Source organism: Trachypithecus francoisi, unplaced genomic scaffold, assembly GCF_009764315.1.
Source record: "Trachypithecus francoisi isolate TF-2019V2 unplaced genomic scaffold, Tfra_2.0 Lachesis_group5, whole genome shotgun sequence".
Classification (NCBI taxonomy): Eukaryota; Metazoa; Chordata; class Mammalia; order Primates; family Cercopithecidae; genus Trachypithecus; species Trachypithecus francoisi.
The window spans coordinates 110,618,980-110,763,158 of record NW_022681470.1 but is presented as its reverse complement, the minus strand read 5'-3'; the positions used below and the strand labels follow the sequence as shown (position 1 = coordinate 110,763,158).

The following is a 144,179-nucleotide window of genomic DNA, read 5'->3' as shown; positions in this document are numbered from 1 at the left end:
TAGGCTTATCATATATAGTCTTTATTCTGTTTGGGTATGTTTCTTCTTTTTTCTTCCCAGCATTTATTTTCAGTTCAAGGTGTACATGTGGTTTGTACATGCAGATTTGTTGTATGGGTAAATTGCATCTCATGGGGGTTGGGTGTACAGATTATTTTGTCACCCAGGCAACTGACATAATACCCAATAGGTAGTTCTTCAGTCCTCACTCTCCTCCCAGCCTCCATACTCAAGTAGAACACAGTGTCTATTGTTCTCTTCTTTTTGCCCATGTGTGCTCAATGTTTAGCTCCAACTTATGAATGAGAATATGTGGTATTCGGTTTTCTGTTCATGTGTTAACGTGCTTAGGATAATGGCCTCCCACTCCATCCATGTTGCTACAAAGGATAAGATCTCATTATTTTTTATGACTGTGTAGTATTCCATAGTGTTTATGTACCACATTTTCTTTATCCAATCTACAATTCATGTGCCTCTGGGTTGATTCTACATCTTTGCTGCTGTGAATAGTGCTATTTAGTAAAGACACCATGTGTTTATGGTAGAATAATTTATATTCCTTTGGATATATTCCCAGTAATGGGATTGCTGGGTTAAATGGAGTGAGTTCTCACGAGATCTGATTGTCTTAAAAGGAGCTCTTCCCATTCCATGCTTCTCTCTCTCCTGTTACCTTGTGAAGAAGATGCTGGCTTCCCCTTCTGCCATAATTGTTAAGTTTCCTGAGGCCTCCCCAGCCATGTAGAACTGAGTCAACTATCTTTCCTTTATAAATTACTCAGTCTTGGGTATGTCTTTATAGCAGTGCAAGAACAAACTATACATATGATTTTACTCATCTTAGAGATGAGTAAAATTTCATTCCATTCAGCTCTGATTTCAGTTATTTCTTTTCTTTTGCTAGCTTTAAGGTTGGTTTGTCCTTGTTTATCTAGTTCCTCTAAGTGTGATGTTGTTAATTTGACATTTTTCTAACTTTTTGATGTGGATGTTTAGTGCTATAATCTTTTCTCCTAACACTGCCTTAGCTATGTCCTAGAGATTCTGGTATGTTGTAGCTTTGTTTTCATTAGTTTAAAAGAATTTATTGATTTCTGCTGTAATTTCATTGTTTACCTAAAAGTCATTCAGATGCAGATGGCTTTTCACTTAACTATATGGTTTTGAGGGATCTTCTTGGTAAAGATTTCTATTTCTATTGCACTGTGGTCTGAGAATGTGGTTGGCATGATTTTGGTTTTTTAAAATTTGTTGAGAATTGCTTTACCACATGGCTGAGCATGTGGGCAACTTTAGAGTATGCACCATATACATATGAAAAAATGTATATTCTGGTGATGCTGGGTGGAGTGTTCTGTAGATGTTTGTTAGATCCATTTGGTCAAGGGTCAAATTTAGATCCTGAATACCTTTGTTAGCATTATGCCTCAATGATCTGTCCAATATTGTCAGTGGGGTGATGAAGCCACCCACTATCATCGTGTGGGTATTTAAGCCTCTTTGTAAGTCTGTAAGAACTCATTTTGTGAAACTGGGTGCTTCAGTGTTGAGTGCATATGCATTTAGGATAGATAAGTCTTCTTGTTGAATTAAACCTTTTATCATTTTGTAATGCCATTCCTTGTCCTTTTGATCATTGCTGGTTTAAAGCCTGTTTTGTCTGAAAAGGAGTTACTACTTCTACTGTTTTTTGTTTTCTGTATGATTGATAAATCTTTCTCCATCCCTTTACTTTGAGCTTATGGATGTCAATGCATCTGAGACAGGTCTCTTGAAGGTAGTATACAGTTGGGTCTTGCTTCTTTATCCAACTTTGCCACTCTGTGTCTATTAAGTGGGGGCATTTATCCCATTTATGTTTAAGGTTAATAATGATATCTACAGTCATCCTGTCATCACGTTAGTAGCTGGTTTTTATATAGACTTGTTGTGTAGTTACTTTATAGTGTCAATGATGTATGTACTTAAGAGTGTTTTTGTGGTGGCCAGTAATGGTCTTTCATTTCCATCTTTAGCACTCCTTTAAGGACTTCTTCTAAGGCAGATCTGGTGGTAATAAATTCTTTTAGCATTAGCTTGTCTCAAAAAAAAAAAAAATCTTATTTCTCCTTCACTTATGAGGCTTAGTTTGCCTGGATATGTAATTCTTGGTTTGAATTCCTTTTATTTATGGATGCTGAATATAGGCCCCCAATCTAATCTGGCTTGTAGAGTTTCTGTTGAAAGGTCCACTGTTAGCCTATTGTGATTCCTTTGTAGGTGACCTGCCCCTTGTCTCTAACTGCTTTTAATATTTTTTCTTTCACATTGACTTTGGAGAATCTGATGACTATTTGCCTAGTGGTCACCATGCATGGTATCTCACAGAGGTTCTTTGAATTTCCTGAATTTGAGTGCCAACTTCTCTAGTGAGGTGGGAAAAAATTTCGTAGGCAACATCCTCAAATATGTTTTCCAAGTTGCTTACTCTCTCTCCCTTTTCATTATGCCAATGAGTCATAAATTTAGTGTCCTTACATAATCCCATATTTCTCAGAGGTTTTGTTCATTTAAAAAATCTTTTCTATTTTTGTCTCACTCAGTTAATTCAATGAATCAGGCTTTGAGCTCTGAGATTCCTTTCTCAGCTTGGTCTATTCTGCTCTTAATACTTCTGATTGTTTTATGAAATCCTTGTAGTGAGTTTTTCAGCTCTATCAGTTCAGTTTGGTTCCTTCTAAAAATGGCTATTTTGTCTTTAATCTATTAAATCATTTTTATTGCATTCTTTATATGCTTTAGATTCAGTTTCAACTTTTCCTGAATCTTGATTATCTTAATTGTGAGGCAGATTTGAATTCTATACTATTTCAGCCATTCCATTCTGGTTGAAAATCATTACTGAGGATCCACTACGATCATTTGGAAGTAAGAATATATTCTGTCTTTTAGAATTGTCAGAGTTCTTGTGCTCATTTTTTCTCATCCGTGTGCAATGATGTTCCCTTAACAGTGGTATAATTGGAGTACAGACAGTTGGCTTCATTTTTGCAGGTTTTAAGAGGCCTGGGGCTTTTTCTTGTGGCTGAAATCTTGTCCTTGGTTTCACAGGGGAGTATATTCGTAAAGTAATTTTGGTGTTGAAGTTTGGGCTGTGATCCTGTAGATGGTGCTTAGTGTAATGGCCAGTGATAGGCTGTTATTCAGCCATATGAATCCTCTATATTTCCTCACACTTGCAGCTGTGCTCCCTCTCAGTGCTTTAAGAGTTTGAGCTCCTTTCCCACTTAAGTGCTGTTTACAGATCTTCACTTGGCACTCCCAGGGTGCAGACCACAGCCCTGGAGAGTTCAGTCTTTTTATTCTCAACTCAGCTTGGAGGCAGCAGGCTCACGGACCTTGGTAGCGGCAATGGCAGAAGGCCTTTCACTTGTATTTTCGGGCTCCACCCCAGAGAAAAGGAGAGCCATTGCGAATCAGAATAATCAGCCCACGGTGGGGTTTCTGCATATCAGGCCCAAACTGGGAGGCCCTGACTGGTGAAGGGGAAGGGGGACGGGGGAACATGGGGAAGATAGTATGTCCTCTTCTCCATAGGGCAGCAGTGGCATGCTGAAGGTGTGAATAACGCACTCAAGCTCTTTGTTTCTTCCCCAGCCTGATGGCGGCAAGGGCATATACTGCAGCAGCAGCTGCCACATAGGGGATATCAGTTGCCTATGTGAACTCCACCCCAAAGAGACACAAAGCCACTGCCAACAGGAATGTTCAGTCAGGGATAAAATGGCCGTGCTGTGGGCCCAAGGCAGAGGCCCTACCTGGTAAAGAGTAGGAAGTGGGGGCTTACAGGGTAGACAGATTGGGTTCCTCTCTGTATGGCAGCTGTGGAGTGCTAGGGGTGCAAGCAAACATCAGAGGCTTTACTCTTTCCCCAGCCTGACGGCAAAAGGGGAACTACTGCTGCAGCAGCAATGGCAGAGATCCTGTGGGTTATCTCTGGGATTTCTTACACAGAGGAACAAACAGCCCGTATTGACTGAAGTGATCAGGATGGGGCAGGGCGATTGTCATGTCTGGGGTCCCAGATCAGGAGGTCCTACCCAGTGAGAAGTAGCATGGTCAGGGAACCACATGGAAAACATCTGACAGCTTTTCCTTAAGGCAGCTGCAGTGTGATATAGGCTTGTGAGAGTTCTTTAAAAATCTTCTGGCTGGGTGCAGTGGCTCACACCTGTAATCCCAGTACTTTGGGAGGCCGAGGTGGGTGGGTCACCTGAGGTCGGGAGTTTAAAACCAGCCTGATCAACATGGTGAAACCCCATCTCTACTAAAAAAGATATAAAATTAGCCAGGCATGGTGGCGCATACCTGTAATCCCAGTTACTCGGGAGGCTGAGGCAGGAGAATCACTTGAACCCGGGAGGCAGAGGTTGTGGTGAGCCAAGATCGTGCCACTGCACTCCAGCCTGGGCAACAAGAGCAAAACTCCATCTCAAAAAAAAAAAAATTGCATATTTAATTTTTGTGGCTATGTATATACATTATATACACACATTATATATAATGTATGTTATGTATATATATGCATATACATTATGTATATATGTATATATGTGTACACATATGTATATATTATGTATATATATAATGTGTGTATATATACACACACATACACATATATGAATTACATGACCTATTTTGATACAGGCATGCAATATATAATAATCACATCACTCACATTCTGTGTTGTCTTTTCAACTTGCTGATCGTTTCCTTTGCTTTACAGAAGCTTTTTAACTTAATGTGATCTCATTTGTTCATTCTTGCTTTGGTTTTCTGTGCTTATGGGGCATTACTCAAAAAATCTTTGCTCAATCCAACGTCCTGGGGAGTTTTTCCAATAATTTCTCTTAGTGGTTTCATAGTTTGAAGTCTTAGATTTAAGGCGTCAATCAATTTTGATTTTTTATTCAAACTTTTCTTTTTGGTCTTTTTTCGTTTTGTGGATATCAGGGTATTCCTATGTTACCCAAGTAGGTCTTGAACTCCTGGGCTCAAGCTATCCTCCCACCTCTGACTACCTAAGTAGTGAAATTACAGGCATGAGAAACCGCATTCAGCCTGATTGTTTTATATGGCAAAAAAAAAGTGTCCAGTTTCCTTCTTCTACATAAAGATATCCAGTTTTCCAAGCACCATTTATTGAAAAGACTGTCCTTCCACTAACACATGTGGCATCATTGTCAACAAATAAAAGTTCACCATAGATTTATTTCTGGGTTCTCTAGTCTGCTCCACAGTTCTATGTGACTGTTTTTATGCTATTAGTATGATGTTTTGGTTACTATAACTCTGTAGTATAATTTGAAGTCAGGTAAAGTGGTTCCTCAACTTCTGGGGTTTTTTGCTTAGTCTAGCTTCAGCTATTGTGAGTTTTCTGAGGTCCCATATACATTTTAAAACTTTTTTCTATTTTTATGAAGAATGTCATTGATATTTTTGATAGAAATGGCATTGAATATGTAGATTGCTTTGGGTAGTATGAATATTTTAACAATATTGACTTTTTAAATTCATGAAAATGGAACATCTTTCCATTTTATTGTGTCCTCTTCAATATCTTTCATCGATGTTTTATACTTTTTATTGTAGAAATCCTTTATTTCTTTGGCTAATCCCTAGGTATTTAATTTTATGTACAGTTATTGTAAATCAGGTTACTTACTTGAATTTTCAGATTACTCACTATTGGCATATAGAAATGTTACTAATTTTTGTATGTTGATTTTGTAACCTGCAACTAAACTGAATTTAGTTTATCAGTTCCAATAGTTTTTTTGGTGGAGTCTTCAGGTTTTTCCACCTGTAAGATCATATCATCTGAAAACAAGGATAATTTGACTTCTTCTTTTCCATTTTGGATGCCCTTTCTTTCTTGCTCTTGTCTAACTGCTCTAGTGAAGACTTCCAGTAATATGTTGAATAACAGTGGTGAAAGTGGGCATTCTTGTTGTGTTCCAGATCTTAAGGAAAAGACTTTGTTTCCCCATTCAGCATGATAGCAGCTGTGGGTCTGTTGTATATGGCCTTTCTGTTCTCCAGGAATACTGGCCTGTAGTTTTCTACTTTTTTTTTTTTTTTTAATGTGTCTTTGGTTTTGGAAACAGAGTACCAGTGGCATCATAGAATTAGTTTGGAAGTATTCCCTCCTCCTCTATTTTTCAGAATTGTTTGAGTAGGATTGGTATTAGTTCTTTTTCAAATATATGGAAGAATCCAGCCATAAAGTCATCGGGTCCTGAGGTTTTCTTTGCTGGAAAACGTTTTATTATAGCTTCAATCTCATTACTTGTTAATGATCTGTTCAGGTTTTGAATTTCTTCATGGTTCAACCCTGGTGCATTGCATGTGTGTAGAAATTTATCCCTTTCTTCTAGATTTTCCAATGTATTGCCACATAGTTGCTCATAGTAGCCACTAATGATCTTTTAAGAAAGTTTTCAATGTTCTTCTTAATTTCATTGACCCAGGAGTACATTGTTTAAATTCTATGTGTTTGTATATTTTCTGAAATGCCGTTTGTTGTTTTTAGATTTATTCCACTATTGTGAGAGAAGATGCTTGACATTATTTCAATTTTTTGAATGTTTTAAGACTTGATTTGTGACCTCACATATGTTCAATCCTTGAAAATGACTCCTGTGCTGAGAAAAAAATTCTTTTGCAGCTGTTGAAAAAAATGTTCTGTACATATATATCATGTCTATTTATTCTATATTGTGGATTAATTCAGATATTTTATTTTCTGTCTGGGTGCTCTGTCTAATGTTGAAAGTTGGGTGGTGAAGTCTTCAGCTACTATTGTATTTGGATATCTCTCTCATCATCTCTAATCATGTTTGCTTTATATATCTGGATGCTACAGTGTTGAGTGCATATATATTTACAACTGTTATATTCTCTTGCTGAATTGATCCCTTTATCATTACAAAATAACCTTCTTTGTCTCTTTTTGTAGTTTTTGTCTTGAAATATAGTATTTCTACAAATACACAAAGAACTCTATAACACAATTAAAAAAACAACCTATTTAAAAAATGGACAAAAGACCTAAAGCAGCAGCACATCAGAGAAAATACACATAGTAGAAAAACCATCTGAAAAAATGCTTGACATCATGTGTCTTTAGGAAATTACAAATTAAAATGATGAGATTCCACTACTACTACACAACTATTAGAATAAGCAAATCCAAAAATACTGACAACATCAAATACTGTGAGAATGTGGACCAAAAAAGAACTCCCATTCACTGCTTGTGGAAATGGAAAATGGTACAGTCAATTTGGAAGACAGTTTAGCAATTTCTTATAAAACTGAACACACTTTGACCATAAAATTCAGCAATTATACTCCTTGGTTTTTACCTAAAGGAGCTGAAAACCATGTGCACATAAAAACATCCACATGTATGTTTACAGCCGTTTTATTTATAATTGACAAATGTTGAAGGGTAACATGATGTCCTTCAGTAGATAAAAGGGTAAACTCTAGTACATCCACACAATGAAATATTATTCATTTCCAAAGAGAAATGAGGAATCAACTCATGATATGATTAACCTTAAAAGCATATTACTAAGTGAGAGAACCTGATCTGAAAAGGCTACATACTGTATGATTCCAAATATAGGACATTCTGGAAAAGGCAAAATTATGGAGACAGTAAAAAGTTGAGTGGTCGCCATGATTTAGAGGAGAGGGAGAAATGAACAGTATGCTCTATGGCAAGGGTCCCCAACCCACAGGCCACAATCTGGTACTGGTCCATTGCCTGTTAGGAACCAGGCCACAGGGCAAGAGGTGAGCTGCTGGGGTGTAAGCATTACTGTCTGAGCTCCACCTCCTGTCAGATCAGTGGTGCCATTAGATTCTCATAGGAGTGTGAATCCTATTGTGAACTATGCATGTGAAGGATCTATGTTGCATGCTCCTTATGAAAATCTAACTAATGCTTGATGATCAGAGATGGAACTGTTTCATCCTGAAACCATCCCCCACCCTAGTCCATGGAAAAATTTTCTTCTACAAAACCAGTCCCTGGTGCCAAAATGGTTGAAAACCGCTGCTCTATGGTACTATAATGATAGATACATGTCATGCATTTGCCAAAACCCACCGAATAAATACCAAGAGTGAAACCTAATGTAAAATATTGACTTTGGGTAATAACGATGTGTCAGTGTAGGTTCGTCGATTTTAATATAGGTACCATTCTGGTTAGAGGTGTTGATAAATAGCAGGGCAAGCCCTACAGGTTTGAGGACAGGGAGTATATGGGAAATATCTGCACTTACCACTTAATTTTGTTGTAAACCTATAACCACTCTAAAACATAAAGTCTATTATTTTTTAAAAGCCAGTTAACAAGTGTTGGTGGGCACATGCAGATAACAGAACATTCACACACTACAGAATGTAAAATGGCCTAGCTGCCTTAGAAAACAGCCTCACATTTCATCAAATAATTAATATAAATTTACCATATGATCTAGTGGTCCCTGTCTTAGGTAAATATTTCAGAAAAATGAAAATGTATAGCCACATAGAAAGCTACACACAAATGTTCATAGTACTATTATTCATTATATCTAGAAAGTAGAAATAACCTACATGTCCCTGAAGTGATGAATAAATTTTAAAAGAAGTGGTATAACTTAAAACCATGGAATTAATTATTCAGCCATAAAAAGGAAAGAAGTACTGATGCATGCTAGAGCATGGATAAACTTTGTAATATTATGCTAATGAAAAGAAGCCATTCAGAAAACACCACACATTGTATGATTAAACTCATATAAAAGTCCAGAACAAATAAATCTAAAGAGACAGAAAGTAAATTAATGGTTACATAAGGCTGAAGTAGGGGTTAAGGAAATGAGAGGTAATTGTTAAAAGATACAGAGTTACTTCCTCAGGTAATAAAGTGTTCTAAAATGGTAATTCCTTACATACTATCTCCAATATACATTTAAAAGTTACAAGGCGGCCGGGTGCGGTGGCTCACATCTGTAATCGCAGCACTTTGGGAGGCCTAGGCAGGTGGATCACGAGGTCAGGAGTTCGGGGCCAGCCTGGCCAACATAGTGAAACCCCGTCTCTATTAAAAATACAAAAAATTAGCTGGGCATGGTGGCAGGTGCCTGTAATCCCAGTTAATCGGGAGGCTGAGGCAGGAGAATAGCTTGAACCCAGGAAGCAGAGGTTGCAGTGAGCCAAGATCGCACCATTGCACTCAAGCCCGGGCAACAGTGTGAGACTCCTTCTCAAAAAAAAACAAAGAAAGAAACTACAAGACATTCTAAGAAAAAAAAACAATGTTACTAATAGTTCAGAAAAAAAAATAGACAATATAAACAGATACACTGTTGATAAAGACGTTGAAAACAAGAACTATACAATAAGTATTATAAACATAGTAAAGAGAATAAGAGGTGGATAACATGGACGAAATATGTAAAGACTGAACCAAGGTAAATCTTACACATATTAATTAATGTATCATGTCTACCTAAAATACTTAAAAGCAAGCTGTATCCTGAACATTTGGGCACACATTGTCAGGACCTCCTAAGGTTGTGTTACAGGTGAGTCCTTAACTTTGGCAAAATAAACTTTCTAAATTGGATGAGATCTGTGTCAGATATTTTGGGCTCACACTATAAAGGTACACTTGAGACTAGGTAATTTATAAAGAAAATAGGTTTACTTGGCTCATGGTTCTGCAGGCTGTACAAGCCCATCTCACGTGCAAAGATGCACATAGGTTCAAAATAAAGGGATGGAGGAAGATCTACCAAGCAAAGGGAAAGCAAAAACAAAAGCAGGGATTGCAATCCTAGTCTCTGATAAAACAGACTTTAAACCAACAAAGATCAAAAGAGACAAAGAAGTTCATTACATAATGATAAAGGGATCAATTCAACAAGAAGAGCTAACTATTCTAAATATATATGTACCCAATACAGGAGCATCCAGATTCCTAAAGCAAGTCCTTAGAGACCTACAAAGAGATTTAGACTCCCACACAATAATAATGGGAGACTTTAACACCCCACTGTCAATACTAGACAGATCAACAAGACAGAAGGTTTACAAGGATATCCAGGACCTGAATGCAGCTGTGCAACAAGCAAACCTAACAGACATCTACAGAACTATCCACCCCAAATCAACAGAATGCACATTCTTCTCAGCACCACATTGCACTTATTCTAAAATTGACCACGTAATTGGAAGCAATCCTCAGCAAATGTAACAGAGCAAAAATCACAACAAACTGTCTCTCAGACCACAGTGCAATCAAATTAGAACTCAGGATTAAGAAACACTTAAAACGGCAAAACTACGTGGAAACTGAACAACTTGCTCCCGAATGACTACTGGGTAAATAACGAGATGAAGGCAGAAATAAAGATGTTCTTTGAAACCAATAAGAATAAAGACACAATGTATCAGAATCTCTGGGACACATTTAAAGCAGTGTGTAGAGGGAAATTTATAGAACTAAATACCCACAAGAGAGAGCAGGAAAGATCTAAAATCGACACCCTAACATCACAATTAAAAGAACTAGAGATGCAAGAGCAAACAAATTCAAAAGCTAGCAGAAGGCAAGAAATAACTAAGATCAAAGCAGAACTAAAAGAGATAGAGACACAAAAAACCCTTCAAAAATATCAGTGAACCCAGGAGCTGGTTTTTTGAAATGATCAACAAAATTGATAGACCACTAGCAAGACTAATAAAGAAGAAAAGACAGAAGAATCAAACAGATGCAATAAAAAATGATAAAGGGGATATCACCACTGATCCCACAGAAATACAAACTACCATCAGAGAATACTATAAACACCTCTACACAAATAAGCTAGAAAATCTAGAAGAAATGGATAAATTCCTGGACACATACGCCCTCCCAAGACTAAACCATGAAGTTGAATCTTTGAATATACCCATTAACAGGCTCTGAAATTGAGGCAATAATTAATAGCCTAACAACCAAAAAACATCCAGGACCAGACGAATTCACAGCCGAATTCTATGAGAGGTACAAAGAGAAGCTGGTACCATTCCTTCTGAAACGATTCCAATCAATTCAAAAAGAAGGATTCCTCCCTAACTCATTTTATGAAGCCAACATCATCCTGATACCACAGCCTGGCAGAGACACAGCAAAAAAAAGAGAATTTTACACCAATAACCCTGATGAACATTGATGCGAAAATCCTAAATAAAATACGGGCAAACCAAAGCCAGCAGCACATCAAAAAGCTTATCCACCACGATCAAGTCAGCCTCATCTCTGGGATGCAAGACTGGTTCAACATATGCAAATCAATAAATGTAATCCATCACATAAACAAAACCAATGACGAAAACCACACGATTATCTCAATAGATGCAGAAAAGGCCTTCGACAAAATTCAACAGCCCTTCTTACTAAAAACTCTCAATAAACTAGGTATTGATGGAATGTATCTCAAAATAATAAGAGCTATTTATGACAAACCCACAGCCAACATCATACTGAATGGGCAAAAACTGGAAGCATTCTCTTTGAAAACCGGCACAAGACAAGGATGCTTTCTCTCACCACTCCTATTCAACATAGTGCTGGAAGTTCTGGCCAGGGCAATCAGGCAAAACAAAGAAATAAACGGTATTCAATTAGGAAATGAGGAAGCCAAATTTTCCCCATTTGCAGATGACTTGATTGTATATTTAGTAAACCCCATCATCTCAGCCCAAAATCTCCTTAAGCTTATAAGCAAATTCAGTGAAGTCTCAGGATACAAAATCAATGTGCAAAAATCACAAGCATTCCTATACGCCATTAACACAGACAGACAGCCAAATCATGAATGAACTCCCATTCACGATTGCTACAAAGAGAATAAAATACCTAGGAATCCAACTTACAAGGGATGTGACGGACCTCTTCAAGGAGAACTACAAACCACTGCTCAACGAAATGAAAGAGGACACAAACAAATGGGCGAATATTCCATGCTCACGGATAGGAAGAATCAATATCGTGAAAATGGCCATACTGCCCAAGGTAATTTATAGATTCAATGTCATCTCCACCAAGCTACCAATGACTTTCTTCATAGAATTGGAAAAAACTACTTTAAAGTTCATATGGATCCAAAAAAGAGCCCGCATTGCCAAAACAATCCTAAGCCAAAAGAACAAAGCTGGAGGCATCACGCTACCTGACTTAAAACTATACTACAAGGCTACAGCAACCAAAACAGCATGGTACTGGTACCAAAACAGAGCTATAGACCAATGGAACAGAACAGAGGCCTCAAAATAACACCACATGTCTACAGCCATCTGATCCCTGACAAAGTTGACAAAAACAAGAAATGGGTAAAGGATTCCCTATTTAATAAATGGTGCTGGGAAAACTGGCTAGCCATATGTAGAAAGCTGAAACTGGATCCCTTCCTTACATTTTATACAAAAATTAATTAAAAACTTAAATGTTAGACCTAAAGCCATGAAAACTCTAGAAGAAAACCTAGGCAATACCATTCAGGACATAGGCATGGGCAAGGACTTCATGACTAAAACACCAAAAGCAATGGCAACAAAAGCCAAAATTGATAAATGGGATATAATTAAACTACAGAGCTTCTGCACGGCAAAAGAAACTAATATCAGAGTGAACAGACAACCTACAGAATGCGAGAAAATTTTTGCAATCTACCCATCTGACAAAGGGCTAATATCCAGAATCTAGAAAGAACTCAAACAATTTACAAGAAAAAAACAACCCCATTAAAAAGAAGGATATGAACAGACACTTCTCAAAATAAGACATCTATGCAGCAGACACATAAAAAAATGCTAATCATTACTGGCCATCAGAGAAATGCAAATCAAAACCATAATGAGATACCATCTCACACCAGTTAGAATGGCAGTCATTAAAAAGTCAGGAAACAACACATGCTGGAGAAGATGTGGAGACATAGGAACGCTTTACACTGTTGGTGGGAGTGTAAATTGGTTCGACCACTGTGGAAGACAGTGTGGCAATTCCTCAAGGATCTAGAACTAGAATCACCATTTGACCTAGCAATCCCACTACTGGGTATATACCCAAAGGATTATAAATCATGCTACTATAAAGACACATGCACATGTATGTTTACTGCAGTGCTACTCAAAATAGCAAAGACTTTGAACCAACCCAAATGTCCATCACTGATAGACTGGATTAAGAAAATGTGGCACATATACACCATGGAATACTATGCAGCCATAAAAAAGGATGAGTTCATGTCCTTTGCAGGGACATGGATGAAGCTGGAAACCATCATTCTCAGCAAACTATCAACAAGGACAGAAAACCAAACACTGCATGTTCCCACTCATAGGTGGGAATTGAACAAAGAGATCACTTGGACACAGAGCGGGGAACATCACACACCAGGGTCTATCTGGGAGTGGGGGGCTGGGGGAGGGATAGCATTAGGAGAAATACCTAAATGATGAGTTGATGGATGCAGCAAACCAACATGGCACATGTATACCTATGTATCAAAACTGCACTTTGTGCACATGTATCCTAGGACTTAAAGCATAATTAAAAAAAAAAAAGAAAGAAAGGTGAACGGGTAAAAGGACATGTCCAGTGAGGGAGTAAGAGAGTTGAGAGGAGGGGCAAGGCTGCTTTTTACTTTTATTTATTTTTTGAGACGGAGTCTCACTCTGTCGCCCAGGCTGGAGTGCAGTGGTGCAATCTCAGCTCACTGCAACCTCTGCCTCCTGGGTTCAAGCAATTCTCCTGCCTCAGCCTCCTGAGTAGCTGGGACTACAAGCAGGTGCCACCACGCCCGGCTAATTTTTTGTATTTTTTTAGTAGAGATGGGGTTTCACCGTGTTAGCCAGGATGGTCTGGATCTCCTGACCTCGTGATCTACCTGCCTTGGCCTCCCAAAGTGCTGGGAATACAGGCATGAGCAACCATGCCCGGCCGGGCAACACTATTTTTAACAATCAGATCTTGTGGTAACTAATAGAGTGAGAACTCACAGATTACCACAAGGATGGAACCAAGGCATTCATGAGGGATCCACCCCCAGGACTAAAACATCTCCTCCTAGGTCCCACCTCCAACAATGGTGATTAAATTTCAACATGAGATTTGGAGGGGACAAACATCCAAACTATATCATTTCACCCCTGATCTCCCCAAATCTCATGCCCTTTTCACACTGCAAATTCACATTGGGGGACTATTCTCAATAGTTCCCTAGTTTTAACTCATTCCAGCATCAACTCAAAAGTCCAAAGTCCAGTGTTATCTGAGACTCAAGGCAAGTTACTTCCACCTATGAGTCTGTAAAGTCAAAAACCAGTCATTTCAGTTATTTACTTCCAAGATACAACGGTGGTACAGGCATTGGGTAAACATTCCCATTCCAAAAGGGAGAAACTGGCCAAATAAAATGGGCAATAGGCCCTACAGATATCCCAAACCCAGCAGGGCAGACACTAAACCTTAAAGCTCTAATATAATCCTTGACTCTATGTCCCATATCCAGAGCACTCTGGTGCAAGGAGTGAGTTCCCAAAGCCTTGGGCAGCTCTGCCCCTGTGGCTTTACAGGGTGCAGCCCTTGTGGCTGCTGTCACCACAGGGTTAGAGTTGAGTGCCTTTAGCTTTTCCAGGCTCAGGATGCAAGCTGCCAGTGCTGGATTATTCTCAGGTCTAAAGGGCAGTGATCCTCCTCCCACAGCTTCACTAGGCAGTGCCCTGGTGGGTACTCTATGTGCTGACTCCTTGGGGAAATGGAAATGTGCAATTGGAGCCCCCACACAGAGAAGCTGTGTAGAGACACAGTAGAGGCTTTCTTGCAGCAGGCTTCTGCCTGGGCATCCAGACTTTCCGATACATCCTCTGAAATCTAGGTGGAAGCTGCCAAGTCTCCACCACTCTTGCATATGCTTGCATTCTGGACCCCTGCAGACACCACCACATGCAAGCTGCCAAAGCATAAAATGTGTGCCCTCTGATGCAGCAGCCCAGGTTGTATCTGGGGCTGTATAGCTATTGCTGGAGCTGGAGTGGCCTAGATTCAAGGAGCAGTGCTGAGGCTGTGCAGGGCAGCAGGGCGCTAGGCCTGCTCCCTGAAACCATTATTTCTTCATAGGCCTCTGGGCCTGTGATGGGAGGAGCTGCCTGAAAGACTTCTGAGATGCCTTCAAGGCCTTTTTCCCACTGTCTTGAATGTTAGAATGTGGGTCCCTTTTAGTCATGCAAATCTTTCTAGCCAGTTCTTGCTCTGCAGCCACTTAGATTCTGAAAATACTCTTTCCTTCTCTAGCACACAGCCAGACCGCAAACTTTCCAAACTTTTATGCTCTGCTTCCCTTTCAATTGTAAATTCCAACTTTAAGTCATTCCTTCACTCCCAGATCTGATCATAGGCTGTTAGAAGCAGCCACATTACTTCTTGAATATTTCACTGCTTAGAAATTTTTTCTGCCAGATACCCTTGGTCATCACTCTTAAGTTAAACCTTCACACAAATTACTAGAGCATGGACATAATGCAGCCAAGTACTGTACTTGGCAAATGGGTAACAAGGGTGACCTTCATTTCAGTTCCAAGTTCTTAATTTCCATCTGAGACCTCATCAGCATGGCCTTCACTTTCCATATTTCTATGAGCATTGTAGTTACATTTAACCAGTCTCTAGAAGTTCTAGACTTTCCCTCATTTTTCTGTCTTCTTTTGAGCCCTACAAACTCTTCCAACCTTTCTCCATTACTCAGATCCAAAGCAGTTCCACATTTTCAGCTGTCTTTATAATAATGTCCAACGCTTTGGGACCAATTTTCCACCTAAGTCCATTTTGGATTGCTAGAAAGAAACACCTGAGACTGGGTAATTTATAAAGAGGTATATTTGGCTCACAGTTCAGAAGGCTATACAAGCACAGCACCAGCAACTGCTTTCTGTCAGGACCTCAAAAAGCTTCCACTAATGGTAGATGGTGAAGGAAAAACACACATTTTACAGGGCAAGAGAGGGAGTGATGGGGTGAAGAAGTGGTGCCAGGCTCTTTTTAACAATCAGATCCTCCACTACCACAACAATGGCACAAATCCATGCACAAAGGATCTTCCCCCATGGCCCAACACTTCCCGCAAGGCCCCACCTCCACCACTATGGAAGGTTATGATTCTACTTATATTACATTCTTGAAATGACAAAGGACATGGAGGAAAAAAATTGTGTTTTCAAGTGTGAATTTTATTGCATTTATGAAACATGCTGTTCAACTATTCTGTACTTTTTTGTCCACTTGACGTATCATTAACTAATACTGAATCTATGTAAAGCAGTTCACTTTTCCAATCTGTTGTTGTTCCATCTCAGGCAAGAGATGTTAAAAGTTTTGCTTCTGTCCCATCTACTCAATAGAGTTCCTTTGTGTAAGACAAACCTCATGATCAGTTCATGACCAAAATCAGTGAATAACCCCCAGGGTACAAAATGGCAATTACAAGGTCACCCTCTTTCTGGAATTCCAATTGTTTCAAAATCCATTGTCTTGACAACTTTCCAATTTATTTAAAAACATATTTTTTGAAATTTTTATTTTTTAAGTTTTTGATGTGGGAGCATTGGGCTCCCATGGTCTAGAAGATTATACTCAGAAATGTAAGTTTATGATCTATGACATTGACATTTTTAAGAAATGGTGCCAGTTGTTTTGCTTAATATACCAAATTAAGAATTTTTCTGTTATCTCATTGTCATTTAACTTTTTCCTCTAACTTCAATATTTTTGGTAAAGTGAAATTTGGTATAAAGACTTGTAGGAGATTGGTCAGGATGGTGGGAGAAACTATAGAAAAATGAGCAGGTCTTCTGAAAGGTCAGAAGGCTCTACATAGCTTTGGGGGAGAATAGCTGAAGGCAGCTGTTCTCTGACCCTGAGGCAGACGGCAAAAGGTAGGTACAAGGGAGCTTAGGGGAATTTATCCTGATCAAGTTTGTTTACTTATGTTGACCAGGAACTGACCTGTGTGTGATATTCCCTGAAAGGGGAACAATAAACATTAATTACCTGCAGGCTGTGTTGGCTTCAGCTTTTTGGCATTGTGTCTGCACTGAATAAAAGCAAGCAGCACCAGCTTCTTGGGGCTGCATTTTGACCACTTGAGCCAGGCAGTCCCCTAGCTGCTCTTACACTGCATACCTGTGTTTGAGTACTCCTTTCAGTCTTTTTGATGTCACTGTTTAGGGCTATCAACTTTCCTCTTAGCAACACCTTTGCTATATCCCAGAGGTTTTGATAGATTGTGTCACTAGTGCTGTTCAGTTTGAGGAATTTTTTAATTTCCATCTTGATTTTGTTTTTCACCCAATGCTCATTCAGGAGCAGGTTATTTAATTTCCCTGTATTTGCATGGTTTTGAAGATTCCTTTTGGAGTTGATTTCCAGTTTTATTCCAATGTGGTCTGAGAGAGTGCTCAATATAATTTAAATTGCCTTAAATTTATTAAGGCTCATTTTATGATCTACCATATGGTCTATCTTGGAGAAAGTCCATGTCCTGTTGAATAGAATGTGTACTCTGTGGTTGTTGGATGAAATGTTCTGTATACATTTGTTAAGTCCATTTGCTCCAAAGTATAAATCCATTGTTTCTTTATTGACTTTCTGTCTTGATGACCTGTATAGTGCTGTCAACGTTCCTATTATTGTTTTATAAACTTGGGAGTTCCACTGTTAGGTGCATGTATGTTTAGGATTATGATATTTTCCTGTTGGACAAGGTCTTTTACCATTATATAATGTCCCTCTTTGTCTCTTTTAATTGCTGTTACTTTAAAGTTTGTTTTGTCTAATAGAAGAATAGCTACTCCTGCTCACTTCCGGTGTCCTTTTGCATGAAATGCTTTTTTCCATCCCTTTACTTTATGAGAGTCCTATGTGCTAGGTGAGTCGCCTCAAGGCAGCAGATAGTTGGTTGGTGAGTTCTTATCCATTCTGCAGTTCTGTATCTTTTAAGTGGAGCATTTAGGCCATTTACATTCAATGTTAGTATTGAGATGTGAGGTACCGTTGCATTCATTGTGCTATTTGTTGCCTGTGTACTTTGGTTTTTTTGCTTCTTGTTTTTGCTTTTTAACTTGTATTTTTGTTTTATAGGTCCCATGTGATTTATGCTTTAAAGAGGTTCTACTTTGATGAGTTTCCAGGATTTGTTTCAAGATTTAGAGCTCCTTTTAGTAGTTCTTGTAGTGGTGGCTTTGTAGTGGTGAATTCTCTCCTCATTTGACAGTATGAAAAAGACTGTATCTTTTCTTCACATATGATGCTTAGTTTCGTTGGATACAAAATTCTTGGCTGATAATTGTTTTGTTTGAAGAGGCTGAAAGTAGGGCTCCAATCCTTTCTTGCTTGCAGGGTTTCTGCTTAGAAAACTGTTGTTAATCTGACACGTTTTCCTTTATAAGTTACCAGGTGCATCTGTGTCACAGCTCTTAAGATTCTTTCCTTCATCTTAACTTTGGATAACCTGATGACAATGTGTCTAGGTGGTGATTTTCCCAGGTGTTTTTTTGTGCTCCTTATATTTAAATGTCTAGGTCTCTAGCAAGGCCAAGGAAGGTTTCCTCGATTATTCCCCCAAATATGTTTTCCAAGCTTTTAGAATCCTCTTCTTCCTAAGGAACACTGATTATTCTTAGGTTTATTTAACATAATCCCAGATTTTTTAGAGGCTTTGTTCATATTTTCTTTTCCTTCTTTCTTTGTCTTTGTTCTTGAAGTGGGTTAATTCAAAGCTTGTCTTCGAGCTCTGAATTTCTCTATTTGTTCAATTCTATTGCTGAGACTTTCTAGAGCATTTTGCATTTCTATAAGTATGTCCAATGTTTCCTGAATTGTTGATTATTCTTTAAGCTATTTCCTTGAAATTTCTCCATTCATTTCTTGTATCATTTCTTTAGACTTCCTTGCATTGGGCTTGGCCTTTCTCTGGTGCCTGACAAGCTTAATAACCTCCTGAATTCTTTTTCAGGTAAATCATGGATTTCTTCTTGGTTTGGATCAATTGCTGGTGAACTAGTGTAATTTGGCGGGGGGGGGGTGTTAAAGGGGTTTGTTTTGTCATATTACCTGAGTTGGTTTTCTGGTTCCTTCTCATTTGGGTAGGCTGTCAGAGAGAAGGCCTAGGACTGAAGGCTGTTGTTCAGATTCTTTTGTCCCACAGGATGTTCCCTTGATGTAGCACTCTTCCCTTTCCTATGGATGTGACTTCCTGTGAGCAGTACAGTGATTGTTGTCTCTTTTCTGGGTCTAGCCAACCAACAAGTCTACCCAACTCTGGGCTGGTACTGGGGGTTGTCCAAACAGATTTCTGTGATATGAACCATCTACGGGTCTCTCAGCCATGGATACCAGTGCCTGTTCTGGTGGAGGTGGCGGGGAGAGCAATGGACTCCATGAAGGTTCTTAGCTTGGTAGTTTAATGCTCTATTTTTGTGCTGGTTGGCCTCCTGCTGGGAGGTGGTGCTTTCCAGAGAGCATCAGCTGTGGTAGTATGGAGAGGAACCCATGGTGGGCGGGGCCCTAGAGCTCCCAAGGTTATATGATCTTTGTCTCCAGCTACCAGGGTAAGGAGGGAAGGACCATCAAGTGGGGGCAGGGCTAGGCATGTCTGAGCCCAGACTCCCCTTGGGTGCGTCTTGTTGCAGCTGCTGTGGGGAATGGGAGTGAGGTTCCCAGGTCAATGGAGTTGTTTCCTAGGAGGATTATGGCTGCCTGTGCTGAGTCATCCAGGTTGTCAGGCAAGTGGGGGAAGGCCAGCAGTCACAGGCTTCACCCAGCTTCCATGAAAACCAAAGGGCCAATCTCACTCCCACCACGACCCCCTAACAGCCCCGAGTCTGTTTCTAGGTGGTAGGCAAGCCAGGCTTGAGAGCTTGCCCCAGGCTACCTGCCCCCCAGTTGAGAAAGGGCTTGGTTCTTCCCCTGCCTGTGGAGTCTGCACATTGGATTCACATTCTCCCCCGAGTTCTGGTCAGTCTTCTCAACCCATTCAAATTATCACAAAATTCAGCTGGAAATGGCCTTCTCCCTATGGTGCTTATCTCCCCACCTTGCCCTGCTCCTCTGGCCATCCTCCTGATGGATTCCTGTGGTGCCAGGTAGGAGTGGCCTGCTTGGGAAACTGGCAAGCTCCCAGGGCCTTCCTGCTGCTTCCTCTACCCCTGTATTTTGCTCAGCTCTCTAAGTTGACTCACCTCCAGATTAAGGTTGGAAACTTCTGCAAACAGACCTTCAGTTTCTCCAGTGGGGGTGTGTGTTCAGAAGAGGAGCCTCTCCCACTTCCACAGTTGGGGCACTCACAAGATCTGGAGTGTCTTGTGGGTCTTGCAGGAGCAGTCTGCTTCCTTCAGAGGGTCTGTGGGTCCTCTCGGGATTGCTGGTTCATTCTTGCAGTCGATCTGGTGCTAAAATTCACAATGTGGGCCTCCATACACTGTTCTGTCCATCCAGTCAGAGCTGCAATCTAGTCCTGCCTCCTGTCCGCCATGATGACCTGCCTCTCCCTAGGGATTTTTATATCCAAAAATGTCTTCCTATATATTTGACATATAGATTTAAGTTGGCAATATCTTGTTTTAGGTCTCTGACTGAATCATTACCTTCATTATCTTCTACTTTCTACTATTTCTGTTAGGAAATCACTTTTGAGTCTTATTTTCCTCTCTTAATGATAATGTATCTCTTCTTCCATTATTATAAAGAATTTCTCCTTGACATTGATTTTTAGTAATTTTAGTATGATGTAACTCAGTATGGTTGATTTTCATTGACATTACTTTATAACATTTTTTTGAATTTTCAGATTTCTTTATTTGGTCTTGTATCACTCTTCAGCCAGTATTTCTTTAAGTACTGTTTTACCCTGTTCTGTCTCCACCATCCTTCTTCACTCCACTAACAATAGTATTTCTCATTATATCAATGCATCTCTTATAATGCTTCATCTAAAACCATTTTTTGTCTCTCTGCAACTCCACCTAAATATTTTCCCTGACAAATCTTTCAGTTTACTACTACTTTTTCCTCTATGTCTACTGTGTTTTCAAATGAATACACTAGTTTCTTAATTTTATTTGCCAAATTTTACTTCTAGAATATCCATTTGGTCCTTCGAATGACTTCCAGTTCTCTGCAAAATGTATTTGTCAATCTTGTTATTTCATTTTAACATCCATGTTTATTAATTCCATTATTTGGGTTTCCTTGTGGTATAAAATGGTTTCTTGGGTAAGTCTTGTTTTCCCATATACTTAACTGGTTGCCAGATATTTTAATATCAGATGTAATGCAAAAACTTATAGATGAACTCTAGATGACTTTATCTTCCACCAGAGATAATTTACTCATGCTTTTGTTAGGCAGATGGGCTACAGAAACTAGAAATCCAGGAGTACATTGATTTATTCAAGAAATAATATCTGAAGTTGGAATTCATACTCTATGAAGAAATCATATACATCCACTTCAGCCTTACACTTGTTAAGAGTCTCAACTGAAAGTTGGGCTTGTTTGCCAAAGTCTCATATCCTTCCCAATTATTTCAACAATTGTAATTGTACCATGAGTCTTCTTAGCATCTGCTTTCAAAACTGGCATTGTCACAAGTTGAGAAAAAAGCTGCAGCAATGATAGGCTTCTTTGGGCTTCCTTTATTTGTAAAGGTTGGCCTCACGATTCACCAGTACCTGTGTACCTCTCTGATGCCTTCTAAAAGACTTCTATATTTCAACACAAAGCTAATTAAAATAAAATTCACAAAAAAATGCATCTATCATGAGTTACATTTTTTTTTTTTTTTTTTACAATACAAAAATGTAAGCACTATCAAAATCAAGAAGTAAAAGCAAGCCATAACTCCAAAAATTTCCTTTGCAGTCACTTCCCCCACTCCCAGGCACAAACACTGTTTTACCTTGTATAATTACAGATGTTTTTGCCTTTTCTAAAATATCATAGGAATGAAATTATACATCATTTCTAGCTACATTATGTTTTAAAATTTCATCCATGTTTTTAAAATTTCATTTTACTTTTTAATGTTTAATTCTTATGAATACTCTTGATATAAGCATATGTTATAATCAAATTTGGGTGATTAGGATATCCACCACCCAAAACATTTATCACTTCTTTGTGCTGGGAACATTCCAAATCTTCTTTTATCGCTATTTAAAAACATACAATAAATTATTGTTAACTATTTCACCTTGTTGTGCTATCAAACACTAGAAATTATTCCTTTTAATTGTTCTTTTGTACCCATTAACTGACCTTTCTTCATTCAATCCTCCCCACTACTACTCCTAGTCTCTGGCAACCACCATTCGATTCACTGCCTCCATGAAATCAGTTGTTTTAGCACCCACGAGTGAGAACATGGAATATTTGTGTTTCTGTGCCTGGTTTATTTCACTTAACTTAGCGTCATCGAGGCTCATCCCTGTTGCTGCAAATAACAGGGTTTTTTTGTTTGTTTGTTTGTTTCCAAGACCAGATCTCACTCTTGGCACACAGGCTGGGAGGTAATCATGGCTCACTGCAGCTTCGACCTCCTAGGCTCAAACAATTCTCCCACTTAAGCCTCCCAAATAGCTAGGACTACAGGTACATGCTACCATGCCCAACTAATAATTGCTAACTTTTTGTAGACACAGGATCTCACTGTGTTGCCCAAGTTGGTCCTGAGCTCCTGGGGTCAAGTGATCCTCCCATCTCAGCCTCCCAAAATATTGAGATTACAGGAAAGAGCCACTAAGCCAGACCAATTTCATTCTCTTTAAGGCTAAATAATATCCCATTGTGTATATATACTGCCTTTTCTTTCTTCATCCATTGATGGAACACACAAGTTGATTCTATATCTTGGCTATTATGAATAGTGCTACAATTAACATAGTGGTGCAGATATCTCTTCGGTATGCTGATTTCCTTTCTTTTGAATATATACCTACCAGTAATATTGTTGGATAGTACAGAAGTTCCATTTTCAGTATTTTAAGGAACCTTCAGAGTATTTTCCATAGTGACTGTACTAATTTACATTCTCAGCAGTGTAAAAGCATTCCCCTTTCTCCACATTTTTGGCAGCATTTATTTTCTTTTTGATAAAAGCCATTTAACTAGGGTGAGGTGATATCTTATGGTAGTTTTGATTTGCATGTCCCTGATTGTAAGTGATGTTGAGCAGTTCTTCATATATCTGTTGACAATTTGTGTCTTTTTACAAATGTCTATTGAAATCTTTTGCTCATTTTATATAGAAATATTTTTTATTCCTATTGAGTTGGTTAAAATCCTTATACATTCTGGTTATTAATCCCTTTTTGGATGACTAGTTTTCAAATATTTCCTTCCATTCTGTAGGTTGTCTGTTCACATTGTTGTTTCCTTCTGTGCAGTTTTTTAGCTTGATGCTATCCCATTTTAAAATTTTGACTTTGGTTGCCTGTCAGGTCTTACTCAAGAAATCTGCCCAGACAAATGTTCTGAAACATTTGCTCAGTTTTCTTCTAGTAGTTTCATATCTTATATGTAAGTACCATCCTTTCCCTAATGTATGGTCTTGGCTTGTCAAAAGAGTTGACTGTAAATGTATGAATTTATTTCTGGACTCTCTATTCTATTCTACTGGTTTATGCGTCTGTTTTTGTTCCAGTACTATGCTATTTTGTTTACTATAGCCTTGTAGTATATTTTGAGGTAACATAATATGTGATACACTTGACTTTGTTACTTTGTTACATCTGACTTTTGTTCAGGATTGCTTTGGCTATTCAGGTCTTCTGTGTATCCACACAAATTTAAGGATTGTTTTCCCACTATCTATGAAGAATGACATTGGTTTCATTAAATCTGTTGATCACTTTGGTTAGTATAAACATTTTAACAATATTAATTCTTCTAATGCATGAACATGGGATATCATTCAATTTTTTTGGTATCTGCTTCAATCTCTTTCATCAGTATAGTTTTCATTGTAAATACTGTTAACCTCCTTGGTTAAATTTATTCCTAAGTATTTAATTTTCTGGAGCTATTATAAATGGAACTGCTTCCTTAGTTTTTCAGATAGTTCTTTATTGAAATATACAAATATCATTACATTATTCACTGACATGCATGTTGATTTTGTATCCTGCAACTCTATTGAATTTATCAGTTCTAACCCATTTTTATCAGAATCTTCATGGTTTTCTGAAAATACCATCTGTCAATAATGACAATTTAAGTTCTTCCTTTGAATTCTGAAGCCCTTTCTTCTTCCTCAGTAATTACCCTGGCTAGAATTTCTGGTGTGAAATTGAATACAATTGTTAAAACTGGGTATCTTGTCTTGTTTCAGATCTTGGAACAAAAGGCTTCCAATTTTTCCCTATTTGTCAATATCACGCTATGAGTTTCTCATACATGGCCTTTACTGTGTTTAAGTATGTTCTTTCTATACCCAGTTTGCTGTTTTTATCATAAAGGAATGCAGAATTGCATTAAATGCTTTTTTTTTTTTTTTTTTGGCATCTATTGACATGATCTATGGTTTTTGTCCTTGATAACATTAATGTGATATTCAATTTTATTGACTGGGCCAGGCATGGTGGCTCACACCTGTAATCTCAGCACTTTGGGAGGCCAAGGTGGGCGGATCACTTGGGGTCAGGAGTTTGAGACCAGCCTGGCCAACACGGCGAAACCCTGTCTCCACTAAAAATACAAAAATTAGCCAGGCATGTGGTACATGCCTGTAATCCCAGCTATTCAGGAGGCTTAGGCAGAATTGCTTGAACCCGGGAGGTGGAGGTTGCAGTGAGCCGAGATCACGCCACTCCACTCCAGCCTGTTCTTGCTTGTCTAGTTCTTTAAGGTATACCATTAAGTTATTTATTTGGAGTCTTTATTGATTTAGCATTTATTATTATAAATTTCCTTCTTAGTACTGTTCTGCTGTATTCTTATAGTTTTGGTATGTTATGTTTCCATTATCATTGGTTTCAATAGATTTTTAAAGTGCATTTAAAATTTTTTCATTGACCTATTGGTTGTTAGGAACATGTTTAATTTTGATGTATCTGTATAGTTTCCAACGTTTCTCTTGTTATTGGTTTCTAGTTTTATTCCAGTGTGGTCAGATACTTGACACTATTTTGATTTTTAAAAAATTTGTTAAGCTTTGTGTCATAACATATAGTTTATTCTGCAGAATTCTCCTTGTGCTGATGAGAATGTGTATTCTGCAGCTATTAGAAAAAATGTTCTATAAATGTCTGCTAGTTCCATTAGGTCTAGAGTGTAGTTTAATTTTACTGTTTCTTTTTGTCCTAATGGCATGTCCACTGCTGAAAATGGGACACTGCAGTTACCTTTTATTATATTGCAGTCTACCTCTCCCTTTAAACCAGTTAATATATGTTTCATACGTTTAATTACTCCAATAATGGTTGCATATATATTTAGTTGCTCATTCCTCTTGGTAAATTGCTACTTTATATTGTGATGTTGTCTCTAATTTTTAGTTTTTGACTTGAAGTCTATTTTATCTTAGTAGCTACTTCTGAGATTTTTGGTTTTCTATTGCATGAAATATCTTTTTTCATCCATTCCATTTCAGTCTACGTGTGTCCTTATAGATGGAGTGAGTTTCTAGCAGGCAGCATATACTTGGGTCTTAAAAAAAAAAAAATTCAGCCTTTCCATTTCTTTCAAATGGAGAATTTAGTCACTTTACATTCAATTCTAATATTACTAGGAAAAATTTACACCTGCCATTCTGTTGCTTTCTGGTTGTTTTGTAAATCATTTATTCCTTTCTTACTATCTTTTGTGTAAAAGTGATTTTGTCAAGTAGTATATTTTAATTCTTTGGCTTTGATATTAATGTATTACGAGTTTTTGCTTTGTGGTTATAAGGCTTACAAAAATATTTTAAAATAAGTTACTTTAAACTGATTACACCTTAACTTTGGTCAGTGTGAGAAAATACTAAAAAAACTCTAAGCTCTAAGTCTATTACCCCTACTTTTAGACTTTTCATTGTCTCTGCATCTTTTTATATTGCCTATTTCTTAAGCAATATAATTTTTGGTAGGTTTATGTTTTAGTTTTCATTCTAAACTTTCTAGCATCTTACACACAATTATAGCATTCGAGTGCTCTCAATATTGTGTGCTTAGATTTACCAGTGAGTTTTCTATCTTCAGATGATTTCTTGAAGCACATTAGAGCCCTTTTCTTTCAAAGTAAAAAAATCTTTAGGTTGTTTTGCAAGACAAGTCTAGCGGTTACAAATTTCTTTCAGCTTTTGTTTGTCTGGGAAAGTCTAGTTCTTTATGTTCGAAGGATAGCTTTGCTGGCTACAGTATTCTCAGTGGAAGTTTTTTCGTTGTCCTTCAGCACTTCAAATATGTCTTCCCACTTCCTCCTGATTGATAAAGTTTCTGCTGAGAAGTCTGCTTCCAGATATATAGGAGCTCCCTTATACATATTTACTTCTTTTCTCTTCCTGCTTTTAAGATCCATTTTTTTTGTACCTGAAAAGAGTTTAACTATATGCCTTGTGGTATTCTTGTTCAGGTTTAATTCTCTTGGTGTTCTCTGATCTTCTTGTATCTGGAGATTCTTATCTTTTTCTAGGTTTGGAAATTTCTCTATTATGTATGAATAAACTTTCTACCCCAAATGCTTTCTCTACATCCCCTTTAAGACCAATAACTTAGCTGGGCATGGTGGCAGGCTCCTGTAGTCCCAGCTACTCAGGAGGCTGAGACAGGAGAATGGCGTGAACCTGGGAGGCGGAGCTTGCAGTGAGCTGAGATCCGGCCACTGCACTCCAGCCCGGGCAACAGAGCAAGACTCCATCTCAAAAAAAAAAAAAAAAAGACCAATAACTTGTATTTGCTTTTTGATGCTCTTTTCTACATCATATAAATATGCTTCTTTCTTTTCCATTTTTCTCTCCTCTGTGTATTTTTAAATAGCCTGTTGAGCTCATTAACTTTCCCTTCTGTTTGATCAATTCTGCTGTTGAGACATAGAGGCATCTTTCCGATGGTCAATTGAATTTTTAGCTCCAAGATTTGTTTAGTTTTTGATAATCATTTCAAACTTTCTTACAGTTCTCGGAAAGAATCCTTATTTCCTTCTGTTTTATTGTAGTTTGCTGAGTTTCAACAAAAATACGCATATTGAATTATCAGTCTGGAAGGTCACACATCTCTGTCACTCTAGGATTGATCACTGGTACCTCATTTAGTACATTTGGTGAGGCCAAATTTTCCTGGATGTCTGTGATGCTTCTGGACATTCCTAAATGTCTGGGCATGCATTGCAGATTTATGTATTTATTCCAGTCTTCACACTCTGACCTTGCTTATAATTCCTTTTTCAGAGGGCTCTCTGAGTTCAAAGTGGCTGTTAACTGCAGCCACTTCAGCAGTAGAGGGTACCCTAAACTTAAGTGTGTTGTGACACTTGCAGACTCCTAGCCCTAATGAATTTAGAAATGAGGGAGAATTCCTTGGGTTCCCAGAGAATTAATTACTCTCTTCCATCTTTCCTCCAAGCCAAATGAGTCCCTCTCATTAAGCCTGGCTTCTTGGTGTTGGGGGAGGGTTAATGCAAGCACTGTCAGCTGATACTGAATAACAACCAAGGTCTAGTCTTCCAGACCAGTACAGTACCTGGGTTTGTGCAAGGCCAACAGCTGCTACTCTCTGATTGCCACTGAATTTTATTCAAAACCCAAGGATGATTTAGTCAAAGGAAGGTGAAGCATGGAGGGACCTGGGTCCCATCAGGGCAGCAGATTCTCTTCTGGCCTCAGAAGAGTGTAGAAGCACCATCCAGCAGTAATGATCTGGAATCAGAAGCTTCCGGATTTCTGCCATTGCTTTATTTTACTGAGGCTGGACTGTCACTCTCCTTCACCAACGCAGGAGTCTCTCTCCTATGCTGTGTTTCCTGGAGTGGGAGGATGGGTGATCCATATACTCCCATGGTCACTGCAGCTGGTCCCTTGCTGAACCAAGTCAAAGTAAAGAGCCTCTGAAACCAGTGCAGCACCAGGGCTTGCTCAAGAACTGCAGTTGACATGGCCTAGCTGTCAGAGAAATTGATTCAGGGTCTCAGGGAACTTTAGTCAGTTGGTGGCAAAGCAGACCAAGTCTTCAGTTCCTGCTACTGCGGTAGTGAATTCTCCTCTAGCCCAGGGCTATTTTAAGGGCTCCCTCCATGGGCATTGGTAGACTTTTGCCTGGTGCCGTTTCATTATTACAAGGCAGCACTGAGTTATTACGCAAAGTTCCACTCACGTCACTCTCCCCCAAGCAGAGATTCTCTCTTCCTGCTACGCTGCCTGAGTCTGGGGAAGCAGTGTTACAGGCAATGTGAGACCCCATCCTTCCTACCTTCTTCAATGCATTTTTCCTCGTTATTATGCTAAAACTGTGATCCATCACAATTATTGCTGGTGAGGTACTGGTGACCTCTCACTTGAATTTCTCGTTCTTATGAAGGTGCTTTCTTGCTTGGATAGTTGTTCAGTTTGACATTCCTGCAGGGTGAACAATTGCTAGCGGGTTCTATTCGGCCATCTTTCTCCACCTCACATCCACGTTTTTGCAGATTCTTTCCTTTTATTGATTAGCATTTGATTCCATGAATACAGCACAACGTATATATCCATTACTCTTTTCTGGAACACTTATGTCCAGGTTGGGATTAATATGAATAAGGCTATGAAATTTCAGGTACATGCCTTTGTGCGAATTTCTGTTTTCATTTCTCTTAGGTAAAAACGTATCCTATGGAATTGCAGTTAATTTGGTAATTCTAGATTTATAGTTTTAAAAAAAAACCCTATCAAACAATTTTTCAGAGTGACTCTGACTTTACTAACCAGAAATGTATGCAAATTTCAAGTCATGTTTTTTGTTTTTTGTTTTTTTTGAGACGGAGTCTCGCTCTGTCGCCCAGGCTGGAGTGCAGTGGCTGGATCTCAGCTCACTGCAAGCTCCGCCTCCCAGGTTTACGCCATTCTCCTGCCTCAGCCTCCCGAGTAGCTGGGACTACAGGTGTCTGCCACCTCACCCGGCTAGTTTTTTGTATTTTTTTTTAGTAGAGACGGGGTTTCACCATGTTAGCCAGGATGGTCTCGATCTCCTGACCTCGTGATCCGCCTGTCTCGGCCTCAAGTCATGTTTTTTAAAAAGATGATCAATTGACTATGTGCATTTGTCTATTTCAGGACTCTATTGTGCTATTGGTCTATTTGTCTATGTTAATACTATATTATCTCTTTTGCTGCAACATTATAATATATCTTGTAACCAGGTACAGTAAGTCCTCTATCTGTTTGAAGATTCCTTTGGCTATTCTAAATGCTTTGAATTTCCAGATTTTAGAAACAACTTGTCAATTTATTTAAAATATACTGTTGGAATTTTGCTTGGGGTTACACTGAATTCATAAACCACGAAGCAGAAATTGAAAATCCTAACAATACTGAGTCCTCCAACATATTTAGTGACATATCTTTCCATTTACTTAGGTATTTTAAGTTTCTTCTCATCACTGTAAAGGTCTTACAGGTCTTACATGTGTGTCCACTGAATTGTTCCTAAGTATATGGCTGTCTTATGCTGTTGTAAATGTTTCATTTTCCAATTATTCGTCAATATAGAAATGCATACTATCAATTGTCAAATTACTTTTTTATATCTGGTGATAATAATCACATAGTTTTTCTCATTTTGCTATGTGGTGAATTACATTGCTGGGTTAAGCCTCACATATATATAACCTTTTACATTGTTAAATTCTATTTCTTTTTATCTTATTTTTTGCATTCATATTCACATGAAATACTCATTTTTAATTTTCTTTTATTGTACTATTTTGTCAAGTTTTGTAATGGGATTGATATGGTTTGGATTTGTGTCCCCATCTAAATCTCATGTTCAATTGTAATCCCCAGTGTTGGAGGCTGTGTCCTGGTGGGAGGTGACTGCTTCACGGGGACAGATCCTTCACGAACGGTTTAGCACCATTCCTTTGGTGTTGTTCTTGAAACAGAGTTCTCATGAGATCTGGTCGTTTAAAAGTGTGCAGCAAATCCCCTCTCTCTCTTCCTCCTGCTCCAGCCATGTAACATGTACCTGTTTCCCCTCCGCCTTCCACCAGGATTGCAAGTTTCCTGAAGCGTACCCAGAAGCAGAAGCCACTATGCTTCCTGTACAGCTTGCAGCATCAGAAGCCAATTAAACCTCTTTTCTTTGTAAATTACCCAATCTGTTATTTCTTTATAGCAATGTGAGAATGGATTAATACAGGGGTTATACAGGCCTCATAAAACAAATTCAAAATTGTTTTGTTTTCTAATTTTTGAAAGAAGCTCTGTAGAGTTTAATATTATCTCTAACCTACACATTTGATGTAATTTTCCATTGGAGCAACCAGGAGTTAGTGTTTTCTTTTTGGTAACATTTATGATTACCAATTCACTTTAAAAAATATGGAGCTTTTTTCATATACTGTATTCTGCATCATTTTTGACAAGGTGTGTTTCAAAAGGCATTTGTCCATCTAAGTTATTCGATTATTGGCATAAAGTTGTTCATAACATGCACTTACTATCTTTAATGTTAATAGGCTATAATGTCCTTTCTATTCTCAACATTAGTCATTTGTGCTTCCTCTTTTTAACTTGATCAGTTTGTTTCCTAGGCTGCTATAACATCAACTAGATAGCTTGAAACGAGAGAAATTTATTCTCTCACAGTTGTGTAGACCAGAAGTCTGAAATCAAGGCTTCCTCTCAACACTCTAGAGAAGGGATCTTCTTTGCCTCTTCCTTACTTCTGGTTGCAGGCAACCGTTGGCTTAAAGCTGGCATCCCTCCAATGTCTGCCTTTATTTTCACATGGACTTTGTATCTCTGTCAACGTCTTCTTATAAGGAAACTAGTCATTGAATTTCGGGATACCCTAACCTAGTATGATTTTATCATAACTAATTACATCTGCAAAGACCCTATTTTGAAATAAGGTCACATCTGAAATTTCAAGTGAACATGAATTTTGGAGGGATATTATTCACCCCAGTATATATATCTTACCAGGTGTTTATCAATCTCATTTCAAAAAAACTCCCTTTCGACTTGATTTTGTGTGTTAATTTCCATCAACTTTGAAAAAGTTCTTAGTAAATATCTCCTCAAATATTTGTTCTGTATCATTCTTTCAATCTTCCCCTTCTGAGACTCAATTACAAGGATGGTAGGCCATTTCACTTTCCTTCAAATTACACACATTCTATAATTTTACTCATTCTATAATTAGAATTACTAAAATTATACTCATTCTATAATTTTTTCTTTGCTTTTTCATTTGTATACTCTCAATTGCTTTGTCTTTGTTTATTGATCTTTTCCTCTGTGTACTTAGATCATATTCATTTCTAGATTTCTGTGTTTTGTTGTTTCCATATTTCTGCTGAAATTCTGTATCTCTTCATGTATGTTTTCCACTTTGTTTTACTAGATCTTTAGGCACTTTTATCGTCATGACCACCCTCTGACAATGCAAACATATGACAATTTCAATTTGCTTCTATTGACTGATTCCTCTCTTGATAAAACTTTTTTCTCCTATGCGTGATATATATATATATATATATATTTTTTTTTTTTTTTTTTTTTTTTTTTTTTACTGTGTGCTGTATATTTTTTATAAAAGGTCAGTAAGTATGAAAAGAAGTAATAGTTAACACCAGAAAACATCATGCTCCTACTGTTAGGTTCAGAGTTTGACACTGAATCAATCTGATGTACAGTTGAGAGCAGTTGGGCTTTGTTGCAGCTGTAGTTTAACTTCCTCCCTTTCAATTATATATATAAAATTGTAATATATATGTGTGTTACATACACACACACACACATATATGAGACAAGGTCTCACTCTGTTGTCCAGACTGGAGTGCAGTGGTGTGATCACAGTCCTGGGTGAAGTGATCCTCCTGCCTCAGCCTCCCAGGTAGGTGGGACGGCATGCATACACCATCATGTCCTGCTAATTTTTAGTATTTTTTTGTAGAGATGCGGGTATTGCTATGTTGCCTAGGCTGGTCTCTAACTCCTGGCCTCAAGCGATCCTCCTGCCTTGGCTTCCCAAAGCACTGGAATTACAGGTATGAGCCACTGTGATTGGCCATTTCAGATATTTTGAGTGGACAAAGTTCTGTTTTAACAGAAAATTTGGATATGAGCACTGGTGAGATTCTAGTGTTTTTTAGGTTTTGTTTTTTTGTTTTGTTTTGCTTTTCAGCTGAGCTGCCAGTTTTTGAAAGAAAAGATTTTTCTTTGCACTAATCACAATAGTGTATTTTTGAATTTCTGAGGTATTTGACTTGTAATCTATTGATGTACTTGGCTTTCTGTGCCTCAGGTGAACTCTCAGTCATATTATCATTCCCTTTGGAGGACACAGTTCTTAGACCATAATGCCTCAGAATGACTTCCTTTGTTCCAGGTCTGTTATTTTTCTTAGCTTCCTAATAAATGAGCACACCCTTTCTAAAATCAGCACACTGGTTGTTTAAAACCAAGAAATATTTCCAACACTAGACTTACAAGGGTACTAACAAGCCACTATTTGCTGAACTTTCATTTTGCAACAAGTCTCTACTGGACAATGAAAGATAAAAGTTACCTTCCTTTTTCACAAATTCATTGAGCACTTAAAATATATAACATCTTACTACAAAATACAGTATAATCTTAGTCCTTCTACCTTGTGATTCCCCATCTTTTGTTGTTGTTGTTGTTGTTGTTTGAGACAGTCTTGCTCTGTGGCCCAGGCTGGAATGCAATGGCATAATCTCAGTTCACTGCAACCTCCACCTCCCGGGTTCAAGTGATTCTTCCGCCTCAGTCTCTCGAGTAGCTGGGATTACAGGCACACGCCACCAGGCCTGGCTAATTTTTGTATCTGTAGTAGAGACAGGGTTTCACCATGTTGGCCAGACTGGTCTTGAATTCCAGACCTCAGGTGATCTGCCCACCTTGGCCTACCAAAGTGCTGGGACTACAGGTGTGAGTCACTGTGCCCAGTCGATTCCACTATCTCTTACAAGCTTGTAATCAATATCCAATTGGTACAAAGAGAAAAAACTGGGAGAAAGCATTATGAATTCTCAAAACCTTAAAAATAGAAATACATCCATTTCATTTTCTAAAATTCAGTTTTGCACCTACATCTAACTGCACGTGAGGCTAGGAAATATAGTCTTGCTGTATACCCAGGACAAAAAGGAAACAGATTTTTCACTATCGGTTCACAGTATCTGCCAATTTTGTTAGCTTACGACCTCTTACTTTAAAAGTTAAATATTCAACTCAAAAATGTTGATGGAATTGAAGAGAAATGCCTTATCTGTTCAATCAAGCTACTGTATCTGACAATGGAGGCAAGGTATATTTTGATGGTCAGTATGACTGTCTTCTGTCACTTCAGCATTACAGTTAGGGATAAACACACATTCCAAATTCTCTTATAATCCCTCCACAAAGCTACAGCAGTGTCCCTTTATCAGTAGGGATATATTCCAAGATCTCCCGTGGATTATCTGAAACTATAGATAGTACTAAACCCTCTATATACTGTTTTTCCCTATACATATATATAGACCTATGATAAAGTTTAATATATATGAGATAAAGTTTAATATATATATTAGGCATAGTAAGACATGAACAACAATAATAAAACAGAACAATTATAATAATATGCCAGCATACTACTCTTGTGCTTTGGGGCATTAAATAAAATATGGGCTACTTGAACACAAGCACTGAGATACTGCAACAGTCCATCTGATAACTGAGATGGCTACAAAGTGACTAATGAATGGGTAGTGTCTACAGCATAGACATGCAGAAAAAAGAGATGATTTACATCCTGGGCAGCAAGGCAACAAGATTTCATCACACTACTCTGAAGAGCCTATAATTTGAATTTATGAATTATTTCTGAAATTATATTATTTTCAAACCATGATTGACTGCAAATAACTCAAAATGCAGAAAGCTAAGCCATGAATAATGCAAGCCAACTGTATTAACATTTTTAGCCTATGTTATTTCTAAGGGTAAAAGTTAACTAATGGGATTCAAATATTATCAAAGTTTTTTTTTTGTCTTAAAACAATTTATTTAATATGTTGGTATGTATCACTAAGCCTCGTGTTCTAGGAATGGACAAAGTCCATGTTTTTCCCTGAGCCACCTTCCCCATACAAATTTTATAATTTTATAAACGTTGACTCTGTCAATTTCCTTCTCCCCATACTATGATGCTTCATAACTTAAATAATAGCTTCCCTGATACAGGAATCAGGACTAAATTACATTTTGCAGGTGTGTTACACCGTGCTTTTCAAAGGCATGATACTTTTTCATGGTTTGTATCCAAATTATTTCTAGCAATATCAGTATTTAGTCAATCAATGCTTATGGAAATGTCTCCCAGGTTTACTGCTGTTTAATATAGGTATAGTGTTTTATTCCCTTTCTGTCTTATCAGTCCAGAAGACTTCAGAAATATTATCTACTGATTCTTGTATCTAACAACTAATTTATAATTGAGGTCTCCATCACATAAGCATTATTCCTTGAATTGCTCCACCTGACAGTTTAAATATTTTCTCACCATCTTTTCTTCTGGCCAGGGAACCACCTCTTCTAAAAAGATAAAAAACCCGGTTAATCGTCTTCAAAGATTATTTTGCAAACCAGTTCATCACTGGGCACTTTCCAAATGAGCATTTTTTTTCTTTTTCATCAGGGATCTGTAAACTATTCTTTACCTGTACATACAGAGATCCAAGGAGAAACAATCCAATCATCTGCATCACCAGAAAAAATGAGAACATTGTTTTTGTAGATGCATGTATCACAATTATTTTGCATGTAGTTTAATTGGATTGCCAATTTTGTTCTTTAGAATTTGGGCTCTACAAAGGTTACATCCCATTAAAAAGGCTCAATATTTACCTGTTCAAGACTACTTTTATATGTAATTATAACTTGCTATAAACAAAAATCTAAGAAGCTCTTGACTACAGTTATGACTTTTGTTTGATAGTAATCATATCTGCTGTTATTCCCAAACTTCTCAATGTTATATGAATACTAACCCTTGTTTTATATAAAATATGACTAAATTTACCTATAGGTACCTTTCTCCTTCATTGGTGATTACAGTCTCACACCAGAGACTAAACTGCATGAAACTACTGCAAGCATGTGTATGACAGACCAATCAGCTTAGTATCTGGCATTGTGACCAGAAAAAAAAAAAGAAAAAAAAAATCATCACCTACAAAATCTCTTGGGCAAAACTTAAGCCATGAAAGAGCTCACACGAATCCAGGTCTACTTTCCTTTACAGGTAGATTCCAGAACAATAACAAAAAATTTAAGACTATAAGAAATGATTTAATATGATAAAACTCCCATTTCAAAACCCAGTTCTAAAGGATTTACTGACCAAAGCTGATTATTCAGTCATGGAAAATGTCTCTCATAAAAGTGCTCCTAACAAAACATGATCTATAATAATTTATAAAATGTGAAGGGCTAGATGTGCAGACTGATTGGTGCACGTCAGGTTGTTTCTCTTAAGGTATAAAAAACTATGATATCATAGTCTTTCGACTTTATTTTCTAGGATAGAAAAGTATAGGCATAGGTGTTTTTAAGTCTTCTTGATGATATCCTTTAAAATAATCTATCGAATGGCTTCTTTCATGTTTCCTGATTATCAGTATTCATCAATGTTACTGTCAGCCTTGATTAACTGGTTGAAAATTTCAGAGCAGAATAAGCAACTTCTGTGAACCTTTCCCCAATCCCTGAGAATCATAATCATTACAGAAATATTTTATCCTTTCATCAAATATCTCTGGAAAGTAGCCGTGTTCGTTCACCGTTAATAGGGCAAGGTGCAGTGTCATAGAGGGTTAATCCATGTAAATTGGCTTCCACCCGTAAAGAAATTTTCTGGAACAGAAAAGAAAATTATATATAGAAGTTTCCTCCTTAAAGAGAGATCACTCCTTCAATATATTCTATAGGTTACCTTGTGATTACGAATGTAAATCAATTCTAATGGTAATAAGAATGAGATAACTGTTTTACTATCAAAGGTATCCTCTTTGTACCAATTAAAATCTGGAAAAATCAAGCTTCTCTATTCATAAAGTTCCTTGTTTTTCTTTGGTTTCTACTAAGAATCAGTAAAATGTTAAGAATGACCTATGTAAAAGTACACAGAATCAATAAAAATTTCTATTTAAGAATTTCTGAAATTTATTTCATAGCCCCATTTTCAAGGCTAAATCTTGCTAGCAATACACTACTTCTCTAAACACAGAAACAATTTACCTGAAAAGTTACATCACTTGTTTATGATACCAAATCACAAACAGTTAATTTTCAAAAAGGCTGAGAGTTGCCTATGGAAAGTTCTCTTAGTCCACCTTCCTGGACTAAGATAAGAGAAGGAAGTCTCACTGAACGAAGCTAATACTGTGTTTTCTTACCTGAAAATCACGAATGTAAGTCAGGAAAAAACCAAAGAAGGAAAATGACATAGACCATTCTGCTGCGGTAGTGATCATGTGAAGCACATAACCCTGAGTGAGAGGGAAAAAAAGAACAGTTTTGCGAAATTTCGTTTAAACGATCTATATACTATGTTTCAAATAAAAAACACACAATTCTTATAAAACAATGGAGCTTCTGAAAATCAACCCTTGACTTACCAGGCATATATCTCTAGAATTAAAGAGCCAGCTCTAGGAAGTCCTCCTAAATGACATTCTATTTGTTTCATTGGGAGCGAATAAAATTTCCACTTAAATAGCTAAGACAGAACAGGAACATTTTTACTCTACAATCGAGAAATTACTACTGCCTTACCCAAAGCCATAAGATTCATAATATGTGACTAAGAAAAGTTTAACAATGCTCAGAATAAACTTAGTAAGTGGTGTGTTTATGATATTAAATAATATATGGGTTACAATTGGAAAAATCTAGTAAATTATTTCATTCATTATCACAAACATGTCCAATTTGGGGATAATTCTTAAATAAACCACCACCAAGTGGTTTGTGAAAACAGAGGAATTCAATTTATTCTTTAGTATATGTTCCTCTTCCTTTATTCTCAGGGTCCAAGATGCTACCTACATTCAGATATCGACAATACTGAAACCCAAATGCAGAGTCCATAATCAATTTCCAGATAACAAAAAGTGGGAGATGTCTTTTCAATTCAGAAAACAAGTATTGAAAACATAAATGATCGTGGTTGGCTATATTATATACTATACCCACATTTAGGGGAGTCAATTTCTCAGAAAATTCTTTTGCCATCACAGTGCTCTTCATATTTTGACAATATCTACAGATCACAGGTAACAGGAGAATATAGAAGGTTCTACATAAACCCTACCATATCCAGAAAATAATTTTAATACAGAACTGATTATTCCACTAGAAGACTTTCATTATTACTGATAAAATGAAAAACACATCAAGATCAACCAAAATAACCATCTTTAATATAAAACGAAGTTTTACAGACTCTAAGTTCTTACTTTGTCCTCGGGGTTCCAATGGAGTTTCTGTTCTAAATCAGTCCCAAAATTGCCACTGCGCAAAATTGATGAGCAAGTCAGCACTATAAAAACATAAGTCAAGGAAGAATCTCAGAGAAGACCTCAGAGAACAAAAATCACTTTACAGTCTAAAAGGATTACTCACACATTTATTGCTAAGGTCTGAACCCATTTTCTTAAAGACTTAATGTTACACAGCAGTGGTACTGTAAAACAAAATGTGCTGCTCAGAGGGTCACAACAAAATGGTTTTCACAGTCAAATCCCACCTCTTTGTTCAGAAAATTAGCAGTTTTATCATAATCTTTAACTAAATAATGGTTCTCAGAGACGGCATTTACTCATCCCTCATTTCTTTAAAGTAAGTATGATCAGGCTCAACATTTTTGTTCCTAGCTCAATTACTGAGGTGCTATGTACAATCTGAATTTCATATTTCAAACTCTTTAGTTTAGGGTTGTGAATCTAAGAATCTCTCCTACAAAAAAAAAAAAAAAGAAAGAAAGAAAGAAAAAAAGGCTTCTTACACTGCACCAATAGTGTTCACTTAAATTTTGTCATTCAATTCCTTTCCAAGTGTAGTCACATTGTACAGTGAAGGATACTGCTAAATGCACTTACTCCACACCAGATAACCAACAATAGTCTGATCCAGAAGACTTGTTTGCCATGGATTTTGGGCTGCATTTGGTAGGAAAGGATGGTCTGAACAAACATATATAATGAGCCCATACCAAAGGTAAGCACAGCTCCACTTACATGTGCAGCAAAAAGGGCTGTTTTCTGAGAGACAGAGAAGAAATACGTCAATAAAAGAAACTCAGAACACATTGGCAACACAACATTTAAAAGCACAAGTCAGAGATTTTAATAGGACATTCACTGAGTAGAGAAGCTCAGCCAATTCTACAAACAAATTACTGAGGTAATTTTCTCTCATAATACTCGGCATAAACCTGAGGATTATAGTAATACCAAACTATTTCATACCTCTCCACTGGAAATATAATAGGAACTATTCATTTATTATTTTCTTCACTTAATAATATGTTTACTCGGTGCCTATTAGGTGCTAGGCACTATTCTAAATCTTCAGATCCATTAGAGAACAGGCAAAAATCCAGCTCTGAGTTTAGTAAAGATACACAAACAATAAACTTCAGAAATAAGGAAATTCCAGTGTGCCTGATGGTGATAAGTGTCATAGGAAAAGCACAGTGCAGTAAGAAAAGATTAGGATGGACTGCAGTGCTGGGAATTGGGAGTTTCCATTTAAATTCAATTTAACTGTAAATAAAATTTAAAGACTCAAGAAACTGAAACATTCTCCCTTGGCTCTAGCTTGATTGGTTTTATATAGTTACGCTGCCATAAGCCAAGGAACACCAAGGACTACTGGTAATCACCAGAAGCCAGGAACAGATTCTCCCTCTGAGCCTCCAATAGAGAATCAACCCTACCAACACCCTGATTTTAGACTTCTGGCCTTCCAAACTTTGACAGAATAAATTTCTATTCAGTCACCCAGTTTGATATTTTATTATGGCAGCCATAGAAAATTAATATAGATTTCTGCTTACTAAACTTTTACTACTCTCCTTTGATAAATTTCGTATGAAGAAAAAAATTCCTCTAAGTAGGTAGTGAAGACACTTGCCATGTAGTTATTTTACTGAACAACATACACAAATTTGTTTTAAAAGAAATTCAATTTTTATTTTTTAAGTTAGATTTTTCAAATACCATTTTATAGCAATTATTAGGCATCTCTTTAAATGCAGGCAACCATAGCAATAACAGAATTTTTTCTAATCCTGCATAGTCCCTTTAACCTCTCTCAATAAGTTACTAAATAATTAATGAAAGCATGTTTGTCCTAAGTACTACGCTAGGTGCTGGAAATACAATGGTGAACGTTTCAAAACCATTGTGCTTATAATTAATAAAGAAATACATCAACTAAAAAATAAAAATAATAAATTTACAACCATGGATATAAAGGGCGTTATGGCATACCAAACAGAGGAAACAGTATGTGAAAGGGAATTAAATAAGCTTGTCCTATTTAAGGAGCACAAAAAGTGTTATATACAATGGAGACATTAAGAAGGGGAATAATGCAAAATTAGGCTTGAAAGGTAGACATCAGCCAGATCATACAAGATCTTTGAGTTAGTTAGGCAGTTTGGTGGTTTAGCAAATTATTTCTTTCTCTCTTGATTGTATCTCTTTTTACATAATTTTTAAACCTGTAGAACTTTAAGCAAGGACACAGGGAAGCAAAGTGAGATGTATATACATTTCCAAAAGATCACTTTTACTGCAATATGAAGAAATGATTCAAGGAATGTAAGAGTGAATGCACAGGAACCATTGAGGCGGCTATGGTAGTAGCTCAGATGAGAGATGATTAAATCTAAACTAGCTGAGAAGACAGTAAAGAGGGAAGTAAAGACAGAAATGGAAAGAAGTGAATGTCTTCAAAAAATATTCAAGAAGTAAAACCAGTAAGTCCCAACTCCATTTAAAACACAGTGCTAGCCTCTCTTCCAAGCCAATATCTGCAAGGGTAAACCATTTATAGACCTGGTTTTGTAAAATTTTTTCTGTATAAATCACCCAGAATTTATCTCCACAAAAGAAAAGGGGGAAGTGGAGGAGGAAGAAGTGCACTCGCCACTTTAAGTAGTAAACGTTTACTCTGGAAAGGAAGGAGATCCTCATTAGGATAGCAGTGAGTAAAAAAGAAAAAAAGAAAGAGAGAGTCATTTGATATCTGTGTAATGCTACAGGATCTGGTTATAAACAGGGCCCAGCAATAAAGCCATCAGTGAAGGATGAAGAGGGCATCTAAAGTTGCATGAAGAGATGTTAACAAAAGAGAAAAAGTAATTTAATTCAAAATTACACGGCCACAGGTACTCTTGGGGTGAAGGTAAATTAGAATAAAAGCTAAAAGCAAAATAATAAAGAAAGTATATAGGCTACCTTAAGTAAATGAGATAAAGGTGGAAAGGCAGCTTGTGTGGGTGCTATCAAGAACTGCTATTAGCATTTGCTGGGCTGTGTAAACAAATATCGGAGATCCATTTTTACCATAAAAGTGATGAGAAACATTGTTAAATTGACCAAGAGACAGAGAATCACCATCCTCACACTGAAATTCCCCAAAACATTTTTTAACAATGAGCTACAGAAACTGATTAGGGAAGGCAGAACTCTATTTGTGGCACAGACAGCTAGCTAGTTGTACACCCAAATTGTTGGTAAGCTTTCATAGTATAAAGTGGCTGTTGGGAAATAATGTTTAGCAAAACTACATTTTCTCCAGGGTCCATTTTTTCTGACCTGTGCACACCTGCTGCACCCCTATATCTAGCAAACATGAATGTCAATGGAATTACATGAGTTACTGTCAGGTGACAAAAATTCTCTCCTTCACCAAACCCAGCTCAGCTTACCCTGAACTCTCTTGTCAACTAGGTCCTAACTTCTGGGTTGCCATGTTCATCTCTGCATTGTCCAATTTTAGCAAGAATCTTGTTCAATTTAACCATAATCCTCCCATTCTCAATATCTGATCACCATAAATATAATTATCACCTCTACCATGCCTCAAGTGATGTCTAATCACCCTGGTCTGCCTTCACCAAGAATCCTATTAGGTCAGTACTATGGTTTTGACATTTGACCCCTCCAAATCTGAAGTTGCAATTTGATCCTCAATGTTGGAAATGGGGCCTAATGGCAGGTGTCTGGGTCACAGGGATGGATCCCTCATGAATAGACTGATGTGGGGAGCTGCGGGTGGTGAATGAGTTCCCACTCTATTCATTCCTGTGAGAGCTGGTTGTTAAAAAGAGACTGCCACAACCACCCCCTTGTTTCCTCCCTTCCCATGTAAAGCTCTGCACACACCAGCTCCTGCTTTGCTTTCCATCATGTGTAAGCTTCCTGAAGTTCTCATCATAACCAGATGCTGGCATCATGCTTCTTGTACAACCTGCAGAATCATGAGCCAAATACATTTTTTCTTATAAATTACCCAGCCTGAAGTATTCTTTATGGCAACACAAAACAAACCAAGGCAGTTTAACCAGAATTCCTTCTTAACCCTTACGTTTTCAGCTTAGTAACTTTCCATCCACTAACCACTGCACCCTGCTCCACAGCTATAAATTCCCACTTTTACTTGTATTCAGAGTTGAGCCCAGTGTTTCTTTCCTACTGCTCTCTCTGTGGAGAACTGAAAAATATTTGATGAAGGTTGATCACTACTTTCACATTAAGTATTTGACATTATTTTTTCCTGAGAAAAAGCTAGAAGACCTACAGCTCTTCCTTTCATTTCCTCATATACAAGGCAGGACACCTAGGAATGCAGGCAATCAATGAAAACATCCAAACAAGTAGATAAAATAGGTACATGATTATAAATTGTTAGGCATGCTAAAAACAAAACTTTTAAAATCTGTAATTGTGTCACTTATAATTTATATCAATTTTGTTTCAGTAGTGAGTTGAAGTAATCTCCAACTAAGTAGTAATGTAGACTCTATAGTTCTGTGGGTCCTAAAAAAAAGTTAAAATAATTTGCATTTGTTCAGACTTTTAAATATGAATTTTTCTAGTTGTGCAAGTAGCTATTTCTAACAGGGTCAAATAATTTAAAGGAAGTGATTTCTACTTTGTTAAGGTAAAGAAATAACAGCATGTAACTGAATGCTTCAGGTTTCCCTTTTAATATGTATTATATTTATGTACTTAAGGAAAATACCTATGCTGGGCTAAAACACAAACCTGGAAGTTTGCCACAACAGCAAGTCCTAAACAACTCAGTATTCCAAGTACAAGGCCAGCCTTGTTTAATTTGATGATAACGTTCTCTTCAGGACTCAGAGCATGAACTTGCTTATAACGAACATAAATGGTAGCAACGCCTGGGAAAAGATAATCCAAAAAACAACAAAGTAATAAATAACCAAGAAACAAAGTTGCCAATGAAGAGTTCACAAAGGTCACTGCTATCCAGAATCACAGATTTTCCTTTTAAAATTAACCAGAGAGAATAAAAAGAAGAAAACAAAAAACAAAATAGCTGTAGTTTTGTTTTTGCTTTTAAGAGATGGGGGTCTCTCTATGTTGCAGAGGCTGGACTCCAACTCCTGACCTCAAGTGATCCACTGGACTCAGCCTCCCAGACAGCTGGGACTGTAGGTACATACCTGTGTGCCTGGCTCATGCTGTGGATGTTGGAGAGCCTTAAGGTTGTATTACAGAACTACTGATGTCTCCAGTGACTAAGCAAATCATCTGCCTTCCATGGGTCTCATATTTACAAAGAGTTATATAAAACACAAAATATTTTTATGATGAACATCAGAATCAGAAGTAACTAGTTCTAGAATATAGATAAAATGGACATAGGCAAAAAACCCAAAAGCTTATTTGTGTCACTCTCATATCATTTTATTTCAAATTACAACTTGGCTCAATAAGATATTGCAGCCAATTACACAGGGGGAAAAGCCCACCTTACCATATTTATCAGTCAAGAACTAGCTAAATCAAATTTTCTACTGCAGAAATATTGCCAGAGAATTCAACAGTGTAGAAAGCATTACAGAGATATGCTGGTAAAGACATGTTTCTAAAGAGTTTGGTCATGAGATGAACTTCTTTAAGTTGAATTATCTTCCTGATTTCCATTTTTGACCCAAGCAAATAATAAACATCATACAGAAGAATGCAAATATTTAAAACAATCACACTTGATAGAAAAATATCATGTGAGTAAACCATTAATAAAAATTTGGTTCAAATTAAATAGGGCTATGAAATACTTCAGTAGCAACTCTATCCCTTTAGCATTAGAATATTGCTCAAAAATCAAAACATGGTTCCATCTTTATTCTCAAACACCTAAACTGCTTATCCCAAAGGAATTTAGTTAGGATTAGTTGTGGTCAGCTGCATCCACAACTCTTTGTTCCTTACTGGTTGCTTAAGAAGTCCACTACAGTCCTCAAGGAATATATGGTTATACTTAACAACTTCCATTTGAATGAATAGTAGAATAATCCTATACATATTTTTTAAAGGTTTATTCCCATAAGTCAGCATTTCTAGAAAAGTGTTTATCTTTTAAAAGGAGCATAATTATGATCAATTATTTAGTGATAACACACTCTCAAATACAACTAGAAAGTAAAACAAGTAACACTCCAGTGTTGAAACAAGAAAATACAGTAGCAATTTGGCTACTAAGAATTATTGTTAAAAATCACTTTCAATACTTACATAAAACTGCCGCGATATTTAGCATTGCCCCAAATAAGCATTTTTCTGGAGCCAGTGTACCAGTGTCACTGAAAGAAGAAAAGGAAGATATGTGCATTTCTCACACTAGATAAGACACATATATTTCTTCTAAGGGATAAGAATACCAGGAGTTACTTCAAACCTCTTATCTTTTATAAGTCCATGAGTTCAACTCATATCATTTTATACAGAGAACATGACAATTTGAGTTCACAAATATCTGCCTACTTCACTTTCTACTCACATCATTTTAAGATTATTTTTCTTCCACATAGTAGAAATCAATATATACTGATCTTTAAAAAGCTATCCTTGGTATGTTAAGACTATGTTATTGACCGACCATCATTCAGGCAGATGCATTTATCTGTCCCACCAAAATATTCCTTAAACACCACAGGCTTTTCACAACTCTGCCTTTTTGCACCTTTTGTTGACTATGCCTGTATTCAATTAACACCTATTAACCTACTGATCAATTTTTAAAAGTATTATCAAGTACTTACCATGTGCCAGACACCATTTCAGAAACGGGAACACAGTGACAAGTAAAACAGACAAAGCCCCTGCCCTCGCAGAGCTTACATTCAAGACCAGTTTTGAGTCTCTTCCCCTCTATAACCTTGGATGACTCCTCTAGCAGACAGTGACTCACACAGCATGTTTTCTGAACTTCCATAAACTCACTTACCACACAGAATTGCAATGTATCCACTTACATGCCTGTCTTTCAGGGCAGTATGCAACACACCCAGGCAGATTAAAACCCTACCATTTACTTACTGCAGGACCTTAGGTTCATCCTTTTATCTCCCTAAAACTGTTCCCTTCATTTGCAAAATGGGGCTATTCATTCCCTCCCAGCTTCATCATATCACTATAAGGATGAAATGTAATGGTAATGCATGTTAAGTATCTAGCACAGTAACAGGCTCATGGGAGATACCCATTAAATATTAGTTTTTCCCCCTTCTTAAAACTACTACAAAGATTAAAAAGCCAATGTCTTTGGCCTTGAATTGACACACTACAGGAAAGAGATAATCAGGGTTTCAACTAAGACAATGCAATGGGGATAAAAAAGAAATAGAAAGTTATAGCTGGTAAGAAGCCATAACATTTAGTAAACATTTAGATTAAGGGTGTTAGGAAATGGAATATATTAAACATGAATTGTAAGGATTGCTCCTTCTAACTTTACAATTCCGTGAGTCTTTCTCTTAAAAAAAATAAAAATCTGCAGTGAAAATAGAGAAACAAAAAATAATGTATTTGTAAAGAAACAATTATAAAATAATAAAACGGATCTTCTACATACAAAAGATTTTGGTACTTTGACCATCTTCAGGAGGAGGGAATAAAAAAGTAGAAGTTCCTTCTACTTTTCAAATTTTCCACAATATACATGTATTATTCTTAGAAAAAAGAAATCCATAATTTTCATAGATATACTTCAAATGGTACATGTAAGTTAACAAAGGCATTTTAAGATTTAGCCAACCAGGATGGTTGGCTAAGAGTGTTTCTTCCTTTGGCTCAGGACAGAATGACATACACTGGCCTACAAATGAAAACAGCCATGCCCATAACCTCATTATCATAGCACTTCATCTCAGTGGTCACAGCATCACCAAAAAATGTCTGACCATCTAACATCAAAATATGTGTTATCATTATTCTATATGTTAAATATTGGCAAAGTTTAAATGTTTTTAGATTAAAAATATACATAGATGTTGTAGTATTTCTTCTCTTACCCCAGTGGCTAGTCACTCCCTTGGGCATCCACTACTTGAACCAACTAAGAGAACTCCTGAAGCACACTTATAGCAAAATTGCCTTTGAAGTGAAATTTACATTTGGTTATGTCCACTGGGGCTGTTAACAGCTAAACTTTTTTTTTTTTTTTTTTTGAGACAGAGTCTCGCTCTGTTGCCCAGGCTAACAGCTAAACCCTTTGGATAGGATCTATGAACTGAAAAGAATTTTGCAGACTAGCTAGTTTAATCATTTTGCAGATGAAGGAAATGAGCCTACAAGAAATAAAAATAAGTACTAGAGTTTAAATATGTATGTCTGAATGTTGGAGAAAGACCTCAGGGTAATACTAAGTTCAACAGCAGAAAAATGAAAAAGCAGAAGGGGCAGAACAGAAAAGGATGTGCCTAGGGTGCTTTTTAAAGAAAATCACATGCAGTACCATCAAGGAAGTGAAACTCTGAAAAAGAACTAAGTAGCATTTTATGTTACAGTAGTCCTTTGGTATCTGTGGGGGACTGGTTCCAGGACCCCCATCAGATAACAAAACCTGGGGATGCTCAAGTCTCTTACATAAAATGGTGTAGTATTTGCATATAACCTATGCACATCTTCCCATATGCTTTAAATCATCTCTAGATTACTTATAACATCTAATACACAGCACTTCATTCCTGTGGATTCAACAAAGTACTTGGCACTTGGCAAACTCAAGTTTTGGAACTTGATGGAATTTCTGCAGAATATTTTTAATCTGTGATTGATTGGATGTATAGAAGTGGAACTATGGATACGGAGGGCTGGCTGTATTAAAAGTTCTTCAAAATGAAAGCAGACAAGTTCTCAGATGGAGAAAAAAAATACTGTGAAAGACCCTCACAAATGTTAAATATATACCCTCTGGAGTTACTAAAGAATGGTGTGGCTCCTTAGGCTACATATTCCACTAGCAGAGTGGTAATTATTTATCAAATTATTCCTCGAAATGGAAGCTTAAATTCTAAAACATTTTCGGGTTTTGTAAATCTTCCCAAACTGCATCCAATTTGTTTATATCTTTTGTGCCATGCCATACCACTGCAGAAACAACATGTAAATAGTAATGTCCAGATCTTTTCTTGACATTTTTAAAAGATAAATTTAACCTTCCAATTTATCATTCTTTAAAAGATTACTATTTTCTGTGCTGGAAAGGTTATGTTTCTGAAGGTAAACAAATAAATGAAATAACCACCACAACAACAAAACAAAACATATTACTTAATAATAGCAACAAAATCTGGCATCTCTATGAAGAGACCAATGTTTCAAAAGCATCATATAGAGGTTGAATACTTTCAGGGGCGGACCTAACCACATTCCATGTGAAATCAGCTAGATTAAAACACTAGTAGTTGCTTAACCATATTTAATAATAACAATGTTGTAATAATTATGCTTTCTTCATCTCCCTGCCCTATGTAATTTATTTAACTTTTACAGAGAAATTTAAGCCTCAATAGCTCAGAAACCATGCATACGATTATGATTTCCTCATATCCTTTTTGTGAATGCATAAATAGATGCAACACTTTTAAAAGCATGTCTAGAAATGTCAAATGAAAAACGTAGATGCCCTATTACCTATCTAGCAATCTCACTTCTAGAAATCTACCTCACATCAATATCAGTATGTAAAGTTATATGTAATAAAACCTTCATTATAGCACTGTTTGTAACAGCCAAAAGGAAGAAAGAATAAGTAAGCAATTTCTGTATCAACATCCTATCACTTTTTACAAACGAAACAAATTTAAAAACCCAAAAAAGTGAGAAAGGAGAAGGAAAAAAAGAGAGTTTTGTACATACATGACAATAAGATAAAACAAACCAAACTCTGGAAGGAAATCTACCAAACTATGAACTGTCTCTAGGGTATAGAAATTGGAGGGTGTCAGGAAGGGATTTTTGCTTTTCATTTTTATAATCACTCTGGTATTATTTAAAATTTGTTGTAATAATTACTGCCATTGCAATTTTAAAAAAAGAGGGTTATTATAGCTTCTTGGCCTTTTGGCTAAGATCAAGTGTAAAAAAAGAGCATATGCAACTGACTAGCCCTTCTTCATTAGTTGTGAGATTTCAAAAATGTTACCGATCAATTTTGATACTTAATATATCAAAAATAGGCAGCATAAAGAGTAAGAGCCTAGCTTCTAGAGTCAAACTGTCCAGGTTTAATTCTTGGTTCCAACACTAACTGAGTTGTATGCTCATGAGCAAATAACTTGACCTCTCTGGACCTCATTTCCTTCTCTCTCAAATGAGGATCATAGTTCCTACCTTATCCAGTTGTTGTAAGGATTCAACTATTTAGGACATGAAGAATGCTTAGAAAATTACTTTCTATGAGGCTGGGCGCAGTGGCTCATGCCTGCAATCCCAGCACTTTGGGAGGCCATCGCGGGCGGATCATGAGGTCAGAAGTTCAAGACTAGCCTGACCAACATTGTGAAACCCCGACTCCACTAAAAATACAAAAATTAGTCGGGCGTGGTGGCGTGTGCCTGTAATCCCAGTGACTCAAGACACTGAGGCAGGAGAATCACTTGAACCTGGGAGGCGGAGGCTGTAGTGAACCGAGACTGTGCCACTGTACTCCAACCTGGGCGACAGAGTGAGACTCCATGTCAAAAAAAGAGAGAAAAAAAAAAAAAACACAAAGTTTTGGGCATGGTGGCTCACACCTGTTAATCTCAGCACTTTGGGAGGCTGAGGCGGGTGGATCATGAAGTCAGGAGTTCAAGACCAGCCTGACCAATATCGTGAAACCCCATCTCTACAAAAAATACAAAAAATAAAAAAATTAGCTGGGTGTAATGGTACACGCCTATAATTCCAGCTACTTAGGAGTCTGAGGCAGAAGAATCGCTTGAACCCAGGAGGCGGAGGTTGCAGTGAGCTGAGATTGCACCACTGCACTCCAGCCTGGGCAACAGAGAGAGATTCCATCTCCAAAAAAAAAAAAAAGAAAAAGAAAATTACTTCATATGCAGTAAGTACATCAAGAAATGTTTGTTGTTTCCATTATCTTTTCATATTATTATTATTGTTTGTAGCTTTTTTTTTTTTTTTACTTTAAGGGGAGAATAATTCCAATTCTATATTCTGAAACAACTTCAAATACTTACTTAGAAAACAAGGCACTAAGGAGTCACAGTTCAATAACCAGTTCACAAACTGAATCTTATTGAGCTGTCTCTACATTTCTCTATCACAAAGGAAAAGCCAAATTTAAGTTCCTTTATATATTCCCTTTATTGTTGCAATGCCAGTGTAAAATCTGATTTTTAAAAGGTTGACATTAAATGTCGGCTTCAATGTTAAAATAAGAATGAGACCTAGAGTCTCCTATCTAAAGAATACATTTCACTTACCTGATATAAGGTAAAGCCGGGTCTATATGGTGGAGTGTTACTGCAGTAATGTATGAAAATATGAAAGCAGCAGATGTCCAAATTACAAGAGCTGAAGGAAGGAAACTTAGGCCTTGCTGAAACCACCACATTTCAAACAGGTTTTCTGAAACAGAAAAAACATATTAGAAAATTCACAAGGGTTTCCTTATCCTACTTTAGTCATCCACGCCCACAGCCTTGTATTTACCACCCCAAGCTGTTTCACCTCTGAAATCATCCCTCATGCCATACCCCAACACTCACTCTCCTTCCCTTTCTTGGTGAGTGGAACCAAGATTCACCCACTTGACATAGCTAGAAACCTGCTTTCTTGTCCCATCTTTCCACGGAAAGTACCAAGCACTGTTTATACTACCTCCTAAATTTATTTCAAATCTACCCTTTTTCTCCATCTTCACCGTCAATACTTTACCCAAACCACCATCATCTTTTGTCCGATTATTGTAACTTCCTAAGGGGTACCTGTGATATTGTGAAATATATATGTATTTGGTCTTCATCCCATTTCCTGGCAAAAAGCTCTTAAAAACGCTTGGAATCTCCAGGGTAATAGGAGTGTCTTCTATATACTAATAAGGCTTGCAGTTCATAGATAGTTTTAGGATGGGAGCTGGTCACAGGAAATACCAAGGCATAATTATAGGGTTGGATATTTAGTCCTCCATCCCCAATTCCAGGAAGGGAGAGAGAGAGGATGACAGTTAAGTTGATCATGCCTGTGTAACCCATAAAAACCCAAAAGGACTGGGTTGAGAGAACTTCTAGATAGCCAAGTATGTGGAGATTCCTGAAGGATGGCATACCCAGAGAGGGTGCAGAAGCTCCGTGCCCCTTTCCGTATCCCTTGCCTTACGCGTCTGGTAAATATAAGCGTTTCTCTGAGTTCTGTGAACCACTCTGGCAAATTAATCAAACACAAGGAGGGGGTAGTGGGAACCTTGGTTTACAGCCAGTCAGTTAGAAACATGGGTAAGACAAGCCAGGCTTGTGATTGGTGTCAGAAGTTGGGAGGTAGTCTAGTGGGACTGAGCCCTCAACCCGTGCAATCTGATGCTATCTCTAGGTAGATACCATCAGATTTGAATTAGGGGGCACCCAATTGGTGTCGGCTGGTGGAGAGAAATCTCCATACTTCTTGATGATCACAGAAGTATTGTGTTGACTATTGAGTGAGAGAACAGGAAGAACACTTTGGTTTTTCTTCCTCTTTTTTTTTTTTTTTGAGACAAGGCCTCACTCTGTTGCCCAGGCTGGAGTGCAGTGGTGCAATCACAGCTAACAGCAGCCTTGACCTCCCTGGCTCAAGTGATCCTCCCACCTCAGCCTCCCGAGTAGCTGAGACCACAAGTATGCACTACTACGCCCAGCTAACTTTATTATTTGTAGAGATGAGGTCTCATTATGCTGCCCAGGCTGGTATCAAACTCCTGGGCTCAAGAAATTCTCCTACTTCAGCCTCCCAAATTGCTGGAATTATAGGTATGAGCCACTCAGTCCAGCCTAGTTTTTCTATTACTCAGTCCTCCTCCAGTCTTGACCAAACCAATGTAGACTCCATTCTAAAACCAAAGTAATCCTAATTTCAAAATACCAATCTGATCACCTTATTCTCCTACAATGGTTTCCCCTATACCCTTAGTCTTTCCTCCTTAACATGGTCCATAAGGTCCTTGCATCGTCTGTCTTTACTTTTTTTTTTTATGAGCCAGAGTGTCACTGTGACACCCAGGCTGAAGTGCAATGGCGCAATCTCGGCTCACTGCAACCTCAGCCTGCCAGGTTCAAGAGATTCTCCTGCCTCAGCCTCCTGTGTAGCTGGGATTACAGGCGTCTGCCACTATGTCCAGCTAATTTTTGTATTTTTAATAGAGATGGGGTTTCACCACATTGGCCAGGCTGGTCTCGAATTCCTGACCTCAAGTGATCCACCTGCGTTGGTCTCCCAAAGTGCTAGGATTATAGGCTGAGCCACCGTGCCTGGCCTGTCTTAATCTTTCTATATTCACCTCTGGCCATGCTTGGTTCTCAATTCTTTGCTCTATCATTATCTCATCATTATTACAAAAGCAAACACCTAGCATTTACTATGCCTTACCAGTGTTTACTAAACACCTTAAATACATGAAATAATGTACTTTCCTCAACAGAATTACAGAGGTTAAGACAATTGCCCAAGGTCATAGAGCTGGATGTGGTGGAGATAGGATTCGAACTCAAGCAATTTGATTCTAATGCCCAATCAACTATGCCACACTGCCATAGCATAGTTCTTGCAGATCTTCAAATGTGTCCTGCTCTCTAGCATACCTTCAGACCTTCATGGTGACTACAACACTACCTACCCAGTTAACTTTTATATGTTTTTCAAGGCTCAATCTTTCCAGCTTCAGTTGAGTGTCCCTGCTTTGTTTTTAACAGCACCCTTTACTTCCCCAACCAGAGCACTCATTACATTTAACTTGCTTGTTTGGTTTTCGCTTCCTCACTAAACTTTAAGTTCTGTGAGAGCAGGAAACACTGTTGTGTTCACTATTATATTTCCAGCTCTTACATTGGGGCGGCGGGAGTGGGGGCAGAGACAGAGGGCCTAAATACCCCCATACCACACATCACTACTTTCTTCCTTGAATTCCAGACTAAGGACATTATTAAGTAATAATGAGTCAACAATGTGAATTAAGAAACCTTGGAACAACTTCATGCTTTTAATTTTTTTAATTTAATTTTTTAAAATATAGGAATACTTTTAAATTAGAATACTCCTATGCATGTGAGAATAATTTCATGTTTAAAGGGGTATCTTCTCATATTTTTGGATGACCTAAGGAAATTTAGTGTTTTCCATGAACTTTGTGAATACTTACAGCTTCCTCATCTGAGACTGACTTTCCAAAGAATGAAATCTCAGCCATTTTTGATTCGTATTTGTCATTTACTCTGGCCATCTGATTTGTTGCTAAATATATACATTTGCATTTCATAATCTTCTCTCTTCTCTTCCTTTTTCCTTGTCAGTCCTTAACATCCCATCAATATCTTTTTTCTTCATCTATTCAGTTAATCATCACAAGTCCTTGCCAAAATCCTATTGGTGCTTTCCCCAGTATAGGTTTCCAGGACAAGAGTTCTTAATTTACATAATTTTGAGTCATTTCTAAGATCTTTAAATTTTTCATTTTTCATCTCTTTAAATGTTCATTTCTGTTTCTGATCATTCCCATAAGTCCTTAGGCGTCTAGTCAGTTTAGCTGTCCCTTGCATATGTTTTACAGTTTTTGACTCTGAACCTATATTGGACAATCTTAAAATCTGGAAGTATCCTAAAAGGCTTAACTAAGGGTGAGTCATTACAGAGAGGATCTGTATTTGTTTTTTCCAGAGAGTATGGCACATTACCAACCCGAGCCAACTTTATGTTAATTTCTTGGCTTCTGGTTTTTCAGACCGTGTAGATATGTAAATTTGAACTTTGTGACTATGAGTGATGGCAGACCCTCCAGTTTCAAGTTTTCAGGTGGTATCTTTATTCCCCCACTTGGAGCTGTGATGAAAATGAACAAATTTCTTTGTGATCTCCCTTTGCCAGGAGGGAGATATTTTTCTGGCGCACCTATGACTGAGTGTATAGACTTTTGTGGGTCCTGGCTGAATTTGGGGGAAAAGTGCTTCTCCAATACCATGAGTTGTACAACTTCAAGTGGAAATACTTATTCTATGAAAACATCACCCACTGAAACACAGGTACCATTTACACCAACTACCATGGAATGGCACCCATTGGAGCTATGTGCCTGGGAGGTTACAGGGGTACGAATTCTATTTCTCTGCTTTGGGTAGAGAGCAGCCTGTCACCTGTCCCTGATTGTGCTTTACTTCTGCCATCAGCCAAATGCCCCCAAAGGAGACAGACTGCTAGTATACTACTCTAGTTTCGGGTTTTTTTTTTTTTTTTAAACTTTTTAGCCGTGGAGATTTCCCTGTCTTTCGTAGAAGACCTGTCATGAATTTAATGAGCTAATGTAATTTATTCAGCATTTAGGTATATTGGTAAAAGGGATTTTCAAATATTTTGTCCACCTCATTGCTACTAGCAAAACCTCTTCCCCCTTTGTTGTTTTACATGTCTAAATCCTTCCTTTTCTTCAAAAGTTCAAACGCTATCTTCCACAGACAACTTTACCTAAGCCCTTTGTAGATAGAAATAAGCACCCCTTTCTCTGAGAACATTTGATTTTCACATCTTTCAGAGCTCATTATCTTCTACAGTATGAAAATTCAGGACGGTGTCTTAAGGGAATGAAATCTTTCCACTTATCTACCTAAGCAGAGCAGAGGACCTTACCCATAGTAATCATTCAATTACGTGTTGAATAAACAGCCAAAGCAAAATCCTTTTAATTCCCAAAACTGTTTATGATTTTTCTATTTCAGTAAACAACATTACCATTTTTTTCAGGTTATGATGATTCTAAGACTTCAGAGGAATCTTAAGTTCTCTCTTATAAAGTCCTCACATGCTGTCACCAAGTGAGGGCAATTCTATTTCTACAAGTCATTTAAACCATTCTTCTTCTCAGTTCACACTGTACCCATGTGATTCTGACTTTCAATTCTCTTGCCCTATCTGCTTTTTCCTTCCCCTTCACCCATTCCACTTGCATTACCAAATTAACATTCCTAAAGTATTCCTCTCCTCAAAACTGTTTTTTTAAATAAAATTGTGTGAACTTAAGCAAGCTTTGTAACTTCTCTGAACCAGTTTCTCCTTTGAAAAATGGAATAATGTGAGGTGGGGTGAGGTGGCTCATGCCTGTAATCCCACACTTTAGGAGGCTGAGGTGGGCGAATCATGAGGTCAGGAGTTCGAGACCAGCCTGGCCAGCATGGTGAAACTCCGTCTCTACTAAAAATACAAAAATTACCCAGGCATGGTGGCATACACCTGTAATCCCAGCTACTCGGGAGGCTGAAGTAGGAGAATGGAGGCTGACGTAGGAGAATCGCTCGACCCTGGGAGGCAGAGGTTGCAGTGAGCCGAGATTGCGCCACCGCACTCCAGCCTGGGCGACAGAGTGAGACTCCATCTCGAAAAAAGAAAAATGGAATAATGCTAAGGTTATCGGCACAGATTGTACCATCTGATATAGCAACCACTGCTACATGTAACTATTGAAATTAACATCTCAAATAGATTAAAATTAAATAAAATTTTTAATTCCATAGTCACACTAGCCACATTTCATATGCTCAAAAGCCACATGTCATCATCCTGGCCAACATGGTGAAACCCCGTTTCTACTAAAAATACAAAAAAATAGCCAGGTGTGGTGGCAGGCGCCTGTAGTCCCAGCTACTTGGGAGGCTGAGGCAGGAGAATCACTTGAACCCGGGAGGCGGAGGTTACAGTGAGCCAAGATCGTGCCACTGCACTCCAGCGTGGTGACAGAGCCAGACTCCGTCTCAAAAAAAAAGAAAAAAAGCCACATGTCTAGTGGCTACCATTCAAGACAGTAAAAATTTAGAACATTTCCAAGATTGTGGAAAAGTTCTACTGGACTGTGCTGAGTAGTTTTTGTACAGCTTATACTGATAGCACAAGCAAACAACCTAACACATTGCTGGTGCATAATAAATGGTAGCTTTTAATATTATATGTTAAATAGTATAAAACAATACCCAGTTCATAGAGGTTTATTCAAGGATTAAATAAGATACGTATTTTCAGAGATGATTAGTATGTACTTATTCCTCTTATAATGTGAAAAATGAATTACCTGTTTTACAAATTCACAAAATGTTAGTCTTCAGATCTGCTCATACCTGCACCTTTTGTAAGTCCTAAAATCCACACACAAAGAAAACAGGAAGTTTTTCTCTCAATCCAAACAATTTTAAACACGTACAGTTTTAAGTTAACATACCATATTGTTCATGGGCAGAATACTACACTATAGCATTGTTAACAGGTTATTTTTCTTTAAAGAGTTGACACTTGAGTTTTTTACAATGATGTTGTACCATCTGGAATTAAATAACGTTTTAATTCTGGGATATCAGTTTTCATATGCATTCTCACATCCAACACCTTCACTATCTTAAAGAGGATAAAAGAAAAATCATTGACTCCTCCTATAGAGAGACAACATGAGGAAAAAAATAATAGATTAAACAAAATAAAGCAATTGCAAGTCCATGTGATATAAAGAACACAGCTGTGAGATGAGATTTCTCCAAATGCAAGTCCCGCCTTTACTACTGCCCAACTCTGTGATTTCAGGCAACTTACTTAGCTTCTGAGTTACAGTACTCAAAGAGTTGTTCCTCGGAGTGGAGTAGAATAAGCACACAATATAATAATGATAGTTGATTTATTAATTATGTAGTTATAAGGCCACAAGTATGGAGAACAACTTCTCTGTATGAATTTTTTCTATGTATGAATTATCTTGGATTCGTATCTCCTTAGGCTTTGAGAGTCCTAGTTGTTTAAACTGACAATTTATAGAGAAGCAGGGCTTGAAATAAATGGTTTCCCAGTTTGCGAATGACAACTGAGGAATTTAAATGCATGGACTAGTTGAGGAAGACTAATTGTCAATGTGTTTTCGCCTTTGAAACCCAAAAGCATTGCTGAGTAATTGCCAACCAAACAAAATTAGAATTTTAATGATTCATAATTTTAAAAACCTGTCAAAATAATTGAGCGTATGCAGGAATAAATTTCACAGGGCAGTAAGAATGTTTATAAAAATGTTCTTGTAGGCTGGGCACGGTGGCTCATGCCTGTAATCCCAGCACTTTGGGAGGCTGAGGCGGGCGGATCATGAGATCAGGAGATTGAGACCATCCTGGCCAATACGGTGACACCCCGTCTCTACTGAGGCAGGAGGCAGGAGAATCGCTTGAACCCAGGAGGTGGAGGTTGCAGTGAGCCAAGGTCGCACCACTGCACTCCAGCCTGGCAACAGAGCGAGACTCCATCCAAAAAAAAAAAAAAAAAAAAAAGGTATTGCATCTCTAGCCTATCTTCTCTGCTTTCTTTGAAGTTCCATGAATCAAAACTGTGATCACAATTTTTTTAACAAATATTTAAATACCCGTGGTAATAAAACGAATTCCTCATGCTGTCTCTGCTAAGTGGTGAATGCTAGGAACTAAGTAAATTCTGGAAGTTCCAAGTGAACGGTCAGAAAGCCCTAAGCTGCTTTTAGAGATCCACAGAACCATCAGGCTCAAAGCAAAATATAATTTAAAAATATTTACTTTTCTAAACTCTAACTTGGCCTCCTGACAAACCTAATATTCTCCTAATGGTTAAACCCTAAAGAGTATAGAAAATTAAGTTTTTTAAAAAGCTGCATCAAATGTTACATTAAGAGAAATGAGGACAATCCGATAATGCAATGCAAAATACAGAGTTGCATTTGGTTACTGATTTATAAATTAAAATTTGGGAGAACTGGAAAGATTATTTCTACAGTGTTTCTGTGTTTTTCAGATGTATTCTACTATAAAACACGGTTGTGAAGTTACCCAGGACAGGCAGTTTCCTTTCTGTGTAGGACCCACCCGCTGCGATAGAATTGAGTGTAGAAAACTGAGCTTTGTGTAAACACAAGGTCACCAGGGATCATAATTTCAAACTCTCCCCTCCCCCTCACTCCCTCCAGCCACCAAGGTACATGAACCCAGAACTCACAACAGGAACGTGGACTCAACCGTAGCCTTTGTGGGAAGGGGGTGAAGATTCTTGGTAACTGCTTCAACAAACCAGAGGAATTAATTAGACCTTTGATTTTCTCCGGAGGCGCGAAGCACTAGGACGTTTGAGGATCTCCGCTCCGCTTTGCCTGGGACCAGGAAAAGACGCGAGAGACGGAACTCGGCACCAGGCACTGCTTGGGGAAGGAGGAGAGTAGAGGAGACCAAGAAAGAGGACAGAAAGGTAGGGCACGGGGAGCTGAGCCCAGCTGCACTCATCCCCGCCCACGGAAACCCCCGCAGCTCCCGCCCCAACCAGCCCCTCTCTGGCGCTTAGCACAAGGTAGCCCCCGGAGGCAATGAGAGCCAGCACGAGTCTCGCGCGCCCGCGACGCGGGTAAGGCGGCTCCAGGCTGCGCCCACTTCCCCAAGCTACCAGATCCCAACCTCTGACGCACCCTTCTAGAGGGAGCGGGCTCCAAGCGCTGGGGCCTGTGATTTCTCCCCTACTTCGGCTTACCTTACCAGACCGACCAGCGCTGGCCGCTAGCTCCTACGCCCGCCCGCTAGAAGGAAGCAGGGCTGGGCCTTGGGGCGCGCTCCCAATCTGACCGGCCGGCCCCGGGGCGCGCTCACGGCCCCGACGAGCGCGCTTACGGCGCTGCTCTTTCAAACCTTGTTTCCCTTTACGGCAATCGCGAAAGTGTCGTGAACGTGCTGCCGCCGATCAGTCATCCAGTCGGCTGGAGTCGGAGGTGGTATCTCTAGGGGTGTGCTTGTTGGGGTCAGGGTAAGGCTGCGGGACGCGGTCACCGGGCGTGAAGGATTTGAAGGGCGTTGTAGGGGCCGGTGGAGAAAGGACTGGATGCTCTGGGGCGGGTCATTAGGATATAGCTGTGTATGGACTCGCGCGAGGCGAACGCCGTCCTTCTTCCTGGCGCAGGGTGGCCTCGCGCGCGGGGTTGTGGGGAGGCGAGGGTCGACTGCCCCCTTGCTCCTCTGTGGAGACATTGGGGTGGCGGAGCGCTGGCGCGGGAGCCGGGGGGCTGTTGTATGGGAGCCGAAGGTAGGGGTGGGAAGAACCGTGGAGGGCCAGCGCTGAGCGGGCCGAGGGCTGGGAGCGCTACCCATGCGGAACGGACCTTGCCTGTCAGGTCCACACCCTCCTGCCCGAATGCTGGCAAGTCCACACACCGGGTGGCATCCTCTGCCGGGTTTGCCTCCCCTTAGGAATGCGGTGCTGATGTTTGTGGCTGGGACTCGATTCTGGTCAGCAACTTTTTTAGAAATTTCAGCCTATATTGATAAGCTGTGAGACTGCTAGCCGGCGTTTATTTCAGCCGTAGTCTTGCAAGGAGAAATAACCAGAAGAGTTGCTGGTGTTTGCCAGTATTACCAGAAACACTGCATGAATGGGATCTTTACATTTAGCCGTGTTTAACTTGTTTTCTCTAATTCAGTGCTTGGCATTTTGGTGTCATTTTTGCCATTTTGCATCGTTAGTATTGAATATATAATTTTGCTTGAAGTCTTTTAGTTCATCAGTAAATCCGTAGTATGATAATAGGCAAATTCATAGTTGTCTTTCAACAAATGTTAGTGCCTTGTATTGTATGTGGACAAAGAATAAAGATGTATTTCCTACTCGAACTATTAGGAATATGTCCAGTCCGTAGATGTTGAGTTGAACGACTTATAACACAAGTTAGACTTTGGTAAGGGCATTTAGAGCATTACTAATTTAGAGCCATTGCCATTCACATAAAATTCAAGATTGAAGTTCTAAAAGTATTTATTTGCCTGTTCGTTTTATGCTGAGAAAAACTAGTTAAAGCCCTCTGCACAACTTGTCTTTCCAACACTTCTAAGAAATAAATTAGGTAAATCTACCTTGTATTAACACCAATTACATTTTATTGCACAATTTCTTTGTTTTCTAGGCTGCAGATTTGTTTTTTAAGCTGGCTAAAGGTGATGTTCTTTTTGAGGGTCATGCTGTGTTATTTTTTTAAGAGACTAGAAAAATAACCTATAAAATGCCAAGCTTTTGCTGATTTTTGTGTTGTGTGTGTGTGTTTTTTAAGGGGGAAGAAAGCTATTTCCTCTTTTAAGGAGTGCAAGATTTCACTTCAGCAAAACGCTAGATCTAAATTATGTTACACAGCCCTGTTTTTGCTTCCGAGTCTGCTGAAAAGGCTTTTGTTTTTGTAAACTTGCTCTATGTATCACTTGTTAAATAATGCTGAACTTAATCCTGTGATCCTGTTAGTTTTCTTTTCCTTTTTTTTCCCTCCTTTCTTTCCTTGTTCTTTATAATTTGCCCTTCCTTTCTGCTAGTGTTGCCATGAGTATTTTTCTTTAGGTAGCCAATTACCTGTGAAAAGACTGTAAACATACTGCTGAATCAGTACAGATCAAAACTTGGCACCCTTAGACATGGCAGGGATGGACATTCTGGAATTTCACACAACAGGTTGTATATTGTGTAAGCTTACCTTATGCACTGCTCAGAAGTTAGAGTTTTGTTTTTTGTTTTTTTTTCAATGTGGTACTTGTCAGCCGTTCCCCATGCTAAAGTCCACACAGGAATAATGTAGCCAGTATGCCATTATCCTCAGCTGATATAAATGCAGCCATTGTGCATGATAAACTTTTTTAGTAAAGGTATTAATTAAATATCTCTGATTATACTTTTCTACCTTTTTTGGATTTTCCGCATAAATATTTAGCTTGCACAAAGAAAGTTCTTTGTCAGACCATATGTGTTTTCCTAGTTCTCCTCTGGACTTACAAAACAGTTTGTTGATAGCATTCATAACTTAGCCGTTTATGAAACCCCACCCTCCCCCTTTTGAGCTTCTTAAATGTATGGAATGGTATATTTCAGTCTTTTTGTTTCCTCAGAGTCTGGAACAACTAAGTGTTTATTAAATACTAGACAAGTAATATTTGTTAATTGTTCAGTAAGTACTGGTTACCTACTAGTAGGGTGTGGTGGCACACGCCCGTAATCCTAGCTACTCTGTGGCTGAAACACAAGAATTGCTTGAACCCAGGAAGAGGAGGTTGCAGTAAGCCAAGATCGCGGTACTGCCTCCAGCCTGTGCTACAGAGCGAGATCCTGTCTCAAAAAAATTAAATTAAATTAGATTAAAATAAGTATTGATTATCTACTTAGTGCTAAGTATGGTATGAGCTTGCGGGAAAAGAATGTTAACAAGACAGGCTTTGGCCCATGCACTTGTGGAGTATACAAAACAGTGTGGGAGAAAGACCAAAAAAAAAAAAAAAAAAAAATCAAACAAAAATAGTTCAAAGTGTGATGAGTGCTTTAAAGGGAGCAGAGCACTGGAGCCAGATTTTAACAGAGGAGGGGGATTACTGATTACAAGTGCAAAGGCTACAATAGCTATAGGACTGTGACAGTGTTATTATGAACTGACTTACAGCATTACAGCTGATGGGAATTTTATACAGTTTAAAATACTCACTTTTGCTCTTATGATATATGAAAACATACCCTCAGTGAACAAATAATTTTGGCTGTATTCTAAAGTTATAGTTTTCTTTATAAGCACGTCATTTGCTTTCCATTACATCCAAGTAAAAATCACAACTCTGCATTAATTCTCCAAACTTCATTTTATCCCATTCTTCCATCTGGTTTACTCCTGTCCATCCGTGGTGATCTCTCTTGTACCTGAGCCAGACAAACTCTTTACTGTCTCAGGATGTGTTCCATTTTCTTGGATTATTCTTCCTCCTGCTCTCCTAAAATGTCTGGCTCCTTGTTTTCCTCTGAGCTTGGTATAAAAGCTACTTGAAGACTTCACCCTATTTAAAATGTGTACCCCCAGCTATTTTCTAGCTTGGCACTTTGTTTTCCTCATTGTGCCTGTCACAGTGTGTAATTTTTTTATTTGCTTGTTTACTAGTTTTTATTTATTTTCCCACTGGACATAGGAGATGGGATCATGTCAGCCTCATTCACTGCATTTATATGTTGGCTGAGTGCATTGGAAACTTGTAATCTATTTTCTTATAAAAACTATTAAGACTGGTGGCTAGGTTTCTGAGCTAGCCAGCAATAATTTTAATTTCTTACTTTTTTTTTTTCTTTTTTTTTTTTTTTTTTTGAGACGGAGTCTCGCTGTGTCGCCCAGGCTGGAGTGCAGTGGCCGGATCTCAGCTCACTGCAAGCTCCGCCCCCCAGGTTTACGCCATTCTCCTGCCTCAGCCTCCCGAGTAGCTGGGACTACAGGCGCCCGCCACCTCGCCCGGCTAGTTTTTTGTATTTTTTAGTAGAGACGGGGTTTCACCGTATTAGCCAGGATGGTCTCGATCTCCTGACCTCGTGATCCGCCCATCTCGGCCTCCCAAAGTGCTGGGATTACAGGCTTGAGCCACCGTGCCCGGCCACTTTTTTTTTTTTCTTTTTGTTACTTATACTGTGGTAAGAAAAGGACATTTTCTGCTCATCCTTTTGGTCATAGGCCTGACTCCATATAAAAATTACAGCTGGCTAGAAAAACTTTTGGGTTTTTTTGTTTGTTTTTGAGACATGATTTTGCTCTGTTGCCCAGGTTGCAGTACAATGGCATGATCATGGCTCACTGCAGCCTCAACCCCCAGGGGTCAAGCAATCCTTCCAACTCAGTCTCCCAAGTAGCTGGGACTGCAGGTACAGGCCAGCATGCCAAGCTAATTTTTTTGTATAGATGTGGTTTTGCCATGTTTCCCAGGCTGGTCTTAAACTCCTGAGCTCAGGTGATCCACCTGCCTCAACCTTCCGGAGTGCCGGGATTACAGGCAATGAGCCACCACCGTTCCCAACATAGAATAATTTTTTAATATTCTCCTTCTTTCGTGTATTCCCATCCCACATCCGTTTTTCCTTTCTCGCCACATTGTCCTGATCTTCCTATTGTAGCCACCTACCTACCCTATGCAGCTCCATTGAGATATGCTTGCCTTTAATTTGCTAAAATTCAGAAGTTCCTGTTTTTTTCTGTAATGGTTTTCATGGTCAAAGACCCTGGATCTCAGATATGACAGAAGGAAGAGTGGAGATGAACCTGTGGTAGTGACTGCAAACTCTGTATCTGATGATGTGTTGAAAGTAAAGTAGCCATCTGTAGGTCAGAGACTACATGTATCTGAATTTATATTTGCAGTGTTGTTGTTAATAGCTTCACAGAAACATTGTTGCTGCAATGTTGGCAAAGAAAACCTTCAAAAACTCATTGCCTCTTTTCATGTATAAATTTATACAGTGGCTAGATCTGGAAAGGTTTGTCAAAATGTAGATTTTTGTAAAAGAGAAATAGAAGGTTAAAAAACCATCTAGGTCGCAGAGGGGAACAACTGAGAGGGAAAGTATCCGTTTATCAACTAGTCCTGCCAAATGCTCAAACTTAAAACCATTAGGATCGGTTGCTTATAGCTAATTCAATGCCAAAAGCAGGCTAGCACTCATCTTTTTTTTTTCTTTTTCTTTTTTACAGTAAGAGAATAGAATACTGCAACAGTAAAATACAAATGGAATTGACTAAATTTTTAATTCCCATTTCAAGTGGAATTCCATAAGAGCTATCGTTTACCAAATATGAAAATATATCATTGCTTGACTATAGAAAATTTGGCTACTATGAAGCTAAGTGTATTGGTGGTTATTGATCTTTCATTTGTTCTAAAGTAATCTTGTCACCAGTTATTTAATATTATATAAACATTACTTTAAAACAGTTTTAATCAGTAACTTTGTGATACACTTGTATGAAAGAATTCCTCAAAATGTAAGGAATTAGCTTTGATTTTTCTCCTTGATTTGAAATATTAATTTTTTGGGTTTTTTTGTTTGTTTGTTTGTTTTAAGACAAGTCTCACTTTGTCACTCAGGCTGGAATGCAGTAGTGCGATCACGGCTCACTGCAACCTCCACCTCCCGGGGTCAAGCAATTCTCTTGCCTCAGCCTTCTGAGTAGCTGGGATTACAGGTGCCTGCCACCACACCCGGCTAATTTTTGTATTTTTAGTAGAGACGGGGTTTCACCATGTTGGCCAGGCTGGTCTTGAACTCCTGACCTCAGGTGATCCGCCTGCCTCAGCCTCCCAAAGTGCTGGGATTACAGACGTGAGCCACCCTGCCCGGCGAAATATTAAATATTTTTATTTCAGGGCACCTCAGTTGGTTAAATTGTGACACTGATGAGTCTCTTGAGATTTTTGAAAATTTATTTAAGGCATTAACTTGACTATAATGACTATTTTCTAAACCAAATATTGAGATACGTGACTGACAGAGGTCATTCACCTTAGGTCATTAGTAACATTGAAATTTTGGAATTTGATATTTATGGGGATATAGGAAAAAAGTTCTGGTCTGTATGTGACACCAATATTGTGTTCACATGTCCATACTAGGCTATGGGGTGAGTGTCCCCCTGGCCAGTACCTACTTGTCTATGTGGTTACTCATGAGCTGAGTGCCTACATTACATGTTTTGTGGCATGTGACCCTGTGGCCCACTTCTCAGAATGCACATGTGGCCTGGGTTCATAGTCCCCTAGCCATGGCCCGGTCTCAGTTCAGTGCCTTCCATCCTGGGCAGCAGGAGCACCATGCTCCAGTCTACCACAGCTGCCTCTGGGCCTTGGCCTGGCTTCACTGCATTCCAGGGACTATGTGCTGCCTCCCCTCCACCCCAGACGGGGGAACCTGCCGCTCTCAGGACCACCCTGCAAAGGCAGAATAAACCAGCAAAAATAGTTAAAAGGGACAACTGAGCATGTTTTGATAGTAGATCCATTGTTGAGATGTCCTAAATCCATACCATTTCTGGGACTTTGATCTTGCTTTGTGGATAGTTTCCAACCAGAAGATCAAAGTATACCTATGCCACTAATCTTTTTGTACTATTAAGATTCTTTCTTTCTTTTTTAAATAATCTTATGGTCTCTGTTCCTCCTTCTCCTAACTATGGTAAGTTTCTCACAAGGTTCTTTATTCATTTTTTTCTTTCCATGCTTAATCCCTTTGAGAACTTTTCTACTTCCTAGTTTTTAACCAGACTAGCTTTTAAGTTGATGACCTGAACTTTTCACTCTTACCAAAACTCCAGTTTTTCGATTTTGTCTAAAACATCTCTACTTAAAAGTCACATGTATATATATATATATTCCCTTCCTACCCTCATCCCTAGTTCCCTTTCACCCCCTGCACCCTAAAAGTCAAAAAATAACAAACTGATTTTCTTTTCCAGCTTGCCCTTTTGACAACAGTACCAGTAATCTCTAGCAGTTGACTCTTTTTTTCTTGTTTCCTCACCTCTCATATCTAATTCTTAAGTACTTTCTGCTGAATCTTCCATCTAAATAGAAATTACTTACAGATTTGACTGTCTTTCATATTTTCATTTTTACCATCCTATATAGGCCCTCACCACTTCAAACCATTGAGATCACTGTAGTTACTAATTTTTAATTGTTCTCACTATTTTCTCCATTCTGATTCATCTTGAAAATACTCTTGTATTTCCTCATGCTACTTGATTACTTATAATTGTTATCTCTAATCTTTTCTAAATGAAATACAAATACTTCAGGGATTAAACTCAAGGTCCTTTATCAGCAGTCATCATTTGACCCACTTTTACTTTTTTTCCTTGTACTTCCTCAGTTCATCAGGACACTCTGCTAATACATATATACTGTCTTAAAGTTAATTTTTTTCATTGTTTATCTCCACCGAGAATACCATCTATATTCGTTTTTACTGATAAGAAGTTTTATGTTTTGGTTTAGTTTAAACAGAAACCCTGTGTTTGTTTGACTACTACTTACCAGCTGTGTGATTTGGACAAGTTAATTAGCCTCACTGAGCCTTAGTTTATTTTTCTGTAAAAATGGGGACAATTAATAGTCCTTGCCTTCTAGGGTGGTTATGAGGATTAAAGGAGTTAGTATATGAAAAGTGCTTAAGTTTTGTAATATGAAGGGCATGCCCGACAAATGTTAGTTATTACCATTAAATAAAAATCTAGTTTTAAGACTCATTCAAGTCATTCCTCTGATACTAATACTGATTTGCTAGCCTTGAGACCTCAGTTTCCATATATGTGTAATGACAGGATGATTTCTAACATTTGTTGCATTATACAACTGAAAACTGTGTGAGATCGAAAAAGAATATGAGCTTCAAAGTCAGACAAGCTATCGGGTAATAGTAAGTGTACTACTATTAAAGGCTCTTTCTGTTTTTTGCTTAAAGTTGAGGTTATACACTTTCAATAAGAACTAGAACCAAAATCAGGTCCCTACTTTTCTGGTCCTGTTTGATACTTACTACTTTATTGACAATTTGATTTTTTTGTTTCCTTATTTGTTAATATTGGCATAAGATGTAAATAGTGGCTGACAAGTGTATTTTTTATTTATTTATTTTTTTTTTAGGTAAGCACCAGCCACAAAATCCTACAAAAGAAGTAAATTACTGTCTTTAAATATTAAAAAAAAAAAACAAGATCCATGAGTGGGCATCGATCAACAAGGAAAAGATGTGGAGATTCTCACCCGGAGTCCCCAGTGGGCTTCGGGCATATGAGTACTACAGGATGTGTATTAAGTAAATTGTTTCAGTTACCAACACCACCATTGTCAAGGCACCAACTAAAGCGGCTAGAAGAACACAGATATCAAAGTGCTGGACGGTCCCTGCTTGAGCCCTTAATGCAAGGGTATTGGGAATGGCTCGTTAGAAGAGTTCCCTCCTGGATTGCCCCAAATCTCATCACCATCATTGGACTGTCGATAAACATCTGTACAACTATTTTATTAGTCTTCTACTGCCCTACAGCTACAGAGCAGGTAAGAGTTTCTTAACAGATCTCAATATTTGCTGTATACCAAAAACATTGTAATTGGGATCTTGGGGTCATTTTAACCAAAGATAAAGTAATCTGACAGCTATCTGTCGATTGTTTTAAAATATCACACACACTGTGATAAAGCTTATAAGTACAACCTACACACTTGCTTATTAGAAACCAGAAGCAAAGGGTAGACTGTGATCCTAGTATTTAAATTAATGTTAGCAGGGATTAATATGTAAAATGTTCCCTTTAAAGTCACTAAATCTCAATTTTTTACAAAAAAGTTTTTCATTCTTTTAAATGGTAGAATAAAGTCTTAGCAAAAAAAAAAAAAAAAAAACTGAGAAAAGTCTCTGGTATTTAGTGTGGCATGACTGTAAACTAGCCTTATCAAAAGGTTTTTTTTCCATTCTCGTGAGAAGTTTTAAATTACCTTTCTCTCTCCCTTTAAACATGTATGCCTGATGGACTTCATGTATATGGCTTATTATTCTAACAATTGTGACAAAGGAAGTGTAAGAAAAAGTCAATATAATGTATTTCCTATTCCATATCTTGCTCTGGCTACCATTAAGAAAGGATACATGCTATTGCTTACAAAGACTCACACAGGCCTTCTCAGATCCAAGCCTCTCTTCCACTATTACCCTCTATTACCCTCTGTACTCATTACTTGAAACCAAAACTAGAACTCTTTCTCAGAGTAGATAATTGATATTTATTTCTTTGGTTTTAAAATGTCCTTACCAAAACATGAACTAAGCCAGTTAGGTAGATGAGAGAATTATAAGCATTTGTTCTGCCTGTATTAGTTAGACTGATCAGTTTCTGGTAATTCAAGACAATAGAAGGTAATTCTAACTAAACATGTCAGAGTGACTGAGCTAAATGAGACGATAATGGCTACAATGTTCCTTACCTTGTTTTAAGCTTGAAGTAATTTTTTTAAGTAATCTTCTAGATTATTTGTCCTTTGAGATAAAATTACCACCATTCAACCCTCTATTCTTTTCTGTTTTCATCAATTTGTCTGTTGCCATAGGTTAAATTAAAAGTCATTAAAGTGAACGGCCATTGAGGGTCACAGTTACCCACAGAACATGTGAGTTCTGTCATTTTCCAGGTTTTCGTTTCCCATCACCCTTAGTTCCTCTTTTACAAATGCAGTCCATACAGATTTTATAGATGTAAAGTCTGGTTTCTCCTCGTCTTTCTCATCTTTTTTTTTGTTGTTGTTGTTGTTGTTGTTGAGACAGGGTCTCCGTCTGTCACCCAGGCTGGAGTGCAGTGGCGCTGTGTTGGCTCACTGCAGTTTCCTCCTCGGGGGTTTAAGCAATTCTCCCGCCTCAACCTCCCAAGTAACCGGGATCACAGGCCCACACCACCACGCCTAGCTAATTTTTTTATTTGTAGTAGAGACAGGGTTTCACCTTGCTGGTCAGGCTGGTCTGGAACTCCTGACTTCAGGTGATCCGCCAACCTTGGCCTCCCAAAGTGCTGGGATTACAGTGAGCAACCAATACAAAACCAGTGCATTATTTAAATGTGTCCTTGGATTCTTTATCACATATCCTTTAAATTGTTTCACTTGAGGCTTATCTGAGAATTTGACTGCCACTGCCAGAAGAGTTTGGTCCAAATCACACAAATCATTAGAGATACAGTAGAACAACAGGGAGGTGGGTTGATTCCAATGGAAGACCTCCAGTACTAAACTAGTTCTAGGATGGGGGATCAAGGAGTGAGAGCAGGTTCAAGGATAGTTCAGCCACTGATAGTCATTTATTGAACACCCCAGAGTATATCAGGTAATGTGTTCCCCTATAATACTTTTTCTTGGCCTCTGTTCTTAAGTGATTTGGAATATATGACTAACCCAGGAATTAGTTAAATCTTTAGGGAGACTTCCAGAATGGAAGCTATTCTTTTCACTAGTTGTAATGGTTCACAATTGCTGCTAGGAGGAATCAAGGGGGGGTATAACTGAGCTGCTGTTTGTTTCTCTGCAAAGGAAGGTAATGTCCTACAGTGGAGATACCTGGATGCATCTTCAGCTACAAGGTAGCTATCCTTATTAGGCTCAAAGCAGAATGCATTGAAATAGGTCTTGGTTGTTTTCTGTGACAAGCTGTTATTATCTCTGTGATCTTCAGTAAGATATGTAAATTCTCTAAGTCACCTTCTTTAAATCTTATTTTGTGGTATAACGATCATACATTCAGAGTAACTAGCATATAATGTTCAAAATAGTAGATGGTGGTTGTTTCATTGATCAGAAAGATTAGGTATATAATCTGTTCTTCCACAGTCACCTTCCCATTCGTGATTTCCTCTAATAATACATAATATGTCCAGTCACAAATTCATCTAAGTCCTTATTTCTTTTCTATTTTTCTTAATCATCATGTTGAAGTCAGAGAATTTCATAAATTTTATCACCCAGGGAAATTCTCTTTCGTTATATCTCTGATTCTTTTGGGCCTTATGCCAGTGGATGATCATTAAGTTTCATGTCTACTTGTATAGTATTACAAACTTCCATTTACTTTTTATGTTACTAATTTTTTTTAATGTATTAGAGTTTCAGACACCAATCTTTCTGGTAGAAAGGAAGGTCATTATTATAATAGTTTAAGCTCAGTTTGTTTCTTTTCTTAGAAAAAGCAATCTTCCTAGTAGATAAGAAAATAAGTTAGTCTTTATTTTTCACATTCTTAAGGTAGAAATACAGACTTCTCTCTTTTTATATGGAGAGCCAAAATTTCCCCTTGATCTGTTCATTACTCAGTATTTAAACTTCATTAGCTAGTAGCTTTAGTTTTAGTGTCGTAAGTTAATTTGGAATTTCTCTTGTAACTTGGTACATATATACTTGTGTTCACCTTGCCACCATCCACAAAAAGAGTCGGACTCTGTAAAATATTTGAAGAGATTTATTCTGAAATATGAGTGACCATGGCCTGTGACACAGCCCTCAGGAGGTCCTGAGAACGTGCCCAAGGTAGTTGGAACACAGCTTGGGTTTTTTTTTTTTTTTTTTGGTTTTTTTTTTTTTTGAGACAGAGTCTCGCTCTGTCGCCAGGCTGGAGTGCAGTGGCTCAATCTCAGTTCGCTGCAACCTCCACCTCCCTGGTTCAAGCGATTCTCCTGCCTCAGCCTCCCGAATACAGGACTACAGGCGTGTGCTGCCACACCCAGCTAATTTTTGTATTTTTAGCAGAGGCAGGTTTTCACCATGTTGGCCAGAATGATCTCAATCTTTTGTTCTTGTAATCCACCCACCTTGGCCTCCCCGAATGCTGGAATTACAGGTGTGTGCCACCGCACCCGGCCAGCTTGGTATTATACATTTTAGAGAGGTGTGAGACATCAATCAAATACATTGGTTTGGTCCAGAAAGGCGGGACAACTCAGAGTGGAAGGGCTTTCAGGCTGTAGTTGAATTTAAACATTTTCTGGCTGAGTTTGTCTGAAGATCTGGGATTGATAGAAAGGGAATATTCAGGTTAAGATAAAGATTGTGGAGACCAAAGTTCTTTTGAAGTCTTATAGTGACTGTCCTTAGAGACAATAGATGACAAACGTTTCCCTTTCAGATCTTAATCTCTTCAGGATTGGGACGGTCTGGAAGAAAAAGATCTAGCTTTTTTAATAGAGGTTCTTTACAGATGCAAATTTCCCCCTATAAAGAACAGCTTTTCAGGGCCATATCAAAATATGACCAAGAAACATGTTTTGGGGTAAAATATTTTGATTTTCTTCCTTATCTTGTAATGTTATTCCAGAGTCAGGTTGGAAAGTAAATCAAGATATATAGGGTTAAATAAAACCCATCTGATGAGAATATATGATTTGTAGGGTATGACTCCCCAGACCCCTTAGATACAAATTTGGGCAAGGTAAAAATCAATGGTTTAGTCCTCATCACAAAAGACAGATAAAGGAAGTTGGTGTTAACCTGTATTATACCTTAAAAACCAGAAATGCCATTACCAAAAAGAGTTCTGTCAAGTTTCAATATAACTTTTTGAAATATCGTGAGTTGTTTAAATGCTCATTTGTTTTTGTTTTTATATTGCTAGTTTTAATGCTTTTGATTCACCTCACTAAAAAATAACTTGTTAGATTTTTTTTGGCATAGAAAAGTGAAAAAAAAATTAAAATGGCACATTGCCTATAATTTCACTGTCCAGTTAACTTATGTTGACATTGAAAAGTGAAGGGGAAAATAATTACATAGTTAGAAAAATTCAAAGAGTGGCACAAAACAGAAAGTAAAATCTTCCCTATGTGCCTTTCCTTCCTATGCCTCACCCTAAGCCCTCTCCTCAAATGTAATAAAGTTTAACAGTGTTTTTGTGTGACAAATCACACCCTAAATTTTATTGAATAGAAAAAGCAACATGCAGAACACACAGTACACCATTTAGAAATTGTTTAAAATATGCAAAATAAGCCTTTATTGTTTAGGATTGCGTATATATGTAATCAAGTCTAAAGGCAAACATGGGAATAATCAAGACTAAATTCAGGTTAGTGGGTACTTTTAGGGGGAGATTGCATGATGGATTGGAGAGAGCTGTTCATGCTGCTTCAATTATGCTTTTTAAGCTGAGAGGTTTCTCAAGGGTGTTCATCATATTTTTAAAGCTTTTTGTATGTTTGAAATAGTAATAAAACTCATATTGTACCTGCCCATATATATGCCCGCCAAAATCTTAGGAGTATTTTTTTCCTTTTAGTTGACACATAATAATTATATATGAGATACTGTGTTATATTTTAAAACACATATACAGTGTATAATGATCAAATCAGGGTAATTATATCTGTCACCTCAAACATTTATTTATTTGTGTTAATATTCCAGATCCTCTCTTCTCGCTTTTTGAAAATATGCAGTACATTATTGTTAGCTATATTCAGCCTGTATTGCTGTAGAGCACTAGAACTTATTCCTCCTACATAGCTGTAACTTTGCATCTGTTAAACAACCTGTCCCTATCCTCTCCTCCCCTCCTCCTTACCCGTCCCAGCCTCTTGTAACCACAATTCTTCCCTGTACTTCTGTGAGCTTTTTTTTTTTTTTCGCTCCTGCGTATAAGAACTTGCAGTATTTATCTTTCTGTGCTTGATTTATTTCACTTAATATGATGTCTTCCAGGCTCATCTGTGTTGCTGGGAATAACAGGATTTCATTTTTCTTTATGGCTGAATAGTATTCCATTATGTATATTTACCACATTCCTTATTCATTCCTTTGTTAATAGATGTTTAAGTTGATTCTATATCTTGGTTATTGTAAATAGTGCTGTAATAAACATGGGGGTGCAGCTATCTCTTTGATATCCTGATTACCCTTCCTTTGGATCAATATCCAGTAGTAGGATTGCGGATCGTATGGTAAATCTTAGTTTCTTGAGAAATCTCCGTACTGTTTTCCATAGTGGCTATATTAATTTACATTCTTGCCATCAGTGTATAAGAAAGAGCTCCCTTTTCTCTGCATCCTCACCAGCATCTGTTAATTTTATTTTTTTATAATAACCTTTGTAACTAAGGTAAGTAATACCTCATCGAAGATTTGATTTGGATTTCCCTGATTATTAATGATGTTGAGTATTTTTTCATATATTTGTTGGCATTTTTATGTCTTTTTTGAGAAATATTTGTTCAGATCATGTGCTCGTTTTTTGATTGGATGATTAGCTTTTTTGCTGTTGAGTTCTTTGTATATTCAAGGTAATATCCCTTGCCAGATGTATAATTTGCACATACGTACTCCCATTCCACAGGTTCACTCTTCACTCTATTGATTGATATGGAGAAGCTTTTTAGTTTGTTATGGTCTCGTTTGTCTGCTTTAGGTTTTGGTTTTGGTTTTGTTTTTGAGACAGTTTCACACTTGTTGCCCAGGCTGGAGTGCAATGATCTCAGCTCACTGCAACCTCCGCCTGCCAGGTTCAAGTGGTTCTCCTGCCTCAACCTCCCAAGTAGCTGGGATTACAGGCATACACCGCCACACCTGGATAATTTTGTATTTTTAATAGAGATGGGGTTGGTCAGGCTAGTCTTGAATGCCTGACCTCAGATGATCCACCTGCCTCCGCTTCCCAGAGTGCTAGAATTACAGGTGTGAGCCACTGCACCCTGCTGTGTCTACTTGAATTTTTCTTGCCTGTGCTTTTGAGATCTTAGCCATAAAATCTTTGCCTAGACCGATGTACTGAAGCATTTCCCCTGTGTTTTTTCTAGTAGTTTTATACTACTAGGTCTTACATTTATGTCTTTAATCCATTTGAGTTGATTTTTGAATATAGTGAGAGATAGGAGTCTAGTTTCATATTTCTGCATGTGCATATTCAATTTTCCCAGCACCATTTATTTATCCTCTCCCCACTATGTGTTCCTGGCATCTTTGTCAAAAATCAGTTGGCTGTAAATACGTAGATTTATTTCTGGGTTCTCATTTCTCTGGGTCTGTATGTCTTTTTATACCAATACCATGCTGTTGTGATTACTATAGCTTTTTATTATATTTTGAAGTCAAGTAGTGTGATGCCTCCAGCTTTGTTCTTTTTGCTCTAGATTGTTTTGGTTATTCTGGGGTTTTTGTGATTCCATACACATTTTAGAATTTTTTTTTCTGTTTCTGTGAAGAATGTCATTGGTATTTTGATAGGGATTAGCGTTTAATCTATAGATTGCTTTGGGTAGTATGGCCATTTTGACAATATTAATTAATGGACATGGGATGTCTTTTCATTTTGCGTGTGTCCTCTTCAGTTTCTTTCATTAGTGCTTAGTAGTTTTCATTGTAGATATCTTTTAACTCCTTGGTTAAATTTATTCCCAAGTATTGTGTTGTGTTGTATTGTATTGTATTGTATTGAGCTGTTGTTAATGGAGTTGCCCTCTTGATTTTTTTCCAGCTAGTTTGTTATTGGTGTATGGAAATGCTACTGCTTTTGTATGTTGATGTTGTATCTTCCATATTTACTGAATTTAACAATTCTATGCGTTTTTTGATGCAGTCTTTAAGTTTTCACATATATAAGGTCATGTCATCTGCAAAGAGGGACAGTTTTGACTTCCTCTTTTCTAATGTGAATGCCCTTTGTTTCTTTCTCTTGTTTAATTACTCTGGCTGGGACTTCCAGTACTATGTTGATTGTGGAAAGTGGGCATCCTTGTCTGGTTCTAGTTCTTAGAGGAAAAGCTTTGACCATTTCCCCATTCAGTATGATGTTAGCTATTGGCATGTCATATATGGTCCTTGTTGTGTTGAGGTATGTTTCTTGTATGCATAGTTTGTGGTGATGTTTTATCTTGAAGAGATGTTGAGTTTTATCAAATGCTTTTTCTGAGCCTATTGAGTTCTTTGTTCTGTTGATGTGATGTGTCACATTTATTGATTTGCATATGTTGTACCATCCTTACATCCCTGAGTTAAATCCCACTTCATCAAGGTGAATAATCTTTTTAATGTGCCGTTGGATTTGGTTTGCTAGTAGTTTCTTGAGGATTTTTGTATCTGTGTTTATCAGTAATACTGGCTTGTAGTTTTTTTCTTTTATTGCATCCTTATTTACTTTTGATATCAGGATAATGCTGGTTTCATAGAATGAATTAGGAAGAATTTTCTCTCCAATATTTTGGAATAGTTTCAGAAGAATTGGTGTAGTTCTTTAAAAGTTTGGTAGAATTCAGCAGTAAAGGCATTTGGTCCTGAGTTTTTCTTTGTTGGAAAACATTTTAATATTTATTCAATCTACGTGTCTAAAAGTGTATCTCCTTCGTCTAGGTTTTCCAGTTTCTTGGCATATAGTTGTTCATGACAACCTCTAATGATGTTTTATATTTCTGTGGTATCAGTTGTAATGCCTCTTTTTTGTCTCTAATTTTATTTATTTGGGTTTTCTCTCTCTTTTTCTTGGTTAATCATAGCTAGTAGTTGGTCAATTTTATTTCTTTTCGAAAAACCAACTTTTCATTTTGTTTATCATTTGGGTGTGTGTATATATACACACAATATATATGAGACACATGTCATGTGTCTCATATATGTATATATACATATACATGACATATATATTCACCTTTTTTGGGGTTTTTTTTTTTTTTGAGACAGAGTTTCACTCTTGTTGCCCAGGCTGGAGTGCAATGGCACTGCAGCCTCCTCCTCACCCGGGAGGAGATTCTCCTGCCTCAGCCTCCCCAGTAGCTGGAATTACAGGCATGCGCTACCACACCCAGCTAATTTTGTATTTTTAGTAGAGACGAGGTTTCATCATGTTAGTCATGCTAGTCTCGAACTCCCTACCTCAGGTGATCTGCCCGCCTCTGCCTCCCAAAGTGCTGGGATTACAGGCGTGAGCCACCACACCTGACCAGATATTCATGTACATATATACACACATATACACATATGTGTATGTATATATATTCTATTTCATTTCGCTCTGATCTTCTAATTTTGGATTTGATTTCTTGCTTTTCTGGTTCTTTGAGGTGCATTATTATGTTGTTTAATTGAAATCTTTCTACTTTTTTGATGTGGGCATTTATTTTGCTTTATTCTTTCCTCTTAGTACTTCTTTTGCTGTGTCTCGTAGGTTTTGGTATTTTGTGCTTCTGTTTTTATTTTTTTCAAAAAATGTTTTACTTCTTAATTTCTTCATAGATTGATTGGTCATTCAGGAGCATGTTGGTTAATTTTCATGTATTTGTACAGTTTGCAAAGTTCCTCTTGTTTTTGATTTCTAGTTTTATTCCGTTGTAGTCTCAAAAGACACTTGAAATGACCCGAACACAAATATTTAAAAATTTGTTGAGACTTGTTTTGTAGCCTCGAACATGGTTTGTCCTGGAGAATGTTTCATGTGCTGATGAGAAGAATGTGTATTCTGCAGCTATGGAATGAAATGTTCTGTAAATGTCTGTTAGGTTCATTTGGTCTATAGTGCAGTGTAAGTTCAATGTTACTTTGTTGGTCTTCTGTTTAAATCAAGGGTGTCTAATCTTTTGGCTTCCCTGAACCACACTGAAAGAAGAATTATCTTGGGCCACACATAAAACACTAACAATAGCTGATGAGCGGGAAAAAAAAAAAAATCTTACAGTGTTTTAAGAAACTTTACAAATTTATGTTGGGCTGCATTCAAAGCTGTCCTTGGCTGCGTGCAGCCCACGTGCCACAGCTTGGACAAACGTAGTTTAGATGATCTGTCCAGTGCTGAAAGTGGGGTAACATTTAATGGGTTTTTTGATGTATCCTCCCAGAACAAAAAAAACATTACTCTTGTACTAGCATGTGCATATATTTGTGTGTGTGTAAAATCTTCATTTCTGTTTCAAAAGTTTAGTAAAACCGTATGTTTATTGGAATTTTTTACCTGAGTTGACTTACATAACATCTCTGCAAGATTTTATAAGTTGGTTAATTGCTACATTGTGGTAAGATTATTTGTTTATGTCAGTTCTTTCCCATACACTTATCAGGGCATAATGAGTTCTGACTGATGCCTGAGTTCCTTCATTCATTCAATATCTCCCCCAGGGTCTTATGGCAACTGGGATCATATTTATTCCTGAATTAGAAGGCTTTCTTCTTAAAATACTTCTGAGAAGTATAAAATAATGTGAGCAAGGAAGAAGTATATAAATATTAGTGTATCATTGTACAGATTCACAGGAAGAAAGGAAAATCCAAAGTCAGGAAAACTTTTTATGTCTGTGATTGTTATTTTACTATTTCCTAGGATTGTGTATATACTAGTTATCTTTGTTCCTGAGCAACACTTTGCCCCATTAAAATCTTAAGCTTGGATCCCAACAAGCCCCTAGATTTCTTGTCCCCTAAAGCAGAGGTATTCAGCAGAATTTTCTGATGATGGGCATGTTCTATGTCTGAGGTCCAGTATAGTAGCCATAGCCACGTATGGCTATTGAGCATTCAGAATGTACCTAGTATAACTGAGGAACTGAATTTTTAATTTTCTTTAATATTAATTAATTTCAAATAGTCACAGATGACTGATGGTTGCTGTACAAGGTAGTGCAGCTCTAGAGAATTACTGGATTCCTTTAGGAGCAAGAAGCAGTAGACCCAAAGTCCGGAAGACAGAGTTCTTAGTCATACAGGATTAATTACTTAGTTCAGTGTGCTTGCATGTAAAGTATGGTTCCATAACCACATTTATTGCTTTCGGGGTTTATAATGCTGGCTTAGTGGAGGTATGTACTAGGTCCTTTGGATAATCTCAGTGTCTTAACAGAAAAAAAAGGTTTGTGAAAAGATTCTTACGTTTTAAAAACTGGTCTCTGTCGGAGAGATCTAAATATATCTCTATCAGAAACTCCTTTGCAGTACAGAATATACTGAATGTTATTTGCATCTCTGTTTAATATTCACAGTGTAACTTGATAACCAATATACAGTAAAATACCTTGTGATTATAAAAAATATTTTATAACCTGGGAAGGGGAAAGTAATGAAAAGTGATACCATATACTCTTCTACATTCTTAAGGATAAGACAAATAGGACCTCTTCTTTTTGAATATACAACATTTAAATTCAATACCAGGCCTGGTGCAGTGGCTCACGCCTGTAATCCCAAAACTTTGGGAGGCTGAGGCAGGTGGATCACTTGAGGTCAGGAGTTCGAGATCAGCCTGGCCAACATGGCAAAACCCTGTCTCTACTAAAAAAAATAATGAAATAAAAAATTAGCCAGGCCTCGTGACACATGCCTATAATCCAGCTACTAGGGAGGGTGAGGCAGGAGAATCTCTTGAACCCAGTAGGCGGAGATTGTAATAAGCCAAGACTGCACCACTACACTCCAGCCTGGGTGACAGAACAAGACTCCGTCTCTAATTAATTAATTAATTAATTCAATACCAGCAGTTCAGTTTCTGTTTGGGAAAAAAGAAGCCATTCCTTGAAAATGTGACTGTGGATTTGAAAAATAGTATTCTGAGCAGTCTATGCACTGGATATCATGCACTAGTGTTATTTTATGGCCCATTGAAGAGATATGTTTAAAAATGTTACAAACTCAAATTTGGAAAATGGCAGCACATTATGTCCCCCTCTTGAATATTCACAGGATGTATTAGCAATATTAAGGACTGGAGGAAGTCCTATAGTAAAGAAATCCATTTAACATTGTTTAGTGTTTAACCCAGTGTGTTTCCCATATGAGCTTAGCATGGCATTTTTCATGTAATACCTGCAAACATTTTGAAGAGTACGATTTTGGAAAAAATTCAGTAATTGACCCTTCTAATCTAAACATTGAGGAGAATCTTATGGAAGACACCTAGTCCAATCTCTTATGGGATTTCTGTAATCTCCCTGGTAAGTTGTTATCTAGCATCTGCTTGAATACCTCTAAATGCAGGAAATTTAATTCTTTTACAATTCTGATTGTTTCAGTGAGTTCTTCATTATGTAGCACTTGGATCTTCTCTCCCATAGCTTCCAACTAGCTTTCCAATCTGCAGGTAAAAATATATTAGTCAAACATGGTAACTGTGTGTCTGAATATTCTTGCCTTTCTTGTTTCACAGGCACCTCTGTGGGCATATATTGCTTGTGCCTGTGGCCTTTTCATTTACCAGTCTTTGGATGCTATTGATGGGAAACAGGCAAGAAGAACCAATAGTAGTTCTCCTCTGGGAGAACTTTTTGATCATGGTTGTGATTCACTATCAACAGGTATTGTTGATTTTTTTAATGTTGTTGATTATTAACAATGATTAAACCAATGCAATAAACAGTGTTAGAATATATGTTTAGTCATGAAAATAAGTAATTTTGTATTAAATTTTAGTATTTCTCAAAAGACTATGAACCTAGTTAATATTTGTTCGTTATTGGTAGTGTTAGGAAATTTAGAAATTAAGTTAATTTCTGCGTGTTATTTTTAGTCCCAAATATTGTTTTGGCATCTTTTGTTTTTAAAAGCTTGGGGCATAATTGTCATCATCAAAACTATTATGAACTAAATGAGAGTACGGTGATGGGAGACTAGTTAGGTAATTTGTGGTCTTCGTATATTTAGGTGAATGTTATACAGACATTCAGAATTACGTTAATAGACTTGGATTATAACTATGTCATGAGAAGCTTAAAGACTATGACAAATTAGGAGTATCATTAATATTGCATTGTGTACTGGAAATTTGCTAAGAGAGTACATTTTAGGTGCTTTTACCACAGGAGAAAAAAGATAACTATGGGACATGATGGATAGGTTAATTTGCTTAACTATAGTAATCATTTATATGTATGGCATGTATTACACCTCATATACAATTTTTAAAAGAAATACTAAAGTGCTAGCAATAACTGAGTTACTCTATTTGGATTATAAGTGATATCTCTTTATTTGCACTGTTTTGCAAGTTTTTAAAATAATAGTTTATTATGTTTTTAGAGGGGAAAAAGACACTTAGAAACTAAATGACAGTTTTTCAACTAGTCTTTCTGACAGGAACTCATCCCTCCCCTCTTTTATTTTTATTTTATTTAGTTCCTCAATTATTTTCTTGTTTGGCATGGCACTTAAAATATTTTAAAAGAAACAAACAAAAACCCCTTATAGTTTTAACTCCTGAATCCAGATTTGCAGGTATAGGTGCATGTCAAAATCATTGCTTCATTGTATCCCAACAGCAGCTTATTTAGTAGAGGAGGAGAAGCAACTAAGCTCATACAATTTTTTAAGAATCAAATCAAGAAATACTCAGAACTTCTGTTGAATAAATGGTAGTTGGCTGTCTTGAAAGGTAACAACCAGCTGACTGCAGGATGGCAGGCTTCCTATTATTTATTTTAAATTGCAGTCATTTTTGCGTTGTAGTTTGAGTTCTAGAGTTTTACAGGAAGTCTTTTTCTATGTATGTCACCCATAACAATATCTGTTTAAAAAAAAAAAGACAGTTATCAATCTGAAGCAAGTAAGTAGGTCCATCTGGGGATTATATAGCCCCTTTGTTTTTCTTTCTTTTTGGCTGTCTGCCTTGTAATGTTTTGCTGATCGTTAGTACTGGTGTGTCTCAGTCATGAAAGTGCCCGAAGAAATGCTGAAGTTATTTTAGTTGCCTTCAAGAACTTTGCCTCCACTAAGTGATTTGGTTAAAAAAAAAAAAGAAAAAGAAAGATCGAAATTATGGGGTAAGAGATTATGTAACAGATTATATCCTACTTTTCTGTTACAATAGATTACTGAGAGAAGATAGTGCGTTTACAACATATGTTTTTGTCTCATCTAAAATCATTTCCAGCTCACTTGTTTGCTATTCATATTATTTGGTTTTCATTGTGATCTTTCTTCTGCAGTTTTTGTGGTTCTTGGAACTTGTATTGCAGTGCAGCTGGGGACAAACCCTGATTGGATGTTTTTTTGTTGTTTTGCTGGGACATTTATGTTCTATTGTGCACACTGGCAAACGTATGTTTCTGGAACATTGCGATTTGGAATGTAAGTAATACTTAATGGTAATTTTTGTTTTCTCTTTCACGTATGGAGAATGTTGCCTTATAAGTATTTGAGTATTAGAAATTGATCAAATCACTAAGTTAGTTTAATAAATCACTGTTAGTTTAATAAATTTAAAAAAATTTTAAGCTTCATTATTATAGCTATTTCCTAATAGTCTCTGCATATGCCCCCTTTTATACTTTTTTAAAAGGAGATATCAGAACCTCCCAGCCAGTATTTTAAAAGCAATACAAAAAGCAGTAGCCCCTCATCGTTGTCTTTCCCACAGAAAAATTCACTTTTTTTCCCCACCATTATTTACCTTAATTTCATTTTTATTTTGACATATAAAAATGCGTTTCCAGGAAAAAGAAGATGATTTCTGAAAGCGGTGCCCTAATCCAATCTTAATTTTTAGTGTTTCTACTATTTTCAAAAATGGCAGAATTTATAATATCTGGATTTCACATAGTTTGTGTTTCATTGGTTATTATCTCACAGTTCACTTTCAATACCTATTTTGAAAGCTTATTTATCAGTCAACCCTAATGTATTCTCTTTCCCTTTCGAATAATACAGCATCAACCATATGGTGTGGGAACTGAAGGAAGGAAAGAAAATTAACCACGGAAGTAGGAGAAGAGTAAATAGTGTTTTTAGTAGTGATTTGATATCACAGCTTTCTGTCTTCCATTCTTTGACTTTCTCTCATGATGTTATCCTGTGATGAAGTGTGTATTTAGAGAACTAGAAACAGCTCCATATGGTTGGATGATAAGATGCCTGCCTGTAGGGGAGTGGCAGGAGATAAGGCTGGAGAATATCCAGAAAATCAAGGTCCTTCTGTGCTCTGCCGAGAAATATGAGCTTTTATCCTGAATCTGCAGGGACCTTTTGCAGGACCTAAAGCAGGGAAATGACAAAAGTGCCTTTTAGAAAGATCAGTCTGGCAGTAAGGCAGAGGGTAAATTGTAGTAGGCTGTGACAGAAGCAAGGAGACCTGTTAGAGGAAGCATCAGCATGATTAATGAGAATGATGAAGCATGCATGAACACAATGGCAGTGCTATTGCAGAGCAAGGAATAAATTGGAGAGAGACTTAAGAGGTAGAAACTATAGGACACAATATATATTTGGATGTGGGGAATGAATGAGAGGGCAGAGACTGAAATGACTCCTAGTTCCCTTCCTTGGGTGGCTGGATGAAAGTAGAAAAAGGCACTACAGGAAGAGGAACCTATTTAAAGAGAACAGTCTACCCAGAAACATATGTGAGAGATTTTAGACATCCAAATAAAATGAGAACAGGAGAAAACTTAGAGAGCAAGCTTAGAAAGAAGCCCATGAAATTTATTGAACAGCCAGAGTAGTAGGAGGCGTACTGGAATGTAAAGCCAGAAGGATGCATTTCACAAAAGAACATTGCTAAATGCTGCCAAGACTCAAAATGAGGACAGAAAAGTGTACATTGAATTTGGCAGTGTGAGCTATTCATAGTAATTTCTGTGTAATAGTGGAGTAGAAGCCAGACCGTAGGGGATAAGAAGTGAATGGAATGAATAAATAGACTACTATTTATTACACATTATATAAGGTTACTTATAAAATGTGTGACTGTGATGTGAAGGAGAGAAGCATTGGTTAGAGCAGAGAATATGGGCTCAAAGGAAGGAGGGTCTTGTATTTTTATGAGAAAATTTTGAGCATTCAGAAGAAATCTGCTAGATAAGAAATTGAAGATAATGAATAAAAAGAGAGGGAATGATTTATAGAACAATAGCCAAAGATTTAGGACCAAAGAAATTCTAGGGTAAAAGGCAGAGGCATTAAATAGGAGGAAACTGCCACTGACACTAGAATGCTTGCAAGGCTGGGGTGGGGGTGTGGGGACAGGGAAACACTAGATAGTTTGAATTTAATATATGAGCTTAAGTAGTAGTATTACAAGGGATTGGTTTTAATTTGGGAAATTGTATCCAATTTTCAGAAATTCTACATTTGCATTAAAGCAGCACCAAATTTGTTTTTTAAGTTAAAAGCAGGCTATAATGTTCATAGAAATGTGCTATGGCCAGGCACAGTGGCTCATGCCTTTAATTCCAGCATTCTGGGAGCCAGAGTAAAGAGGATCACTTGATCCCAGGATTTCAAGACCAGCCTGAGCAGTATAGACCTGGTCTCTACAAAAAATTTTTTTAAAAATTAGCCAAGCGTGGTGGCGCTTGCCTGTGGGAGGATCACTTATGCCCTGGAAGCAGAGGTTGCAGTGAGCTGAGATTACACCACTGCCCTCTATCCAGCCTGGGCAACAGAGCAAGAGGCAACAGAGCAAGAACCTGTCTCAAAAAAAAAAAAAGAAATATAGGCTAAGTGCTCTACATTAGGGAGCCATTTATCAAAATAACAATGTAATGGAGGCGTATAGAATAGAGATATAGATACATAGAATCTATAGAATACATGAAGATATCCCTAAAGACTTATCAAAGTTTGTATACATGGAGGAGAAAGTCAAAATTTATTTTGCTTAATAAGGAGGGAACAAGGTCAGCTCTGAAATGTAGTTTGAGTAAAGAAATTTTTTAAAATCCCTTGCATTTTCTTACTCTTTTCTAGAGAAAAGTGAAAGCAACTTTAAGTACCTTAGGAATCTTATTTTTAAACATGTTTATTTATTTGAATTGTTTTATTTTGATGTTTACATACGTAAGTAAAAGGAATAATGAGAATTTCTTTTTTATTTATAATTTAGGTTGTTATACTTTTAATAACTTCATAAAATAGAATGTTTACCAGATAAGAATTTTTTGTTCCTTAGCCTCTTTAATATTACTGTTTTTAATTGTTACTAAGTTTGCTTATAGTATCTTGAACAAAAATAGTCATGGGATTTTAATTCATCTGTGACTAAATAATTCTCATTAAAGTCTAGCATTTTGAGAAAGTAAATGTGCTTTGGATACATCTTCCCTGAAATTATGAGCTACGTCTTCCAACAGTTTGCTCTGATCACAGCTTAAAGCTGCCTTGCACAGAGAATATTAGTGCCTATCATGTCTATACAGACTCCTGTTCTCACAGTGCCCCTGGATTGAGCAAGTAGAGATCTTACAGAGATGACTAGCCTGGATATGAAAGACTGGGGAGGAAAATGGGGTTAGAGGCTAGAATTTCATGGGAGGATTGGGTTGTAGAAGATAAATATGAATTGAAGCTCATTTATCAACATGTGCAAAATACTTTTTAAGTTATTTATGGATTATACTGAGTGGGAGAGTTCACATTTTCTCCCTTAAGACCTAAACTATGTATATTAGGATTTTTTTGTTTTTTTTTTTCGTTTTGCTTTGTTTTGTTTTTGAGACGGAGTCTTGCTCTGTTGCCCAGGCTGGAGTTTAGTGGCAAACCTCAGCTTACTGCAACCTCGGCCTCCCTGGTTCAAGCAATTCTCCTGCCTCAGCCTCCTGAGTAGCTGGGACTACAGATGCGTGCCGTCACCACACCCAGCTAATTTTTTGTATTTTTAGTGGAGACGGGGTTTCACTGTGTTAGCCAGGATGGTCTCGATCTCCTGACCTCGTGATTCGCCCACGTTGGCCTCCCAAAGTGCTGGGATTAGGTGTGAGCCATGTGCCTGGCCTGTATTAGTTATCTTTAAGTATATAACTTGTAGACATATATATAGAATCATTTGTATAAATTAAATGCTTAGAAATCCTAATCAATCTTTAATAAAACTATACTTATGTAAAACATCCGTCTTAAAAAAAAAATCTGTGCTATAAAGGCAGAACTCATTTAAAGTATTTCAGGAGCAAAATACTCTTCAATTATTTTTTCCAAGACAAAAAAATAATAATTTGAACTTGGGCCAATATATGTTGGCTCAAATGTTAATCTCTGTTATCTTTTTTATATATCAGCTTGGACAAGGCTCGTAACTTTCATGGGCCTCATTTCCTAATTTGTAAAATAAGCTTTAGATTAGATGATCTATAAGGTTCTTTCTGTTTATAAAGTCTGTGAGTCTACTAATTCTACACAGATATTATTACAAGTGTACTTATTTATAATTACAGTAGGCAGAGTATTGATTTTTGCTTTTATTACATTTTTCAGCTCATGCTTCTAAAGTTTCACATTTACATTAGCTAAAAACCCTGTCACCACATGTTTATTTCTATGTAAGTAAGTAGCTTCCCACTCTTTCTTTTCTATAGTTAAATGAAAAAAGTTAATAGGTTATGTATTCCACTGGGTTGTCTGACAAATTTAGTTCATCTTTTTGTCCAGGTAATTTTTAAAGAATAATTATTTGAAGATCTCTTGATAATACAGAACTGTTGTTTGTTAATGTATAATCCACTTTGTATGGATTCAGAATTGGGAAACTTTCTAATCCCTACATAGAATCTATTTATCTTTAAATGTCTAATACTTAACATATGAATTATTAAATAGCAGAGATTTTCCTTCCAGTTTCCAATTTCCCTGTGTAGCTTTTTTTCAGCAATGATTTGTTCATTTGGGCCTCAGCTCTGTTCGTTTAATTTTATCAGTTGCCATAGATGATGTCCTAAAACAACCATTTGTATTAATGTAAAACCTAGATTGCAATCTGGCCTCTCAGATCACCAGGTAAAATCATGGACATCTATCTGTCTCACTAGCATTCCTCGGTTCTTAATTTTTATTTAAGTAGTTTTTATTTGAAGCTTAGTCTATACTGCTACTTTTTTGTGTGTTGTTATCTGTGTTTCCAAACTTTTTAAGTGATTGAACTGGATATTTTACCTATTTTTATCACTAGTAAACTAATCCAATGTAGTAGAGGATTACAATGCTGGTATGGAATTAGGGAAGAGAAAGAGGAAAAAGGAAGACTTCTGGACTAGAGATTATCAGGAAATAGGATAAGGAGATGGCCAATTTAATTTTTGCTCTAACCATATCCAAATAGAAGTTACTCTTGATTAGATTCTTTCCCACTTACTCTTTCCACATATATGCTAGTTTTTTTTGAGATGGTAGAGGTGGGAATGTGGTGAGGCTTGGGACAAGGAAGGAGCATAAGACGGATTAGTGGTTTTTCAAAATGTACATTGGGACTTCTAAGAAGAATTCCTATCTACAGGGAAGTCTAGATCAGTTCTGGTGCTAAAGGGATTTATGTTGTAGTGTAATTATTTGGCAAGTAATATTCACCACTCCTAGGTAATTAGAGTTGATACTGTGTTTTTAGTATTAGTGTTTCCAGCTGCCTACTTAAAAGTCAATTTTTCAGTATATTACAGTTTTAATTTTTTAATTTTTCTTCTATCTTGATTTGGATAAGAACTATATATGTTTGTATAAGGATAGTATAGTACTGTATAAATTGTATCATTCCATCTTTAGGTGTCTTTGTAAGAAGAATGCTACTTTTTAAATCTATTTTTGTTACCTGTGTTAGTAGGGCTCTTTAGCAAAAGTTCCGAGTAAAGTTATTTTGAAATGTTTGTTTCCTTATGCATAGATTCGATGTTACAGAGTCCCAGATCATAATTATAATATGCCAGCTTCTCACAGGAACCCTGGGGCCGTGGTTCTGGAACTTCACGGTAACTGCTGGAATATTCATGCTATCTGATGTACAATGGTGTGAACTCAATAAAGACAGCACCTTTGTCATGCACAGAATAATTAAAACATGAAAAATCAAAAGTCTTCCTGTTGGTATGTCACAAACAGGTTATTAGAAAACATAATTTTAATATATAATATTAGGGCAATAAAAATCCACCCTATTAAATAAAATTTTTAAAAAGTGGTATTTCTGGTGATTTGATGCTAAAGCCAATTCTCCCATTTGCCTATTGTGCCTAAAATTTTTATTCTATATACAGTTTTTTAAAACAAATACCTTTCCACCAGTAAATAGAATTTTTTTTATATTTCTATTTTGAAAACAGAATAAAGCAAGCAATTTTTCTTAGGTAAGGAAGTTGAGATGATCCTATATTAATGTAGGAAAGATTCTGCTTGTTCTGTTAACTTCTTTAGCATATACTTGAAGCAGTCTAGTACTAGTTCTTCTGCTTGTCTTTGCAGCAGTCTTGGTGTTGTATAATTATGCTGGAAGCTATTCTGATTTCTGTTTGTTTTGCTTAATGTTTTTCACTCTTAGTTGTGCTTTTGAAACTAAATATCCTTAGCTTTTCATGTTACTATAGTCATTATTTGAATACTTTCCTTTTTTGTTTTTTTTTTCTTTTCAGTAAATACATATGTCTCTAATGTGCTGCTAAAAGTAATATATCTTTTTCCTCTTTTTTTTTTAATTGAGATAGAGTCTCATTCTGTCACCCAGGCAGGAGTGCAGTGGCACAGTCATAGCTCACTGAAGCCTTGAAACTCCTGGACTGAAGTGCTCCTCCCACCTCACCTTTCTGCACCATCACACCTGGCCAATTTTTTAACTTTTTTTTGTAGAGATAGGTCTTGCTGTGTTGCCTAGAATGGTCTTGAACTTCGGGCCTAAAGCATTCCTCCCACCTCAGCCTTCCAAAGCACTGGAACTATAGGCATGAGCCACAGCATTCACCCTTCTTTCTCTTCTTATAACTGCAATTTTGACCTTATGACTTTTAAAAACATTGTTAGGAAATGTTTTCCCAGTAAGATAGTCCAGAATCATTCACACTTTAGCATAAGAAAAATTAGGGCTTAGATGCAATTTATTTGGTAGTTCAGAGAATGTTGGAGAACTGGTCATATGAAAACCTGACAGATAATTATATCAATGCAAGGGTTCATTAGGTTTCCTACATTAGGTCTCCTGCCCTGAAAAAAAAAAAGAATTGTAAAAATTTTAATATTGCTTCAATAATACAGAAATAGTGAATTCCTTGTTGGCCGAGTTCTTTCTTTTCTTTTCTTTTCTTTTCTTTCCTTTCCTTTCCTTTCTTTCCTTTCTTTCCTTTCCTTTCTTTCCTTTCCTTTCCTTTCCTTTTCCTTTCCTTTCCTTTCCTTTCTTTCCTTTCCTTTCCTTTTCCTTCCCTTCCCTTCTTTTTTTTGGTGGGGGGTGGATTTCTCACTCTGTCGCCCAGGCTGGAGTGCAGTGGCGCTATCTCAGCTCACTGCAAGCTCTACCTCCCGGGTTCACGCCATTCTCCTGCCTCAGCCTCCTGAGTAGCTGGGACTACAGGCGCCCGCCACCACGTCTGGCCAATTTTTTGTATTTTTAGTAGAGACGGAGTTTCACTGTGTTACCCAGGATGGTCTCGATCTCCTGACCTCATGATCCGCCTGCCTTGCTGAGTTCTTTCTGAAAAGTATATTTCAGTGTTGTAAATCCAGTTATTCAGTGGCAGTAATGATGGCTTTGAGGACAAATTCATGGTGAGGGATATTCTGCATCTTTTTTCAAAATAACCTTGGAATGTGGAGAATACAGTTGTGCCTCCGTATCTGTGGGGAATTGGTTCTAAGATCTCCTGCAAATACCAGAATCCGGGGATGCCCAAGTTCCTGATATAAGGTGGTGTAGTATTTGCATAGAACCTATACACATCCTCCCGTATACTTTAAGTCATTCTACATTACTTATACCTCACACAATGTAAATGCCAAGTAAATAGTTGTTATACTGTAATGTTTAGGGAATAATGACAAGGAAAAAAGACTGTACATGTTCAGTACAGACACAGCTTTTAATATTTTTGATCTGTGGTTGGTGTAATTCATGGATGCAGAACCCACAGATAGAGAGGGCTGACTGTACTAAGAAGTATATCATTAGTCTCCCTTTACCCTTACACTGTCTTCTGGTACTTTCTCCAAAGACCAGTGGCTTTATGCTCATTGCAGTTGTCTAGATTTATAGGTTTATAATTTTTGATAGCCCTTTTTTTATTGTTGATTATACTTAGCAAAGGTCTTTTCCACCAATGTTCTTAATGAAATTAACAGTCAAAATATTGACTGTATCTACTTTCACCTTGTCTATGATAACAAAGTAACCCTATATTTATAGAGCCCTTTCTGTTAAAATGTTTCTAGAAACTAATGCATTTTAACATCATAAAAAAAGTTTTCAAAATATTTTGTTTTCTCTGTATATACTGTTTTTTACCAGTTGCTAACTTGCAGAGATTTTCTTTTGCTTTTAATACTTACTGCTTAAACTGATTTGATAATTAAAATGAGATTGTCAAATATACTCTCTTTTTTTATGAAGTTTGGAAAAAACCTTCAGAAAGAATTGTCCTTAATAATTTGTTTCTAAATGAATTTGATTTATTAGCATGTAAACTATATATAAGTTATTTCCTGTTGTATTCTAGCATTTCTGGTAAAATTGTATTAGAATATGAAGAGTTTTAGCACTGCATGGGAACAACATTCCGGTTTCTCTTCAAGGTTATTTTCAGTGTAACCTTGGAAAAGTCACTTGACCTTTCTAAATTTTCTCATCTGCAAAATGGTGATATTTCCTACCTCCTAGGGTGGTTGTCAAGATTGAAAGGGTTAAGAATGTAATGTACTTACTGTAGTGCTAAGCATATAATAAGTCTTCATTATTGTTACATTAAGACCTGTTTTAGCTGACTCCCAATGATTGGCAAATTTTTTATTGTGCCAGTTAGAGAGGAGGAATAAGTTCATGATCCCTTTATTTAACTCAGAGATTGTGAGAGGATTCTCCTTTCGGGTCTTATTGTTTTCAAAGGTGATAAAGATAGACTGCCCCTTAAATTTGAGACCTATACTCTATTTCTTTTTATGTTAGAGGACTTGTTCTATTCTAGCCTTTGGCTATATTTTTCTCTTCTTACTCAGAGTTATTCAGTGGGCTTTTTCTTTTTAGTCTTCTCAGAAAGTCTGAAGATCCATGTAGTCATCCATGTGGTAGGTAATGTGTTTTTAATAATTAAACTTATTTCAAAAATAGACTTGTCTTGCTGTTTTCCAAATTTATAACACTTGAATTAAAAATACTCCAAGTTACCACTCAGCTGTATGGTTAATATTATTTAACATTAAGATTACCATGTCCAGTTTGTCCCTTATCAAGGATAGAAAGTAAAATATTCAAAATCAGTATATTGAATTTCTAGGTAATCTTTATTTCAGTCCACCAACAGTTCACCCCACCCGTGGTATTTCTGGTAGAATCTATAATGAATGTCATGCTCTGGTTATCCATAAGTTACCTAGAGCTTCAGATCCATTTACAGATAATTATAAATCTAGAGTTAATAGCTATCTAATCCTTGAGTAAGAATCTAGACTTCTTCAAATAGATGATTTTTTTAAACAAAATACTTCTCTTTAACAATAGCTCACAGGTCAAATTGTACAAATCGGGGATTCTTTGACATTGTGAATTTATCCCTAATGCATATTCTATGTTAACCAAACTAATGCAAACAATTGTGTTGCCAAACTACAACACAATTATATTTACTATTTATAGTTTAACAAAAATACTTATGTTTACAAAATAACTGCAAGTGTATCTTTGAAATGCATATGTCACATGTAGAAGAAAAATGGATTGTCTGTTTCTGATTTTAGAGGGGAAAGACATTAAAAATTTGTGGGAAAGATGATTAATGTGCTTAGCTTTCATAGAATGCCATTTAAATCCCTTCACATCCCTCAATTAAAACTGAATTCTGGAATTCAAACCAAATGCATTTGTCAGGTATCTCTCTGAACACTGATAAACAAAAATGGAAACTTTCAAAATAGAAATTTTTCTCATAGTTAGCTAACTTACTTTGGAGTTGTTCTACCCCCTTTTAAAAGCTGTTTTGCACTTCTGATGTAATAACTGCCTTGATCAGAGAGTTTTCTAAGCTTTTTGTAGTGATGAAGACCTCCTGAGATCATCACTCTAACTAAAGAGATGCTCTGTTCCCTTGTTTAGAAGTTTAAATTCATTTAGTACACTTTATTCTCTGTTAATCAGTAGACCATTAGAGTGTTGTAAGGAATGATTGGCCTAAAGTTTATTATAGGCGTTGAAGGTTATTTTGACCTCAGACTGGCACATTCATAGCTTCCCCATCAGATGAATGGTTTGCTTCTTTTTTTTTATTTTTGTGACAGTCATCAAAACAATATTTGTTTCTGGCTTGTCATAGGAATTTAAGTGTGTCCTGATGAGAATATTCATTATGGGTTATCCCCAGTAATTGGGAGAATTCTTTGTTGTCTTTTGATGACCTATATTAAAATGAAGTAGAAATAGGAAATTATTATTTATTTATTTATTTATTTTTAAGTCAGAGTTTTGCTCTTGTTGCCCAGGCTGGAGTGCAATGGCACAATCTCAGCTCACCACAACCTCCACCTGCCTGGTTTAAGCAATTCTCCCGCCTTAGCCTCCTGAGTAGTTAGAATTACAGGCATGTGCCACCACACCTGGCTAATTTTGTATTTTTAGTAGAGACAGGGTTTCTCCATGTTGGTCAGGCTAGTCTCAAACTCCCTGCCTCGGGTGATCTGCCTGCCTTGGCCTCCCAAAGTGCTGGGATTACAAGTGTGAGCCACCACGCCCAGCCAGGAAATTATTTTAAAGCAGCAGTAGTCAAGATGTTCATGTACCTTCATAGATATAGAAAATTGTGGTTAGTATCATTTAATTTTCTCCCTCTACAACTTTAAGCTGTAGAAATCTAATACGACACATAAGTAATTTGTTTTCCCGTATGTTTTGTTAAAAAAATCACTGGTGTTTGGGTGCTCTTCGACCACATACCCTATGTGTCTTGAAGGGTTTTTTGGTTTTGTTTTTCATTGTTTTTTTCTTGGTGTGGTAGTAGTGGTCAGTTTCTTTGTTTTGATCTTGAGGAACAGTCCCAACACTTGAGAATATTACCACTGATGATTCTCCGCTGATGATAGGCAGTTCTCATGATTCAGAGAATAATAATAATAATAATAAAAGAAAATGATTACAGACATGCCAAATTCCTACCCTTATATAATATTCTGTCCTCTGTGTATTTCCTGTATGGCCAAAAAGATTAAAATGAGCCTCTTTCTAGTATGTGTTACAGTAAATTGAGCCCATACTGAGACTTCTTAGTGGAAAGGTGGAAGAATGAATTGTCATATAACTAGCTGTCTTCTAAACAGAATCATAAACTCTTGTTTATCATTTCTACCACCTGTCCCTCTTAGCTTGCTTTAGTCCCATCCCTGGGAATGACTTTGCACTGCATGCACCCTTTTTCATTGACAGTCAAGATTAGAACCACACTTCCAGGAGTTATGATAGGCAGTTCTCATGATTCAGAGCAGAAGATTCTCATCCTGGAGTTCAGAATATTCTTCTAAATCAGATAAGCAAATAAGAAAAAATATTCTTAACTAACTACCAACTGGTAAGTAAGTTTTCCTGGCCCTCTCTCCATAACAGTAAGACATTATTCATCTAAATAAAATGTCAGTATTAGAATGGTTAAGAAAATTCTGTCTTTGAAAGTTTCAAATGACTATTCTATAAAACTTGCCCTAAGAATCCCAGTTTGAGACTTTGTAAAGATCTTTTATGTTTCCTATTCTCTTTTATATTCATCCATGGTACAAAGATTAATTGCATGAGGTTCCCTCCATTTTTATTTTGTAATTCTATACTTCTGGCCCTTCCCCTTCCAAAAGGCTACTTCATATATCCAGCAAAATGTTCTAAGATGTCTACCCTCCTCCACCCAAGACAGAATCGATCATCTTTGACACCTACCTGCTTAGTCTCCTGAATCTGCTACTGAGTGTAATTCCCCTTATTGGCAACACCAGTCACCAGGTCAGCTCTACAGATTCTTTTTAGCCTAATTCAGTCCATTTTTTTTTCAATGTGTATATCAGGATAACTACATCACTGTATGTTTGCAGCTAAATAAGCTTGTGTTTAAAAAACATTCCTGGGCAAAAAAAGACCCATTTTTTTAGTTGCAAGACATTAGTTTCATCCCAGTTATTTATCATAGCATGACAGCTTATGTATCTTAAACTCACATTACAGATTACCTGCTTTACATATTTTTAGAAATGGAGGCTCTGTTCTGTTCTGGGAATTGAATCCCTTTGCTGTTGTTATCTACTTTTAGACTAATTACTTATAATAGATAAATTATTCGCTTTGTTGAAAAACTAGCATTATAAAAAGGTATACAGTGAAAAGTCTCCTCATTCTTATCCCCCAGCTCCCCAGTTTCTATACCTTACTCCCCAACAGGTAGCCACTATTCTTAGTTTGTAATGTATCTTTCGAGAAATTTGTTATGCAATTACTGGCAAAGATAAAAGTAGAATACTGTCTCTTTTTTACACAAAAAATAGCCTGTACACATTCTGCAACTTATTTTCACTTACTGTTTTTGCTACTTTTTATATCAGTATATAGAGAGCTGCCCTACTCTTTAAAAGCTGCAAAATATTGTATTTTATGGAAGTACCATAATTTTTATAACTACTCCCTTTGAGGGAATTTTTTTAAATTATGCTATTGTAAATTTATAATTCCATAGTGAGTAACCTTGTATAAACATCATTTTGTGCAAGCATATCTGTAGGGTAAGTTCTCAAAATTAGAAGGCATTTGAATCCAGTAATCTAAGAATGATAATCTCAAAATTGTAGAAAGTGCTAGTTTACAGGAGGAAAGGAAAAACAGCGTATGTTTTGCTTCTCAACCTTTTTGCCCATATTCTTTTTTTCACACTTTCAGGCTTCTAATTTCTGCTGCCCTGTTGTGCATGAGGTTTGTCTCTTCTTGACTGTAAAATTATTTTCAGCAACCCCAAAGCTAATTCTTGGCTGCTTTCAGTATCTTCTTTGCAGAAGTCTTAGAGTAGTTAACCTAGTAAGAATAAGAATTTGAGAACTGGAGGAGATTTTTGTTTTCACACCTATACAATGGCAGACATTAAATGAATATATCTAAAGAACAGTAAGTGTTACAAAGTCTCAGTGAGTTAAAGTGCACCATTTATTTCATCTGATACTACAAAGCACTTATTTCAAGATTTCATATTTTATAGCAGTGCAGTGTAATCCTCTGCTTGATACTCAAAATTTAATACCTCCTCAAATTTTTTTTTTGTTTTTTTTTTTGTTTTTTTTATTTTTATTTTTTGGTGGGAAAGGTTAACCTGTGGTTTCAGCCCAACTTCAATGAGTCAGAAATTTCCTTTGGAAAGGAGGGGTTTTTATTGCTCTTTGAAATTCATCAAATTAAATTAAAAGGCTTTGGATTTTATATGATTTTGCTCATAACAAATTTTTGATGCCTCCTTTTCCCCTTTCCTCAATATTTGAGATTTTTTTTTTCTATTGTGCATGATAGAGGAATGCTGCTAAGCTTGCACGTAATTAACTTGAAATTGTTGTGAGTAATTCTGCTCTTTTGGCTCTTTGTACCTAATCAGAATTGATGTGACTGAAGTGCAAATCTTCATAATAATCATGCATTTGCTGGCAGTGATTGGAGGACCACCTTTTTGGCAGTCTATGGTAACTTTTTTCACATTGTGTATCCCATTTAATGCATGTTGTCTTTTGCTTGTGTTTTGTAATATGCGATAATCCAGTTAAAGGGTAATGTGTGAAATTCTTTTATTTTTTCTGAAAATGAAAAGTCATAGCGAACAGTAGAACACAACTTCTCTTTAGAGGATGGTGAATTTTACTACTTGGAGTTATGTGGAACGTTGTTAGGACTATTCCAGGGCTGTTATTTTTGAAGGCCATTGAGAATCTGAATTAGTATTGTCATCCCATTTTACAGATGAGGAAACAGCAGACACTATTAACAAGTTAACCAGTGACAAGATTAAATTAGACCTTTTATTCTCTTTCTTAACTACATGAGTCTACCAGTTTCTCTGTCATATACGTAAAGCTGAATAACAAATTTGAGATTGCAAGTTAACTCTAGCTCCAAAACAGGATAAATGCCAGTTGAATGAAATCAGTACCATGGAATTGTTTGAATGAGCTTGGACCTTGATTTCCAGGTCTATCTGAAATATAGTGACTCCTACAAACAGATTCTGTTCCACAAACCTCTGAGGTAGGGAGTAAAATATGGGGGCCAAGAACACAAGCTCTGGAACCAGACTGTGTGCGTTTGACCCAAGCTGCACGGCCTACTGTGTGAACTTAATCTGTTGTGTAACTCTCTCTGGCTTAGTTTCCTCCTCTGTAAAATGAGGTCATTAGTAGTACCTATCTCGTGAAGTTATTTTATGCATTAAAAGAGTTAATATATTGTGTAAAAGCACTTAGAATAATGCCTATCAAATTAATAAGCACTCAATAAAAGTTGTTGCTGCTCTTACAGTTTTAATGTATTCTTTCAGATTTGGGTTGTCATAGTTTGTACTCCCCTTGTCATCAGTTAACTGCTGATTTCTACCATCACCCCTTCAGAATACAGTATTTATCATTCATTTGATGAAAGCTTAACAAAGAAAATATTTACTAGACATAAATTCATGTAATTCTTAAAAATCAGATTAATTTTAAAGTATAAGGGAAATTTACTGAGCAACATTTTTCCCTTACCTAACTCACTTTATGATGGAAAATGAGGTACTTAAGAAGTGTAATTGATACACTACCCGAAGTATTTATTGCCAGAAATGAATTAAGTGTCTTTTGTTGGGAAGATGAGTCTGTGAAGGGGTAGGAGATGAAGGAGTAAAAATAATCCAGAGTCAACTGGGAAAATTGTGAAACTATTCAGTTATGTACATAATATCATTCATTTATATATCTTAGATTTCACTATAGAGACCCTATTGGCTTTTGAGACTAATGCGTAGGAAATACGAATTTTATTACTTTTGCTCTTCAGTACACTAGTTCTTTTTTTTTTAATAACAGTTTTGCCTTATAGGAAGGAAATAATAGTTCTTGTTTTCCTGAAACCAGATCATAAAGCTGAAAGCTTACCCCCACTCCTAAAGTTTTTACTATGTTATTATTTTTATAAGCCTTGTATACCAAAATTTTCCCTGCAAAATTATTTGTAACATCTTGTACATAAAGTTTCAGCATACCAATATCCAAAAAGTGGGATTTCTGGCTTGATTATTGGAAAACAAATCAGTGTTTGGTTTATACAGGTTAAGTATCCCTTGTCTATAATTCTTGGGACCAGCATTTCAGATTTCAGATGTTTTCAAATTTTACAGTCTTTGCACATACATGAGATATCTTGGTATCTGGAGATACCAAGCCCAAACATCAAATTTATTTTCATATACATCTTATACACGTTGCCCGAAAGTAATTTTATACAATATTTTTAATAATTTTGTGGATAAAACAAAGTGTGTGTACTGAACCATCAGAAAGCAAGTGTTACTATCTTAGCCACCCATGTGGATAATCTGTGATTTGGCATCAGTGTTACTCCTGACTCTGAATTTACATACTACTGTTAAGCAATCATTTTCTAACACTTATTTACACATAGATATATTTAGCAAAGCATAAGACATATCAGTGAAAAGATAATGTGTTCAGGGTAGTGAAGCAGCACAGTAGCATCACTAGAATACCTGTATGTTATCACTATTAACCAAAAATTATCTGCAGGCCTTTTTGACATTTTCAACAATATCTTTATACCACACAGCAGATAATAAGCAAAAAACAAAAACAAAATTAAAAAGCAGTAATAAGTTCTTGGCCCCATGTCGGGCATTGGGGAGAGCCTGCTGTTGGAATGTCCAGCCTGCACAATGTCATTTTATTACCCTTTGTGGGTGTACTTACGTGACAGGATATGGGTCTTTACACAAAGATATATTGCAGCTATGAAGGGGACTGGGAGGGTCGTTTTTCACTTGGAGATGCTGAATAAACTTTAGTGCACCTATATTTTGACCTCGACCTGTCACATAAGGTCAAGTGTGGAATTTTCCACTTGTGGCATCACGTTGGCACTCAAGGAGTTTTGGGATTTGTAGCATTTTAGATTTTGGATTTTCAGATTAGGGATGCTCAACCTGTGTGCCTAATCATTTTTTGTAAATATGGAAATGCATAAAACATTGTAAATGAAGTTGTCTGTGCACGTTATATACATATCCTTATTTCTTAGGTGATGCCTGGTAGTAAATTGCTTCAGTATACTTTTTACCTTTTTCCATTAGGAAAAATCTACACATGTACATAGTAGATATAATTTTTTCTTTTATAAAGATCAAATATTTTGTCGTGTCTTGTAATTAATATAACTATCCTTTTTAAATTACGTATTTTATCTGAGGAACTCTCAGATTCACATCTGAAATGGAGTTCCCAGACCCAGTAAACTAGCAGTCTAATTTCAGGATTCGTGAGGTGAGGTTGCAACAGGAAAACAGATTCTCCCCGTGCCCCTTCATCCTATTGTTAGCACTTTGGTCCTACTGTTAGCATCATTAAACTAAAATGGAACAACCTGACTTCTCTGGTGATATATTTGGAGACTTAGTGAAATATTCTGTTTTTTCTTTTTTTAACAATACCCAATACAGATTCCCATAATTGACCTCAGACTATATATATATTTTTTTTTTTACTTAGCATTATGGGTTCATTACTGAATATACTGTTTTGAATTGCATTATGCTAATACAGGAACAATTACTACATATTGAGCTCTCACTTATTTGCGTGCCAAATGGAGAAGAGGTATTCACTTAGGGTTCAGGTGTGAAATTTACATCTCTTCTGAGATTGAGGCCATAAAATGGAAATTGCCTTCCAAATCCTCATTAAATTAGAAGGCTTTTACTGACATTTAGAAAGCAAGCTTATGGTCAGAACAAATAAAAACGTGCAGATGTCTTCATAAGGCTGATTCCAGAAGATCAGCTGTTTTGTAAAGGTAAGTGATTTGCATCTATTACATATGGATTACCCATTCTTTGCCAATTTTTTTCCCCAAAGAGATGAATTTTTACCATAGGTTATAGTTGTTGTTGTTGTTTTCCCCTTTTTTTTTTCCCAAAGGAAAGAAATTGTCTTCATCCATAAAAGTCAGTACTTGTTTTATACATTGCAAGAAACAAAAAGCATATTTTTTTGTTTTTTGCTTCCCCAAAAGACATTCCTTTTAGAATGTCTTGGAACTATCTTCTATCCTATCCCTCTTTAAAAAAACAGAAAAGAATATATTCTTACTTTGGAAGAGACTTACATATAATCAACTCATGGTTACTTTTACTGATGCTTGAGTCTTGTAAATGTAGTAATTGATCAAATTGTATTAAGCCACAAAGGACTTTCTGGAATTCAGTTAAGGCAACTAGGTGAGTGTTACTATTGCAGGTAAAGTTTCAGGATTCATTTGGTCAGACTGAAGACTTTCTATGTAGTATAAAGTGGTATCTCATTCTTGCACTACAAGACTTTAAAATGCCTTTACACTTAAACAATTCTGATAGGGTGATTTTCCTTTGTGGACACTGGAATTATGTTAACATTTGCTGTATTTTGGTGGAATTCATTTACATTAAAATGATTTACAAACAGGCATTCCCACATTATTTGAGGAAAGTGTCTAATCTCAAAATGATACTTTTTATTTCTGCTCTGGTGTACAAAGCCTATAAGGACATTTTATCATGCTTATAAGAAAACTAGTCAAAGTTTACTAACTGATAGTAGTCTGCATTAATACAAACTATTGAACCAGAAAACATGACCTTTGTAATCTGGTAAAGATACTGATAATTTAAGATTTTCTTTTTCTATCTCTAACCTTTTTAAAAGTGAATTACATTACATTGTTATTATTTGGATGCATACCTTCATGGTATGAATCTGAAGAGTTTTCACCTGGCTGTAGGACAGACACCATGACCCAAAGGAATTCTTACTCTTCCCGACTCTTAAAGACGTGAAACTGCAAGCAGTCCTGACATAAAGATGTCTTTGGTATAGCTCTTTGGCTATTTCTAAAGAGTGGATGCACTTTGGCCACCTTTGATGAGTTCCAAGATGATGACAGAAAGAAAAAGGTTGGGAAAAACAGAACGTGCCTGTCCTTTTTGACCTGAGGGAAAAATAGAATGTGCCACCCTCCTTGATCTTAAGTGTGGGGTGAGAATGGCAACACTTTGTGTTTTTTATAAGTAGGAGTGCCAATTTTTAAAGGATCACCTGCTGAGACTTGGGATTCCTTTGACTCGATCTTTTCCTTCACTTTGCCTCATATTTTCTTGGTAGCTCATTTCATTGCTAATGTGGGGGCTAGGTGTTTCTTCATACTCTCCCAAAACAGGAGTTCTACATAGAAAGTAAGAGAAAGGGAGATTTTAGTCTTCATTTAACAAATGTGTATTGAGCCACCTACAATAACCAGGGCTCTAGAGAGTGTACAAAATCATTTCAAACAAAATGCGTCACTCAGGAGCTTATGTTTTGGTGTATGTAGCTAACATATATGACAAAAGTGATGAGAACCTTAAGAATCTATGATGCTTTGCTCCTAGGTCAATAGCTTGCTTCCTTACTTTATAATCCAAGCCATGTACTAATTTTCCTGGCTTTTCTGATGTTTGTACTTATTCTTTTAAAAGGCATTAATTTTTACGATCCCAAGGCAATTTCACCAATTATAAATACAGTTATGACTCTCATTCAGTTCATTTATGACACAGATGACTATTATACAGAGAGGGTACTCATTTAGTACCCTGGCCCTACTACAGGGCTGCCCCTGTGATAGAATAATGCTTTGCTTTTTTTGGAATCTGAGAAAAGTATAGTATTTTCCCCTTTGCCAGAGAGATCCTTTGTCTCTGTGGAGTCAAAAGTGGGAGGGGTGGAAAGAGAGTCTGGGAACCAGGAAACTAGCCACAGTATTGAGTTTCGGCCAGGTGCATCAGATTGAGAACGTAATGTCCCTAGTTTATTGAACAAGAGCAGAAAAATCTCTTGGAGTTCAAAGCAACCATGGTGTTGATTTTCTCCTTTATTGAAAACAAGTTTTGAACTTAGACTGCAGAGGTTGGAGATTTAGGGGGAGAAGATAACCATTTAGGATAGTTTAGGACTTGACTTTTAGGTTGACCTAGTTAATTTCAGAAAATTTAACACTGCTTCAGTACAGCTTAAACTTGAACATTTGATTTCAATTTTTCTTTAGAGTTGCATTTTTGCAAGAGGTAACGGAGTTATCTAAACAAAGTGAGTTCTTGAGAGTTTTGAAGAAATGAAGTATCCAAACATTAAGATTTATGTCTTCCAATCTTAACTGAGGTTTTCCATATAGTAGGAAGTGCCACATTTGCTATTTGATTTTGAAAGTGTAGATAGATGACAGCCGTACAAAGTGTAAACAGCCCTAATTAAAATGCTTTCATTGTGACCAGGCATGGTGGCTCACACCTGTAATCCCAGCACTTTGGGAGGCTGAGGCTGGGAGATCACTTGAGGTCAAGAGTTCGAGACCAGCCCAGCCAACATGGTGAAACCCCGTCTCTACTAAAAATACAAAAATTAGCCAGGCCTGGTGTGGCCGCCTGTAATCCCAGCTACTCGGGAGGCTGAGGCAGGAGACTCACTTGAACCCGGAAGCGGAGGTTGCAGTAAACCAAGATCACACCACTGCACTCCAGCCTGGGTGACAGAGCAAGACTCTGTCTCAATTTAAAAAAAAAAAAATTTTTTTTCATTGTAAGAACTCATGGCTTATTAAACCATTGGGGGCTTTTGGAATCTTGTTGCTATAATCATTTGTTTCTATTACTAGACTATGTCATTTATTTTACTGTTACTTTCTTTTCAATCCATATTGGACAAAATTTGAGACCAAAAAAGCTAAAGGGAGGGGTGCAAAAAAGAAGAGACTCTTAAATGATTTTTAAAATTCAGTACAAGTGTATTTCATTTTAAATGATGTATATTGTGTTTGCAAGATTAAATGCATGATATCAATCCACTCTGTCCTCCATACTTCAGGTAAATAAACACATTTTCAGTATATTTTATGAATATATTATTCACTTTTCTGAAAAGTACATTTAAACTTTAAAATTTTGGATGCATAGTAGTAGAATCTGTTTGAATGTACTTGACCTGTTTTTTCTCCTGCATGTGAATGCCTTCTTAGTTGCCTTTTGCTTTTACTGCCTGTATCCTAACAATTTGGAGTTGGGAACTCTTCTGAATAGAAATTTTGTCTTCCATTCTCTATACTCTGGAGATTTTTATATCTAGTTGCAACATTTCTGTTATGCTTCATACTTCCTCACAACAATTATGAATGTTCTACAGATTTAGAGGTAGAATTCAAAAACATATACAAAGAAAAAGGCGAGGTGCACTCCTTTTATTAAAAGGCCAGAACACATCCTGGTTCACTGTTACAAGACCGCTGGGATGCATTAGGTGAATCTATCTTAACTTGTGACACAAGTTAATAAAGTTGAATCTGTTTTTTTTTTTTAAGGTTGATATCAGAAGTGAGATTAATTTCTAAATAGTCTCAACTCTTGAGACTTGCTATATTGCTTGTAATGAAGAGGAAAAGGAAACTTTCATTACTTTACATATTTATGTAATTGGAGGAAATGGAAAGTTTTTGGGAAGATGAATCAAATATTAGACTGTTTTCTTAGTTTGTGTATGTTTTAATTGTTTTCTCTCTCTACCCATTAAAGATTCCAGTGCTGAATATTCAAATGAAAATTTTTCCTGCACTTTGTACTGTAGCAGGGACTATATTTTCCTGTACAAATTACTTCCGTGTAATCTTCACAGGTGGTGTTGGCAAAAATGGATCAACAATAGCAGTAAGTATGCCTTAAGATTTTCAACACTTGTTTACATTAGGACTTGGTTTTGTTGTCATTTTGTTTTTTATTTCAAATGTATAAAATCATTTGTTAATTTATAATTTATACATAGCCTTTAAAGAAACTAATGTTCAAAACTTCAATTTTGTATATACTTACCCACATTTATATGCTTTATATAGTCATACTTTTATGCATATATACACACACACACATACTTATTCACATGTTTTTTAAAGTATGAGCTGCTTTGTAAAAATAAGCCTGGTCTCTTAAGTGAAATCTTCGGTTTGTGCCTAATCAATTTATGCTGTTACTTTTCATTAGCTCTTCTAGTTTGTGATTTATAGAAATTGCTGCCTATCAGGCACCATGAGGTTCCTGAAAGTTTGAGTTGAACTGTTCTGGAGCAGATCCATGTAGTATCTGATGAGCACTGAATACTATTAACTCTTCTCTTCACTCTATACAGGGAACAAGTGTTCTTTCTCCTTTTCTCCATATTGGATCAGTGATTACATTAGCTGCAATGATCTACAAGAAATCCGCAGTTCAGCTTTTTGAAAAGCATCCCTGTCTTTATATACTGACATTTGGTTTTGTGTCTGCTAAAATCACTAATAAGCTTGTGGTAAGCACCTGAGTTTTTATTTGTTTTGTTTTTCACTTTTATCTTATTTTGGTTTTATGGCCATAGTTTTCATTCTGTGCTTCCTAAATGGTCCTAGAGTTTGCCCTCCTCTAATCAGAATCTCTTGATATCAACATGGGTACTATTTTTACCCTTTGTGAAGCTACAATTTGAAGTTACTGGAAGTTCTTGGAAAACATACAAGTTTTCACCCTTTTATCCACTGTTTAATTTGGTTGTTCAGTTTATCTACATTCTTCAGTCTCAATCTGGACACTCAAATCAAGGCTCCTTGTGAAAAGCATCTTTTGGCGGGTTAGTTGACATGATATATCCCTTTCTTTCTCAGACACATTTCTTATTGTTGGGTTTTTAGTTTTGGGAATTCAACAGCTATTCCTAAATAATTATTGGAAGTTGATATCTGAGAACAATATGATTTACTCTGTAGTCCACAATTGTCCTCCTATGAAAATGCCTACGTTATTCTGTTTTATTCATAGGTTGCACACATGACGAAAAGTGAAATGCATTTGCATGACACAGCATTCATAGGTCCAGCACTTTTGTTTCTGGACCAGTATTTTAACAGCTTTATTGATGAATATATTGTACTTTGGATTGCCCTGGTAGGTATTGTACTAAGTCTTATTTCATGGTTTGAGGGTTTGAAGGTTGTTTGTTTTCTTATTTTGATGAACCAGTCATGAGAGATAGTTCATATAATTGTAATGATTTGGAATGTCAGAAATCCACATAAATGGGGCTGTGTGAGAGTTCTGTGACTTTATATTTGAGCCTTTTATTTTTTGCATTAATCTTACTAGTCCTGCCTACATCAGGCAGGGCTCATAAATTGCAAATTGCTGACTGAGTAAAAAAGCATGAATCTGCATACTACACCCTGTGGGCCCATAGCCTGTTTTGGTAAATACAGTTTTATTGGAACACAGCTATGGCCATTCATTTATATATTGTCTTTGGCTGGTTTCATGCTACAATGGCAGAGTTAAGCAACTGTGTCAAAGACAATAAGGCCCATAAAGCTTAAAATATTTGCCATCTGTCTCTCTAACAAAGAGTTTGTGTGTGAAGGAAAGATTGCAAGGAAATTGAATTATTGTTTAGAATGGAAGGTCAATCTGCAGAGAAAACAGAGTCCACTCCTCTTTACTTTCAGGAAGCTTAGGGAGAGCCTAAACCGGTGCTGAGAATGTCTCTTTTCTTTCCAGGTTTTCTCTTTCTTTGATTTGATCCGCTACTGTGTCAGTGTTTGCAATCAGATTGCATCTCACCTGCACATACATGTCTTCAGAATCAAGGTTTCTACAGCTCATTCTAATCATCATTAATGATGTAATTGGTATTATATAGGAACACCATGTTTTCTGCAGGAAAGAATCTGAACATATTAAGGAGAATGGGGGTGGATAAGAACAAATATAATTTATAATAATCAATGTTGTATAACTTTTATTCTTTATTATTGGTAACACTCCCTAACTATCCTGTGTGAGAATGGGAATTTCAAGTCCCATCTTGTAAATTGTATATGTTATCATGCAGGGTTTGGGCCAAGAAAGCATGCAGAAAAAAATGCCATGTAATTGTAATTATCCTGGATTCAGAATAACATTGTGATGGGGAGCCAGATCCACAGTGGTGGAGAGTTCTGATGTTGACTATTTGCAGGCCAAAAGATGATTGCTTTATAATTTTAACAAATCATCGTCTTTTAGTAACATCCTTGTTTAGTGTCTTCTCAAGCTTTCTTTACTAAGGAGTTCAGCTTGTGACACAGATACATCCCACTAGCTTGTGAGGTGGAACTAGTAATAAAGACCTTGAATTTGGATTGAAAGGTTTCCTATTTTTACATTGTTGAGGAAGTTTTGTTTTGTTTTGTTTTTTTTAATTGCTCAAGAAATGATTCTCTCACAGGCTTGGGAAATCCTGTTAGCATGCAGAATAATGTGGTAACTTTGTCAATTTCCCATTTTATTTTTTTAAATAAATATATGATCTGAAAGCCAACTTTTTCTCAGTTTTATTCAGTGGAAAGATAAACTAAGTTTTAATATTATTTTTTTAAATTTAAGCAAAATTTATTTCTGTTCTTTAATAAATAAGAACATTTGGTCCACTGCATTGTTGTAATGTGTCTTATGACATTTCTATTTTGTAGAAACTTTAACTTTAAAAAGGAGAACTATGTTCATCTTTCCTGTCAATGGTTTTTTTGTGTTGTAGTCATCACCTATGTAATTATCAGTCACTTAGAAATATCAGACCCTTCCCCTCAATTTTCAGCAAGTGCCTGGGCCTAAGGGGTCACTTTGTACTCTACTTTTCTGGCACTCTCCTCTTTGGTATCTGTACTATAGTTTGAAATGGGAACCAGATATGTTTCCATTTTATACAGATAATTCAGTTGCTTGAAGAAGAGGGACACAGGAGAAAAGATTTAAACTATTGGCTAAAATGAGGTGTCTTATTATTGATTTTCATCTATATCCTGTCCCATAATCAGGAATAAACAGTAGCTACACTGTCTTGTATGGCAGCCAGAGCACTCCTTGCTTGCACTTTTAATGATTCCATCCATCCCGTGTGGATTGGATTAGCAAGGAGAAGTAAACCTTTAATTTCTTTGCCAGACTATATTGGGAAATGAAAATCTGTCATACAATTCCTTGCTAGCAATTGTTCCAATATCTGGGATAAAGAAATACATACAGGAAAATGTTAGGGCAGATCAAGTATTGAAATCTAGGACAGAGCAGGACAAAGAAGGAAGGATAATTCTACTTGTTTGGCAAAGTTACATCAGTTGTCTTACTGACACATCGGGTATTATCTGTAGTGGAAATTGAGGCCTGGAGAGGTTAAATGGCATGCCAGTGTCAGTTGCTATTTTTCAGAACAAAAATTAGAATCCAGATCTGAAACCTGGTGCAGTGTTCTCTCCTATACTATACTGGGCTTTAGTGGGCTAAAGCTCTAAAGCAAGATGTTGAGGGCTAATTGAAATGTGTTTATTCTCTTACATTCTTTTTCAGCATAGATGGAATCTGAAAAGCACTCAGATATTTAATGTGTGCATCCTTCAGCCCTAAATACAGCATTAGCATCAAATCAAGGGTACATTTCTAATAAGCCTCAGCAAACCTTACCTGAAGAACCTTTTAAGAAAGTACAGATTTCCAGGTCCTATCACTGGAGATAATTTGGTATATTTGTGATGAGGCATTAGAGGGTGTTTTCACAAGATTCTCAGGATTCCAGTTCCTTTTCTGAAACCTTTGAAGGTACAACCATATTTAGGCACCACTGCCATAAACTACCAAAAAAAAAAAAAATGTAATTCCTAGAAGCTATGAAGAATAGTAGTGTAGCTAAGCATGGTGTGTGGACAGTGGGACATCTGCCACCTGCAGTAGGTCTCTGCACTCCCAAAAGCAAATTACATTGGTTTTAACTTCAATATGCCCTGTTCCACCCTCCAGAAACTTTTGTGTTCTTTGTACAGAATTTAGGAACTTCTGAGGGCCACAAATACACGCATTAAAAAGGTAGAATTTTTGAAGATAAGATTCTTCTAAAAAAGCTTCCCAATGCTTGAGTAGAAACTATCGGTAGAGGTATCAAGGGAGGGGAGACTAGGTGACCACTAAACTCCTTCAGACTCTTAAAATTATGATTCTTTTCTCAAAGGGAAAGAACGTCAGTGCAGAGATCCCTTCATCTTTAGCTAAATAATTGAACTGTGCTGCTCAAAATAAAGATCAGTTGGAGGTAGGATGTCCAAGACTGAAGATAAAGGACTAGTGCAAACTGAAAGTGATGGGGAAACTGACCTACTTATGGAAGCCATGTAGTGTTCTTCACAGGCTGCTGTTGACTGAAATTCCTATCCTCAAATTACTCTAGACTGAAGCTGCTTCCTTTCAGTGAAGAGCCTCTCCTCCCAGGATTCTGGAAAGCACACCTGACTCCAAACCAAGGACTTGGATGCCCTGTGTGTCGAGTGCTACTGCTGCTTTTACCAGTATCTCTTACCCTTCCTCTTAGAAGAAGTAGAGCTGCTGCCCCCCATGATTCTATCACTCCAAACATATCCCAAGGTTCAGGACCACCATGGCCAGGTCCTCCACTTGTAGTCCACTTGATTCTCATATTCATTGCCTTATTTTCCTCATTCTCCACCCATAGTAAAAGCCAAAGACACACATAAAAATAAGATTTTCCTCTTTACTCTCATCCTTACACATCCACAGACTTCTTCATGTGGAGAGGCTGAGCCTTTCGAACACAAAGTGTGTTCTCTGTTGAAGATGTTATAATGATGGGAGAGGGCAGTTGCAGCAGCTTCTAACCAAGTGTCTACAACACATGTACTACTGTTTCCTACCTGTCACCTCTGCAAAAAATGCAGCTCTGAGCCCAGTTCTGTGAGCATGGTGTCAGAGCCCTCCAAAGTCCTGAGAAATCGATACCAGGGAGCCAAATGTCAGACACCAATTTGAAGCAATACCTGGATACCAAGACTCAGAGTGAGGTTATGGATTTGGGGGGCTGATAGCTTTGCTGATCCTGCCACACTGGCAGGGGCTGAAGTCCAGAAATGGTGTGTAGCTGTAGTCATTCTTATTCACCACAGCTCTTATTTCACAGTTTTTCCCCTTGGCTTCTTCTGTTTCTTCTGTTCCTCATATTCAAGTATTTTCTGTTGGAAATAGCCTGTGGGTTCAGATACAGGTGTTAGAGGCATCTGATCTGATCAGGCAGACTATAATGAGCTCAGGAATAAGGATCAGAAGTATCTTGTCTGCTCTCCATACTCCCATCCCTGCCAGGATGTCTCTGGCCTCACAGGCTTCTGGAGATCCAAACATTCAGTTCTGTCCAAAAAGGAGCCCATAAACAGAGGATAGATACTTAGCAGGAATTAGCTCTAGACTGAAACAAAGGAAAGGGCTCAGTCCTGTTGGCTAATGAGTAAACCAGCTTCCACAAAATGGCAGCCCATTAGACATTTTCTTAGGTTTCGGGTTACGTCATTTCAACTCCACTAATAAAAGTCAGCCTACACCTATTTTGTGGGTTTTTAAAGAGAAATATTCTTTCTTTCCCCTCCTCTGTATTCTAGAGGTAAACTTCTATGGGCTTAGACTGATGGGGACTGTCACTACCTGCAGGAGGATTCTTGCTTTTCTCGGCTTCCTGGATGAAAAGTGAGAAGAGCTGTGTCTTCACAAACTTCTTCACAAATCGGCGGTTGGTCTTGGAGGTCAGAGCCTTACAGAAGGGTCTTTCTTGGAAGTGACCTTGCCCATTTGCCTCTCGCTTGATATAGGAAGCATAATGACCCACAGTCTTGACAAAGAACTGTACAAAAGGGCCTGAAACATGCTCGTTGATTTGTTCTGCAGCTGCAGGAGATATAAAGGCCATCTCAGAGGGTAGCAGAAGGATGAAATTACCCAAACTCACCTCCAAGAATGGCTTTCATGCAGGCTGAAAGCTCCTGGGGAAAGCCGTAGGGTAGGGTTCATAATTACTGACTGAAATGGCAATCTGGGTATGGGTTCTCTGCCATTGCTTAGGAAGAATACAATCCCAAATTCAGACTTGCCCTAGGTTCTAGGCCTCTAGGGCTGGTTCTAGGACTGCTGAGTGAGTTCATTTTAGTTCTAGAAGGGAATGATTAAGAATCACACCCTTGCACTCCCTGGAGAGACCCAAAATAAGAGTAAGGACTTACTCTTTAACTCATTGATCCCCTGACCGAGAGAGTCTAAGATGCCATCCTGAAGCTTCGGTGGCAGGATGTCTTTTTCATCACCAACCTAGAGGAGGACAGAGCTCCAAGGTCAAGCAGGAAGGAAGTGTGGAGTGCAGCGGGTTGGCAGAAAAGCATAAGGAGGGCATGAATTCTACACCCCTACTCCACCCACAAATAATCAGCCACATGGGACAGAAACAACACAAGCTGTTTCTTGGCCTTTAGTTTGACTCTAGACATTAGCAAGGAATCCTCTCCACCCCGGTGGTACCTGATTTATATCCCTTGCTTAAAAGGCACTATCACTGATTGTCTTATAGTGAAGTCATCTGTGTTTATGTCCATGGGCTCCTTGAGAGAGATGCGGTCTTTTTAGCACAGATTCTCACTCAACAAAGAACTTAATGTTTGTTTAAGTAAGTGGAAACTAGAGTGGTAGAGTTGGTGGTAGATCTGCAGGGGATCTGAACCCAGACACTTACCGACATTAAGAAGGTTCCTTCACAAAGATTGACCAGCAGGACCTGAAATAAACATAGACTGGCTTTCTCTGGTCCCCTTTCTTCATAGACCTCTAGAGGATTTACCATCTTGATTTCTGCCTGTGGCTGTATCTTTCAGCCCAGGTAGCAACAAAATCAATATCTTCAGTTCTGATTTCCTGTCTAGCATTCTCCTTTCTCACCATTCCCCTCTGGAAATCTCAGTTCCCTTCCTGAGGAAAGAGTATGGGTGTTTGTAGGAAGGGAGAAGGAGAAAGAGCTAAGGTAGAAGGGAAATACAAGATGGAGAAATCACAGCCAGTCACTCCCTTAATAAAACATTGCAGAAATTGCTTCTACCTGGAGCCTTTAGTAAATTGCTCACATAAGTGCTTTACACATTTGATCTTAAGCAACAGTCTTGTGAGGCAGATACCATCTCCATTTTGAAGATGAAGAAACAGACCCAAAGAAGCTTCCCGAGGTCACACTATACTGCTAATAAGAGAACCAATTTTTTTCCAAGCCTAGACTGATATTCTTGAGATTACATTCCTCTCTCTATGATTCCCCTTCAACTCCCTGCTCTCTAGAACAGAGACCAATATCTTTTTATTTTTTTCATGCTTGCAACAACTTATGTACAATTTTCTATTAGAAAAACTCCCGCCGGGCATAGTGGCTCACTCCTGTAATCCCAGCACTTTGGGAGGCCGAGGCGGGTGGATCACAAGGTCAGGAGATCAAGACCATCCTGGCTAACACGGTGAAACCCCGTCTCTACTAAAAATACAAAAAATTAGCCGGGCGCAATGGTGGGCGCCTGTAGTCCCAGCTACTCTGGAGGCTGAGGCAGGAGAATGGTGTGAACCCAGGAGGCAGAACTTGCAGTGAGCAGAGATCACACCACTGCACTCCAGCCTGGGTGACAGAGCGAGACTCCATCTCAAAAAAAAAAAAAAAAAAAGAAAAACTCCCTCACAGCTTTGGGCCTTCCAGCAGGAAACAGCAAAGGAAAGAAAAGAGCCCAGGGTCAACAGGAAGAGGAAAGGAAAGGAAATGAGGAGACCATGTGTCTACAGTCCTCAGGTAAAATAAGCACAGGGCTGGAACTGCCCAGGGAGCCTTCAGTCTAGACCAGAGATTATAAATAGGCACCCTGCTGGCTGATTCCAACCAGCAGATCTGTTTCTTTGATCCTTACAGTATTTTTAAATAATTGATTTGGTTTCCAATATTTAAACTGGACTATCTCACAAAAAATTTGGATTTGGGGCTTCTCCTGAAAAGTCAGGAGATCTAACACTGGGTCCACATTTCTAAAGGCCAACACTCAGATGGAACTGAGTAGCAGTTGCCTGCTTTAGGCAGGGAATGTTCCCACCAGTTTACCGTAATTTCCCAAATCATGTGTTGGTCATTTAAATGCCTGCTGGGACTCTCTTTTCCATTTGTGACCCTTGGTCTTGACAATAGAGAGAATGATCCCTCCATTGTCCCTTCTTCCAAATACAAGGAAAGAGAGTGGAAAGTATGCCAAAAAATAGAGCATGCACTGTAATTATCTGTCGTCAGGGGAGAAAAGTTGAACTAGTCCAGGCCTGAAACCACTTGTATACATAGGCTCAGATGCCTTCATGGAGGGAAGACTGTTCCTTTGAGGGATTGGGAGGAAAGTGTGTGTATAAATAATTTGTTTTTCAAGATTGTTCCCAGAACTCTTTCCAGTATTTGGGCATATTATTGTCTGTGGAGTAATCCCTTACCAAAAGCCAGAGTCTGACTGGCCATTAGGAGAGGAGCCACGGCTTCCAGGGAGCTGGAGCTGCAGAGTCAGGAAGTTTCATAACTTCTGGGGTTGGGACATTTAAATGTTTATTGCTAAACATGGGGCTAATACTTTGTCCCAGTTAGTCACAAAGCTAAGGCTGGTTCAAAGGGCATGTGTACTCAGCAGTCCTAAGGAAGGATGAGGGGCTAGTGGAGCAAAGAAAGGAAACACAGCCTTCTTCTTTACTTCCCAGCAATAGTTTCTACAGGAGGGGATATGGTTTTATCTGTGCTAGGTCCCACTGTTGTCTGTGTGGCCTTGGATAAGTCTCTGGAGCTCAGTAATCTCTTGGAATGAGTCAATGGTTATGGCCAGGGCAGATATTCTCAAGTCCCTCTTCTGGCTTAAGATATAGGAACATGCTATCTTTTGAAAGTCCCTACTGACCACTCTAAAGCACATGCTTTGAGTTATTTTTCCAACAGTGGGGATAGATTTATGCTTTTAATGCCCATTTTCACAACTGAGTCCTCTGGTTTGTCTGGGGCACTGCCAAGATGTAAGAAGCTAACAAAATGAAAAAGGATTCAGACCTATAGCCTCATTAACCAACTTAGCTCTGAGCTACTCAGAAAGATGACTTGCTGCATTCTTAAGACTCAGTTTGCCAGAGGGCCACGTTAGCTCATTTCCAAGGAATTCAAATACATTCCAATGGGGTGTGTGTTGTATAGACCAGCTGTGTCATCCATTTGGATGAGATGGGACACCCCGAAGACTGCTCATCAGGGTCAGCTGGCATAGAACAGTCTGATCACCCCTGAATAAGCTATCCGCTGCCCCTTATGCCTAAAGGGAAAGCCTTTGGAAGGGAGCCTGCTTTTATTGAGCATCAACTGTGTGTCGGGTGCCAGGTTAGGAGCTCTATGCAGGTGGTTTCCCCCAGAATCCTTAGGAAGTGAACACTGTTATCCCCATTTTAGAGATGAGAAAGCTCAGACTTAAAGAGGTAAGATAACTTGCCCCTAATCACACAGCTGTAAGCAGCAGAGCTGGGATCTGAATCCCAGTCTACCTGGCTCCAAATCATGCACTCTTCTTGCCACATCATACCTCTTCCATAGGGCTGTCCATGACCTCCTGCTGGAAGCGCATTTGTACTCCAACCATGAAGGGGGTGGGGCAGCAGACGGTGGCCAGAAGGCTCTCAGGGACAACAGGGATGTAGGTGTGCGCCCAGCTGAAGGGGTAGAGCAGTGCGGCAGCAGCATGGATGCACTGAGACAGGGTGCTGGGACAGAGCACAGAGGATGAGAGTCAGGAGGCCCCTACACCTCCATGCTACACACCTGTCATCGCCCACCACCAACAGCAGCTACAGCAGTGCTGCCCATGCCCATGGCAGAAAGGCAAGTCTGGGGGCCATGCTGGTCACAGAGCTTGAATGTACATTGCTGGGAGGGAGGGACAGAAACTAGAGAGGCCTAGGCTTCACTATCAAGAGGGGGACCTCGATTTGACCCTTCTTTTCCCAGTTAGTCTTCTCAACTTACTACTGGCCAAAAATAAAAGTGACTCTGAAGAGAAGAGGGAAGAAGAGTTGCTTTCATTCAAGGAGATAATTGATTGAGCCCCCAGCCTGTGCTCACAACTGTGAGCATACCCCACAGATGTGGATACCAGGAAGAGCAAGACACTGACCCTGCTTTTAAGGAATTCACAGTGTAGTTAAGAAACAAATATCTAAGTAAGCACTGGAGGCTCGGCCGAGAGGCAAAGCCTTTTTACCTCCCTATGTCTATCCAACCTCACCCCCAGCCTTTGTCCCTACACAGCCCCCTCTGGGCACTCAAGGGTATTAAAGATTACCAGGTTGCTGCCTGAGTAGCTTGGGAAATTCCCAGGTTCTGAGAACCTCTGCCCAGCAATTCCACGGAAAGTCCCACAAAGGTGGCTCCTGAAGACTTTCCAGTGAAGCATTTCTCGTCACTCCTGCCCAAGTCACAACTTGGACCCTACTCCTCTCGCCACCACACACACAAAGTCCCACTCTCTGTCTTCTCATTTCTCCCCTGGCTTTCATGGCTCTTTCCTCCAGCCAAATTGCCTCAAAGTCAAGGCCAATAAAAGCACAGATGCGGGAATCCTTGTTTCAATTCTGGGTTTCAAGCTAGCACTTCCTGAATTAGCAAAATTGAGTCTCTGAGAGGCTAGCTGACTGGAAGTCCCCTCCCTGGCTAAGTTTCAGGGAGCTGAAAAACTCAGTGTGGGAAGGAAGTGGGGAGTGGTAGGATTTCCCTGAAGCAAGTAAACGTCTGAGAGGTAAATCCTGCCAACCTCCACTTTCCAAACACTGATCTGAGGAGGAAAGGCAGAATCCCAGCTCTAGCCACACAGGAACTTCTGGTTTCCATTCAGGACTGGGAGTGAAAGAGCTACTTCCAAAGCAAAATAGGATGCCACTCCCTTCAAGGATTACCTACAACTAGTTCCTTTTTGGTTATCACCCATTTTTACAGAATCTTCAACACAAAGACCCCACTGCTTGCCCAAGTTTCCTTTCCTCTGAAACCCATGACATTCACCTGACCCTCTGACTTCTATTGAGTCCCTAACATCCTTTTCTTCCCTAAAAGATAAAAGCAGGGTTGTCAACCTAAAATCGTTGGTTCTGTGCCTCCTCAGATATGAATAGAAAGTCCACCCCACCCCTACTGTTTTATGACTTTTTTCATTCTCCATTCTATTACGTCTCCCCATGTCCTTCTCAGATCTGAAGCCCCTAAGAGGTAGAGACTATGGCACAATAGTACCCTGCTTTCACTACACACAGGGATATACTCAACTGTGAACTTAAGGATAGCAGCTAGCATTCAGCAATATGTGCTTGGCAGGGTGTTAGGTACCTAATGTGCATTATTTCATTTAATCCTCACCACAACCTTATGAGGTAATCACAATCATTATTTCCATTTTCAAGAAGTTAACAAACTAACTTAAGGGCAACCTCATAGCTAAAGGTAGAAGAACTGGATTTAGACCTCCTAATTCTGCTGATTTCAATCCCCGTGCTTTCAACCACTATATAAATCTGCATCCCCTTCAGGTGAAGGGAAGTTTGTATTTCCCAATGTTTGGCATCTGGCAAACAATTGACACAGAGTAAATGTTTGTTGAATGAGTATCTACCTCCTGCCCTGTTCTCCACCCTCCCTCAGCCTTGCAAGGGCAGAATCATGTCTACATCCACCCTAACTGGTCCCACCTGAGCTGTCCCAGGAATACTTCCTGTCCTTCCCTTAGCGAAGTCAGGAGCATTTCTCAGGCCCAGGCAGCAGTCCTGTGTGGAGGAAGAGGCAGTGGGGGTGGTTCAAAACAGCTGTTTCTCTTGGTTTAAAGAACAAGGAGCTAGAAACAGGAGGGTGGGCACATGGGCCCTACAGCCCATTTTCCTTGGATAACCTCCAGTCTGTTCCCTTGAACTCAGGGATGCTGGGCAGTTCAGGTGAGCAGTTCAGGGGCTGTGCCCACCTGAGACCTTCCGCCAGGAAGATGATTTTTCTCTCCAGCACAGCAGAGGCAAAGATCTGAAGTATCTGTTCGAAACTGAGACAGTGCAATAGAGAACTAAAATCCACATGTTCTAGGTGGGAGTCCAGGGGCCGTGTCAGTGAAATGAACTGTGGGGAAACCAGAGAGAGAGAAGGTGTCACTACACTGCAAGATCGTGCAGACCCTGGAGTGCTGGGCCTCTACCAGCCTCTATTCCTTCCCCCAGGAGTGAATCTGACCCTGTCTCTCTTTCCCCTGCTAATTGGCTGGAGGACAGAACTGACATGATCTCGAGTATGGCCCATAACGTCCTGCACCCTCCCTCACTCACCTCCCTGAGCACACACCCCTCTCTCACTGCGCTTCAGCACATGGGCTTCTGTTCCTTGAGCAATTCTATCTTTTCTGCCTGCAGCCTTCACTGTGGGGGCCCTCCTCCTGCACTGCTCTGCTCCCTTCATTCTTACCTTCTTTCAGGCCACAGAGGCCCCCCCTTGGCCGTGTGATACTTTCCCATCTTCTTCTTATGTAGCACCCTGTTTTTTTTTTTTTTTCCTTTCATCCATTACATAATTTCTGATTCAACATGCACCGGTGTGTTTATTTAACATCTATCTTCCCCAGTGGACTTATAGCTCCAAAAGTTCAGGGACCACATTCATTTTGGTCACCACTGTATTCCCAGAAAATGGTATAGTTTGGCACACAGCAAGCATTCAGTACTAATTTTTCTAGAAAGTGAAAGTTTCTAGCCTCTCCCCTTATTTTCCTGTGGGGAAGCCAAGTTTCAAAGGGGCACAGAATCTATTCAGAGTTCCAGGGGTCAGGACTGGAATTCTTAGAACAGTGTTCTACCTGCTGCCTCAGTGTGCTTGGTGCCTTAAAACAATAGCATTCCCCCATGCGTGGGTGGAGACTCGGGGGTGGGGATGGATGATAAGAAATGGACAGATGGAGGCTGTAAGGTAGAGACGGGACAAACACAGGAGAGTGGAGTGGGGGTGGGGGCAGCTGGCAGTCTGGGGGCTGAGGGAAAAGTCCTTTATAGCACCAGAAGCCTCAACTTACATGGTTTGTTTATTATAAATAAAAGTCTTGGTGGCTTGAGTAGTAACTAGGTGCTTGTGGGTATCAAGTTAGAAGGATCAGAAAATCTGGGCTTGATTTCAGCTTTGTTCATTCTAACCAAGTCCTAGTCCCCATCTGGCTCAGTTTCTCTGTACTTTCACCTGGTTAATGGAAGAACAGTGGTAAGAGGTGCCACAGGTGCCTACCCTCTCCAGCTAGGGACGGCCTCACCCATTTTGCTAACCCACCTCAGTGCCTGAGTCGGGGATGAAGCTCTTGAGAGTAACAGTCTTCCCAGGAGCAGGGAAGGCTGCCTCTCGGAGGCCCTGCATGAACGGGTAGATGACAGCCATGGAGATCTGATGTCTCTTCTCCACTTCATCCAGGATCTGCAGAGAAAAGAACCACGGGAGGCACAGCTCAAAGGGACACTATCGGGCAGGTGGTAGAGACTCTACATGCCCCTGAGCATCATAATGTTCCCATACTGGTTCAGCTGGTCCTCATGTATCTTCTAGGGCCCTCCACAAACTGGTCTCTCCCTTCCTGGCAGAGGCTGGGCTCATGCTAAATAATCTGCAGTTTATTTCCCATGTAAGACCTGCTTTTTTCCAGCTTCCTTTTTATTATCTCTCTACCAATCCATATTCTTCCCCTCTCCTAACACTAACATAAAAGCACCTCCCTGGGAAGTCATCCCAGGGTAAACTCACCACCCATGATGGAACCATGTCCACTTATGCTGGTTGCAGCAGGAGGCTAGAAGCCTAAGCCTGTTGGTACCACTCTGCCCTCCAACTCCCACTATAGATTCCCGGGGTCAGAGACTGCCTCCATCCCTAGGAACACTGCACAAAGGAATTCTTTACCCAAGCAAAAACTGACAGAGTTTCCTCCCTTCCTCCTCCAAAGGTCCTGCTGGGGTCAGAGCATAATGAAGTCCTTTCTGGTCACCAATGGATGGCATGGCCCCCATGGATTCTGCTCAAATCCTGACTCAGATACACTGGCACTCAAATTAGCTCCAGCAGAATTCCTGGGGACCTCAACTGTTCTACCCTTGAAGGAGTCAGAATGGGTCTTATAACTCCTTCATATTTGTTCAGTGCTCTGCCTTTTATAACGAGTCTTCCCATATATCACCTCATTTATACCTCACACCACCCAGTGAGATAGGAAGGTGAGATTATTATATCCATTTGACAGATGAGGAAATTGAAACTCAGGGCAGAAGTTTCTTCCCCTTGTCCTACTTCAACTACTTTCTTACTTGGCTAGAGCGGGAACAGTAGCTGTCGCTGCAGGGAGTCCAGTCCCCTAGATTCAATTTCCATTTTTCCCTTAAGTCAAGTGCATGCCCCTTTGCCTCAGTTTTCCCAAGTGTACTTTAAAGCTGATTCTGGCTATGGGAGAAGAGCTCCACTAAGGGCTTAGGTTGCACAGGCAGGGTTGGCAGCCAGAGAGAGCCTGGAAGATGGGCAGGACAAACAGGCCCTGGGGAATCCTGTTCCAACCCTACCTTGGAGAACAAGCCGAAGCAGCCGATGCAGCTGATGATGCAGTACACTTTGGGAAGGCGAGGGCCAGGGCCGGCAGGCTGGGGAGGGACAGAGAGGCTTCCTCAGTGCTGCAGCCTCCCCAAGGGTTTCTCCCAACTGGGTCTGAAGGAGCACAAGGCTGAGGGCTGGGGAGGGAGAATTTATGGGGAATGGTGGGTGCAGCAGGGAGGTAAGAGTGGCCACCAGGGTCAAAAGAAGAAATCCTTGAGGATACTGGGTGAGTTGGTGGGTAAGTGCTGCCGCCTTCAGTGCCAACACAATCTGGGGTCAGCAAAGAGGGGAAGAAAGTGTGCCTTAGAGATGAAATGGCTAAGGTGGAAAGCACTGTAAAGGTGACTTGGGGAATCCTCCTGAGACCTGAGATTTGAAACTAATTGTCCAAATCCCAGCCTCTGCTCTGGGAGGCTCCAGGGTCCAAGGTAAGCAGGCCTGGGTAGAGCAGCAGGGAGAGGAGTCATTTGGAGCCTCTCACAAAGAGGAAAGTTATCAAAAGCCGGAGAGAGCACAGACCAGAGCCTGACCAGCAGGGGGAGAAGGGGCATCAGGTCTTCGTGCTTGTGGGGCTGCAGAGGGAGCACTAGCATGGCAGAAGTTCCTGGGCTGTGCTTTCTCTACAACCGGTGCTGCCAACAAGCCTGGACTTTTACAGCTAAGGCTTGAACAAGCCCAGCCATGGAGCTGAGCAGACTGCAGAAAGGAAGGGGCAGTTCTGAGCTACACAGACCAAGAGGCGCCTGCAGTATCCAATCTTTCTGCTCCCATCCACATTGGTCAGAACGAAGGAGAAGGTCTCCCTAAGAAAGAGCAGACAAGGCTTGATTTGCATTGCTCACTGGATTCTAGAACAGGAAAGTGGTCAGGATTAGAGGGTGGAGAGGAGGGCGAAGCGGAGCTGCCGATTAATCATAGGAGTAAGGGCTCACTGGTGTGGAGCCCTAAACACATCATCTCATCTAATTGTCAAAACAACTCTTTGAGGCAGGTTCAGTGATTATCGCCACTTTGAAGATGAAGGAACTAAGGCCAGAGGGTGCTTCTTATTCAAGGTCACTCAACTCATAAATAGTGAAGTCAAAGCTCAAGCAGTCGAATTCCAGGGCTCATGCTAGAAGGGTCTTTGCTACATCGCCTTCTTAGAGGCTAACTGCTTTCTGCTAAGTCCAGCTTGGGCCAATAGCAGAATTAAAAGCAGCAACTTTTGCTTCTAAGACAGGTGGGAGAATCTGGCTCTTTGGACAGAAGTGACTGATCAAACTGATAGCTAATATCCTTGGCCTTGAGGGACCCCAGGCCGGATGTTTTCAAATGAATCGATTACACTCCTGGGCTGAAAATCAACAAATGACAACAGTGAGGGAGGCTACAGGAGCCACAGAACTCACACGTGTTCCTTCTCTCCAAATCCAATACCCTTGCCCAAGGCTGAGCAATTACCTGGGATACTCGGTGAGTGATGCCCACTCATTCCCATCTGGGAAGCAGAACAAGGGGATAGCTTTGAGTAGCCGCTCCTCCTCCTCCTGCTGACCCCGAAGCAGGTTCTCCCGCTATAAGGAAAAGGAAAAGACAAGTGGATGTGAAGCTGGGGGCAGAGGTAGGAGGAGAGGGCTTCAGAGCTGGTGGGTTTCCTTTGAGGCTCTAAAGCAGTCTAGGGATAAGCTTCTCCACTAGCATAGGGGCAAAGGGTGCCTTTGCCCATCACTCTACACAGTTTGCATTCTGGATCTGGTTGGAACAACGCCAAAGCTGAAACAGCCCCTCCTCAGTCAACTCGACATAAGCTTGAGTTCGACCTCAGCATTGAGGATCTACATAGAAAGGGGACAGGGCCATGTTGAATATAGAAAGGCCCTGAAATGACCCAGGCCTCTGAGAGGACAACATGAGAGAGGCACCACATCAGAGAAGAGAAGCGGCCAGCTCAGTTGGCACACCTCCTAATGAGAAGGGTTAATGAGGATTCCCACCCCTCTACCTGGTGCAGGATCAGACAAGAAAGAGTCTGATGCCTGGGCTTGGGCAGAGGGCTATGCCTGCCTACCAGTTACATGGCTGCCCCACTCTTTCCTTCCCACACATCCCAGAGAGGGGATTTATTCTAGGAGGTCTGACAGAAGGTAAACTTCTCTACAGAGAAGGGTGACTGAAAATGGGATTTGGAATATCTATGAGGTCCCCTAAACGGCAAAATATCTAGCCTAGTTTCCCTGCTAGTAAGCCTAGGTCAGTCCCTCACAAAGAAGTTAGACCTAGATTCTGTGGGTGATAACAGAGAACTGGGGCTGTGCTAAGAAGGAAATGGAGAGTAGCGAGCTCAGAGCTCAGGGCAGCTCCAGGCTCAAGCCCTGGTAGGGTGGGGAGAAGGAGGCAGACACCCACCCCTACCACCTTCCAAACACCCCAGTCCTCTGACTGGCCCCGCCCCTCCTTCAGTCCTTACCTTGGGAAATTGGTAGGTGATTATAGGCTCGTAATCATCCTGTGAACGCTTTTTTTTGAGAGAAACCACAAGAAGGTATTCAAAGAAGTGCTGCCCCCCAGCAAAGTTGGGCAAAGAGTGCTCCTGGGTCCTTTCTGGTTCCTTTAAAGCTTCCCCCGAATTGTCCTGGGGCGGTCCTGAAACCAAGACACCAGAGCCCATTTAGTATAATCTCATTGATCCATTCCTGGAGTGGAGTCTGTGAGAATCTGGGTGACCTCCATACCTCAAGGCCGCCTTGCCAATGCTGAGATACCTGGATACTGGCCAGCACCACCAGTCACTCAGGATCAGGGCCAAATGGGCAGTTTCCACACCCGCCCTGGTAGACTTGAAACCATGGGGAACCAAGCAGAGGAAAGAAAACACTGACGCGGAAGCCACGGAAATGTGCTGGAGAGGCCACATGGAGGCCAGGGCCCCAGGGTACCACAGACACTGCCTAACCTGTCAGGTGCTTCTGGCAGTTCTGGAACAATATGGCCTGAGAGTTTAGTTCATACTAAGTGAATAAGAACAGGCACAAAGGGCATGTGACTGTGACCACACTAGCCCCACAGAGGGCATGACCAGCTCTTAAAAACCAACAGAGGAAGCCGCCTGGCCCAGTCACATGGGGAACCATGTGGAGGCCGAGATATAAAGTAAGAGGAGGAAGGAGTATTTCAAAGAAGAAACAGTCCCGCCTAAGAGGGTCACCCTAAAAACAAGGAAGTGGGCAGTCCAGTCCTGACCTGCTCGACGTCGGAAGAACCTGAACACCCGGCCTACCGCTTGTCCTTCCATCTCTGGGCCTTCAGGACAGAGCGGACTCCCCACTCCCCTAACACAGACAGACTGGTGACAGAAAGCCTGAGAAAGGGGCTGCTTCAGTCTCCAGCCACAACTCCGTGAAGCCAAGCCACGCGCTGTCTTCCAGCGAGGGGAGAGAAGTTTCCATCCTGTGCACCCAGTAGTTGAGCAAGAAGGATGTGACGGGACCCAGGAAGGCAGCAGCAGCCAGCACCAACAGAGTCAGCATCCTGGCACCGCAGTGCAGATCTCAGCTCCTCCCAAGGGCCTCAGGGTGTGGCGAGAGAAAAGGTCAAGAGCAAACACCTCTAGCTGAAAGAAGCCAGAAAGGTCTGGCTACTCCTGGGCTAAGGGTTTTGAATCTGGGATGCAGATTGTGCAGAGAGTTTATTTACAATCTTAGAACAGTGGACAACAGTGGATAGCGTCAGACTGTGGGCAGTGGAAACTGGCTGGTCTCAGGATAGGGATCCTATATCTCCATCACTTAGATTGCTGACCTTTCACTTCTCAACTTGGTCAATGGAAGTCAAAAACCCCAGCAAGGCCACCTGCTGAATTCTAGAACTTCCAGGACTTCCCAACCTAGAGCACATGCCCAAACACTCTCTGCAGCCGGGATGCTACTGTCCTCTCCTGATTGAGATAAATAGACTTGGCCTAATAATTATCCAAATAGATTAATTCTTACAACAAAAGAAAGAGTTCTGGAAGTCAATATCCAATAGGCTCCTTTCCTGATGGTGCAGTGAAGAGCAAAACCCATCTCTAAGCCCAGAGTTCGTGATATTTTGGAAATAGCTACAATGGTGAATTTCACCTGCTGGAGAGTTCTGTCACTGGCACTCATTCCAGGGTTCCAGCAGAGTCCCTCTTCTCAAATAGGAAGCACTAGCTCAGGAGATTGTCCCCAGCTCAAGGTAGGGGACTGAGTGCACCAGCAGCCTGAGGGTGATTCTGTGGCAGTGGAAAGCATCCAGGTGATCTCCACCCAACCCCCACACCTGCTCAGCGTTCCTCTGGATCAGGCCAGGTCAGCTGTACTGCCCAAGCTACAGGCAGAGCTGCTAGCCCACTGCTGTGTCTGGAGACTAGGTAAGAGAGAAGGAATAGCAAAAAATCACCTTGGATTCTCACAGAAACCCCTGAATGAGTAAATGCAGAGAAGGCTTTTGCCAGGAAGCTGTCTCAAAGGGAAAGCAGGGGGCAAAAGGGGTTGGCGCCAGTGTTTGCCACTCCTACTAAGAATAAGAATAAGCCTTCTGGAAGAGAGTGGAGTGTTGGATAGGGAAAACAGCTGCTTTGCTTCTAAGAGCTCTAGACCTGGCTCTGTGGGACTAGTAAAAGCCAGGACTTATGGCCAAACTCATTTACAGTAAAGAAAGATGTTCAAATGCTGTAATGGGTGAGACACCACACCTTACTTGCAAGCTACACAGACTTGTTGCACAAGCCTTACCACCTGTCTAAGGAACAAGCATCTTCCTGATACAGATGGGGACACTGAGGCATAAAGTAATTCAAATGCTATTAAAATTGGCAGGATTTGTTGGGAATGGGGATTAGGAAAGCTCCACATCCATGCTCCTGCCTTCTGGATGCATTTGACATCAAATATCCCACAGAGGTTTTCAAAGGACATTGAGAAACAGAATCTTATCACTGACATTTCCAGATTCTAACGAAATTATGCCTTTCCCTAAATCTTTTGGGCTGCATTTTCAGATCATTTTCTTCTGCTTTATCAGGAAAGCCAAGAGAATAGCAAAATTAAGAAATCATTGACAAAAGAAAGTAATTAGACTTTTGGGATGAGGCCCAAGAAATGCAGCAAAAGACTGCTTTCTCCCCTCTTTCCAAAGGGGTTATCCACAGGAGAGAAAAGCATCAGAGAAAACTAACCTCCATCAAACTCATGATTCATATAAGGTATCTCATTTCATCTCCAGTGCCCTAGAAAGGAATTATTATCCTGAGTTTTAGTTGAGGAGCGAGCCACCCTTTCTAGGGAAGTCAGGAATCTGGTTACACTTGTTCCTCCACCAGAAGCCTCTCCCTGACACCTGACTGAAGTCCCAGATCTGTCCAGAATATAGGTGAGAGGACCTTCCGGAACCTTGATCTGGGAAGCTGGTCCATCCCTTCCAGCTCAGGTGCTGTCAAGCCAGGACCACCACCACATCACTCCTTGTCACCAGGATACACACACACACACACACGCACACACACACACGCACACACACTCCTAATACGAAACTGTCCTGGGGCCAGAAAGGCAAAGAGGAAGGGGGAGAATCCCCAGGCAGGTGGAGGATGGTATGGAAGATGAACAGGACACACGCTCCTGGCCAGAAAAGTATTAGGCCTCAGTTCTTACAGTTCCTCAGTATCAGGAAGCTCCTCCAGGCACAATCAGGAAGTGCCTGGTGTTGGGGCAGAGGTGGGTGGGAACAACTGGAATGTCTCCTCTGGGCTGCAGGGGGCAGACCCCTTCCATTCACACAGGGTCTGGAAAGAGCAGGACAGACCAGGCCAGTGCTCTCCAAAGAAGAGAGAATGTTAGCCTCATCCTGCCTTCTGCTCCCACCACTGCATGGTCCCAGGCCTCTGCCCCAAACTGTGGTTTCTGACCTCTCCCTGATGGTGCAGCTGGAATGGCCAGATATTGGAGATCTGTGTCTAGAGAGGACACTGCAAAGGGGGAAGGAGCAGGGTGTGGCAGGAGGAATGGCAACAGGATGAAGAACAGAACACTCAGAGGTCACTGCAGTTCAAAGAAGGGCGCACTGACCTCACTCCCTGAGGTCCTCCCAACTCTGGGGCTTGGGCTAAGAGAGGGACTCACTTGGCCTCCTTGGTATGCCAATGTTGGAAAGGGCAGGCTGTCTGGGAATGGCCCCTGCTCATTTTCTAATCCACTCTTTGCTCTTCAGACGGTAGGACCTCTAGGCAAAGTATCTAAGGGTCATGGCTGCCCAGCCATAGGACTGGCTAGTGGTAAGCCACACAAATATTTGCCGAAGGAATGAATAAATGAATGAATTTCTAACTGCTCTCCTTCCAACCCCAGGGCTCTGCCAAGAAAGAAAAGAAGCTGCTGCTTTAAATTAGCAGTTGACTTCTAATTTAATCCCCATAATCCTGGACGGGGGAATTACGTCCATTTCACTGTTGTGGGGCTGAGGGAAAGGGAAGGGGTGCCCTGTCTGGGCGACACGCTGGAAAGCAGCAGCTGTGCAGGTTCTACCGCCGCTCCGCTGGAGGCCACACTCTGAAGGGCACTTGGCCGCAGGTGGGTGGGGGTGGTAACGTCATCGAGAAGACCTGTGTTTGTGGCCGGTGGCTATCTGCAGGGCAGGGGCAGGGGCGCTGGCTCCAAGGAACTGGGCAAAGGCCACGGAGGAGTCCCAGGGCGGCGAGATGGGGTGGGGCGGCAGGCACCCCGGGAGCTGAGGCAGTGCCTCTGGGAGGGCACCACAACCGGGGCGCTTTCAGGCACACTGCGGTTGCACCACAAGCTTCCTGGATGGAAGGACACGTGGCCCCGGGGCCCCACAACGGTTTCCTGTGTCCCGCCGCCTCCCCCTCGCCCCCGCAGGCCTGGCCTCACCGTCGTGTCCCGCCCCCGCCCCCACCTGACCCTCTTCCCCTCTCCCCGCGCTCCCTCCCGCTCACCTGCCCCGGCGCAGCCTCCTGAGTCCCCCTCCAACTGCTCCCGGATCTCGACGCCCCGTGCCGCCCTCCCCTGGGCCCCAGCCGCCGGCCCTAGCCCCTGCTCCCCGGCGCCCACGCCGTCCCCGCGCGCTCTCCCCGGCCGGCACTAACCCCCATGGCCGCGCTTCAGTCTCAGGCTGGCTCGAAGGCGGCGGCCGAGCCCATCCATGGCCCCTCGAGTGCCCGGCGCCCGCTCCCAGCTCCGCGCTGGCCCCGCCCCCCTATCCTTGACCTCCTCGGGTCCGACACTTTCACTTTCACGCGGGGGGAGTGCTAGGGGACAGGTTCGGGGCGGCGCGGCGCACCTTCCGGGCTCCGGCCCAACCCCCGGGCGCACCTGGGCGGGCCCGCTCTGCCCTCGCCCTGGGCAGGGCTGCGTGGGGTGGCAGAGGGCGCTCGACGCGCGTCCGGGACTGGGCGGCGCCACCTCGTTCCTACCCTCGGTGGGGCTCCCGGGGAGGCTTGACTTAGCGAACCCCCTGCACTCCGCAAAAGCGTGTGTCCTGGCTGAAATCACCGTCTTCCAGGTGGCCCCAAACAAATCCCAAAAGAGACAGAGTTTTCAGTCCTCACACCTCTCCAATCCCTCCACCTCTCCTTTTGCAACTGCTTTAGCGCCTCGACTATCTCCAGGTCTCTTGCCCTACTTGTCCTCTCACTCTCGCGGTTCCTGAGGAGGAACTGGAGATGCGGATTAGGGAGCTGACCCTGCCTTCCATTCAAACTTGGCCTTGAACAGACCAGCAAAAGGGGGGTAACCCCTGCCATTCCACAGAAATGTGAAAGTTCAGGAATATAGAAAACTTTTTGTAGGTTGTTACATAATACAAATTCAAGGGACGATCATTGTCATAATTGTTGCAGCAGTCCCCTCTCCCCTTCTAATCCTGAGTTTCAATGCAGCCTTTCCGCTCCTCCCTTTTCACATTTTCACTAACTTGCAAATATGTCCAGGCTTTAAACTTCAGGTATCAACCATGACATTGTGGGTCTGCTAAGCCCACTTCCTCCTGGGAGATTTGCCCTAGTTCCCCACTCCCTCTCAGAACATTTTCTGTAGGACTGGGAAGTGCAGAGTCCATCTGGGATTGCCTTGTTTACAAGGTTTTAGGGTCAGTTTCAGGAGGGTTAGGCAGAGAGAAGAAGGTACTCTGGCAGAAATACGTCTGGGAACTGTGGGCCTGACTCCCAGACCTACAGCCCTCTTTCCTCTCCTCAGGCATGGCCTCTAGGTGACTCTCCAGTCACCACGGGTGAGCCAGAATTGGTTATCCAGCCCTAGTATTAACTGTCTAGTCTTAACCCAGAGGTTCTAAAAGTTGACTTTACTCTGGCCGTATGCAATTTTGCGCTTAATTACAGTCTGTTGCTGTTCCCTATTCTTTGTGTATTCCCTTCCCTTCCCCAAGTACCTTTTGTGGGCTGAACCCATGTCTTACGCATCTCTGTTAAGAACAGTCGTTGCTCATGATAAACTTGTCCAATTGATTGAATATTATTGTGCCTTAACTTCCCCAGTCTATTTTGTGGTGTTCCCAACAAAACTAACTCCCTTTCTTTTAAAAGAGATGAAGAAAACTGTGTACATGTGCACCAAAAAATAAGTACAAGAATGTTCAAGGAGGTCTTATTGAAACAGACTCACACTGGAAATAACCTCAAATGTCTATTAATAGTAAAGTGAGTGAATCGCAGTATATTCACGTAATAAAGTACTACATAGCAGTAAAAATAAATAACAGCTGCATGCAATAACATGGCCACATTGCACAAACTTCATGTTGAGAAAAGCCAGACACAGAAGAGTACATTATGTAAGGGTCCATTTATATAAAGTTTAAAACAGGTGAAATTAATCTATGGTATGAGAGGTCAGGATGGCATTACCTTTAGGGAGGAAGTAGGAAATAATGACTGGGAGAATACCATAGCGTTTCTGTCTAGGATGCTGGTCATGTCCTATTTCTTTCTTTTTTTTTTTTTTTTTTGAGACGGAGTCTCGCTCTGTCACCCAGGCTGGAGTGCTGTGGCTGGATCTCAGCTCACTGCAAGCTCCGTCTCCCAGGTTCACGCCATTCTCCTGCCTCAGCCTCCCGGGTAGCTGGGACTACAGGCGCCGCCACCTCGCCCAGCTAGTTTTTTGTAGTTTTTTTTAGTAGAGATGGGGTTTCACCATGTTAGCCAGAATGGTCTCGATCTCCTGACCTCGTGATCTGCCCGTCTTGGCCTCCCAAAGTGCTGGGATTACAGGCTTGAGCCACCGCGCCCGGCCAATGTCCTATTTCTTAACCAGGTGGTAGATACCTAGATGTATTCGCGATGTGATCGTTCTTTGCAGTGAACACTTAAGCACTTCTCTGTATGTATATGATACTTTAAAAAGATTTTAAAAGTATTTGTTAGGATGTTAGGGTGACATTAATGAAGGTAATGAAACAGGAAGAAGCCAGTTCAGAATAAAATTACAAATTATTGGGATGGGAGGAAGTGGAGCTAACTAAGTATAATCTGCATTTTTGAGAAGTGTGGATAATAATAGGAACAAGTTAATTGATCCATAGAGGAAAATTTGGGTTTAAAGTGATGGGTTAAGATGGGAAACATGAGAGCATATTATGGGTATAGCAATGAGAACTAGCAAGGGTAGACATTTGAAGTATAAGAAAGAGGGTGTGCAGATGGAACAGAGTCTGAGAGAAGAGGGAGGAGGGGGCAATTAGAAGCTTAGGTAGAAGTTTGGCTTTAAACGGGAAAAGGAAACTTTTTTTTTTTTTTTTTTTTTGGAGACAGAGTTTCACTCTTGTTGCCCAGGCTGGAGTGCAATGGCGCGATCTCGGCTCACTGCAACCTCCACCTCCCGGGTTCAAGCGATTCTCCTGCCTCAGCCTCCTGAGTAGCTGGGATTACAGGCAAGCGCCACCACGCCCGGCTACATTTGTATTTTTAGTAGAGACGGGGTTTCACCATGTTGGTCAGGCTTGTCTCAAACGCCTGACCTCAGGTGATCCGCCCACCTCGGCCTCCCAAAGTGCTGAGATTATAGGCGTAAGCCACCGCACCTGGTACGGAAAATGAAACTTTATCTGAGGGAAAAAAAGATGAAAATGGCTATAGAAGTTGATAAATGTATAGATAAGGTAGCAAGAAGTTAAAGTATACCACAGGAGGCCTCAGTTTCTGTTAAGACAAAAGGTTATTTTTCTTGTTGTAGCTGCCATCTTCCACTGTCCCCTCGGTCATTCTCCTAGTCTGGCTGTAGAGTGGAAGTGAATGACCCTAGCCTCCCTTTTTTGAAGGTCTTGAAAGGAAGCACACTAATATTCAAGGACGCAGTCAGTATGACATAACAGAATGAGCCTGGGCGTCCGACACAGACGAACTTGGACCTGAGCCCACTCTTCCTCTTGCTTGCCCTGTAGCCTTGGGTTACGCATTGCACTGAGCCTCACTTTTCTGACATAATAAAATCACCTTGCAGGGCAGTTGTGAGGATTAGAAAGAATATATTTGTAATACAAATTCCAAACTTCATACATACCTTTAAGGCTCAAATCACTGTAGTTCTCAGCTCCATTTCTTTTAATTGCAGAAAGTACTGTCTATTACCAGGCTTGTATCTCCAGGAATTTCTGAGAAGCCTCAAGAAACACACACTCCAAAGACCAATTCTGATAGTCACTGGTCCTTAGAGTCCATCATGGGAATTCAGACTACTACTTTCCCTTCCACAATTATACCCATTTGTCTGAAGACATACTGCTATTGTTCTCCCCTGTGCCATTTTGCCCAACGTGATTCTTTCTTCAATTCCATATAGAGATAGCTGAAGTCAGAGGAGGTTTTGTTAAGACTTAGTCAAAGGTTTGTTAAGACTTTGTTTTATAAGAGAAGCACATGATAAAAGGAAAACTTAAACACAAAATATCACCGCTCTTGGGATCTGCATGAGGGTCCTCTTTGGAGCACTTCTCTCCCTACCCCTAGAGCTGCCCCTATCTTGCAGGGATTAGCTAACCTGACTCCAGTGGGAATGCCCTTGAACCCAGCCCTGCCTTAGTATTCGCATATTCCAGAATGATGGACAAGAGCAATGTTTATTACATTCACGGGGAAACCCTGTCTCATACTTAGAATCTAATCTCATCTTTTGGCACAGAGACACCAGAAGAACAACGAAAACAAAAGCAACCCAAATTTCCCCAAGAATAGGCCCATCGATACAGAATGCCACCATCAATTGACCTGCACAATTCCTCTTCCTTTGAGATGAACAAAAGCTCAAGCTGTCTCAAACTATGTATACTGCAAGTCATCTGAAGTCTTGCCTTCTCATCTCCTATGAGAAATGAGTTGAATAACCTACATGTCTTCCAGAAACAAGCAATGATATCCAGGATTAGGAAAGAACATCTGTATATTAGAAACAAAGATAGCCTTTTCTGTTACCACAAAGAGTTCCTGGAGTTAAAAAGTTCTCAAATCTCTCTCTCTCCTAGAAAGGGTCTCTGCCCTATGTTTGAGAGCCAAAAATCTCCTTGTATTCTCTTTCTTCCCATTCTTCTAAAGTGCTAAAATTTCAATCCCAACATTTTGTGTGTGTTGATCCCTCTAATTGGAATGTTCTTCCTCCCACTCCCCACTCTACTAACTTCTACTCATTCTTTGTATCTTGCTTAAACGACCTTTTCGGAAAAGACTTCTTGACCACCTCCCCTTTCCATCTAAATCAGATCCTCCTGTTACAACCTCAATCACACCATTTCCTTAGGAGCATTTATAGCCATTTGTAGTTACATATATGTATTTCTGAGATTATTTGTTCAACTACTCTCTCCCTTTCTAGAGTCGTCCCCAGGAGGCATGGGTCTTATCTCTTTCTCTTACTTCTGTGTCCCCATTGCCTAGCACAGTGCCAGGCATACATTAGATAAATAGTAAACATTTGTTGAGTGAATAAATTTATGAATTAATAGATGGGTAGTATGCAGAAAGCTTCTATCTCTAAGGAGACAGAAAATTAATTTAAACATTTTTTATTTTCTGGGTTCTACTCAGGACAAACACTTTGGGTGCCTAAGACTCATTTCCCCCTTTACCCTTACTGGATGTATGGATATATTTGCTCAGAGGTGTATCAGATGGTGGAATCTGATCGTGATAGTCCTGGTCTCCTTCCCCCAGGTTGATTCATGGTGGCCATGTGATCCAGGTGTGGCCAGTGGGAGGTAAGGAGGTGTCTAATCTAGTAAGGGAGGCAAGATGCAATCTCCTAGGGACTTCTGGATAGGATTCTCCAGAAGTGATGCTGTGTCCTTGCCTCTGGGCATCACTGGGTTTGGATATGATGACAGGAACTGCTGAGATGAAGCCAGCTTGTGTAGCAGAACAGGGACAACAGGCTCTCAGGATAATGGGGCGAGAGTTAGGAATGGCATGTCAGGCCTGAAGCTGCCTTCACTCTGCACTGCTTGTTACCTGAGGTAATAACTCTCCTTATGTTTTAACGCAGTGAGCCTTCTAAATACATTTTACATGGCATCTCAGTGCCATGTAATATACACACATGTAATACACAAATAAAAGTTTCACAAAACAATACCACTCCTACTATGTGCAAGGTATGCTGATATTTCTCCTTTTTCTTCCATTCTATTATTGTGCTTTTTAAAAAAATCCTTGTTTGAGGCACCTTAAAATTATTTCACCCCCAAAATGTGTTGTGACCCACAGTTTGAAACATCTTTGGGTTTTCTGGTACTTTTTCTGCAGACCCTGGAGCGAGACTATCTGAGTTGGTGTCTCAGCTCTGCCAGTTACATCAGGCAAGTTTCTTAACCTCTTTGTGATTCAGTTTTTTCATATTTGATAGAATAATAATGGCATCTACCTTACAGGGTTGTTTTAAGGAATAAATGAGCTAATACACCTAAAGCACTTGGAATGGGAAGCCATTGGCAGGTCTGAACACAAGACTTACATGACCCTACAAAGATGAGTAAGGCGTGGTCCTTGTTCTCACAGAGTTTGCATTCTTTCAGGAATAATATAATGCAGAGATACTGGGATTAAGATAAGCACAGGGTAGTTCAAGATCACGAAGGAGAAACACGCATTTTAGCCTAACAAATCAAGTCTGATCTCCAGTAGGTAAGCCTGGGAGATAAAATCTCACTTACTTTTTTTGTTAACTAATAGACTAGTTTTAGGTTTATAGAAAAATTGAGCAGAAGGCACAGAGAGTTTGCACATAGCCCCTCACTCCACCCCCATATATAGTTTTCCCTATTATTAGCATCTTGCATTAGTGTGGGACATTTGTTACAGTTGATAGACCAATATTGATCTGCTATTAACTGAAGTCCATCATTTACATTAGGGTTCACTCTTTGCTTGTATATTCTATGGGTTTTGACAAGTGTACAATGACATGTATTCACCATTACAGTATTATATGGAATAGTTTCATTGCCCTAAACATCCTCTGTGCTCTTCCTGTTCACCCCTTCTTTCCCCTGTCCCACTCCCCAACACTGATCTTTCTACTGTCTCCATAGTTTTGCCTTTTCCAGAATGTCAGAGAGTTGGAATCATACAGCATGTAGCCTTTCATCATATAATATGAAGCCTTGCTTCTTGTAATTAGAAATATGTATTTACCTTTCAAAACCCTCTCTCAATGCAGAATACATTCATAAGCAAAAGAACAAAGAGTAATAATTTTTAAGTGTATTTTCAGCACTGTTCAGGGGATTGAGCAGCCAATAGGTGTAACCAATTTCCTTAACAAGCATCTGCTTAATAAATATTTGTCGAACAAATGAATGAATGAATTCCCAGCTTGATGACTACATTAGCAGATGGTCAATGCGTGCTTGTTAAATTGAACTCTAGACTTAACATTTTGATTGCATTTAGGGGATTCCCAGTTCTCCTTGACCATAAACTTAAGAGGAACACATAGTTTTCATGGCTTAGTCACTTTATATGTTTCAGACACTATGCTAAGCATTTTACAAACACTATTTCAAATCAGCATTATCAATAATCTTTTGAACTAACAATTACTATTCCCACTTTACAGATGAAGAAGCAGGCTCGGAGATGTTAAGGAACTTGCCCAAAATCACACAGCAGGTAAAGTGAACTTTTAATTCGCACTCAGATGGAAACTTTATCCCCAGGAGCATCCTGATGAGCCCACCAGGACATGTTGTGGAGTCTTCCATGGAGCTGACAAGTGGCCCAGCACTCCAAGCTTTCCATGTTGATCTCAAATAGATATCCTATGAGACTACACTCAGGTCAGTCTGTGTACTGCTCCCAAAATGCCCTACCTTGCTTTCTACACTGAACAATGCCCCAAAGTAGTGGAATTTTTTTTTTTTTTTATGGAAGCCAGAGGTTCATCATAACAGGTGTCACGGAAGTCCTCAGAGAGGTAAATAACTCCCTGGAGATAAGGCTGACATATAAAAGTCTACCTCAGTGCTGGGGAAATGAGCACACTGTTCACCACTGTAGGAGAAAAGAAGGGGACAGACGATCAAGTAGGGCTTTGTAATTCATCAAAGATTCTTAGATATTTCTACCTACAATTAGAAATGAAATTATCTCCAACACTTCAAACTTCTGACAGAGAAGATTTATAAATCTGATAAGCAGAATCTTTGTCAGCATATAAATAAGTCTTGAAAGTCGAACATACCCACCTGATAAGCAGAATCTTTGTCAGCATACAAATAAGTCTTGAGAATCGAACATACCCACCTGATAAGCAGAATCTTTGTCAGCATATAAATAAGTCTTGAGAATCGAACATACCCACCTGATAAGCAGAATCTTTGTCAGCATATAAATAAGTCTTGAGAATCGAACACCCCCACCTGCTAAATGTGCTGAGCAGGGACAGCACCATCAAAGCAGCACCATGAGGACAAATCAGTTTCCTTGAATGAACACAATTAACCAAAATTATTGATCCCATTTTTATCTCTTTATTGTGTCTCTGCTTGCTTGTACAGTTTCCCAGAACTACACATTTTTCTCATCTAGATAAGGGAGACTTAAAAACTAGGTCAGTCACATGAGTACAGTAACTGACATGAGTACAGTCTGAGACTCTGGATGGGAAAGCAAGGCCTGAGCGTTAGTTCCAAGTTCATTCTAGATGAGCCATAAGTTAATACACTGAACGCTTCTTGTAGGAATACAACTTCCTAATCATATACTTTTTCTTGCAGTATAGTGCATCCTTTATCACCTTTTTGGCTTTTTTGAACAGTAACCTTTGATAACACTTTACCAAGATGTCTTTTATATAAATTTTTATTGAATAATTTGAGTTAAAATTCTCTTCTTCTTACCTGAATTGCAATGAAATCTTTCTATTGCCCACCTGGGTCCAACACCCTATTTGTTCCTCTGAACCTTTTGTGTTTATTAACCACCATGTTCTGGCCATTTATTGACAGAAAGAATCTGGAATTTTAGATTGTCGAGTTAGAAGGGACAGTATCAGAGGCATTCTTGTGCCCACCCCTCCATCCCTGCCCCTGCCCCACCCTGCTGTTCCTGCTAAGTGCTAGGAACTCTGCCTAGCAGTTTCAACAATATGAAAATCCAGCCTCGAGAAAATATAAAGCCTGCCATTCCCTGGCCTACCTGGCTGGGGTGTGAAGCCTTGTGATTATACAGCCAGTTAGGGGCTGTCAGGACCAGAATCCAGGAAATGTCTCTCCAAGCCACTATCTTCAGCCCAAGAAAGAGATCTGATGGATAACTGTTTTCTATTTTCTCCCCCCTTACTTTTTTTTTTGTTTGATGAGCAGAGATAGACAACAGAGAACAGTGAGCCCTTAGCTCAGTCATGGAACTCAGAAATCAGAACATACTTGTTAATGGACTGATTAACACCACCAGCCCCCACCTGTCCTGGTTGCCCTAATCACGAACCCCAAGAAGGAATGATGCTCACACCCCCACAGTGCTCCTCCTCTTCCCTCACCCCTACACAACCCAGGAAGGTGCTGTGCTGAGCAACCGCATCAGGCAGAAGGGCTGCCTGCTAAGTGACCACGGCATTTAAGGGAAGCCAAGAAAGAGATGAAAGACTTCGAAAGACAACTGCAGGAAGAAAGAAGGAAGGTCATGGTGGACAGGATCCTGGAGGGAAGAGAGATACAGTCAGGTGGAGAGGCTGGGGGCGGATTGCCATCACCCTCACCATGTTGCCTACTTGAGTCTCAGAAACAACTCTCTTTTCCTTCCCTTTGTGCTCCTGCAGAGAATATCATTCCATCTTACATCTTATCGCTAGCAGTGGCAAATCTGTACAGGTCTGCAGCAACCTCAATTCTTGGCTTCTCAGAAGAAAGATTTTGACTGAGGGGAATAAGGCAGAGGAAAAGACTGAATCTAGTTTTAGAGCAGGAGTGAAAGTTTATTAAAAAGTAGTAGAGCGGAAATAAAAGGAAGTAAAGTACACTTGGAAGAGGACCAAGCAGATGACTTGAGAGATTCAAGTGAATGGTCTGACTTTTGACTTGCGGTTTTATAAGTTGGTATGCTTCCGAGGTCTTGCGTTACCTCTCCCCTGATTCTTCCTTCGGGGTGGGCTGTCCACATGTGCAGTGGCCTGCCAGTACTTGGAAGGGGCCGCATGCACAGTGTGTTTACTGGAGTTGTGCACATGCTCACTCGAGGCTTTCTTCCCTTACCAGTTGAGTATTCCTAGAGGAAGGTCATATACCAGTTAAACTCTGCGATTTTGCCTTTTGGTGTGCATGCTTGGGCCCACTCGCCCAACTCCTGAGATCTTCTTATTGGAAGCTGCCGATCATCAAATTTTGGTGTTTTCTGTCTACTGGGAGATGATTGCCTTTCCCTGGTGCCAGCTGCGACCAATTATTATTTTAGAGAGATCATTAACAACCGCCTGACCATCACCTGATGGTCACCTGGCATTCCTCGCTGGGAACCCACTCCTGCCCTGTTCATGTCTGCATGACTACCTACTGTAACATCATGTTTTGTTTAAAGAGATGGATGCACAAAGTGTGTATATGTATAGGTGCCCACGTGTCTATTTAACCGTATGTACTAAATTCACACCTGTCCCCAAACTGATCTCTGCTGAATAGAGCCCATCAAACTTGGTTCCCTTGGTGTGCTTGCACTCTTGGAAGTATATACCCACTAGGGGACAGGGCCAGCCTCAGCCCTGGTGTTACAGTCTCATCAATGCACCACAAAGTAGCAGTCTCTCATTGTGAGTTATCACCTGGAGTTCTTTGTCTCACAACTAAGAGAATCAGGGAGAGTGAGCACAAAGGGTGAAGTTAGAGCGAAAGTTTAATAAGCGAAAGAAGAAAGCTCTTGGCTGCGGAGAGGGGACCCAGAAAAGGGTTACTGTTTTTATAGTTGAATGCAAAGGCTTTTATAGGAAACCAATAAGGACTGGGGATCTCATTTGCGTAGGTACGAATTTCTGGTAGCTCTACCTTGTTCCTAATGCGCAGGTGGGCCCTTTGCTTGAGTTACTCCATATAGCTTTGTTCCCCTTACTGTGCATGTGTCAGGGGTTGGAATTGTCCATTGTGGGCATGTCTGGGCAAGCCACCTGTATAGCCTTTCTTATCTGTGTGGCTGTGGGCATGTCTTAGGCAACGCCCCCTGTGCAAGTTCCTTTACCTGAGCCTGCAGCTTGATTTTTCAGGCTGTTCTTTTGTTTGAAAGAGGACCCACCCTAACTATCTGCCTGACCGGTTTCTTCCTTTCTCCTCTCTCATTAGGAGATGCTCTTATCAGACCTTCCTACGTGAAAAAAAAAAAAAAAAAAAAAAGCCACAGCCTACTCCATCTTTTCTCCACTTCCTTGTTCACTTTTCATCTTACTCTAAGAAGTCTTTATGTAGCTATCATTTCCTGAGCATCACACTGCTTGGTGCTGGGAGTCAAACCCCACAAACCTGAACTCAGCTCATAGGACATACCATCTGTAAATCAAAAATAAAATTCTAACCCCCCCGACCATCTGAATGGACCCCTTCTCTCAGCAAGGGCGTTCTAAGACTTACCTGAGGGACTGGTTCAGGCCATGATGGGGGGTGGAGTGTGGACAGGCCTCATCGTACATGCCTCCCTCTCAGAACAGACTCTGAAAGTTTGATGAAAAACAGTTACAATCAAGTCTTTCTGAAGCCTGCTGCCTGAAGGCTTCATCTGAATGATAAAACTTTGGTCTCCACAACCCCTCATTGTAACCCAGACGTTCCTTTCTATTAATTCCAGGTCTTCAGACAATAACTCTTTCAACCAATTGCCAATCAGAAAAATTTTAAACCTGCCTATAACCTGGAAGCCCCCACTGCAATCCCCCCACTTCAAGTTGTTCCCCCTTTTCAGACCAAACCAAGTACATCTTGCATGTATTTGATTGATGTCCCATGTCTCCCTAAAATGTGTAAAACTGGGCTTTGCCCTGATCACCTTGGGCACGTGTTCTCAGGATCTCCTGAGGGTTGTGTCACAGGCCATTGGTCACTCATATTTGGCTCAGAATAAATCTCTTCAAATATTTTACAGAGTTTGACTCTTTTCCATCAACACATTTCAGCCTTTTGAGGAGTTTTCACAACCAACATAATTTGCATGGTACTTGCAAAGACCGACAGTGATTTTAGATATAAAAATGCTTTAAATAATTGAATTATATGAGCTAATATTATTGCCATGTACTCCAATGGTAAAACAGAGCTCACTAGTATCTTTGCAACCGAGAGGAAGCAGAATATAGTGGTAATCAGCACCCAATGGGCTGTCTGAGAGATGTGAGGTCTGAGCAGCCATCACGTTGCAGAGTTGTAGAGAACATGAGAAACCACCAGCATCAAGTTCCCAGGGTGAATGGGGCTGGGCAATTACTGCTTCATTTTGCTTTTGCTTTATCCCCCAGCTCTTCTCTCTCTGTCTCTCTCTCTCCCTCTCTCCCAAGACACAAACGAAACCAAATGCAAATTGATACTTATTCTATAGGGTCCAGATACTAGTCTCCTTCTTAACAGGAAATTGAAAGTCTCAGTAAGTCTCTCCACAGAGGTTTGTTTGCAGGAGGCCAGGGCAGGAGGTGGAGCTAAGTTTGTTTATCAGCTTATTCTGGGGACGGAGGTAGAACCATCACCCACAACCAGAGGAAACTGTCTGGTTCCCCAAGGTCATTATGGGACTTCCTGCCAGAGCACCTGATGGAACAGTTCATGACTGAGGTGGGCCCTCACCTTAAAATCTTTCTGTAGACAGACGTGGGGGATGGGAGAATTTGTAAATGACCAACCAACCACCTGTCAGGTCAAATCTGAACTCCCTGGTAACTTAAGGGAGGTTTTGTGCAGGAAAAGCACCAGGCCTACCAGGCCTGCAATGCAGTCAGAAATTGCTGCATGTAAATCCTGGCCCTGCCATTTGAAAGTTGCTCAACTTGTTCCCTGTAAGATGGGGAGAGGCTATAAGGTACACTATACCCCGGTGATGAGGGTTATGTAACTTCCTCTCACATTCATTTTCATTTCCCCACTTTCCTTCCCAGTTCCCAAGATCCTGTTATCCTTCCTCTTACACTGACAGCCAAAACTTAAAATTCTACTTGCTTTATGTTGCAGAGCAATTTAGTTCTGTTTCATTTTTTCCCAAGACAAGATTCTGGGACCTAATTTTTCAGCATTAATCAACCATACAAATGTTTTACTAACACACACACACATGCACACGCACACACACACACATACATGAGTCCTCCAAGAGGAATTCTGCCTCCAGCTTTAAAATACATGCATTTTCTTATCTCAATGTATTAGTTTTTCAGTCCATACTTCCCTTGTTTCTCCAGAGAACCTAAAATCAGCAAGACCACCAAGCTGGTCCACCACCCTCTACATGGGTTTCAAGGGTCCCCAGAACACTATGCTTTTTTTTTTTTTTTTTTTTTGAGACGGAGTCTCGCTCTGCCGCCCGGGCTGGAGTGCAATGGCCGGATCTCAGCTCACTGCAAGCCCCGCCTCCTGGGCTTACGCCATTCTCCTGCCTCAGCCTCCCGAGTAGCTGGGACTACAGGCGCCCGCCACGTCGCCCGGCTAGTTTTTTTTGTATTTTTTTTAGTAGAGACGGGGTCTCACCGTGTTAGCCAGGATGGTCTCGATCTCCTGACCTCGTGATCTGCCCGTCTCGGCCTCCCAAAGTGCTGGGATTACAGGCTTGAGCCACCGCGCCCGGCCAACACTATGCTTTTTATGGTCATTTTATAATCTGAAATGGTGCCCCCTCCATGCTCCTCCCATGTCTTTCAATCAGCTTATTTATAAAGTCTTCCATAATCATAGTGCCATTGTGCCAATGTCTTATAAAAACATGTTTATTATACACACCTGCCAAACATAGGCACCAGGTATTTTGCAATAAAAGTGAAAAAAGCAATCAACAGTCAAAATTGTTCATCACTAGCCCAACATCCCTCCTACCACATGCCCCTTCTTCTCTGCTAATAGAACCCCTATTTGCTAGGTACTGGTAGAAATCCTTTGACTTTAAAGAGAGGAGGCCTCCTGCCCTGGCCATAATGCATGAATTGTAATTCACCTAAACCACACATGGTAATTTCATTCTCCTATAATTGGTCATGTGACCCAATGAGATATGAGGGGAAGTTTGCTGAATGTAGCACCCAAGAAAGCTTTTGCTTTCTGGGCAAAAAAGGACAAACTCAACTGGTAGGGTCCCTTTTGCCCCTCTGCCATTTCTTCTTTTCTGTAATATTGACATTATGCATGGAAGTACTGCAGCAATCTTGGAACCATGAAGCACAAGGAAAAGAACAAAGAAGCGATCTATTAAACTATGGCTTAGCAGAAAGATAGCAAGAGCCTGGACAGATGACAACTTTGAGTGGCAGACCAGCCTTGGTCTGACTGGTTATGTGAAACAGCTAAACCCTCATTGGTTTATGTCACTGTAGCTGGGTTTCCTGTTATATATACTTAAATGCAGTCCTAATAGGTACATAGTGCATGCTCTCAAAAACGGTTAAAGGCTCATTATATGCACCTTTGCATCAGTCTTGATTCCAAATCTAGCACATGAGCAAATCCTGTCTGCTGTACCATCAAAAGTGTATCCCAGATTTCAACTATTTAGTACTTCCCACCACTCCCACTGCCATTAACGTGGCTGAAGCCACCATCATCTCTCACTCATAATGCAGCGTTCTCTTAATGGGCCACCTGTGTCTACTCTTTTCTTCCTTCAGTCTTTTCTCAACATGGCAGCCAGAATGATTCCATTAAAATGTAAATCAGATGGTATCATTTCTCTCAAAAAGCTCTCCAGTGATGCCCCGTTACTCAGATTAGAAGCCAAGGTCCTTAAAATGGACTATGGGGCACCTACCTGATTGGGCTCCTCTCTGTTTTCTTCATTTGTTTTGTTTTGTGTGTGTGTTTGTTTTGGTTACTTTCTATTACTGTCTTCAAGTTTGCTTGTTCTTTTGCAGGATCTAATCTATTGCGCTTACTCAGTGAATTTTTAAATTTTGAATCTCATATTTTTCAGCTTGTCTTCAGTTTTTGTTTAATTTTTCATGATTTCTACTTCTCTCTTCATTATACTGTTTTCCTTTAAATCCTCGAACATACTTTCTTTTTTTTTTTTTTTTTTTTTTTTTTTGAGATGAAGTCTCACTCTGTTGCCCAGGCCGGAGTGCAGTGGCACGATCCTAACTTACTGCAACCTCTGCCTCCCAAGTTCAGGCAATTCTCCTGCCTCAGTCTCCTGAGTAGCTGGGACTACAGGCACCTGCCACCATGCCCAGCTAATTTTTGTATTTTTAGTAGAGACAGGGTTTTACCATGTTGGCCAGGCTGGTCTCGAACTCCTGACCTCAAATGATTCACCTGCCTCGACCTCCCAAACTGCTGAGATTACAGGTGTGAGCCACCCTGCCTGGTTTTGAACATACTTATAATAGCTGCTTTAAAGCTCTTGTATATTAGTATCTGTCATTTCTAGATCTGTTTCTATTGATATATTTTTCTCCTGGTTATAAGTCACATTTTCTGTTTTTTGGTATATCTGGTGATTTTTTAATTGGATGCTTGACATCGTAAATGTTATGTTGTTGCTGAATGTTTAGTTTTTGTGGCCAGGCAGTTAATTTATTTGGAGATTGACATGAGCTTTTTGCATGAAGGCTGCAATGAGCATTGCATGGAGGTTGCAATGAGCCAAGATCGCGCCACTGCACTCCAGCCTGGGTGACAAAGCAAGACTCCATCTCAAAAAAAAAAAAAAAAAAATTGAATTCAAGGTCTTATTCTGTTGCCCAGGCTGGAGTGCAGTGGTGTGTTCATAGCTCACAGTAGCCTCGACCTCCTGGGCACAAACAGTCCTCCTGCCTTAGCCTCTCAAGTAGCTGGGACTACAGGTGTATGCCACTATGCCCAGATGATTACTTAAAATTATTTTTTGTAAAGACAGAGTCTCTATATTGCTGAGGCTGGTCACAGACTCCTGGCCTCAAGCAGTCTTCCCACCTTGGCCTCCCAAGGTGCTGGGATTATAAGCGTGAGCCACTACGCACTGCTCATCTTGAACATTTTGAAGCTTATGTTTAAACTTTGTTAGAACAGGTCTAGAGTCACCCTTACCATGGGGCTAGTGTAGCCCTTAACTAAAGTTTGACACTTCTGAGGTTTCTATTAAATTCCCAGCTGCTCAAGAAGGACTTTCCACTCTAGCCGGTCTTATCAAATGTCTGCCAGCCCACTTCAAGCTCTAGTGGTTGTTCAGCTTCCAGATCTCTGGTGGTGCTTATTTCCTTGGTAATTTTTATTGTTGTTGTTGTTGTGGCCCATTCTCCTGCAGTCTCACCCCTGTATGGGAGCTTTGTATTCAGTCATGGATCGGAGGGAACCCCATGCAGATTTCTGAAGCTCTTTTTCTGTACTGCTTCCTTATCTCCGGCATTCTATTGTGAAGTTTCCAAGCCTCTCAGCCTCTTCAAACTCTGTTCTTTGTCTCAGTGGGACTCGCATGCTCACTGTAGGGCCCTCTCCTTGTGTTGCAGTCTGCAGAAGGCACAAAGCTGGAGCTGCGGGAGGGCTCACCTCATTTGTTTTCACAGCTCTGCATTGCATGTTGCTCAATGTCTGAAAACAATCATTTTGTATATTTTATATCATATTCTAGTTTATTGCGTAAGTTACTCAGTCATGACTGAAGGAGGCCACAAATACTTATTAAATGTGTGAAGCATTTACCTTCCATGCTGGTTAGTAGGCTGTGAAGATGAGTTAGCGTGCATAGAGGAGGTAGAGGAACTGAAACTCAGGGTGGGTGGGTGGGGAGGAATTTGCCCAAGACAAAGCTATTGTTAGACCTAGGAGGAGAAGGCTGGTGTTTTGCATCCTCGGGCTGTGCTTTCATACTCAAGCCACATCACCTATTCCCTGGCTTAGCTGCTCTGAGCACTGCCTCCTCCTCAGTTGTCTCCTCAGTTATGTCTTCCAGCACTTGGGATGCTGACTTCTTCAGCCAAGCCCCCTCGAAGCCCTCCCCATACCCACATTCAGATAAAGTGGAAAGAGGTTTTCCATCCCAAGAGTATCAGATCGTTTGGAAAAACCAAGACCCACTAGCTCCATCGTGAGCCAGTGGATGAGCTTTCTGATTGTCCCTACTTTGACTCCTGCTTCTGATTTGCCCAAAGGCCCCCTCACCACCACGCAGCCTGCAATATGAGACCATGTCTGTGAAACCGTACCATGAGCAGCAACACTTAAGCAAACTGGATTCTTTAAACAGTAATTGGAGCAATAAGCATCTGCCTCAGTGTGCCAGGCCACAAAGGGCACAGGTAAAAGGTCTGTCTTCTCAAGAAGCACTTATTCTAGAGACTGGCTGCCCACCCTGGGGTTCAGTTTGCAGAAAACACCCTGCTGCCAGTGGCTTCAGGGTCTGCCTCAGATGCAGATAAGGCAAAGGATCCCTTTGCCCAAGGTCATGACTTACCAGGGGAGCCCATAACTTGTGGCTGAATGAGGAGGGTGTATAAAGACCCAGGCATTTTAGTCTGAAGTGAGACAACTCTGATGGACGTCACTTGCTCTGGATCTCCCAGCTAGGTGGGCTGAAGCTTTGTCGGAGCTGCGTCCAAACTCAGCCTCTTCCTCTGCCCAATCTTGCTCCCTCTTTCCTTTCACAACTGATAATTCCTAATTAACAACTTGTGCCCACATTTCAACTCCACACCTGCTTCCAGGGGGCCCAACCCATGACACAGGGAATGACCATGGCCATGGGCTTTGGCATCTACTGTCCAGTCCAGTTTCCCTGCAGACAGGGAAAGGTCAGGTCAGGCAGGGGATGATGACTCCACAGAATAGTCACCCTGACACCACAGGCTTCAGCTTCTCAACACTTTTTATCTCCCTTCTTCTTTTTTTTTTTTTTAGATGGAGTCTTGCTCTGTTGCCCAGGCTGGAGCGCAATGGCACAGTTTCAGCTCACTGCAATCTCTGTCTGCCTCCTGAGTTCAAGTGATTTTCTTGCCTCAGCCTCCTGAGTAGCTGAGATTACAGGCGCCCTCTATGCCCAGTTAATTTTTGTATTTTTAGTAGAGATGGGGTTTCACCATGTTGGCTAGGCTGGTCTTGAACTCCTGACCTCAAGTGATCCACCCACCTCAGCCTCCCAAAGTGCTGGGATTACAGGCAAGAGCCACTGCATGCGGCCAACCTCCCTTCTTTATCAATGTGACAGAAGGTTGAAATGAAGATGAATTACTGGGACATGAGATCAGATCATGTTTATTGAGTGTACACTCTGAGTCAGGCACTATGCTAAGTGCTTCACTTGCATTATCACATTTCATTCCCTCAAACAACCTCCCAGGAAGGTAATCTCATTATCCCCATTTTATAAAGCCCCTTGCCTCTGTCTTATGAGAGCTGGGGCAGGCCTGAGGGCAATGAGTGATGATCTCAGATGCCCTCCAGGGTCCTGGCCTGTCTTCTACAGCAGGAATCCCTGTGAGCAGCTTCATTCTCATTGCTGACTCCTGCTTATCTCCTCTTTTTCCTCTTTCCTCCTCCAGTCCTCAGTTCTGCAGATCTAGCAGCACCTGCTCAGACCCCACCAGCACATCAGAGGCACTTTCAATGCCCATCCCCCACCCTCAAAAATAGGAAGAGGAGAAACTCTCAGACCACATCCTGCATTCGAGCAAAGTTCCCACCAGTGGTTCAATTCAGGCAAACGTTTATGCGACATCTTCCAGCTCATAGCTAACCTAGCAACCACCAAAGCTGGACTCCCAAGAGGTCATTCATTCACTCATCAGTAATGGACTACTAGTGATGGACCTGCTATGTGGGGGGGCGGAAACTGGAAGTGTACAGATGAGTGATTCACTCATTTATTCTTATACTTTTTCACCTAAGAGTGACTTACTGAGGTCTTATTTGTTTGAAGCACAGGTCCTAAAGATGTGGTGGGTAGCGAGAAAGAGTCTTGATCTCATGTTCCACTTAGTGGAAGAAATAAGATTTACAGCCCATTATCAAACAACTTCATAACAGTCCAGTTATATGCACACAAAGTCCAGAAGAATGTGCAAGAGATTTGTAGTTTGGGATGATGGATCATAACATCTCACACATAATGGGTCTCCGACAAGGTGAGTATTGAGGTGGCTGCTGCAGTTTGTTTTCTTCCTGCCTGGTTCTGCACTGGGCCCAGGTCTTTCTATTTAGACTCTCTGGGTGCCTCACAGACCCACTGCTCTCCCCAGGGAGCACATGCCTCTCTCTGAACCTGCTACCTCTTCTCCCCCATGCCCCGTCCCAGCGGGCACTTGGCCTCTTTAAACCTCCCTCCAGTGTCCTCCCTTAATGACGGCCACACTGAGCAAGTATCCCATGTGTCCCATGCTGAGATATGTTAAAAGAGCCAGCTCTTCCTCAACCTTGAAGCACATTAACAGACATCCCTTTCTGTTACACCAGTCTTAGGAATGAATCCGGCCCCAGAAAGCAAGATGGGACAGTGCCAAGCCTCAGGAATGCAAGTGTGTTAGGGCAAACAAGAAAAAGCCACTTTGCTATATTTAAAACAGAGCATTTCTTCTTCCTTTATTTTTATTTTCATTTTTCCCTTTGATCTTCCCTGGTGTTCTCCCTCTGCATTCTCTTTTTTGGGTCATACTTATTTCTGCAGTGAACAAAATTATGACATCATTCCTCTCTCCTCACTCGTCCTTCCAACATTTCTGAGACAACTCCGGGGCCAAGAAGAGACTGAGAAGCTGGGGGAGGTAGGACCTTCCCAGGACACCTGCCTAGTGCCAACTAGGTGTTGAGCTGCCTACCAACAACCACCAGAGGGCACCCCTTCCCCATGCCTCTGCTGCGGAGGCTCCCTGGGGAGTCCAGGCTTGAGTTGGGTCAGAAGTGCTGCAAGCCATGGACACAGGCTTGTATCTGGACAGTGACAGTGCCTCTGCCTCATCACTGACTAATAGAAGGCCACCTTTCATTGTTATTTCCTCCCTGTGGCAGAACTGGGTTCTGAATTTCTCCTCAAGCAAATCCCCAAAGCATACTTTTAACCTAACCTTGGGTTAGTAAGTGTAGTTTTTCCCACCATTAGGGATTCAAGTTCCCCCTGGGGTTTGGAATGGAGGTAGATCCTGCCTTCGCAGACCCCTGTAAATCAAGGGGAATCGAAAGTAGCATTTAAATCTGGCCTTATATGCCAAGAAATGAACATCCTCATGCTTCCACCCCGCTGGTGATCTCAGTTCCCATTACACCCTACACTCTCATTAAGTCACACTTGTTACCACGTCTGCCACAGAGTTACAGAGTCCAACTCTGAGACTTCACTAAAACTGGTCTCCTTGTGTGTTTAATATTCTCCTCCTGGCAATGCCCAGATCCTCTTTCTAATCCCTTCTTGAAGCTTGCTTTCAGGACGAAGCCAGCTGGGTCCCTACCAGGGCAGTGTGGCCTTTCTATTCTCTGCAGTCCTCCATTCTTTCTGTGCCACTGTGGGGTTTGTGTTTAATTCTCTGCTCCTTTATCCTGCCTCTTACATATCTCTTTCCTGAGCTAGATGCAAAAACTGAAAATCAGATTGGCAGACATAAAAATATTTTTTAAATTATATAATGAAAACAATATAAACACAATAGGAAGTAAAAACTGAAAAAAAATACAATAATATGATAATGAATTAATTTATATAATACAGAGAATTCCTAAAAAGCCATACCAAAGAGACGGAGAATCCAATAGAAATGGCCAGGCAACTCAGAGAAGGAGAAAAAGTATTGGCCAATAAGCGTATACATTAAAACATTGCCCCACCTTTAGTTTTAACATAAATTAAAATAAGAAGGCATAATTTTAATATAAAAGATAGGCTGATAATACCCATTATTTATTGTTTACTAGAATGGGGGTAATAAGCATTCCCCGTATGTATTTGGAAGGAGTACATGCTGAAGCACAGTTTGGAATGTAGTATAAAAATAGTAAATGGATGTCTTTTATACAAAATCATCTCATTGCAGAATTATCTGTGACTGTGAAATTTGGAAACAACTGAAATATTCATCAGTGGGGGATGTAGTCATTGAAAATCGCATATAAATTGATATTCTCTATTTTGATGATGTGAAAGGATGCTTTACCATAAATTGTTGAGGGTGGGGGAGAAAGAGAGAGAGAGTGTGTGTGTGTGTATGTGTGTGTTAAGAAAGAGGAGAGAGAGAGAGAAAGAGAGAGAGAGAAGGGAGTTAGGGATGATACATACCAAAATTGTTAACGGTAGTTTCTTTAGAGAATGAATAGGTACTTTCATTTTCTGCTTTATATATTTTAATATCCTTAGGGTTTTGCTGCAATGTAAATTTGCTACAATTAAATATTTTAAATTTGTTTTTGAGACGGAGTTTCGCTCTTGTTGCCTAGGCTGGAGTGCAATGACGCAATCTCAGCTCACTGTAACCTCTGCATCTTAGGTTCAAGCGATTCTCCTGCCTCAGCCTCCCAAGTAGCTGGGATTACAGGCATGTGCCACCATGCCCGACTAATTTTTTGTAGTTTTGGTAGATACAGGGTTTCTCCATGTTGGTCAGGCTGGTCTCGAACTACTGACCTTAGGTGATCTGCCTGCCTCGGCCTCCCAAAGTGCTGGGATTACAGGCGTGAGCCCCCGTGGCTGGCCTAATTTTTAAAATTTCAGGTTTGAGGAAAAAAGGAATAATTTGTTTACATGTTTTTCTTCCCCACTAAAAACATAAGTCATTAGAAAGCTGAAATCAAATTATATTTGGTTCATATTTGGTTTACTGTATAAATTGTATTTATACAGTGACTGACAAAGAGTAAACACTCCATTAATTTTTTAAATTAATTTTCTTTTATACATTTTAAGGGTGGATGCTTTATTTAGCACATACTTCATTCCCCATAATGTTATATTTTCCTGTATTTATACATTTGCCTCCCCAAGTAGAGTATAAGTTTCTTGAGGCAGATCAATTTGGGACTCTATAAGCTCTTACCAGTTCTTTACAAGGTGTAGATTTTTCCATAAGTGTTTGCTGTACTTGTTAGATGCTGAAGGACTGAAAGCCATTTTCCATCCTTGGGGTCCAACCCCCCCACCCACATTATCTTCCTCTTCCACGGTGGGGTTTGAGTTTAGAACATACTAATGTCTCTTGTGACTTTGAAAGATTAGTAGTCTAGTAAGGAATGTCTCCAAGTTAGGTTTTCAGTTGGAATGGGCACTGGAGCAGATGAAGACCTTGCTTAGGAGAGAATCCATAGCTTAAACATGGAAGGAAACCTGTTTAAGAAAAAAATCTGCAAATAATTGCCATGACCTTGACCATGAAAGTCAAAATCTGATTGACTAAGTTTTCTCTTTTAGTCCTGGGTTCATCATTTTCTAGAATTAAAATGTCAGGATAAAAAAGATACATCTCTCCATTCGCCAACATAATAAGGCGTAATGTCGGGGAAACAGAGATAAAACGTTAATGCCTTTCTTTACTGTACTCTGAGTGCCAATCTGGTCATCTGATTGAAGTACAGAGATA

At 39.6% G+C, this 144,179-nt stretch overlaps 3 protein-coding genes across 18 annotated transcripts; 1 reads left to right on the top strand and 2 right to left on the bottom strand.

Moving 5' to 3' along the window:
* Positions 1-35,073: 35,073 nt before the first annotated feature.
* Positions 35,074-57,738, bottom strand: DRAM2 (DNA damage regulated autophagy modulator 2). Of its 6 annotated transcripts, none has more exons than XR_004434421.1 (10): positions 57,560-57,733; positions 57,038-57,233; positions 55,113-55,176; positions 49,297-49,441; positions 44,102-44,169; positions 42,602-42,741; positions 38,423-38,584; positions 37,781-37,863; positions 36,719-36,811; positions 35,074-36,176 (listed from the first exon to the last, which is right to left on the bottom strand). XR_004434421.1 is itself a non-coding variant. In XM_033200280.1 (10 exons), the coding sequence occupies exons 4-10, from the start codon at positions 49,425-49,427 to the stop codon at positions 36,069-36,071; spliced, it is 801 nt and encodes a 266-aa protein (XP_033056171.1). In that variant the 5' UTR covers positions 49,428-49,441; positions 55,113-55,176; positions 57,038-57,188; positions 57,560-57,738; the 3' UTR covers positions 35,074-36,068. The 6 variants fall into 6 exon arrangements, 4 of the variants coding, with proteins under 4 accessions (XP_033056171.1, XP_033056169.1, XP_033056170.1 ...); XR_004434422.1 differs by having other exon boundaries at positions 57,038-57,188; XM_033200280.1 differs by having other exon boundaries at positions 38,407-38,584; positions 57,038-57,188; positions 57,560-57,738.
* On the top strand, positions 56,920-102,972 carry CEPT1 (choline/ethanolamine phosphotransferase 1). 10 transcript variants are annotated; one of them, XR_004434420.1, is made up of 10 exons: positions 57,750-57,829; positions 65,491-65,904; positions 77,486-77,633; positions 79,260-79,401; positions 84,917-85,001; positions 92,823-92,907; positions 100,059-100,190; positions 100,666-100,824; positions 101,328-101,453; positions 102,057-102,970. XR_004434420.1 is itself a non-coding variant. In XM_033200268.1 (9 exons), the coding sequence occupies exons 2-9, from the start codon at positions 65,566-65,568 to the stop codon at positions 102,174-102,176; spliced, it is 1,251 nt and encodes a 416-aa protein (XP_033056159.1). In that variant the 5' UTR covers positions 56,920-57,283; positions 65,491-65,565; the 3' UTR covers positions 102,177-102,972. The 10 variants fall into 10 exon arrangements, 9 of the variants coding, with proteins under 9 accessions (XP_033056159.1, XP_033056164.1, XP_033056158.1 ...); XM_033200268.1 differs by lacking the exons at positions 57,750-57,829; positions 84,917-85,001 and adding an exon at positions 56,920-57,283 and having other exon boundaries at positions 102,057-102,972; XM_033200273.1 differs by lacking the exons at positions 57,750-57,829; positions 84,917-85,001 and adding an exon at positions 57,236-57,436 and having other exon boundaries at positions 102,057-102,858.
* A 911-nt stretch (positions 102,973-103,883) lies between these two features.
* Positions 103,884-122,375, bottom strand: DENND2D (DENN domain containing 2D). 2 transcript variants are annotated; one of them, XM_033200264.1, is made up of 12 exons: positions 122,138-122,375; positions 117,482-117,657; positions 116,476-116,588; positions 115,766-115,835; positions 115,002-115,079; positions 113,731-113,871; positions 112,394-112,542; positions 109,976-110,153; positions 107,092-107,133; positions 106,589-106,673; positions 106,017-106,256; positions 103,884-105,564 (listed from the first exon to the last, which is right to left on the bottom strand). In XM_033200264.1, exons 1-12 carry the CDS (start codon positions 122,193-122,195, stop codon positions 105,488-105,490), a joined length of 1,407 nt encoding a protein of 468 aa, XP_033056155.1. In that variant the 5' UTR covers positions 122,196-122,375; the 3' UTR covers positions 103,884-105,487. The 2 variants fall into 2 exon arrangements, with proteins under 2 accessions (XP_033056155.1, XP_033056156.1); XM_033200265.1 differs by lacking the exon at positions 122,138-122,375 and adding an exon at positions 118,255-118,544.
* Positions 122,376-144,179: the final 21,804 nt, after the last annotated feature.

Bases quoted from the DNA above. Each gene is read 5' to 3' on its own strand.
- DRAM2 (XM_033200278.1), bottom strand. The intron at 42,742-44,101 runs GTAAGTATTGAA...ATCTTTTCCCAG, and splicing joins AAATATCGCGGCAGTTTTAT to GCGTTGCTACCATTTATGTT. The intron at 36,177-36,718 runs GTAAGAAAACAC...TTTCTGTTCCAG, and splicing joins CTTACATTCGTGATTTTCAG to AAAATTTCTTTACGGGTGGA.
- DENND2D (XM_033200264.1), bottom strand. From the start codon at position 122,195: ATGGATGGGCTCGGCCGCCGCCTTCGAGCCAGCCTGAGACTGAAGCGC. The intron at 115,836-116,475 runs GTAATTGCTCAG...GCTCTTTCTTAG, and splicing joins TCACTCACCGAGTATCCCAG to GGAGACCTTCTCCTTCGTTC. The intron at 110,154-112,393 runs GTGGGCACAGCC...GCTCTGTCCCAG, and splicing joins TTCCTGGCGGAAGGTCTCAG to CACCCTGTCTCAGTGCATCC.
- CEPT1 (XM_033200268.1), top strand. From the start codon at position 65,566: ATGAGTGGGCATCGATCAACAAGGAAAAGATGTGGAGATTCTCACCCG. The intron at 100,191-100,665 runs GTAAGTATGCCT...CACTCTATACAG, and splicing joins AAAATGGATCAACAATAGCA to GGAACAAGTGTTCTTTCTCC. The intron at 100,825-101,327 runs GTAAGCACCTGA...TTTTATTCATAG, and splicing joins AAATCACTAATAAGCTTGTG to GTTGCACACATGACGAAAAG.